The sequence below is a fragment of the Chiloscyllium punctatum genome, chromosome 10 (assembly GCF_047496795.1).
Source record: "Chiloscyllium punctatum isolate Juve2018m chromosome 10, sChiPun1.3, whole genome shotgun sequence".
Taxonomy (NCBI): domain Eukaryota; kingdom Metazoa; phylum Chordata; class Chondrichthyes; order Orectolobiformes; family Hemiscylliidae; genus Chiloscyllium; species Chiloscyllium punctatum.
Genome location: NC_092748.1, coordinates 95,976,675 through 96,120,853, shown reverse-complemented (window position 1 = coordinate 96,120,853; position 144,179 = coordinate 95,976,675). Strand labels below are relative to the sequence as shown.

The following is a 144,179-nucleotide window of genomic DNA, read 5'->3' as shown; positions in this document are numbered from 1 at the left end:
GTGATTCAAGAGCCAGCCTTCCAGATGTCAGATCAGCACAAAAGACAAACAGTCAGCATTTACGTCCCATCCAAGTTAATTTTTTTTTAAATGACAATGCAATTGCCATCTGATATTAATGTTTGTTTTTTTTTAATGCAGTCTTCTTTACAGACAACAGTTACAACATTTCAGAATATCTCTCATGTAAAAGAACTTGGAAGAACATTCCATCAGATGATGGAATAGATGATGAATAGAAAACTGAAAACATTTGGTCATGGGGCAAAAAAAGATGATAACAAAATGGATATCACGGTGCCAAGAAAATACGAATAAAGGTTGTTTCGATATCAGATTACACAGAGTCTTTTGAAGGTAGGAATGTATGTAAAGTTAAATTGTTTCAGGATAGAAGAGATAAAGCAAGGCAATTTATTTCAGGAGGGAATTGAAAAAAGAAATGTACATTATGTTCAAATTGATTATGGAACAAAGGCAATGGGGGAGCAAGCAGAAAAACAAAGGAGCATGGGCAGGGCAGCATTGCTGGAAACAACTAAGGGACAGATGAGATAATGCAGTGGAAGGACATGGACAGTAATCAATTCACTAGGCAGGATTTAACACAGCAAAAATAACAGTCCATGGAGTACTGGATTAGATGAAGTTTGTGGAGGAGGAAGAGGATTGTGTTTATTCGAGGTCAAACTTCCATACCCATACATTAATTATCTATGTCAAGTTTTTTAAGCTGTACTGACAGTCTAAACTGAAATCCATATCCAGTTGCAAGAGACAGGACCGACTCACCCAATTACCTACCTGCCCTTCTGTTATGATACATTTAAAGAGTCACAGAAATGTGCAGCACAGAAACAGACCCTTTGGTCCAACTCTTCCTTGTCAACCAGATATCCTAAATTAATCTTGTCCCATTTGCCAATGTTTGGCCCATATCCCTCTGAACCCTTCCTATTCATATACCCATCCAGATGCCATTTAAAAGTTGTAATTGTCCTAGCCTCCATCACTTCCTCTAGCAGCTCATCCCATACACACACCACTCTCTGCGTGAAAAAGTTGCAGCTTAGGTCCCTTTTATATCTTTCCTGTCTCACCTTAAACCTATGACCTCTAGTTTTGGACTCCCCTACCCTAGGAAAAAGACCTTGGTTATTCACCTTATCCATGCCCCTCAAGACTTTATAAACCTCTACAAGGTCACCCCTTAGCCTCTGATGCTCCAGGAGAAACTAATCAGCCTCTCCCTTAGCTCAAACCCGTCAACCTTGGCAACATTCGTGTAAATCCTTTCTGAACCCTTTCAAGTATCACATTTTTTGAAGCAGCTCCCCCATTGGTCTATCTGTTTCTCTCCACTCTCATTGGCTCTTTTAACCTCACAGTTGCTGTTCCTGGGTCCCAAACAGTCTCCTACCTCTCCACTCTCACTGCTTCTTTTATCCTCACCACTGCCACTCCTGATTCCCACACAGCTCTGCCACCAGTTTGTCTCTTTTTGGGATTCTCCGCCTCCACTGCTCCCTTTAATCTCACTGCCCCCTGTCCAGAGTCCTACTTAGCTCTGTGATTGGTCTGTCTGCTGCTGGCACCTCTCCACTCACACTGCTCCTTTTAACACTACTGCACCATGCCAGACTCCCAAATAGCTCTGTCTTGTATTGCAATAACCGTTACAACATTTACTAGTGAGAAAACAAATCTACATTTTAGATAACAGGGCACATAGATGATTTAAGTGCAGATGAAAAAGTGTTACATTAAAAGGAACGTTTTAACTAACGCTTCAAGTATTTGATTTATTGTCTGTAAACTCCAGATAATTTTGGTCCTTCACTTCAAAGTTGTAATTAGTTATCTGCTAGCCTGCAGCATAGCACCATCTGGAACATATGAAGGAGAGAATTTAAATAAGACAAATATATCTCTGCAATTTTCTCTCTGTATTGATACGTTTGGACTAAGAACATCTAAACAATGCAGAGTGAATTCTCCATGGTTTGTGTAGAGTGAGTATTGAAGTAATGGGATTTCTATTAACTGGAATAATGTACACCCAATCATACTGCTCCTTTTGGGGTCAGGTCTATGCAAATAGCTAGGTCAATTCTAGTGGAGATCCAGTTCTGAGAGTACAAGCACTGAATCCTTACAGTGAAGACAAAACAGATTAATTTTAAGGTCCCCAAACAACAGATTTTAAGCTTTAAAATAAAACAGTAACAATTGAATTATTACTATGCAATCAGTAAGTTTCCGATATTTCCAATTCACAAAAACAATACCTCATTCAACTTCTCATCCTTTCAAAACATTTAGTTTAGGTTTATGGAGTTAGTATTCCAATAATAATTCTTAACACTTAAGCAGCATTATTATTGCAGTACAGGTATTCAGCTTTTTCTAACTGGGACAGGCTGGAATTCCCCATAATTGTCAGTGGGCTCAAAGAATGATATGATTTGAACTTGGGCTGCAAAAGAAACCTTATTGGGACCCATCTTTTCACAAACTATAGAATAATAAAGAAGTAAAACATAGCTGTCAATGTTTTAGACTATGATATACACTCATCTGAGACAAGCTGAGCACTAGTAGAAACATGAATAGCAACACATACCAGCTGAAAGCCTCAATGACATAAGACTCCTAAAATAGTGCAATTGTCAGGCTGGAAGAGATGTAGATTGCTGCTGTTTGAAAGTCACACAAATTTAAAAGGTAACAATTAGCACTTTTTTAAAAAGTGCAGCCACAACAATTTAAGGTATCACTAAAACACATCGAACACAGAAACATAAAAGGTAAGAGAGCAGGAGTAAGCCACTGGACCTCTCAAACCTGCTCCACCATTTAATGTAGCTAGTCCTTCAAGCTCAAGACCCCACTGCTCTGAGTGAAGGAATTTTTCTGCATCTCACTCCACAGATATGCAGGTTAGGTAGACTGACCGTTTTGAATTGCCCCATAATATCCAAGGATGTGCAGGCTAGCTGCATTAGCCATGATAAAGCAGGGTTACAGGTTAGGATGGGGATGGATTCGGGTGGGATGTTTTTTGGAGTATTGATGAAGACTTGATGGGCCAAATGGCCCCTATGAGGTAAAAACAATAACTGCAGATGCTGGAAAGCAAATACTGGATTAGTGGTGCTGGAAGAGCACAGCAGTTCAGGCAACATCCAACGAGCAGCGAAATCGACGTTTCGGGCAAAAGCCCTTCATCAGGAATAAAGGCAGTGAGCCTGAAGCGTGGAGAGATAAGCTAGAGGAGGGTGGGGGTGGGGAGAAAGTAGCATAGAGTACAATGGGTGAGTGGGGGAGGGGATGAAGGTGATAGGTCAAGGAGGAGAGGGTGGAGTGGATCGGTGGAAAAGAAGATAGGCAGGTAGGACAAGTCCGGACAAGTCATGGGCACAGTGCTGAGCTGGAAGTTTAGACACGACATGGTTGAAAAGCTTCAGGGCAGAGGAACTGAGCTGGGAGTTGCAGTGGGAGAGGGACTCCCTGAGATTCTTGTAGAGAGAGGAGGAAAACTTCTTCAAGGCAGGCATCCTTGCAAGAAGATTCGCAGTCGGGTTAAAATCAGTGAGGTAAAAACAATGACTGCAGATGCTGGAAACCAGATTCTGGATTAGTGGTGCTGGAAAAGCACAGCAGTTCAGGCAGCATCCAAGTATCTTCGAAATCGACGTTTCTATGTACTGTGTTCTATGTTCTTCCAGTAAAAGGTTAGGAAAATATGGGCTTACCCAGAGAATTGTAAAATGTGGAACTTGCCACTACATTTAATGGTTCACAAAATTGCAACGTTGTATTTAAGGGGAGGCTGGATAAGTAAACAAGGAAGAAAGGAATAGAATGATAGCTTCATAGGTAGAGATGAGAAGAGGCAGGAGAAGGCTCACACTGAGTGTAAAGATCAACTAATTAGGCCGAATGGCTTATTTCTGTACTGTATGTTCTATGTAGCTTGTATGTTGAGCCAGGTTGAGTCTTAAAGTGGGCCTTGACTGATACCAAGGTTTCTCCAGTTTAATGGCCCCTATCTCCACTATGGGGTTTCTATCATTCTATGATTCTAAAAGCTTTACCCTTTAGTCTTAAATTGTACAATATTCTTAAACACAATAAAACAGGTCTCATTTTAATCCTTGAAATATATAATCCTAATTAAATATAAAATTAGATTCCCTAGTGTGGAAACAGGCCCTTCAGCCCAACAAGTCCACACTGACCCTCCGAAGAGTAACCCACCCCAGACCCATTCCTCTCTGACTAATGCACCTAACACTGTGGACAATTTAGCATGGCCAATTCACCTGCCCTGCACATCTTTGGTCTGTGGGAGGAAACCAGAGCACCCGGAGGAAACCCAGGCAGACATAGGGAGAATGTGCAAACTCCACACCGACAGTCACCCAACGCTAGAATTGAACCTGGGACCCTGGTGCTGTGAGGCAGCAGTGCTAACCACTGAGCCACCATACCACCCCAATTGTCACCAATCTAACTAAATATCACGATTAATTAAAATATTTGTGTCCCTAAGTCAGTACTGCAATGGTTACAAACTATGCAAGAAAGATTCACTTCGTATGCTACCAATTGCAAAATTATATGTGTGTTGTTTTTAGTGAGTTAATGATTTGGTTATACACAAAGCTGCAGGAAAACACTGCATTTTGTTGATGAACAACTTGCACGTAACACTCTGGATGATGCACGTAAGCGTATGCTGTAAATAGAACTGCAGAAACCACAACTGATATCAGGAGAAATTTCTTCACCCAGAGAGTATGGAATTCTCTGTCACAAAAAAAAAGCTATTGAGGCTTCAATGTTCTCAAGAAGGAGTTAGATATCGGTCTTAGGGTGAAAGGAAACAAAGGGTATGGGGCAAAAGCAGGAACAGAGAACCGAGTTGGATGATCAGCCGTGAAAATATTAAATGGTGAAACAGGCCCAAATGGCCTTCTCCTATTGCTGGTTTCTATTCTTCTATGTAACAGAAGCAAAAATAATTCTGGTCAGAATTATTATTATTACTATTTCACAGAGTGGAGGGTGAGGAAGCAAAATCCACAAGTGAAGTAAACATCAGCTAAATCAGGAAAAAATATACAGCATGTGAGTTGTCTACTTCCCTCAAAAACAAATTATTAAGAATGCTGGAGATCAGAACTTAAAATAGAAAATGTTGAAAATACTTAGGAAATCTGTTAAGAAAGCTATAATCTTTTGGGACAATTACCTTTCTCCAGAATTGGAAAAATGCAGCTATGTTTTTAAAGCAACTACACACACACAGTGGAAAAGGATGAGGAAAAGAAGATGGATTAAAGCAGTGAAGGGAAGATCCATGACAGGGGTGAAGGCAAGAGTGATTAAATAGCAATTATGATGGGGTAAGGTAAGAGGGTTGCTGTGGACCAAATACAGAAACAAAGGAGCAATGCTGCAAATAACAACAGCAGAATCAAAAATAGGTGGCTATAAACTGAAATTATTGAATTAATGTTGTAATTAGAACATTGCAAGCTGCCTAATCAAATGATGAGGTGCTAGTCAAACCTCCATTGTAAATAGTATCAGAGACCAAGATCAGATTAGGAATAGGATGGAGGATCAAATGGGAAGTGACTAGAGCGCGGGGTCACGCTTGGAGATGAACAAAAGCACTCAACAAAGCGATCACACAATCCGTGTTTGGTTGGCAACAACGTGAGTAGTGAAAACAGTGCAATAAATTGAAATTTGAACAACCTGTTGACCTGGAAGGAATATTTTAGCCATTAGATGGTGGAAAGGGAGGAGGTGAAAGGGCAAGTCTTTCAATGTCCCTCACACTGCACAGGAGGATGCTATGGAAAGGGCATGAGAGGTGATGAAAGAGTGGATTAGTTTATCATGGAGAAAACAGACCCTTTGGAAGGTCAACCAAAAGGGAAAAGAAGATGTGATCAGTAGTGGCAACACACTGGCAATGGTGTCAATGATAGGGAATGACCAGAGGATGGAAGGTGATTCCATCATGATTCTGGGGTAGAGAGGAACAACACTGAAGGAAGATATATCGGAATCACTGATGTGAAAGTTGGCAACTTCCGAACGGGGAGAAAAAAGTTGAAAGAATGGAAGAGATCACTTACTGGAACTGGGGTGAGAGTCACTGAAATCGAGTTTTGTTCAGAACTGTTGCAGCACTGCCCTCAAAAGGTATCTTTAAAAACTGCAACTGTGCACATTTAACAAATAAGGTATCATCTTTTCTCCAAAACTATTTATAATAATAAATGATTTTCAAGCGCCAAATATATTACCTAATCACTAAAGTGCTTTCTTTCATCATTAATCAAAAGCTGTATATTTTTTAAAGAACAGAAGAGAGTTGAAAGTAATTACTGCCAGACATTCATAAGGCTTTACTGTATCCTGTTTAATGGCTGTTTAAATGTGTAAACAAGCATCTCTGACATAGTTTTTGTTTCAAATAGTTAATTTAAAAGATTGACTGCTTGTGTAATTTTATACCAAATCTGTGGAGTGATCCAGTCTAGTAGGCTACTCCTATGTACATGTGGCTAACCTGTTAATTTAGTGATGTAGCATTGTAAATCATGAAAACCTTAGGTTTGATCCTTAATCTGTGCTAAGTTAACATTTCTCAGTATGAGTTATGATAGTGGTGTTAATTTGGTCTCTCTGCCCAAGGCTAGAGACCATGATAATCAGTCATGATCAGTGTTGAGACTGTTTTTTCTCTATGACCTATATTAATCACATGGGTTGGGGGCAGAGGTCATTGAGTGCAAGTTCATGGATGAATCAGAGATTCTGGCTTGTGTCAGAACCCTTGATGAGGAAGAAAGATTGGAATTGATCTAAAGGCAATGGAGGAATAGGCTGATGTATTACAGTGGATATTTAAGATAGCAACTATATTGTTAAGGAATTAGGTGTGGCTAATGCCAAGCAGATATATTTTGTGCAAGATAATGGTGATGAAAGGTTAATGTTGGAGGCTGCTTCAGAACTACTGAAATCTGATGGGTGGGGAAAAGGCAAAAGAAGTTAGGATCTTTTACAGTGAAGACCCATTGACCAGCTCTGTTCATAGTCGAGAGTGGGGTGCTGGAAAAGCACAACAGGTCAGCATCCAAGGAGCAGGAGAATCAACGTTTTGGGCAAGAGCCCTTCATCAGGAATTCCTTTATGCTCAAAACATCAATTCTACTGCTCCTCAGATGCTGCCTGACCTGCTGTGCTTTTCCAGCACCCCACTCTCGACTCTGATCTCCAACATCTGCAGTCCTCACTTTCTCCTAGCCCTGTTCATAGTTTCAGTAACAATGTCTGTTCCAGAAAGCTATCATGCAATAAACTACATTTTGTGTAAGACAGGAGTTTTCTCATTAAGACTCACTTGGTGGCAGCAAACTACCCTAAGCACATGCTGGTAGCTGTTGGCATCGTTAAACATAATGAGGTGCACATTTTGCTTGGTTCTGAGTTAATAACAGTCAAGTGGAAAAGAGATTGAAGTGTTACAGTTCATGACTCTAAAGGTTTCCTATCTTGCCAAGAGTAAAATCAAATAAAGCATTAGACTCTATGGCTCAGTGGAGCCAGCATAAAATAAACAGCACCACAGTGTACTCATACATGAATTAAAAACAGGTCAGCTATCGTCTGCAGAGAAACCAGTGTTAATCAGATAAGTTTTAACTGAGATAATGAATAGATTTAGGTCAAGTAGTGAGGTAAAGCCTCACGAATATATTTCTTGACCTAACTGCAACTATTTAAGTGAACTGAAAGTTGGGGAGGCAGCCAATTTGACATAAGACAATGGGTGAGATGGCAGCAGGTGGGGAGGAAGGGGTGATTAGGTTCCAGGATACAGAATGTCAGGTCCCGTGGGTGTATCGGCTCAAGATCTGGGGGTATAAGAGGTCTGGGGGTAATGAGTGATATAGTATGGGATCAGTTTAATAGTCCACTATGCATTTGATAATCTAACATGTTGTAAGTTTCTTATTTTAATCAGAACCATTGGAAGTCTCCAGTTTTCATGCGGACTTTGTGGAGTTCCAGATGTAGGGGAATTGCCCAAAGGAAAATTCAATTTCCTGGCCAATTCCTTCAGAGAGCGCTGTGATAGGGATTCCGCGGGGGCTCCATTCACAAACTCCAATCAATGCCCACGTAATGACCAGTGGAAAACCTGTATCATTGTTTTCAGCATTAGCTTAGAGGTGTGGAGAGTGTGGTGCTGGAAAAACACAGCAGGTCAGGCAGCATCCGAGGAGCAGAAGAATCGGCACTTCAGGCAAAAGCCCTTCATCAGGAATGAGGGCACATTTTGATGAAGGGCTTTTGCCCGAAACATCAATTCTCCTGCTCCTCGGATGCTGCCTGAAGTGCTGTGCTTTTCCAGCACCACACTCTCAACACTGATCTCCAGCATTTGCAGTCCTCACTTTCGCCTATTAGCTTAGAAGTGTCAGTTCTACTGCATTTAGTATTTTTGGTAAGGATGTAGTTTGAGAAATTACAGGTTGATAAAGTAAGCTGTACACAAACTAACACCGAATTGCTGGGACTTAGGAAAAAGCAGATCTATAATTGCCTCGATCGGAACTTATTGTGAAGAGACTGCGAAATTTTACTCAATTACCTTAACTTAGATTTGAATGCCCAGACACACTCCTTTCCTTGCATACCTATTCATGGGATGTGGACACCCTTGGCTAGCCCAGCATTTACTCCCTGTAATTGCTCTTGAGAAATTAGTGGTGGTGAGCGGCTTTCTTGAAACACTGCAGTCCTTGGTGTGCAGGAACAGCGACAGTATTCTTAGAAAGTTGCAGAATTCTGACACAGTGATATTGTTCCAGGTCAGAAAGAAGTATGGCGGGGAAGGGAACTCACAGGTGGTAATGTGTCTATACATCTGCTGCCCTTTTCCTTCTCCATGGTGGAAGTCACGGGTTTGGAAGGCGCTGTTGATAGAAAGTTGCTACATACATTGCTTAACAGTGAGGTAGCAACTGAAATTGTATGAAATCATGTCCTATTTTATCTTTTGATCCTACGTTATATATTATGGTAAATTCAGTAACTTCACACTTAACGGGGATTTTCAGTGAGGAGGAAAGCACATCAGATTTACCTTAACAGTAAAACCAGATCGGTAAGAGAAAAGAAGAATTTAAAATTAAGAATTAACTATTAAGAGAGAAAATAGCACAATGATATCACAAAAAATGTGGCAAAGATGAACATTTTCCTGGTCATGATTTATCTGTCTTAAAACATAGGGGTGAGATTACTATATGTAAGTTAGGCACCTGCATTAATAATAATGATTTAGGGTACCTATCCAGTAGAATGAATGGAAGTACAGAATGGAACTGCTATTTAGGGTCACAGGCAATTTAGAATAAGGATTCATGGGCTGAAAAACATGCAAAACAACTGCCTGGAAGTATTTGCCATTTGTTCTTCCACAATCAGTCATTTGCATAAATGATTTGGATGCGAGCATAAGAGGTACAGTTAGTAAGTTTGTAGATGACACCAAAATTGGAGGTGTAGTGGACAGCGAAGAGAGGTACCTCAGATTACATCAGGATCTGGACCAGATAGGCCAATGGGCCGAAAAGTGGCGGATGGAGTTTAATTCAGGTAAATGCGAGGTGCTGCATTTTGGGAAAGCAAATCTTAGCAGGACTTATACACTTAATGGTAAGGTCCTAGGGAGTGTTGCTGAACAAAGAGACCTTGGAGTGCAGGTTCATAGCTCCTTGAAAGTGGAGTCGCAGGTAGATAGGATAGTGAAGCAGACATTTGGTATGCTTTCCTTTATTGGTCAGAGTATTGAGTACAGGAGTAGGGAGGTCATGTTGCGGCTGTACAGGACATTGGTTAGACCACTGTTGGAATATTGCGTGCAATTCTGGTCTCCTTCCTATCGGAAAGATGTTGTGAAACTTGAAAGGGTTCAGAAAAGATTTACAAGGATGTTGCCAAGGTTGGAGGATCTGAGCTACAGGGAGAGGCTGAACAGGCTGGGGCTGTTTTCCCTGGAGGGTTGGAGGCTGAGGGGTTACCTTATAGAGGTTTACAAAATTATGAGGGGCATGGATAGGGTAAATAGACAAAGTCTATTCCCTGGGGTCAGGGAGTCCAGAACTAGAGGCTTAGGGTGAGAGGGGAAAGATATAAAAGAGACCCAAGGGGGAACTTTTTCACGCAGAGGGTGGTGCGTGTATGGAATGAGCTGCCAGAGGAAGTGTTGGAGGCTGGTACAACTGCAACATTTAAGAGGCATTTAGATGGGTATATGAATGGAAGGATTTGGAGGGATATGAGCCAGGTGCTGGCAGGTGGGACTAGATTGGATTAGGATATCTGGTCGGCATGGACAGGTTGGACCAAAGGGTCTGTTTCAATGCTGTACATCTCTATGACTCTATGACTCTAATCTGGAATTCTTTCTGCATGTAACAAGATTGCTGGAAATTGTAACAATATATTTGTCAGAATTTTCAGAGAATGCCAGAAATGCTGTCTGTAGATATGGCCCAAAACTCAAGGTTTGGACTTTGGAGATTAAGAAAATATTGGAATCACAGAGTCACAAGAAAAATAAATGTCCACCAATCCAATAATCAGTCTTTGAATTTACCATCCATCTCCTAAGAGTGGAGAACCAGCAGAGATGGATGTTCCTCAGATTTCACTACCTCATGTCATTTTACTGTTTCTTCAGGTCTCTTATTTCTCTCTCCATCCATTATTTTGCTTCCAGACCATTATGTTTGCATTGTATCAAATATTCTAATTTACACCTTTTGGTTTAGATTGTATGTGCATGTTATATGACCTATTCACATGGCTCCCAGATCCTCTGTACCTATGGCTGTCTAACAATTAACTGCAAATCACATTGCCGAAACAGAAATTCTATTGAAATGTATAAGTGTCACATTGAGTATTATTCATTTCCTATTCACCAAGAATCCAGACCCTTAAATATAATGGATGATTTCTATTTATTTTAGTTACCATTTTAACTTTGTTTATTTTTCTCTTACTCTATTTGTCTGCTTAACTCTAAAAAAACATAAGAAAAAGAAGTTGGAATAGGTCATCTGGCCCTTTGAGCCAGTTTCACCATTCAACAAAACCATGACCAAGTTTTGACCTCAATTTCATTTTTCTGCCCATCACTGTCACCACATTGCTCAAAATCTAAAACATATTTAATCACTATGTATTGAAAATACTGAATGACTGAGTGTCCACTGCTGTGTGGTAGAGAGTTCTAAAGATGCACAATTCTGAATGAAGAAATTTCTTCTCATCCCAGAGCTAAATAGCAAACCATTTATTCTGACCCATTATCACATGTTTCGATTCCCTGGCTTGATTATCTACTCTGTCAAGCCCTTTAAGAATGTTATACTTTTCAATTAGCCCACCTTTATTCTAAATTGCAAGGAATATAAGCCTTGTCTATTCAAACCTTTTTCATAGGTCAATCCTCTCATTGCAGTAACCAGTCTAGTGAACCTTTATTGCAGTTCATCTACAGTAAGTATGTATTTCCTTAGATAAACAAATCAAAACTACACATAGTATTTCAGGGACAGCTGTATTTATGTAGTAACTATGACTAGAATATTAGTACGATAATGCAATCAGAAATATAGCATGTATATTCAATTGAAATGCAGCTATTACTGCATAAAAGCTGGCTTTGATATTCTGATCACAACTGTGTCGTTTGTACAGAAGATAAAGTATTTTATAAGTTCTGATACAAGTCCTAGGGAGTCTGTGCTCACACTTGCTCCTTCATGAGAGCTGGTTATTATAATCAACCCTTGATGTTGCGCCTACAACATCCTTATTCTTCTATTCTTTTAAACATCACAATTGACTGAATTTCAAAGCTCAGTCATAGTGAATTATTCCACAAGTTAATAGCTCTCAGCATGTAAAAAACATCTTTTGGAATAGTTCTCTCTAATGCTTCTTGAAATATTCTGAGTTTACATGCCCATTTCTACTAATTCACCAGGTAGTGCAAATCCTAGCCTGTTCCTTTGTCTCAACCCATTTCAAAATTTAACCTTTCTGCACCGGCAAGCAGTAGCCCTTTTTTGCTCCTTTTAACTTAACAACATCAAAACACTTTCTATAATAGGATCCCCCAAACTTCCAGTTTGTACTTTGATATAAATATACCTATGCATGAAATTTACAACTCTTAAGTATATTTTGACTTTTCTATCAGTAATTCCATTTTTGAATGATCTGTGTATCTGTACTCTTCAATCTTAGTTTCACTGACCACTGACAATGTTACTTGTAGTGTATTCATCTACCCATCCACATCATCCTGTTTTTATCCATATTCTTGGTCACCTTAGATTGCAAGTAACTAATAGTTACTCTGCCTCCTTGTGATTCTAAACACAAGTTCTTTATTGGCAACACAATCCCATATTTCACGTATTGACTTGTGTGCTACAGGAGTCAAATTAGTGCAGATTTATAGAAATTGATAAAGTATGCATAACAGGTGTGAATGCCATTTCTCCTGTGCACTCGGTGAGGTCTTTTATTATTTACATAATGGTTGAAAAGCATCTGAATACAAATTGTTGCTACTTTAAGTCTACATTGCCATCCTACGTACAATTTTATGGGATCATTTTAATAATTGTAAAAATGCATTGTATGTTTCCAAATACTTTTTATTTTAAATTCAGATATCCAGCATACAGTTCTTTCTTTCCCATCAATGAGGTTAAGCTTGTTCGGTTGGCTGCACAGCTGATTTGTGATCCAGAATGATGTTAACAGTACTGGCTCAATTCCTACACCAGCCGAGTTTACCGTGAAGGTCTCTCTTTATCAAACTTGCCCTTTATGTGGGGTGCAGTTACCCTCAGATTACTGTAGACTCCAAGTTATCTCTCTGTCTCTAATGAGACATCAGCATAATGGTCATCTAGGATTATTAAGCCTATATTTACATTGGTTTTATTATAACCTATACTGCCACCTAGTGTTTTTTTCTATAATTTTTCGGGTAAATATGTAAAAAAAACTGTTGCAACCCCAGTTGAATATTAAGCACCCCAACAGCAAATTACTACTAGTACTGGAAATCAAAAACAGACTATTCTGGAGATGCTCAGCAGGTCAAGCACCATTTGTAGAGAAACATAAGTTAGTCAATGATTCAGCCCTATGGATCTTCAGCAATCCTGCTGAGTGCATCTAGCTATTAGTTCTGTTTAAGTCATGCAAAATATTTTATGCACAAAGTAAATGTTCACCCACAATGAGCACAGTATTTGGACGGAGGCAATGCCATGCAATAAGAATGATTATTTGATTAACAACAGGAGAGAAATAGATTTATCATATCATAAAGGAGGAGCTTTAAAGAAATAAGTGGTGAAAATATAGCAAAGTCAAAACAATCTGGTCTAGTTTTAATCTATCAAGGGTTTTGCTTTTAAGTCAGAGCTAACTAAGAGCTGGCATGGGGACAATGGATTTTCTCCGATTAAGGAAAAGAGTCTTTGGTTATTCATATATCCATATTTGTAGGCAAATTTCTTTACCAATGTTATAAACCAGGCCAGACCTGCTCAAAACATTTCAAGATGCCAGCCCAGTTCCTAACTTTTCTAGTTGTGAACAGGTGTAAAGTGGATATTCCAGGAGTGATGCAGCTGGTCAAAACCACTCAGTTTTTAACAAAACAGAATGTTTTTACAGAGTACCGAATGAAACACAAACAAATGAGAACAGAATACAGAATAACCTAACCTATACAAAAACCTAACCTATGATTATCTCAATTTAATGATGCTCTTCCAAATTCCTGCAACAATCCCCATAAACACCCCTGGGCAAACACAGGGTCTTACTGGAGAGAGAGAGAGAGAGAGATGGCAAAGAGAATCAGCATGGAACACCTTCTTTCATGTAGCTGTTTCTTTGATCAGCAGCCTCAAAAAAACCAATTAGCAGCACTGAACAGCCAGACTGCTAAAACCAAAACAAACCAGAGAAGTGCTGAGCTGGGAAAACTGGCCACTCCCCTTTCACTGTACATTTTTTTTTTAAACTTAAAAGCTTCTTCAAGTAGATAAACGCAGATGGAACTTCTGTCTTTACGACTCCTCTGAAAAAAACCCAAGGACAACATAACCTTGTTAAAAGAACAGCATCATCACACCTCCCCATTAACAAAACATGAACCATCAATATTCAAAGATGGCTTAATTTTAAAACCCCTTAAACTTAAATAGTTAGCACACTACAACAACCATATACATTATATTGACAATAAACATGCAAAAATGCACTCTAAAGTCTATTACAGTCTGATTTATTCCCGCCACTGAATGCCTGCGTTTCTCATCCAAGTCTCAACAAAGCGTCAGCAATCATGTTTCCTCATCCTGCCACATGGACAATTTTCAAATTGAATGGCTGTAACCACAAGCTCCATTGAAACTTTTGTCTGGATTTTTTGTCCTTAAATTCCTCCACAAACTTCAATGGGTTATGATCAGTTTATATGATAATCTCAGATACATTACTGGTAACATAAACTTTGAAATGTTGTAATGCCAACAACAAGCTCAAAGTCTCAACTGACAAATATTTCTGCTCATGAATGTTCAATTTCCTGGAGAAAAACCCGATAGGTCATTACATTTTCTCGTAAGAGCACAGCACCGACAATCACATCGATAGCCACCTTGAATGGCTTTGCACAATGAGGTGTGGCTCATCCCAGGGCAGTAATTAACACAGCTTTCAGGCTGGCAAAAAGTGAGGACTGCAGAGGCTGGAGATTAGAGTCGAGACTATGGTGCTGGAAAAGCACAGCAGGGCAGGCAGCATCCGAGGAGCAGGAGGACCGATGTTTCGGGCAATAGCCCTTGATCAAACTTCCAGGCTGTCAAATGCCATCTGATAGTCCACTGTCCACCGAAACTTCTTGCCTTTCTTTAGTAGTTCAATGAGTGGAGCAGCCACACTGCTAAAATTTGGTATGAATTTTCGATAAAGTCTACTCAACCCCAGATATCATAGTGCTGCCCTTTTTGTCAATAATATGGAAAAGTCCCCAATTACCTTTATTTTTGCAATAACATGGGGCTATTTGTCCATGTCCAATAACATGGCCCAGGAAGATGATTTGGGTTTTGGCAAATTCACTTTTCGCTATGTTTACCACCAAGACTGCCTTCCAAGTCAAACAATTCTGATAAATGTTGCAAATGTTCCTTCCAAGTATGACTACAAATCAACAGGTCATCTATATATACAACACAATTGGGAATCCAGAAATGACCCAGTTGGTTGGTCTCTGATATGTGGTTGGCACATTTTTCATACCAAATGGCATAACTTTAAATAGATACATTCAGTGTCATGAAAGCCGAAGTTATCTTCGCTCATTCAGACAAAGGTACCTGTCAATATCCTCTGAGCAAGTCCAACATAGAAATATAAGTTGCTTGTCCCAACTTTCCAACACAGTCTTCCAAACGTGGAAACAGATTTGATCAGTCTTTGTAACTGCATTGACTTTGCAATAGTCTACACATAACCATCTTGGAGCATTCGTTTAATCTCCTTTTGAACCAGTGCCTATTTTAGAGGGTTATGCCTCTAAGGGTATTGCTTAATCGGAACAGTATCTCCTATGTCCGCATGATACATAATTAGTTTAATACCTCCCTGCTTATACGATAGTAATAACTCTTTCAGGTCATTTCGATTTTTGTCTGCAAGGTAACTCAATAATTTATCCCAATGTTTGACATTGTCCAATTTAATTTGAGGAATGTCCAATTCAGAATCCTCTGAACTTGGTTCTTCACTCTGTTTTGTAACCAAAAACACAGTCTCCATTTGATTTCCTTCCCTGTCAAAATACCTTTTGAGCGTATTCACATGATACATTCTGTAAGATTTCTTTCTGTCTGGAGTCCTTATCAAATAGTTACCCTACTCAATCTCCTTTCGAGTTGATTAGGTCCACTAAACCTTGCTTATAAAGGTTCACGTACTACTAGAAGTAACACGAAAACTTTATCTCCGATAGCAAAATTGTGAATTTTTGATTTCTTGTCTGCTTCGTTGTATGTTGTGATACTTTTAAATGTTGTCTAGCCAATTCCCTTGCTCTATTTAATCATTCCCAAAAATTTGACACATCGACTAAATATGTGGTCTCTGAATTCTGACTTAACAATTTCTCCTTAATCAATTTTAGCAGTCCTCTCACTTCATGCCCAAAAACTAATTCAAATGGACTGCATTTGGTCAATTCATTTGGTGCATCTCTGATCACAAAAAGTGCAAACAGAATTCCTTTATCCCAATCATTTCAATAGTCTTTACTATAAGCCCTCACCATGGTCTTTCATGTCTGATGCCACCTTTCTCGTGCTCCCTGTGATTCTGGTGGTATGCAGTAGATTTGAATTGTTTTGTTCCTAATCTGTCCATAACTTCCTTGAATAATTTTGATGTGAAGTTTGGCACTTGATTTGATTGTATCTCTGTTGGTAGTCCATATCTCATGGAAATTTTGAGTAACTCCTCTCTAATCCTTTCAGCTCTGATATTGCATAAATGAGTGCCTCTGGTGGGCACATCCACTATTGTTAACAAATACCGATTTGCACTTTTTGTTTTAGGTAGGGTTCCTATGCAATCAATTAAGACTCTTGCAAAAAGTTTGTCCAATGCAGGAATAGGCATTAAAAGTATGGGTTCTATTACTGCCTTTGGTTTTCCAATTGCCTGACATGTACGACGAAATCAACCACATTCTTGTGCAGTCCAGGCCAGTAAAAATGTTTTTGTATTTTGGCTTGAGTTTTTCTCACTCCGAAATGAGTGGTAAACTGGTCCTAAACTGGTAGTTCATGTGCCACCCCCAATACCTTCCTTCTGTAAGCCACTGGCAATACAACTTCATGAACTTCTGCCCATTTCTCATTTGCCTGAATATGTGATCGTCTTTAAGACATCATTTTAAGATAGCAGCACACTATGATACATCTAGATTCTTCTTCCACGTATGCTTTTTGATAGAATTGGTTGAGTTTCTCTGAACTAAAGATGTCTGCTTTGACATCTATCTGATCCTGTTTTGTCTCAACCATTCAATCAAACAGGGTCTCTGCTAATTCCACTTCAACTTTCTTATCTATATTCTTTGCTCTCTCCTGTTTCATCTAATGACTTTGTTATCTTGTTACCACATAGTCTGGAAAAATCCCAGAATAAGTGTCCTGCGGTAGTTCAGTTGCATGAGTTTCTACTGGCATTTCAACTACAATAGGCAGCACTCCTACCTGTGAACCAGCTATATCATTAACAAAGACAAATTGTATTTCTGGCACTAAGAGTTTGTGCATTACTCCTATCATGATATTTCCACTCTTCACTGGACACCCTACAGAATTGAGCACTTCTTGTTTGACCATGAATTCCCTTTACTAGTACTTGTTCTGGCAATAGTCCTTCACAGGTACATATCTCCTCATCTTTCAGCATCAAAAATTGAGAGGATCCTGCATCTCTTAATATTGTGACCTCTTTACCTGCTGCTCCCAGCCTATGCAAGTAAGCTTTACCTTCACAGATAAAGACAGAGCAGCGAGGAGAGAAGGTGGAGTGAAGCGAGGGCTGCCAGGAAGGTAAGGGCTTAATTTAAACCCAAGATACTACATGTGTAGTATCTCCCTCCCACCCCCCTCCTCTAACCAGAAGAAAAAGACTCTGTAAGGTAAGACTTTTATTTTTTCTTTATCTTTCTTTTTTATATATTTAAGTAAATTGTCTGGATTTAGTTAGTTCATATAAAGCTAAGCTTACAATGGCAGGGGACCTCAGACCCGTGGCATGTGCCTCTTTCTTGATGTGGGAGCTTAGGAACGTGGCTGACATTCCTGACTCTTGCATTTGCAAGAAGTGTGTTCAGCTGCAGCTCTTGTTTGACCACATGAGGGCTCTGGAGCTGTGGATCAGCGGCAGAGCATTCTAAAAGGGGAGGGTGAACAGTCAGTTGTCTTGGTGCATCTAGGCACCAGCGATATATGCAGAAAACAAAATGAGGTCCTGAAAGAAGAATTCAGGGAGCTAGGAGAGAAGTTAAAGAGAAGGACCTCAAAGGTAATGATCTCGGGATTACTACCAGTGCCACGTGCTAGTCAGTAGAAATGAAAAAATAGGCAGGATGAACATGTGGCTGGAGAGATGGTGTAGGAGGGAGGGGTTCAGATTTGTTGGACATTGGGACCGGTTCTGGGAAAGATGGGACTATTACAAAATGGACAGTCTCCATTTGAACCAGACTGGAACCAATGTCCTTGGGGGAGTTTTTGCTACTGCTGTTGGGGAGGTTTTAAACTAATGTGGCAGGGGGCTGGGAACCAGAGAGAAAACAAGTAGGCAGCGAGATGGAGACTGGAGACTGTAAGAATTATGAAGATAGCATTAATAAAGGGAAGAGTAGGCAGAGAGTAGATGAGTGCTAAAAAAACTGGTGGCATGAAATGCATCTACTTTAATGCAAGGAGTATAGTGTGTAAGGCAGATGAACTTAGGGCTTGGATTGGTGCCTGGGAGTGTATGACATTATTACAATCACAGAGACTTGGTTGAAGGAAGGGCATGATAATTGGCAATTAAATGTTCCAGGATAAAGACGCTTCAGACAGGACAGGGAGGGAAGTAAAAGGGGGGTGGAGTTGCATTGCTGGTCAAGAATGATATCACAGCTGTGCTAAAGGAGCACACTATGGAGGTTTTGAGTAGTGAGGCATTATGGGTGGAGCTGAGAAATAAGAAGGGTGCAGTCACATGGTTGGGGCTGTATTACAGGCCTCCCAATAGTGAGCGTGAGGTAGAAGAACAAATAGGTAAACAGATTATGGAAGCATGTAGAGGCAATAGGGTAGTGGTGATGGGAGATTTTAATTTTCTCAACATTGACTGGGATGCACTTAGCGTCAGAGGTCTGGATGAGGTAGAGTTTGTAAGAAACATCCAGGAGAGTTTTCTAGAGCAGTATTTCAATACTCCGATGAGGGAAGGGGCCATATTGGACCTGGTACTGGGGAACGAGCCAGGACAAGTGGTAGAAGTTGCGGTGGGGGATTTATTTGGTAACAGTGACCACAATTCTGTAAGTTTTAGAATACTCATAGATAAAGAAGAGAGTGGTCCTAAGGGAAGAGTACTAAACTGGGCCAAGGCTAATTATTGTCAATGGACCTGCATTCACAGATCTCTCTGCCCATCAACCTTTCCCAAGGCTCTTCCGTTCATTGTATAGTTCGCTCTAGAATTAGTCTTGCCTAAATGCATCACCTCACATTTGTCTGGATTGAAAACCATCTGCCATTTTTCCACCCAACTCTCCAGTCTATCTATATCCTCCTATATTCTCTGACAGTTCCTTATGCTTTCTGCTACTCCACCAATCTTCATATCATCTGCAAACTAGGAGCTCGGAAATGTGGATTGGACACAGCTATTTGAACGGAAGTCTACATTTGAGATGTGGGAGGCTTTTAAAGATAGGTTAAAGATAGTGCAAGATAGGCATGTCCTGTTGAAGACAAAGGACAGGAAGGGCAAGATTCGTGAACCGTGGATGACAGGAGAAATTGTACGACTAGCCAAGAGGAAAAGGGAAGCATACATATGGTCTAGGCAGCTAAGAACAGAACAGGCCCTGGAAGAGTATCAGAAGAGTAGGACAAGTCTTAAACAAGGAATCAAGCGGGCTAAAAGGGGTCATGAAATAGCTTGAGCGAACAGAATTAAGGAGAATCCCAAAGCATTTTATTCTTATTTAAGAAGCAAGCGGGTAATTAGAGAAAGGATTGGTCCACTAAAGGATAACGAAGGAAGGCTGTGTGTCGAAACTGAGAGAATGGGTGAGATTCTAAATGATTACTTTGCATCAGGGTTCACTGAGGAGAGGAACATGATGAATGTTGAGATTAGAGATAGAAGTTTGATTAGTCTGGATCACGTTGGCATAAGTAGGGAAGATGTGTTGGGTAGGCTAGAGGTTATGAAGGTGGACAAATCCCCAGGACTGGATGGGATTTATCCCAGGTTGCTGAGGGAGGCGAGAGAGGAAATAGCTGCGGCCCTGACAGATATCTTTGTGGCATCCTTAAACACAGATGAGGTGCCGGAGGTTGCTCATGTTCTCACCCTGTACAAGAAGAGTAGCAGGGATATTCCGGGTAACTACAGTTCAGTGGGCTTGACGTCAGTGGTGGGAAAGTTGCTGGAAAAGTTACTTAGGGATAGAATCTATCTATATTTAGAAAAGTATGGGCTTATCAGTGATAGGCAACATGGTTTTGTGTGGGGGGAGATCGTGCCTTACCATCTTAATAGAGCTTTTAGAGGAAGTGACCAAGTTGATAGATGAAGGAAGGGCTGTTGATGTTATATACATGGACTTTAGTAAGGCGTTTGATAAGGTTCTCCATGGTAGACTAATGGAGAAAGTGAAGTCACATGGTGTGCAAGGTGTTCTAGCTAGGTGGATAAAGAACTGGTTGAGCAACAAGAAACAGAGAGTAGTAGTTGAAAGGAGTTTCTCAAAATGGAGAAAGGTGACCAGTGGTGTTCCACAGGGGTAAGTGTTGGGGCCACTGCTTTTTGTAATATACATCAATGATCTGAAAGAGGGCACTGTTGGTATGATCAGCAAGTTTGCAGATGACACGAAGATTGGTGGAGTAGCAGAAAGCATAAGGGACTGTCAGAGAATATAGATAGACTGGAGAGTTGGGCGGAAAAGTGGCAGATGGTTTTCAATTCAGACAAATGTGAGGTGATGCATTTAGGCAAGACTAATTCTAGAGCGAACTATACATTGAATGGAAGAGCCTTGGGGAAAGTTGATGGGCAGAGAGATCTGGGAGTGCAGGTCCATTCTACCCTGAAGGTTGCTGCACAGGTGGATAGAGTGGTCAAGAAGGCATACAGTGTGCTTGCCTTCATTGACGGGATATTGAGTATAAGAGCTGGCAAGTCATGTTGACATTGTACAAGACATTGGTTCAGCCACATTTAGAATACTGTGTACAGTTCTGGTCGCCACATTACCAAAAGGATGTGGACGCTTTGGAGAGGATGCAGAGAAGGTTTACGAGGATGTTGCCTGATATGGAAGATTATAGCTATGAAGAAAGGTTGAGTAGGTTAAGTTTATTTTCATTAGAGAAAAGGAGATTGAGGGTGGACCTGATTGAGGTTTATATAATCATGAAGGGTATAGACAGGGTGGATAGAGACAAGCTTTTCCCCAGAGTGAAGGATTCAATAACGAGAGGTCACGCTTGCAAGGTGAGAGGTGGAAAGTTTAAGGGGGATACATGTGGCAAGTACTTCACACAGAGGGTGGTGGGCGTTTGGAATGCGTTGCCAGCAGAGGTGGTAGAGGCAGGCATGGTAGATTCATTTAAGATGCGTCTGGATAAATGCATGAGTAGGTGGGGAGCAGAGGGATACAGATGCTTAGGAATTGACTGACAGGTTTAGACAGTACACTTGGATCGGCTCAGGCTTGGAGGCCCGAAGGGCCTGTTCATGGGCTGTAAATTTTCTTTGTTCTTTATATGGTTTAAGAAGATCTGGCATTTCCTCCTTAGCCAATGTCTGACCAGGTTCTACATTCTGGTGCAGCTGTCTAGCTTCCACTGTGCTTTCCGGTACCACTCCAACAAAATTCACTGGCTTATCCTGTTTCCATCTGGCTTTCCAGTGCTTTTCCTAACCCAGCAACACTGTGATTTCATGTGACCTACTTTATAGCAGTGAAAACACTGGAGCTTTTTAACTTCTTTTTCCCCTTCAAGGCTTTCCTTTTTGGCCTATGGTAAATTATCCTTATGATCTTCATCGAGATCTACCTTTCCCTTTCCAGGCAAAGATTTCTCTTTTCCCCAGTTCCTCTTCCTCACTGATTGAAACTGATGTTGGATGCCAAACTTCGATTTATGGACCAAGTCATAATCATCAGTCATTTCAGTTGCTAATATTGCCATTTTAACTCTCTGCTCTTCCACATGAGTTCTCACTGCCTCAGGAAGTGAATCTTTAAACTCCTCCAAAATAATCACTTCCTTCTGCACCTTTCCAAAATCTGCCTCCCAACCCCCACCACCACTTCTCTTATAATGTCCTCCAAATATTTATTTATACTCTTACTTCTGTTTTGAGTTTGTTGATCTTTTCTTTCACCTTAGCAATTGCTGTGACCAGTTTAATCACATTAACTTTAGAAGTCATCCATTAACTTTATCCAATTTGCATTGATATTCCAATGATTTTAGAATTTTTGCTGATTATTCTTTAGGTTTTTCCAATTCACTCATCAGCTCATCGTTATGTCCTTTAAAGTTTTCCATAGCTGTTCTAAACTCTGGTTCTTTATCCCCTGTAATGTATCTCATCTTTCTTATTCTCCACAACAGATCAGAATTCAAAATTTATTAGTTTCAAAATGAAATTCCAGTAGCTTGTCATTCTGCGTTTTTAATTCTGCATTTAAGCAACTGTTCCTATTCATCAACAATTTCTTCTACCATTCATTTGTCATTGCTGATGGTACTTCATTAAGGTTCTGTTACTTGATTGGAGATCTCACTTGGCTGAACTTATTTCTACAAGTTTATCATTTCGTTGTTTCAGCCCTCATTCAAGTGTTTCATTTCCTGGTACTGATGTCCAAGTACCGTCACCAGTTTATGCTTTTCATTAGAAACTCATCTTCCATGCACATAAGTTGTTTTTCTACACTGATCAATTTTTTTTTTAAGCACAGTCCAGTTTATCAAGCCACATGTGGCATTCTTGCATTTCTGACACTAACTTTTCTGGTCCTGGGCTTGTAGTTTTTTTTTCACTTCATCTTATCCAACCTTACAAGCTTGAACTCTAGATACAGCACAGTCGGGAAACAGTCCAGGATATTATTGCTGCAAAAACTCTCTCAGCTCAACGAACTTGATGTTCTTGGAGATACCAATGAGTTTTGGATCTGTTAAATCATTATATAGCATAAACGTCATGCCCTCAAAAGGTCAACTCTTAGCAATATCTACAAAATCATTTGGTCTAACATGTCATTTCATAAATTAACTTTGTACAAGGGAACAGGTTCATAAATCTCATTAAGACCCCCCTCATTGATAACTTTTATCATACCAATGGGAACATAAAGCACACCATCAGCCACATCAATGACTGCCTTCCTCAGTAAGTCTCAAAATGTCAATTTATTTATGTTACTTAAGGAGTAAGGGAACATTTTACCCTTTGAGACAAAACCTCTATGACCTCCAGCAACCTGACTCATCTTAGCTGTACTCAATGAAGAATTCCCTTTGCTACTTTAACAACATCTCTATCCCAATGGTTCTGAGGGAATAAGTTTCATGTGCACCATTGTCATTGTTTTAATATCTAATTATTTTACTGGTACTGCATTTTTGAAGACCTTTTAAGCATTCCAATTACTCACACTAGTTTACCATTCTGCTCACAGCAATTTGCTTTTACACATTCTGTCTTGCAGCAATGAAAACTGCTGCACGGTGGGCGGCACGGTGGCACAGTGGTTAGCACTGCTGCCTCACAGCGCCAGAGACCCGGGTTCAATTCCCGCCTCAGGCGACTCTCTGTGTGGAGTTTGCACATTCTCCCCGTGTCTGCGTGGGTTTCCTCCGGGTGCTCTGGTTTCCTCCCACACTCCAAAGATGTGCAGGTCAGGTGAATTGGCCATGCTAAATTGCCCATAGTGTTAGGTAAGGGGTAAATGTAGGGGTATGGGTGGGTTGCGCTTCGGCGGGGCGGTGTGGACTTGTTGGGCCGAAGGGCCTGTTTCCACACTGTAAGTAATCTAATCTAATCTTAAAAAAAACACAATGGTTCCATAATATCGCATTCGTTCTCTATAGGATCACATGTAATCTGTTGGTTCTTCCAAAAGATTGCTGGAAATCCTCAAAGATTGCTGGAAATCCTCAATATTGTGCTTCCCAAGCAAGCCACATGTGCTATAACGTCAGAGCAACAGACTTTGAAATATCTTAGACCAATATGTTCAAGAGTAAATTTTTGACCAAAGATTATTTTTTCCCAGAAAGCCATTTACTGCAGAGAAATCTCTTTTCCTTAAAATTAAGTTTGCATGTCTTTTGGCATTATTCAGGGGATAAACACTCTATACTTTTACGTTACTATGTATGGTAACAAATTATTGCGTCTCCATAAAATAAGTTGAAACTTATTCTGTTAATTATTCAGATAATTGTGCTCATTAAGAAACCTGGTTGGTAGATTTTTTTTTTCAAATGTAAAACCAAACATAGATACGGTATTCAATTGATTCCTGAAGAAGGGCTTATGCCCAAAACGTCGATTCTCCTGTTCCTTTGATGCTACCTGACCTAATGCGCTTTTCCAGCAACACATTTTTAAGCACGGTATTCAATTGGCCATTTTGGTAAACGGAAAAGGTGATTTTACTTAATGTTGTGACCCATGGAGTATTGGAACTTGAGCAGCAGGGCACTCTTCCAACCTCGATCACAACTGTGATCCTTGAATTGTTCTTCAGTAATCTTGGAATTGTTTTCATTGGCCGACTGAAAACCTTGAAACAAGACAGTACTTTTCTCAATAGGAAAGCATTTCGGTGACGGTAACCATAACTGCCTCAACTTTACCACAGCCATGGAGAGTGATAGGAGCAGATTGTATGGAAAGGTACTGAATTGAGGGAGAGGAAATTATACTGCTATTAGACAGGACCTGTGGAGTATAAATTGGGAACAATTGTTCTATGGGAAATTCACAACAGAAATGTGGAGGCTTTTTAAGGAGCACTTGTTGCAAGAGTTGAATAACTTTGTCCCAATGAGACAAGCAAGGAAAGGTAAGGTGAAGAAGCCTTGGATGATCAGAGGAGTTTCTCATCAAGAGGAAGAAGGAAGTTTACTTAAGGTCGAGGAAGCAAAGATCTGACACAGCTTTACAGGATTACAGGGTAGCTAGGAAAGAACTCAAAAATGAACTGAGCAGAGCTAGGAGTAGTCATGAAAGACCATTGATGGGAAGGATGAGGGAAAACACAAAGGTGTTCTACATTTACGCGAGAAATAAGAGAATGATCAGAGAGCAGGTAGGGTCGATCAGAGATAGTGGAGGGAACTTGTGCCTGAAGTCTGAAGAGGTATGGGAGGCCCTAAATAAGTTTTTTTTGCTTCAGTATTTACTAGAGAGAGGGAACTTGTTGATAGTGAGAACACCATTGACCAGGTTAATAGGCTTAAACAGATTAATATTAAGAAAGTGGATGTGCTGTAAATTCTGGGCAGCATAAGTCCTCAGGGCTGGACCAGATATATCCAAGGTTATTACGGGATGTGAGGAATGAGATTACTGCGCCTCGGCAATGATCTTTGCATCCTCATTCTCCACAGGAATAGTACCAGATGATTAGAGGGAGGCAAATGGTGTTCCTCTGTTCAAGAAAGGGAATAGGGAAATCCCTGGGAATTACAAACCAGTCAGTCTTATGTCTGTGGTAAGCAAGATACTGGAAAGGATTCCGAGAAATAGGATTTATGACTATTTGGAAAAACAAAGTTTGGTTAAAGATAGTCAGCATGGCTTTGTGAGGGACATGTCATGCTCACAAGCCTTATTGAGCTCTTTGAGAATGTGACAAGTTGACATAGGTCAAGCAGTGGATGTGGTGTATATGGATTTCAGTAATGCATTTAATAAGGTTCCCCATGGTAGGCTCATTCATAAAGTTATGATAAATGGCATACAGGGAAATGTGGCTGTCTGGATACAGAATTGGCTGGTCGAAAGAAAACAGCAAGTGGTAGTGATGGCAAGTATTCTGCCTAGAGGTTGGTGACCCATGGTGTCCTGGGGGGATCTGTTCGTGGGCCTCCACTCTTTGTAGTTTTTAATCAATGACTTGGATGAAGAAGTGGAAGGGTGTGTTAGTAAGTTTGCTGATGACACAAAGATCAGTGGCGTTGTAGGTAGTGTCGAGAGCTGTTACAGGCTACAACAAAACATTGACAGGATGCAGAGCTGGGCTGAGAAGTGGCAGATGGAGTTCAACCTGGATAAATGCGAAGTGATTCATTTTGGAAGGTCGAATTTGAATGCTGAAGACAGGGGTTAAAGACAGGATTCTTGGCAGTGTAGAGGATAAGCGGGATCTTGATGTCCACGTACATAAATCCCTCAAAGTTGCAATCGAAGTTGATCGGATTGTTACGAAGGCATATGGTGTTTTGGCTTTCATTAACAGGGGTATTGAGTTTAAGATACATAAGGTTTTGCTGCAACTCTATAAAACCCTGGTTAGACCACACTTAGAATACTGTATCCAGTACTGGTCACTGCAATATAGTAAAGATGTAGATGTTTTAAAGAGAGCGCAGAGGAAATTTACTAGGATGCTGCCTGGATTGGAAGGCTTATCTTATGAAGAGAGGTTGCATGAGCTATGGCTTTTCACACTGGAGAGACAAAGGAAGAGAGGTGACTTGATAGAGGTGTATAAGGTAACGATAGGAATGGATAGAGTAGATAGCCAGAGACTTTTCCCCAGGGCAGAAATGGCTGTCATGAGGAGTCATTACTTTACAGTGTTTGGAGGAAGGTGTTGGGGAGATGTCAGAGGTAGGTTCTTTACGCAGAGAGTGGTGGGTGTGTAGAATACACTGCCAGCGGTGGTAGTAGAGTCAGAAACATTAGATACATTTTAGCAACTGCTGGACAAGTACATGGACAGCAGTAAATTGAGGGGTGTGTAGGTTAGGTTGATCTTAGATGAAGATTAATGCTCAGCACAACATCGTGGGCCAAAGGGCCTGTGCGGTGCTGTTCTGTTCTATAAGATATGCCCTTGTTCCTCAGCTGTGTTGAATTTAATAGCCAATAAAAGTCAAATGCAGCAAACCCTTGGAAGTGTCTCTTTCCTTAATGTTACAATATACACAAATTGTTGGTTACGTAGTGTGTAATAAAAGAGCATTTAATCACAATGAATACAGTAATACAGTTCCAAAAATATCACTGATACAGACCATGACCAATGATAGTAAGTGCAACAGTATATTGCTAACTAGATTGAATTTCACATAGTTTAAGAGCAGTATTCTTCCAAGATTCTAATAGGCGTTTGACAAACGTAACATCTATTGTAATGCAAGATTGGTAGGTCTGTATTGTTAAATCTGCCAGTTAGATGGGAGGTTAACAATCTTTTACCTAACAGCAAGATAACTGCATTATTGAAACATTTCAATTTTTCCCCCAATTGCACTGATTGCAGCTTCTGAAGGTTCAAATTTCAAAATAACCTTTGTTCATTCATCCAATCTGTTCCAGGTGTTCAGCTTCAGGACATCATTGAAGAAGCTCCTCAGGGTACTAGCCTCTGCCCAACAAGTGAGATGGAAGACTCTTCACTGCCTGAGTGAAAGACCCCTCACTGCCTGAATGTGTACGCTCCAAACATCTCCAAACATTCACTCCTTCCGCAACAAATGCATAGTAGTAGTATGTACCAGTTACGAGATACACTGCAGAAATTCACCAAGACAGCACTCAGACAGCATCTTCCAAACCCACAACCACTACCATCTAGAACCACAAGGGCAGAAGATACCTAGAAACAATAGCACCAGCAATTTCCTCTCAAAATCACTCACCATCCTAACTTGGAAACATATCTCTGTTTCTTCAGTGTCATTGGGACAGAATCCTGCAACTTCCTCACTAACATCCAAATGCAGTGGTTCAAAAAGGCAGCTCACCACATTTTCAAACACAACGAGGGGTAGGCAATAAAAGCTGCTCCAGCCAATTAAGCCCACAGCCTCTGAATGAGTAAAAGCTACAAACTTTCCTTTGACTTCAGTTTCATAGGATTTACAGCATAGTAAAATGTCAAATTTATTCTTCCTGAATTGATAATCAAAAACTGTGCACAATCGATCCACTTAGGTCTATTTCATCACTCTTCCCTATAACCTGTTTACTCTGAGAAACAACTAAACCCTATTCAGAATCATTTTGAAAACTCGTGGACATAACATTCATTGTATTCCAATTATCGTTATACTCAATTTTCTCAAAGAACTTCTTAAATTGAATTGAATTAGCTTTATTGTCACACAGATTCAAAGTCACACAGTATGGAAACAGACCCTTTGGTCCAACTCTCATAACAAACTAGTCCCATTTGCCAGTGTTTGGCCCATATCCCTCTAAACATTTCCTATCCATGCACCTATTCAAATGTCTTATAAATGTTGTAATTGAAGCTGTCTCTACCACTTCCTCTGGGAGTTCATTCCGCCCTTTGTGTGAACAATTTGCCCCTCAGAACCCTTCTAAATCTTTGCTCTCTCACCTTAAAACTATGCCCTCTAGTTTTGGACTCCTCTGCCCTATGGAAAATACCTTTGCTATTCACCTTTTTCTTTTCTCTCATGATTTTATAAACCTCTATAAGGTCATCCCCTCAACCTCTGATACTCCAGGAAAAAATGTCGCAGCCTATCCAACCACTCCATATAACTCAATCCCTCCAATTCCAGTAACATACTTGTTCAATCTTTTCTGCACCCTTTCCAGTTTGATAACATCCTTCCTACAGCAGGGTGACCAGAGCTGTACAGAGTATTTTAAAAGTGCCCCCCCCAACGTCCTGTACAGCTATAACATGACGTCACAACTCCGTGTTGACCAATGAATGCAAGCGTACCAAATGCCTTCTTCACCACCCTGTCTACCTGTGACACCACTTTCAAGAAACTACATAAGAACATAAGGAATAGGAGCAGGAGTAAGCCATCTGGCCCATCAAGCCTGATCAGCCATTCAATAAGATCATGGCTGATCTTTTCATGGACTCAGCTCCACTTACCAACCAGCTCACCATAACCCTTAATTCCTTTAAAGTTCAAAAATCTCCCTTTGCCTGAAAAACATTCAACGTGGTATCCTCAACTGCTTCACCGGGTAGGGAATTCAACAGATTGACAATCCTTTGCTTAAAGAAGTTCCTCCTCAACTCAGTTCTAAATCTTTTCCACCTTATTTTGAGCCTATGACACCCCAGTTCTAATTTTGCCAATCAATAAAACAACCTCCCTACTTCTTTCTTATCTATTCCCATCATAATTTCATACGTTCCAAAAGATACCCCTCTCATTCTTCTAAATTCTAATGGGTACAGTCCCAATCTACTCAATCTCTCCTCATAAGCCAACACGCTCAACTCCAGACTCAACCTATTAAACTTGCTCTGTATGGGGAGGTGATGGCCTAATGGTATCATCATTGGACTTTAATCCGAAAACCCAGATAATGATCGGGGGACCAAAGTTTGAATCCCACCATGGCTGATGACAGTAAATCCATTGTTGGAAGTACGCATCTGTTGACTAATGCTCTTTAAGGAAGGAAACTGCCATCCTTACCTAGTCTGGTCTACATGTGACTCCAGACCCAGAGCAAAGTAGTTGACTCTTAACTGCCTTCTCACCAATTAGAATGGCCAAAGAAATGCTGGTCCAGCCAGTGATGCCCATATTTTTTTGGTGGGATGCAGCCCCACCAGCACCCTTTATAGCTGCATTACAACCTCCCTGTTTTTTAACTCCATCCTCGAACAATGAAAAAACGTTAATGCAGAGAAGATGAGGAATTCCTTCTCCTAGAATCGAAAGCCAGCCTGAGTGAGGTTGAGGGCATGCAGGAAATGGAACTAAACTTAAGAGTGCAAATGTACTCAAATGAGTACAGTGAAAAGTTTATAAGTAGCCACAAATAGCACAATCACAGGTACAAAGGTACCTTGGTACAGATTCTTCAGTTATAATATTAGATACAGTGTAACAATGTCATAACACTCCGTGCCATCTTAGGGACAGAGTACCAAGATACACTCCTTAGTTACAGAAAAGATAAACGAAGAAAAATAAGTTACATTACAGCCATTCAAATATAAACACAGGTCAGAAAAACAAGAAGCAAAGTTAAAAAGACACACATCACAATCTCTCTCCAAGGGCTCTCCACAACAGTCCAGCACAGGGGAGACTCCATGTAGTCAGACCGCAGGCTGCCTTCCCCAGCTCCTGCAAAGGGCTGCTGGTTATTAGTCACCCCCACAATGGGCTGCTGGTGTCCACGCACCGGGTCACAGATTGCTGGTGTCGCCACATTCTGCTGCTGGTCACTAGCTGCCCCACACAATGTCACTGGTGTCCCTGGACTGTGCTGCTGGCCACTAGTCATCCCACTCAGTGTCGCTGGTGTCACCACAGCACGTTGCTGGTCACTAGCCACCCCACACCATGTCACTGGTGTCACCGTACCATGCCGCCAGTCACTAGCTGCCCCACTCCTGGTCATTGGCATCCACACACTGTGCCACTGATCACTAGCTGCCCCACAACGTGTCACTGGTATCCCCAGACCGTGCTGCTGGTCACTAGTTGCCCCATACCGTGTCACTGGTGTCCCCGGACCATGCTGCTGCTTGCTGGTATCCCCACTCCGGAAATACATTGGTTGCTGCTGTTCCCATTTCAGGCACACTGGTCATTGGCATCCCCGCTCCAGACCATCGACCCAGCTTTGATGGCTGGGAGTTGGAGGCTGCGGCTGGGTGGCTGAGTCTGAGACTACAAGAAGACAGAAGAGAAGGAGAAAAACCACAGAAGAGTGGAAAAAGGGAGAGAAAAAAGAACAGGCAGAGCGGTGGAGCTCCAACTGGAGTGTCCTACTGCACCACCACCTTACCAGATTGATAGAAGTTTATCAAACACTTGCCCTTTACAAATCATGCTGGCTGTCTATAAAGTGAATCTTATTTTTTTACTGCTAACTCAGTTCTAGTAACAACTATCATTGAGTTGGCAAGCCTATGATTATACCGATTTTCCCAATCAACCTCTTCAGAGATGTTATCTCAGGTGGGACTTGAATTCATGCCTCCTGATCCATGATTAAGGATTCTACAACTGCACCAGAAGAGAGGGCTTTCAAATGTCACCTTCTGCCATGTGGGATTTGAATGCACATCCCAGGACATTTACCTGGAGTTCTAGATTACTAGTCCAGTCACACTACCATCTCTCTGCACTATTTATGGTGACATCATGAATCCATTTCTCCTTTCTCGTACGGCAATGCTACACTGGAAACAATCTAACCCTCTCGGGAAGATCCTAGATACAGCTTCACAATCTAGGAAACATATCAGTAGGATCAAATCCTTTTCCAATACATGCTCTTCACCAAACCTTTCAATGCTACTTTCAACTCTACAACTTTCTTGTGTTTTTTTCTTTCCATACACTCTCTCATTTCCACCATCATATCTTTTATAGTTAAAGCAAAGTGCTCATTTCACACTCTTGTCATTCATTTATCCTCAAAATACTTTTCCCTCTTTAATCTTTGCCTGATGCAATTTCTTTCACTATAAAATCTTTCATTCTTTATTATTATTTTTCTCTGGTAGCTCTTCTTCATACTAAACAATCACACAATGCCAGGTTATAGTCCAACAGGTTTATATGGAAGCACCAGCTTTTGGAGCACTGCTCATTCTATAGGTGGTTGTGGAAAATAAGATTGTAAGACAGAATTTATAGCAAAAATTTAGAGTGTGATGTAACTGAAATTATATATTGAAAAAGACCTGGATTGTTTGTTACGTCTCTCCTCTTTTAGAATGACAATGTTGGTTTCAGTTTTTTTCAATATGTAAATCCCAGAACTTTTTTTTAAAAGTTACACTGTAATTCTAAAGTTACTTGAGAATGTAACTTACAGAAAGAGTCATAATCTTACAGTAATAGAGATGTACAGCACGGAAACATACATTTCGGTCCAACTTGTCCATGCTGACCAGATATCCCAACCCAAAATAATCCCACCTGCCAGCATCCGGCCCATATCCCTCCAAACCCTTCCTATTCATATATCCGTCTAAATGCCTTTTAAATGTTGCAATTGTACCAGCCTCCACTACATCCTCTGGCACCTTATTCCATACATGTACCACCATCAGCATGAAATAGTTGCCCCTTAAGTTTCATTTATATCTTTCCCCTCTCACCCTAAACCTATGCCCTCTAGTGCTGCACTCCCCACCACAGGGAAAAGACTTTGTCTATTTACCCTATCCATGCCCCTCATGATTTTATAAACCTCTATAAGGTCACCCCTCAGCCTCCGACTCTCCAGGAAAAACAGCCCCAGCCTATTCAACTTCTCCCTAAAGCTCAAATCCTTCAACCCTGGCTACATCCTTGTAAATCTTTTGTGAACCTTCTCAAGTTTCACAACATCTTTCCGATAGAAAGGACACCAGAATTGTGCACAATATACCAAAAGTGGCTTAACCAATGTCCTGTACAGCCGCAACATGACCTCCCAACTCCAGTACTCAATACTCTGACCAATAAAGGAAAGCGTACCAAATGCCTTCTTCACTATCCTATCTACCTGCGATTCCACTTTCAAGGAGCTATGAAACTGGACTCCAAGGTCTCTTTGTTCAGCAACACTCCCGAGGACCTTAACATTAAATGTATAAGTCCTGCTAAGATTTGATTTCCCAAAATGCAGTACCTCGCATTTATCTAAATTAAACTCTGCCTACCACTTCTCAGCCCATTGGCCCATCTGATCAAGATCCCGTTGCAATCTGAGGTAACCTTCTTCGCTGTCCACTACACCTCCAATTTTGGTGTAATCTGCAAAGTTACTATGAAAGAACCGAAACCAACATGGTTATTCTAAAAGATGAAAGACTTAACAAACAATCTTCTTGCTTCAATATATAATTTCAGTTGCATCACACTGTAAACTTTTGCTATAAGTTCTGTGTCTTACGATCTTATACTCTACAGCCATCTGAAGGAGCAGCCCTCCGAAAGCTAGTGCTTCCAAATAAACCTGTTGGATTATAACATAATGATGTGTGATTTTTAACTTTGTACACCCCAGTCCAATGACGGCATCTCCAAATCCCTTCTTCATACTTTGAGCCTTTTTTAAAAATTTTCTTCCAGTTACCATATTAAGCTAAAGTTTGTCTTGTTTCATTAAGAATTTGTAGTTATTTAACACTGCTGCACCCTCAGGCCTTCGAAATTTCTTTTCCGCTATTTAAGAGAGCTTTCAACTGTAGTGCTGTTAAAAGAAAGCAATGAATTTTTATGCAGAAAGTCATACAAATAGCAATGAGATGATCAAGCAGGTAAGCTGTTTTTGGTAATGATGTATGAAGGATAACTTTTAGTCACGAGATCAAGAGAAGTCCCAATTCTTCTTTAAATATTGTCTTGGAATCTTTTACATTACACAGTGACAACATTAAAACATTCTTCACTAGTTGTCAAACAATTTGGGCATTCTACAGTTGTTGAGGGTGCTATGAGAGCTAGGTTATTCTTTTCCAACATTCACCTGATAACAGCAAATGGACACCATCTTCAACTGTACGGCAGTTCCTCAGTAGAGAAGTGAAGTGCTGAGATGAGTAACGTGCTTTTGTTTTGGAATTCGACTTGGACCTATAACTGTACAACTCCAAGCCAAAGCTGAGGTGCACGTGAACGGACATCAGAAATAATTTTGGATTAGCAGAGGTTCACAAAACATTTGCAATCTAGTTAGTATCTTTGTTGCAAATGGTTTTAATTAAATTATTTAATTTCCAGTTATTCTTCCATTAAAGACTTTATCAGAATCAAAACCTTTCCCTCTGTCAAAAAGCTACATTTATTTAACATGCCCAGATGAAAAAACAAGTCCAGACATATCAATAGAAATTTTGTCAAGATCCAGGGTTGTGACTTGTCTGTAGCCATAGGTTACGAAGGTCTAACTGAGAATTATTTTCGCCTGAAGTCAGGTTCCATCTGATGGCTCTTAACATTCAAGGAATACATACTCTATTTTCCTGAAATCTGTCCATTATTATTTCAGCATCTATCATTGAAGAAAGTAGCTTCCTAACTACCAATCTTCTTGCTTGGTGAAGTCCTTGCTTAAGATTCAGGTTTTCAGTAAAATTATACAGATTTTTAAAACAATGTTGTAGCATCTCCACTAGTAGTAGAAACTCTGGAGTATTGACTGCTATCCTCTTCTTCAAATAGACTGATTTTTTAAAAAATTCACCTAAAAGCTTTTCTCGAACCTATTCAAGTACTTCAAATTTACTAAATCTTCATTTTTACTAATTTTGAATAATAATTGTTCTCACCATTCTGTTGCACTTAACCAATTCCACCATCTAATCCTGCCCATGCCATTCTATCCTTCCCAAGTCACCCAAATTCTTTCTATCTTGAAATCAATCTCTCCAGCCAGAGTAATGTTTTCTTTGCGATCTCCATACTTTCCATTCTTTTCTTCTTCAAAACCACAAATTCATTGCCTGCTGTTACCAGCATTTCTTAGAAGTGACACACACATTACAATCCTCCATGCACCTCTTGTGCCTCTGCAAGCTCTAGGCACCGAACAACAAATAAATCCATGAATAATCCCTCTTTTAAAATCACAAATTTACCTGTTCAGGGTGGACAAAAAATGAGTATTAATAACGATGTGTAAGTAGCTCAAGATGTTTCAAAATCTTGGATTTCTTTTCAAATGCTTTTGCCTATATAAACCAAGATTGGTCCTGCATTTCTTAAGGTACTAAAGTTCAATATCTGGAACTAATCTAGACTAATTCATTTGGTATGTCACCATCTACTGGGGTAGTGTGTTGGAAATCAAACATCACTATTCCTGGTGTTGTCACAAAAGTTAAAGATTTTTTTAAAAGTACATAAAATTCTCTAATTTGCCTGATTTCCAGACCAGGTTGATAAAAAGCATGGACCAGGTTTCTATACATAGCAAGAATTCCCAATTATTACAAATAATTACATTCTAGCTACAGTTAAGCAGTTATAAATCATTGGCATGTAACACTACAAATTAATACTCTAATTCCCTTATTAACTCCCCCCTCACACATACAAACACTGACAAGCAAACAGACAGGAAAATAGATTATGGCAGAGGAAAACTGACAGGCAGTTAGTAGTTCCTACTCATAGATCGCTAGAATGATCCTTATGATTCTCATGCTGGTCAGAACATTGCTTTCCAGTCATCGTTCTTTATATGCTTCTACTGCTTTGCAAGAGATATATGAAGTGGATAATTCACTTATAAAAGGTCTCTGAGTTATCAGTTAAAAGTCAACAATAACAACTTTCAACAACTGGCAAAGGAAAAATCAACTGGTTTTCTTTGAATTTAAAATAGGTTTCAACAGCAGAGAACAGACAGCGCTCCTGTGCTGATGAAGATCTTCATCTTATTCCTAGCCCCTAAGTTGTTCACTTACCTGACAACCAATCACAGGGGTGCTGACAGGCAAAAGGCTTTTATCATCAATAACTGAGTATTCAGCAATCAACTTCCTGATGCCACCATTCACATCTGCACACAATCCTTAAGTTTCAATTCATCTGCAGTCACTCCAACTCCAACTTGTTCGAAATGCTGTTTTTATAATGCTTGCTCTAAGTGTCAGGTTTACTTGCTTTTCAATGCAACAATCCTTTAAAACTGACTTGAAACAGTTCTTTCTCATTTAAGTCCACAACTTAAAAATGATGAAAATAAGACAGGGTCTTTACATAATTAAACATGTTTTATGATTATAAATTACATATAATATAATTATTAACAATTATAAACATAATGAAAAGTTACAATGCAGTTTTACAAATATCATATTATGACTGACAATTCAGTTCTAACAATCTAAATACTCACTGAGGCAAGCTAAACAGATTAGCCTGTATTTCGAAGTTTAGCCGAATGAGAGGTGGTCTTATTCAAACATACAGAATTCTCACAGGACAGGTGTTGCCTGAGCTGGTGGGTCAAAACACAGGGTCGCAGTCTCTGAATAAGAGCATCTAGGATTGTGATGAAATGAATTTCATTACTCAGAGGGTGGTGAACGCATAGAATTCTCTCTCCAAAGGCCTTTAGAGAATCAGTCATTGAGAATGGTCCAAGACTGACATTGATAGATTTTTATATATTGTAAATATCAAGGGATATGTTGAGAATGCAGGAAAACAGTGTTAAAATAGACAATCATCCATGATCTGAATGAATGGCAGACTGGACTCAAAGAGCTGAACAGTCCATCCCTGTATTTGTTGCTTATATTCTCACAGCTGTCAACAATATGACAGCTACAAGAGCTACTTTTTCTTTTACAAGCGAATAGGTATCATTTTTAAAAAATTAGCACCATTCAAAATAGTGAATATCACCAAGGCTGCTGCAACCAAATTAACACCCTATGTTTTTTTTTGATGCGTCAAAATACAAATCTGACTGTCAACTTTACCTATTTCAGTATTACATAAATGTTGTTAGTGACAAATGGCACTCTTGGTAAACCTACTTTTAGAACTATAAGCCCAAAGAGTACTGATGAGGCTCTATCATTTCTGATCAAACAGAAAGCAAATACAATTAAAGGCAGAGCATAATAAGTTGTGGCACAGGAATTGAACATAGTTTCCCAATGTGTATTCATTTCACTGTATTTCACTCAATTGTTTGCTAAGAAAAGAATTGTCTTAGGTCAGAAGGAACACAATCAGAAAAACTAGCACCAGAACAGGTTGCATGACAGCCAATTCATTTGATGGTCTTTTGATTGCTGCTGTGCCCAATACACTGCTGATGGCTTGGGAGAGAAACCATGCTAAGTTTCACCACATGTAATCAGCTACCAAACAGGTATGCAATCTCCGAAAAAACATGCATGCTTATTTACAAATCTGTATGCAACTTGCTACTTAGGAGCATGATGAAACTTTCCAAATGTCTTCCTCTTTTTGTCTTTCAGTACTCGTGCTATATAAGCATCTTGCTGCTTCTGTATCTCAAAGTCAGTAACCTTTTGCCTGCATAGAACACAAATTTAGTTTTTTAAAAATATTAGGTATATTTTGATTGCAACACATCAAAGCCCTCCTTGAGGAAAGTTTACATACTTACCTCAAAGTATCTTTCTGCTTTTCAAGAAGCTGGTTAAGATTTTTAATCTGATCCTCTTTGATACTTAAAATGCCATCTTGTTTCTCCATCTGATTCTCAATCTCTGCCAAGAAAACAATTAGTTTTGAGAAATAATTAGTATCTATCTAAATCTATTTTTTGAGATCTGTTGAAGTATTATTTTAGAAAATCGACCAAGCACATTCCAGGAAGTATAAAACCTTTCCTTTCCAGAAACTGTATGTTGTAATCATTAGACAATGTAATTATGTATTTTTGCCTTTGTATCAATTTTGCATTTGTAATTTTTGGCAAATGTTCATTATTGGGTAAGTACCATTCTTTACAATAGATGTCTACACACAGATTGCCTGAAAAGGGACAACAGGTTAAAGAGGGCTGCAAAACACAAGTTTCAGAAATTATATATTACACAAATTAAAATCAGATTTTGGGAACTTCTGAATTAGTGCTGAGGAACAGCAAGACGATCATCCCATGACCAACAGCCAAAGCATCGATGAACGGTTCTCAGAGATGGAATTGCAACATACGTTTCTTATTTTACTTTATATTATAATACCCATGCAATGAGTAGAATTGCAGACCATTGTAATGATTGGGAACAGGAATTTCGGCTACATATGAAGCAGAACAAGGAAAGTGATCTTTTGTTTCACTGCCCCCAAAGCAGATGTACACAGACACACATACATACAGAGGGATAGAGAGTGAGCCCAAGTGTAGGCTGGTGTGGGAAGGGACAGGAAAATTATAATGTTAACAAATTAATTTTGTTTAAAACTTTACGGGTTTTCAGGAATAAATCATATACTCAAAGGTAATCATGGTTGATTCATCTTTAATAAGTCAAAAATTGCATCAGATCAAAGGAGTGCTTACAAAAGCATCAGAAATTGTGGTAAACCTGAGAACTGGAAGTAATTTAGGACTGAACAAAGAACAAACAAGAAACTGAGAAGAAAAGGAAAATACGAATGTAAACTGGCAAGCAACATAAATCCGTACTATAAAAACATCCAGCTATATGAGAAAGAAAATGATTAGCAAGGATAAATATGGGCCCATTTCTGGGGGAGAAAGGAGTATTTATAGTGAAGAAGGAGGAAAAGGTGGTGGAACTAAACTTTTGCTTTGCATTCATCTTCATGGAGGAATGATGTTGAGGTGCCAGTGTTGGACTGGGTTGGACAAGATCAGAAGTTACATGACACCAGGTTATAGGCCAACAGATTTAGGTGGAATCACAACATTTCACAGCATTGCTTTTCATCACTTGAAATCAGGTTCCTGCTGACTGATGGATAGCAAATCTAATCTCATTATGTAAGAAAAGTGAATGTGGATAACTACAAATCTGTTAGTTTAACATCAATGATCAGGAGACTGTTAGAATCTAATATAAAGGATGTAATAAATAAACACTTAGAAAAGAATTACAAAATTGGGCAAAAACAACATGGATTTTGTTATGATCCCAGCTAATAGCATTATTTATCTAATCTCAGAATGGAACTTGGCTTGATTAGTTCGTTAACATGATGGTTAGTAACTGAAACATACACAAGGCTGCACACTAACAACAGAACACAAAAGAAAAAACAAAACAAGCTATCTAATTATATAAGTACAAAATATCTCAAACCATACAGCAAATAAAATTTGAAAGCATCTCCCCACTATCCATTATAAAAGCCCAGTCCAGAGAAATTGCACAATTATTTGAACTCCTTAAGTTTCTTACAGTTTTTATTTTGCCACAAACTATGGGTACAATTTAATGAGTCCTTTCCAAGTTTGCCAACATTAACTTTTCAAAATCTAAAATCCTAAAATTTCTCAGTTCTAATAACTCTCAGTTTTCTAACCAAACTCTCCTGGTTTGGAGTCTTTGGCACTTTGGCAGAGGTGACTGGTTCCCAGAAATTCTAGAATAGAAACTAAACTTGCTTCTAGACTGAATTTTAAAGTAAATTAAAAACTTAATCCCAGATTCTTCTGAACTAAAAATAAAGCTAATGGCCTTAAATATTTAAGGCCATTAAACATGTGGTACTAACATCTTTCCACTAACACTGCAAGCATCTACAGTCAGCTTTTTGATAAATGCTGAATTTAGGCCACTGTTCCTCAGTTTGCTTCTTAAAAAAAATCATTTTACAGAAGTAACCAACACTACTTAGGTAGACAATGGTCTAGTGGTAGTATCGCTGGACCATTAGTCCAGAAACCCAGGTAATGTTCTGGGGACCTGGGTTTTAATCTTGCCATGGTAAAGATGGAATTTGAAGTCAATAATAATCAGGATATAAGAGTTTAACAACAAACATGAAGCCATTGCTAACTGCCAGGAAAATCCTATCTGGTTCACTAATATCCTTTCGGGAAGGAAATCTGCCATCTTTACCTGGACTGGCCTACATGTCCTCCAGACCCACAGCAATGTGGTTGATTCTTAACTGCCCTCTGGACAATTAGGAATGGGCAATAAATGCTGGTCGAGCCAGTGACGCCCCATCCCATGAATTAATTTTTAAAAATTAAATCCTCCTATTTTGAAGTCCAAATTCCAAAAATGTTGATAAATTAGATTAGATTAGATTACCTACAGTGTGGAAACAGGCCCTTCGGCCCAACAAGTCCACACCGCCCCGCCGAAGCGTAACCCACCCATACCCCTACATCTACATCTACATCTACCCCTTACCTAACACTACGGGCAATTCACCTGACCTGCACATCTTTGGACTGTGGGAGGAAACCGGAGCACCCGGAGGAAACCCACGCAGACACGGGGAGAACGTGCAAACTCCACACAGTCAGTCGACTGAGGCGGGAATTGAACCCGGGTCTCTGGCGCTGTGAGGCAGCAGTGCTAACCACTGTTATAACTGTTTTGTCACAACTGATAAAGAAAAATCATGATTGACAAATTTATTGGAATTTTTGAGCATGTCACTTGTAACATAGTCAAAGGATATCCTGTTTATGTGTTGTATTCAAATTTTCAGAAAGATTTTGATCATTTCCATGCAAACATTTAGTAAATAAAATTATAGAGCACATGGGATTGTGGGGAAGATGCTAATGTGGGCTGAGAACTAGTTAATAGACAGAAACCAGAGCAGGAATAAACAGATTAATCTCTGGATGTCAGGCTGTTTATATTAGGGTACTACAGTCAGTGCGAGGTCCATAACTGTTCACAATCTAGATAAAGGATTTGTATCTAGGTACCACCTGTGCAAGTTTCCAAATGGATCAGGATTTTCTCACGTACAAATCATTTAAAAGGTGCAGCAAGAATTTAGAATAGCATAGGATGTTGGCATTCATTTCAAGGGGATTTCAGGACATAAACTATCTTGCCGCAGTTGTACAGAGCCTTGGTGAGACCTCACTTGTACTATTCCCTTATCTAAAATGAGACACACTTGCCATAGAAGAAGTACAGTGGAGATTCAGGAAGTTGATTCCTCAGCTCATAGGATTGTTTATGTAGAGATACTGGGGAAACTGAGTTTACATTCTCTAAAGTTTTGAAGACTGAGGGGGTTAGCACTGAAAACTAGAAGACTCTCAAAGGGCTCTCTGCATCAGATGGGAGGACAGATGAACTAACTACAACATCCTTGATGCAGCCAATAGCATCACCATTGAGGCCATGATCATATAAAACCAACTCTTCTGTGCCTGCCACTTGCTTAAAATGCCTAGTTCTAACTGCCAACATAAATCATTTTGGCCCAGTTCCAGGAAGACACTCAAATGGAGGAGGACAAAGGAAGTGTTTCAAAATTCCCTGAAGACATCCTTCATGAAATACAATATAAATATGAACTCGTGGGAGACCCTCATTCAGAGGAAACAGACATGGAGGAAACTCATGTATGAAGGGACACAGTTCTTTTAGAACTCCCATCGATAGGAGGTGACATGGCAAAGAAAGGAGCCAGAGAAAGGAATGCCAGCAATCTCAAGGCCAAGGACCAATTCTAACTTCCAAAACTACCTGCCAGATGTGCAATCAGAGATGCAGTTCAAGGATTAGGCTCATCAGCAACACAAGGGCCCACACAACCCATGACCAGTGACACAGAATTTTCTAGGTCGACAAACATTCTCAGTAGCGAGTAATGCAATGACAACAGATGGGATGTTCAACCTGGCTGGTGACTCGAAAACCAGGTATCACATCTCAGGATAAGGTTTAGGCCAATTTAAACTGCTGTAAGGAGGAATTTTTCACTCAAAGCATGGTGAAACTTTGGAAGTTTCTATCCTAAAGGCTGTGGAAGTGCGACCATTGAGCAGATTCAAGATGGAAATCAAAAGGTTTCTGGAGGCTAATGACATTAAGGGATATGGAGGTTAACATGGAACGTTGGCATTGATGACACGATCAGCTATGATCTAGAAAGAAAGGGTAGGTTCATTGGGCTAAATGGCCAATTACTATTCCTATGTTCCTTGTTACAAAGTCCACGTAAAATATGCACACATATTTAGAATATTTAGAACAGCACTATCACTTACCATTGCATTTGCTTATTAACTTGTCATTTTTTGTTGACTCTTTCAATGCTTTATTTTTAATGCTTTCCAATCTTTGCAAAGAATAAAAACAGACATTATGTTTAAATAAAAATAATCAATATCACAGTTTAGTTAACTGTAAACAAAGATTTTAACATCACCTAGAACATAGAACATAGAACAATACAGCACAGAACAGGCCCTTCGGCCCACGATGTTGTGCCGAACTTCTATCCTAGATTAAGCACCCATCCATGTACCTATCCAAATGCCGCTTAAAGGTCGCCAATGAATCTGACTCTACCACTCCCTCGGGCAGCGCATTCCATGCCCCCACCACTCTCTGGGTAAAGAACCCACCCCTGACATCTCCCCTATACCTTCCACCCTTCACCTTAAATTTATGTCCCCTTGTAACACTCTGTTGTACCCGGGGAAAAAGTTTCTGACTGTCTACTCTATCTATTCCTCTGATCATCTTATAAACCTCTATCAATTCACCCCTCATCCTTCACCGTTCCAACGAGAAAAGGCCGAGAACTCTCAACCTATCCTCGTACGACCTACTCTCCATTCCAGGCAACATCCTGGTAAATCTTCTCTGCACCCTCTCCAAAGCTTCCACATCTTTCCTAAAGTGAGGCGACCAGAACTGCACACAGTACTCCAAATGTGGCCTAACCAAAGTCCTGTACAGCTGCAACATCACCTCATGACTCTTGAATTCAATCCCTCTGCTAATGAACGATAATACTCCATAGGCCTTCTTACAAACTCTATCCACCTGAGTGGCAACCTTCAAAGATCTATGTACATAGACCCCAAGATCCCTCTGTTCCTCCACCTGACCAAGAACCCTACCATTAACCCTGTATTCCGCATTCTTATTTGTTCTTCCAAAATGGACAACCTCACACTTGGCAGGGTTGAACTCCATCTGCCACTCCTCAGCCCAGCTCTGCATCATATCTAAGTCCCTCTGCAGCCGACAACAGCCCTCCTCACTGTCCACAACTCCACCTATCTTTGTATCATCTGCAAATTTACTGACCCACCCTTCGACTCCCTCTTCCAAGTCATTAATAAAAATTACAAACAGCAGAGGACCCAGAACTGATCCCTGCGGAACTCCACTTGTAACTGGACTCCATGCTGAATATTTACCATCTACCACCACTCTCTGACTTCGACCGGTTAGCCAGTTTTCTATCCAATTGGCCAAATTTCCCTCTATCCCATGCCTCCTGACTTTCCACATAAGCCTACCATGGGGAACCTTATCAAATGCCTTACTAAAATCCATGTACACTACATCCACTGCTCTACCCACATCCACATGCTTGGTCACCTCCTCGAAGAATTCAATAAGACTTGTAAGGCAAGACCTACCCTTCACAAATCCGTGCTGGCTGTCCCTAATCAAGCAGTGTCTTTCCAGATACTCGTAAATCCTATCCCTCAGTACCCTTTCCATTACTTTGCCTACCACAGAAGTAAGACTAACTGGCCTGTAATTCCCGGGGTTATCCCTATTCCCTTTTTTGAACAGGGGCACAACATTCGCTACTCTCCAGTCCCCTGGTACCACCCCAGTTGCCAGTGAAGACGAGAAGATCATTGCCAACGGTACTGCAATTTCCTCTCTTGCTTCCCACATAATCCTAGGATATATCCCGTCAGGCCCGGGGGACTTGTCTATCCTCAAGTTGTTCAATAAATGGCCATAAAAACTAAGGAGAACTCTATGGTCGATTTGGGATGATGTATGTTCCTAAAACCCCTCAAGAATTAGAGACAAACACTCATTTTTAACAAAACTCGCCTTTGTTAACCATGCAATCAGGTCACATAGTGCTTTACATGTATCTATTGTTCCGACAGCACACAGATATCCTACCTGCAAATCCAGCTATCAAACCTTGGTGTGAGGCTTAAAACAGAATGCAAGGATGGTCCTATAGCTAATTGCAGGTCTCCAACAAAATCCAGTTCCAATATCTATTCATATTCTAGATAAAGAGTTTTGGTGATATCGACAGACCAATACAATCATAAAATCATACAGAAGGGATCCTTTAGCCTACCAAGACTGAACGATCAAAATTATACAATTACCCAAACTAGTCTCATTTTCCCACATTAGACTCATTGCTTTCAATGATATTTCAAGCACTCATCCAAGTACTTTTTAAAGGTTGCGAACTGCAACCCCACCTCCACCATCTGGGTGAATAAGGTTTTTCTCCATTCACCTCTAAAGTTCTTGCTTTTTACTTTGACATTATGCCCCTTTGTTGTTGATGCATTCTAACCAAGATGATGGGAAGAACTCCTTCTCTTTTATTCAAATTAACGCCACGTAATTTTTCTCTTTACTCGTGGGATGTACATGCCACTGGCTAGGTCAGCATTTGCTGCTCATCCCTATTTGAACAGCAGAAGGCTGTGATAAGCACCTTTTTGAAACTTTTTCCTGTTGAAGTCTCTAGAATGAGACTTGAACTCACATCCATTGATTCAGAAGTAAATTTTCTCCTGTCTACCTTAGTTTAAGAACTGAATGAAACTCGAACACCTGTTTTGAAGATGTATCAATTGGGAGAAAAGGATGAAAATCAACCAGGAATGAATATGGGAGGTTTGATGCCAACTCTGTCATATTTAGTCGGGTGTGTTCAAATAAAAAAAGGGTGCAGTATCACACTTTGAATCAGTTTGAGTGTCATAATTGTCCAGAGATTTAGTTAATAATAACATTGATGCCTTCTCCAGCAATTAAGCATGTTGCAATTGCTGCAGCAGCGCTTTCCAGCGCTTACGATTTTATTGAAGTAAGGCTCTACCTACAATATGAACATTAAGCCATTTTTATAAGCAGTTTTAAAATTTTCAAAGCAGTAAAATTAGGTTAAAAAATTGTCACAACATATTAAGGTAGCATAAAAGTTTAAAGAACAAACCCACATTTATGTAATTCCTTCCAGTTCCTCAGGATATTCCCAAGCAGTTTAGAGCTAATTAATTACTTCATGAAATATAGTCACTGAGATTATGTAGCTAAATGAAGCAAAACTTACGCATTTTCAAAGGCCTTCTTTTCCCGATCTAGCTGTTTCATTAAAATCTCTATTTCACCAAGAGCAAACTGCAGTTTTTCAGATTCCTTGGAAAGTAATGCTTTAGTTTTAGCATGCTCAAGTTTTTCATCCTATAAAGAAGTATGACAAAGTTAACAGAATTACTCAGTTGCAGCAGTCTCAAATCTGAATAGAACAACTTCAGCACTTTGAAATATGATGCAGATAGTTCAATTGCAGGTGGTCCTCTACCATAGGAGGAAGCATGCAAACTTTCCTCAGGTTGAATGAAGGTGACAGTTAGTTTGTCTGAATAATTACAGCAGGGACACAGCAAGAATATCAATTATACGCAACAGGACACCGTTAAGATAGCAGAATGGGCAGATAACTGGCAGATGGAATTTTATAAAGAGAAGTGTGAGAAGATGTACTTTCGCAAAAAGAATAGGGAGATCTCTTGATAGGAAATAGAGTGGCAAAATTGCAAAGAGTGAGCAAGGGTAGAGGCATCTGGGGTTCATATTCATAGATCAGTACATACTTAAAATAATTAGCAAAGCATATGAGACTTTGGGCCTTACAATGATAGAATGCAAAAGCAGGAAAATAATTTTGTTTTATTTATATTTATGAAGCTCTGATTAGGGTATAACAAAAGTATTTTGTCCATCTGGGTACCACACTTTAAGAAGATATGAAGGACCCACTGAAAGGATGCACTGAATTTACCATAATAGTTCCTTGGTTGAAGGATCTTAGCTACCAGGTTAAATGGGAAGAATTGGTGACGTTCTCAAAAGTCTTACAATTATGAGGTTTATAAGATAGTTTCAGGACTGCCTTTAACTTAGGATAAAATGATGTGAGTCAGATGACCTGTACTGAAGATTACTCGACAGGAAGCCTGAAGCTGTTAAAAGATTAAAGGAAGACCTGATTGTTCTAGGAAGGTAATGAAAGACATTCATACTGTCAAAGGTAGCTGTAATACTGGTGGACAGACTGGCAACCTCCAAGTCTCAAGGAAGTATTAAGAGTATCAGGCTGTAAAAGGGTATCTGTTGAACCATCCCTTTGTTTGCAGGATAGGTTAGAGTTAAAGTTTAAAGAATAGCTAGTCAGCATTTCTACTTGAGTACGATATTCAAGGAATTCACAATACTATAGAGAAAGATGAAGAGGAAATTGGGTTAGGCATTCCTAAAATGTCACGTAGATGAGTCTGCTAGGATCTGGGAATAGATTGGATACTGATTAACCACTGTGGTTTATCTCACAGGAATCTGGGTGGGAGCTTGTACCCAAATTAGAAAGGACAAATTGGTGAAGATTTAAAACAAGCCTGGAAGACTTGCCTAAATATAGTGATTTAAAAGTCATTTTTTTAAAAATCAGAGTCTGATCGATTATATACAAAGGTATTATAAATATACGCAGTATTGTAGAAAATGATTAAATACTGAAAATTGAAAATATACAGATATCTTTTGTTAACAATTACCTCGATAAGCTTCAAAGTTCTCACCTCCAACTCCTTCACCACAGCTTCAAGCTCCTCTCTGTATGCTGTCTTCTCTTCTCGCTGTTTTACCTAAATGTGGAATGCATCATATTGTGTTAAACAGTTTTGTTTCAAATATGTAAAGAATTCTTATCCTATCATTGGGCTGCTAAGTTGATGTCTAGAAATTGAACTACAATACAGAGAATTCATTAACAATAAATATGACTGTACAGTAACAAGAAAAATTTGACATTATACCTTCTCCAAGAGTTTGATGCAGAATATAGAGTAGTTGAATGCTGTTAAAACTGCAACCTAACTAAACAAAACAGTAATAAAGCATCACATTACAGCAGATTATCAACTGTAGTCAAATAAGACAAGCTGGCAAAATATTTAATAATAAGTTGTTAAATATTACAGATCAAAATTAATGCTTTATCCAAGCTTCTGTTATTGCTCTGTCTCTCTGTGACAGAGATATTGTAAGGTACACCAAAGGTGTGGTGGTAACCTTAGAGTTCACTCAAGAGTCCAAATTACTGGAGCAATATCCACTTTTGTATCATGACACAGTCTGGAGCTATGGGTACCAACAATAGATGCACCAATTTTCTTTCCATCGCTTGGCTGACCAGGAATCTCTCTTGATTTTGCCAGCTGTCATTACTGTATGTTGGCAGAATTTGTAGGTTAAAACTGAACCTGTTTGGCTGCATTATTAACACACCTTCCTTAGTCATAGTGTCCTGAAGTAGCACTTGAACTCAAACATTCATAGGATTTATGAGTATCTGGAAAGACACTGCTTGATTAGGGACAGCCAGCACGGATTTGTGAAGGGTAGGTCTTGCCTTACAAGTCTTATTGAATTCTTTGAGGAGGTGACCAAGCATGTGGATGAGGGTAGAGCAGTGGATGTAGTGTACATGGATTTTAGTAAGGCATTTGATAAGGTTCCCCATAATAGGCTTATGCAGAAAGTCAGGAGGCATGGGATAGTGGAAAGTTTGGCCAGTTAGATAGAGAACTGGCTAACCGGTCAAAGTCAGAGAGTGGTGGTAGATGGTAAATATTCAGCCTGGAGCCCAGTTACAAGTGGAGTTCCGCAGGGATCAGTTCTGGGTCCTCTGCTGTTTGTAATTTTTATTAATGACTTGGAAGAGGGAGTCGAAGGGTGGGTCAGTAAATTTGCAGACGATACGAAGATTGGTGGAGTTGTGAATAGTGAGGAGGGCTGTTGTCGACTGCAAAGGGACTTAGATATGATGCAGAACTGGGCTGAGGAGTGGCAAATAGAGTTCAACCCTGTCAAGTGTGAGGTTGTCCATTTTGGAAGGACAAATAAGAATGCGGAATACAGGGTTAACAGTAGGGTTCTTAGTAAGGTGGAGGAGCAGAGGGATCTTGGGATCTATGTTCATAGATCTTTGAAAGTTGCCACTCAGGTGGATAGAGCTTAAAGAAGGCCTATGGTGTATTAGTGTTCATTAGCAGAGGGATTGAATTCAAGAGTTGTGAGGTGATGTTGCAGCTGTATAGGACCTTGGTAAGGCCACATTTGGAGTATTCTGTGGAGTTCTGGTCACCTCATTTTAGGAAAGATGTGGAAGCTTTGCAGAGGGTGCAGAGGAGATTTACTAAGATGTTGCCTGGAATGGAGAATAAGTCGTATGAGGATAGGTTGAGACTGCTAGGCCTTTTCTCATTGGAACGGCGAAGGATGAGGGGTGACTTGATAGAGGTTTATAAGATGATCAGGGAAATAGATAGAGTAGACAGTCAGAGACCTTTCCCCCAGGTACAACAGAGTGTTACAAGGGGACATATTGAAGTTGAAGGGTGGAAGGTATTGGGGGGGATGTCAGGGGTAGGTTTTTTACCCAGAGAGAGTGGTGGGGGCATGGAATGCGCTGCCTGTGGGATTAGCAGAGTCAGAATCATTGTTGACCTTTAAGCGGCAATTGGATAGGTACATGGATAGGTACTTAAGCTAGGACAAATGTTCGGCACAACATCGTGGGCTGAAGGGCCTGTTCTGTGCTGTATTGTTCTATGTTCTATATTCTGGTTCAGAGGCAGGGTTGCAATCCACTGTGCCACAAGATGTTCCATCGAAAAGTACATACAAAAGTATTTACTGTCATAACTATGTTGTTAGAAACACCATACATGAAAAAACCGCATACTTGAGACACAAAGAAAAATATACACACATGGGATTATCAAGTGCAAAGATTGGAAAATATCAGATAATTTCCACAGTCAAAAAAAAAAGCTTTGCACAAACAGAAAGATGCACATGTATAGAGAAAAACATGTCACTAACTTATTTAGTTCCATCTTCATGGCTTAAATTTAGCTGAGCTAGAACTACATTCAGGTCTTAGCCCAGGACTTTGTTTCCTCATATTCTAAATAAACATCTAACAAAGAGCAAAAAAAACCACTACAATGGCACAGGCTCAGAGTGAGGTCAAGATTCAGCAGGTTTATTGCCACTCAAAACACATTCTATTAATCTTCCATGATAAACCTTTAATTTACATATTTCAAATATAAAATGACTTTTGTTTTGCTATTATAATATACTCCCACCAGTGCTGGCAAACAGGACAGTATAATTACAGCATGATAAGTTTAAATAGGAAGATTCCGATTGAGAAAGGAAATTTACAACAGTTTAAAGGTATGGATAGAAAATGTAACCTTAAAATAGTTGCACTGTAGATGTGAATTTGCATACTGTTGGAATACAAACATGGTGCTGAAGCTTTTCATTTTGTGATCATAGGGATAAAATTGTAAAAATACTAAATTTCAAAGGGAAAGATAATGTATATTACATACAAAGACAGTACTAATATGTTGGCAAGTGGATTCTGATTGAACAATGATTTGGAGATGTCGGTGTTGGACTGGGGCGTACAAAGTTAAAAATCACACAACACCAGGTTATAGTCCAACAGGTTTAAGAAGGAGCAGCGCTCAGAAAGCTAGTGCTTCCAATTAAACCTGTTGGACTATAACCTGGTGTTGTGTGATTTTTAACCTGATTAACAATACCTTGTTCATCGGGAAAGCATCAAAGAATAGTTAACAGCAATTTTTGATTTAGTTGAAAAAGACTTGTTTTGGCCAACAGAGCCCTGTATGTGAATACATGTATATATAGAAAGGACCTATGGTGAATTTCTGCAGTGCATCTTGCAGATAGTACACACTGCTGCTACTGAGCATTGGTGGTGAAAGAAATGCCTGCTTGTGGACGTGGTGCCAATCAAGTGGGCTGGTTTATCATGGATTGTGTCAAGTTTCTTGGCTGCTGTTGGAGCTGCACTTATCCAGGCAAGTGGGGTGGATTCTTCTTGACTTCCACCTTGCAGATGATGGACAGGTTTTGGGGAGTGAAGATGTGAGTTACTTGCCGCAGTATTCCTAGCCCCAACCTGATTTTGTAGTCACCGCGTTTACGTGATGAATCAAGTAGAGCTTCTGGTTAATGGTAACCCCAGGTGCTTAGTGGAGGATTCACTGATGGTAACATCATGAATGGAAAGGGGTTATGGTTAGATTGTTTCTTATTGAAAGTTGTCATTGCCTGGCATTTATGTGGCGTGAATGTTACTTGCCACTTCTCAGCCCAAGCCTGGATATTGTCCAGATCTTTCTGCATTCGAACATGGATTGCTGCAGTATGAGGAGCCGTGATTGGTGCCGAACATGGCACAGTCATCAGTGAACATGCCCATTTCTGACCTTATGATGGAGGGAAAGTCATTGATGAAGCAGCAGAAGATGATTGGGCCTAGGACACTGGAATTCCTGCAAGATGTCCTGGAGCTGAGATCACTAAGCTCCAAGAACCACAACCATTTTTCTACGTACCAGATATGACTCCATTATACCCGCTGAATCCAGTTTTGCTCGGGCTCCTAGATGCCACACTCAGTCGAATGTAGGCATGATATCAAGGGCTGTCACTATCATCTCACTTCTGTCCATGTTCAACTAACACTGCAATAAAGGCAGGAGCTGAGTGGTCCTGACAGAACTCAAACTGGGTATCACTGGTTGTTGCTGAGCAGGCGTTGCTTCATAGCATCATTGATGACACTTTCCAGATGATTGAGAGTAGACTGATGAGGCAGCAATTGGCCAAGTTGAATTTGACCTGCCTTTTGTGCATTGGGCAATTTTCCACATTGTCAGATAGATGTCAGTTTTTTAAATTGATTTGAGTTATTATTGTTACATGTACCTAGGTACAATGAGAAGTTTGGTTTTGCGTGCAGTAGAAGCAAATCATAGATTGGCTGAGGGAGTGTCAAGTTCTGGAGTACTTCTTCAGCACCATTGCAGGAATGTTGTCAGGTCACATAGCCTTTGCAGTATCTAGTGCCTCCAACCGTTTTTGATATTATGTGTACTGAATCAAATTGGCTGAAATATGCTATCTGTAATAGTTGGGACCACTGGAGGAGGCTGAGATGGATCATACATTTGGTAATTCTGGCTGAAGATTGCTGCAAATGCTTCAACCTTATGTTTTGCACTGAACTGTTGAGCTTTTTCATTATTGAGGACGGGGATATTTGTGGAGCCTCCTCTTCCATTGAGTTAATTGTTCACCACCATTCACAACTGGATGTGGCAGGACTGCAGAGCTTAGATCTGATTTGTTGATTGTGGGAATCACTCAGCTCTAACGTTTGCTGTTTATGCTGTTTGGCGTGCAGGTAGTCCTGTTTGGTAACATCACCAAGTTGACACCTCATTTTTAGGTATGCTCCATGCTCCTCTTGTCCTAGTCTCTCCTGCCAATGGAACCATCTTCCCAACATCCACTCTGTCAAGGCTGTTCAATATTCTGAAAATTTCAATCAGATCCACCCTCATCCTTCTAAACTCCATTGAGTATAGACCCAGTTACATTCTTCCCGTGTCTGCGTGGGTTTCCTCTGGGTGCTCCGGTTTCCTCCCACAATCCAAAGATGTGCAGGTTAGGTGAACTGACCATGCTAAATTGCCCGTAGTGTTAGGTGTAGGGGAATGGGTCTGGGTGGGTTGGTCTTTGGAGGGTCAGTGTGGACTTGTCGGGCCGAAGGGCCTGTTTCCACACTGTAGGGAATCTAATCTAGAGTTCTCAAACATTCCCCCATATGTTAAGCATTTCATTCGTGGATCATTCTTGTGAACCTTCTCTGGACCTGCTCCAGTACGGATACATCCTTCTTGAGGTATGGGGCCCAAAATTACTCACAATACTCAAAATGTGATCTCACCAGAGCCTTGTAAAGCCTCTCTGCTTTTATATTCCAGTCCTCCCGAGATGAATGATAACATTATATTTGTCTTCCTAACTACCGACTCAACCTCCAAGTTTCTCTTAAGAAAAACCTGGACTAGGCCTCCCAAGTCTCTTTGCACTTCAGATTTCTGAATTTTCTCTCCACTGCTAAAATAGTCCATGCCTCTATTCTTCCAACCAAAGTGCATGACCTCACACTTCCCACATTGTATTTCATCTACCACTACTTTGCCCATTTCCCTAACCAGTCTAAATCTTTTTGCAGCCTCCTTGCTTCTTCAATAGTACATGCCCCTAGTATTATCTGCAAACTTAGCCAAAACGCCCTCAGTTCCTTCATTCAGACCATTAATGTATAAAGTGAAAAGTTGTGGGTCTAACACATACCCTTGTGTAACACCAGTAGTCAAAGCCTTCCATCCTGAGAAGGGCCCTTTTATCCCCACTTTCTGCCAAACAGCTAGGCTTGTATCCATGCTAGAATATGGCTATAACACGATGGACTCTTATCCTATTCAGCAGCCTCCTGTATGGCACCTCATCAAAGATCTTCCAGAAGTCCAGGTAGATAGCATCCATTGGCTCTCCTTGGTCTAACCTGCTCTTTACCTTCTCAAAGAATTCTAACAGATTTGTCAGGCATGAGCTCCCCTCGATGAAATCATGTTGACTTTGCCTTATTTTACCATGCACTTCCAAGCATTCAGAAATCTCATCCTTCACAATGGACTCCAAAACCTAACCATCAACTGGGAGAAAGTGAGGACTGCAGATGCTGGAGGTCAGATCTTAAAAATGTGTTGCTGGAAAAGCGCAGCAGGTCAGGCAGCATCAAAGGAACAGGAAAATCGACGTTTCGGGCATAATCCCTTCTTCAGGATTTATCAACTGGGGTCAGGCTAATCGACCTGTAATAATCTCTCTTTTTTTATGTGGAGGAGGCGAGGGGAAGTTACATTAGTCATGGACAATAAATGCTGTCCTAGCTAGAGAGGCCTACGTCCAACCAGCGAGCTAAAAAAGGAAATCAAGGTTTATACAGGAAAGCGAAGTTGATGATGATCAAATCAACCACGATTTAATTAAACGATGGAGCAGACTGGATGGGCTGAATAGCCTATGTCTGCTCCTAGGTTTTATAGTTCGCCTGGCACCAGCTCTTGGGAATCACAAAGGTTTCAAGTCGCCTGTGACTTCCACAAACCAAACAGATGGCCACCGCTCACCAGCTCCTCGAAGGCACATATCTTGCGTTGCTGCTCGATGATAACATCCCGCAGCTGCTGATAAACAACACAGTGCGTCTCCCCCTCCGCCATGTCTTCCGTGTGGGGGGCGGGGGGGAGATCGACCAATCACGAAGCTGCTTCAACCGCGGTGTCCGCAGAAATAGCCAATTGCCGCGAAGCTCAGGACGAGCAAGTCCGATGACGAGTTTCAACAGTTTGGCGGGGACGGAGTGAGAAGTTCATGTTCGCTTTGTACCAAGGTCCTTTTTACGGACCTTGGATGCGGAGGGAGGGAGTGAATAGAGTTTGTCATATTTTGTTCAAGAAATGGAAATGCGTGAGAGAACCGTCGTGATATCAGGATGAGCTGTGGGGGTAAGGTCCGGGAGGCTCAGGTAGGCCCCGTTGCTATGGAGTGCCATGGTTACAGGTGACGAGTGGTGACGTAACGCGCACGCGTACGTGCGTTTTAGCCCTTTGGCCAGAGACGGAAGGAGACTATCCGAGGAGGAGGTGATACCATCTTCCTGTGAGTTTGAGCTAGAGGAGGCAGCATTGTCTCCCGACCCAGCCCCGCATCGTGAGGTTCACCGTCAGACAATAAAGCTGTAAATGTGAGTGGACCCCGGCAGCTGCTGAGTAGATAGGCCTGAGCCAGTTTGGATCTGTAGGGGTCTCTCACTGTGACCTCTCATATTGATCTGGTGGTGGAGCATGGTTTAGCTCAGTTGGCTGGATCTCTGGTTTACAGAGTGGTGTGATGTCAACAGTGTGGGCTCAATTCCCATCACTGGTTTGAGGTTACCGTGAAGGACTCTCCTTCTCAATCCCTTCCCTCACCAGGTAGGTCTGGTGGCCCTCAGGTTAAATCACCACCAGTCATAGAGATGTACAGCATGGGAACAGACCCTTCGGTCCAACCTGTCCACGCCGACCAGATATCCCAACCCAATCTAGTCCCACCTGCCAGCGCCCGGCCCATATCCCTCCAAACCCTTCCTATTCAAATACCCATTCAAATGCCTCTTAAATGTTGCAATTGTACCAGCCTCCACCACATCCTCTGGCAGCTCATTCCATACACATACCACCCTCTGCATGGAAAAAGTTGCCCCTTCGGTCTCTTTTATATCTTTCCCCTCGCACCCTACACCTATGCCCTCTAGTTCTGGAATCCCTGACCCCAGGGAAAAGACTTTGACTATTTATCCTATCTATGCCCCTCATAATTTTGTAAGCCTCTATAAGGTCACCCCTCAGCCTCCAAGGCTCCAGGGAAAACAGCCTTAGCCTGTTCAGCTTCTCCCTGTAGCTCCGATCCTCCAACCCTGGCAACATCCTTGTAAATCTTTCCAGTCGTTTCTTTCTCTCTCTCACACACATGAGAGAGCAGCCCTTATGGTCTGGTAAGAGTATGGTGACACAACAACTGCAGTTTGAACATTAAATGGTCAGTGCTAGAACCAGCTTCTTTCTTGAAGAGTAGTATACCAGACTATAATTCTCAAAAAGTTGATTAAATTGCCTGGTTTCAGTTTGACAATGGCAATCATGGTCCAAATATTTTTTAAGATGCATCCAGATTCCATGGTACTGATGTACTAGTTTTGCCAGCTGAGGAGATGCACTTTCTTCATTGAGACTAATCTCTATTTTTTAATTAAATGTAATTGTAGTGGCTTCTTTGTAGAGGGATTGTTCATTGCAAACAATAGATCTTTCACTTGGTGTTATTGTTGATTGATCATAGCTGTCTTACTGTTCTGCTGGAGCAGAATCTGTGTGACTTCTTTGTCCATTCTTCCTACCAACTTTGGAGATGCTTCTTGGGCAACCAAGTTAAAGAAGCCAACAGACCAATGACCACACTTGATTATATAACTCTGGTTGCATTCTACTATGGGATTTATTTCAGTAGAATCATTAGGATGTTAAAGCCATTTTTTTTTGTTTTGGGTGATGTTGGCTGTTGGAAAAGATTGAAAGTATTTTCTAGTCTGTTTGAAACAGGTTAATATGAACTATGGAAGTGATAGTAAATTTTGCATTAAAATCACTTTATCAATGAACTGATTGGAATATTGTTTCTTATGTGGGTTGAAGAATAGCTTTCTGCTGTCATGCAGTTTGTGAGATTAGCCTCGTTGGCTTCAGCTGGTCTGTTCATCATTAGACATATTTCTTTGAGTATGACAATATCAGTATTATGTTGTGTGAATATCTTTGAGATATTTGCAATCATGTTGGATGATTCTTGTTCCAGACCTGTTGGACATGTTGCTGAGCCGGAAATATGAGGTAATGGAAGTTTTGAGTTGTTGTTCGGAAGACCAGGATCATTGTTCGATCACCAGTTTGATGGCAATTGTTATTTCTAATTTAATAGTGGATGACGTGAAGGCTACCATTTTCCAATTGTCAGTAGAATGTAGAATTTAGGGAGGGATACCCACTAAAGCTGGACATATAGTTTCACTTTTTCGAATTCCAGTCCAAGGTGATTGCTCCCTCTCACCATCTCCACATTCCTGTGGAACACTCACCCTGAATATTTGATTAAATTAGCCATGCCCTGAATTATTGATCAGCTAGCTATGTTTTTAGCAGCTGCTTTGGCAGCTAGGGGGTGAAGCCAGATCTTTTTTTTTAAAAAGTGAAAAATGTAGTGCGTTTAGGATCAAATCTACAACTGAAGAGTATTATCATGTTAGTGTTGCACTGAACCTAAAATAATGAGAAACTGAGGCAAAGTACTGCCCTCTTCTGTAAACAGCACTGATACATACTTGGAATGGTGGCTTCAAAATCTCCAAGTTTTAGTTGAAAAATGACTTGTGATTTTGTGAAGTGACTTTCGAAAACAAAATTGGTATAAAAACACTTTTTTTATTTTTTCGTATTTGAAATGCTGAGCAGGTTTGCTAACTTGAGCCACTCAATCAAGGCATTTGCTGTCCAAATGTCATCTCTGATATTATTTTAAAGCTATATTGTTTCTGGTCGTCAAAGGGGTGATGTGACAGTACTTTTGTGTCCTTCAGAAGGTGGAAGGGGCTGGTATCTTTTCAACAGTTGAGGAAATAGATAAATTCTAAATCTGATAATCCATCAGAAATAAGAGTTATCATTCTTTTCCTTCCCTTCTCTCCCAAGATATTTTTGTTTTGTAATTATTTAACTTCTAGCATAAGATATTGATGGAATGGGTAAAAACCAAACTTGAATTGTTTGGGAGATTCCAACAAACTTGACTAATAGAAGTTTCTGCAATTCTTTTACACTTCAATATATATCACTATATTTTGTCAAACTGAATTAGTTTTTTTTTCAAACTGGTATTCTTCTCTTAAAAAATGTTGCTGAACTTCATGGGGATCAATTAGCTCAGCTGGCTTGATTGTTGGCTTACAATAGAGTGCCACCAACAGAAGAAGTTCAATTTCTGCACAGGCTAAGGTCACTATCAAGGTCCCTCCTTTTCAACCTTGCCTGTCGTTTGAGGTGTGATAACTTTCAGGTTAAACTTCCCACCAGTTGTCTCTCTAATGGGCAAGCGACCCTGTCGTCGTTTGTCTGTATAATGTGAAAGGGTATGCTTTGCCTGAGCCGAATGTTTGAATACTCCCTGCTCTCTTTCATATAAATACTGTCTTGTGGAAGTATTTCTCTTACAAATGACAGTTTTCCTCATTAGACTAGAGAGAATCTTCCCCAGAAGGTAAAGGTAGATTGTCTTCTCAGATATTCATTGTGAGTTGTTTTTCAATTGATCCTTGCTTTCTACAGTGCAAATGGAGCTGTTGTCACTAATCTCTACACTGTTTACATAGCGCTGAAAGTAAAAAGGCACTTCAGTTAATATTTAACTCTTCAGCTGAAGAAGTAGCAGTAAATCTTTGTTTTTGTATTTTCAGAAAGTTACTGCTACTTCTCTCCATTAGGTCAATTTATTCCAGTTTTTCCATGGAACTAGTTTTGTCAGATTATGTTAGAACAGATTGTGTTTATCCAGATTTAACCTCTTAATGCATAAGTTTCATAAAGCTACTACGTTACTTAGCTTGCCTTTATGGCAGCACACATCATAGTTTTAGCGAGTAAGTCTAGTTACAGCATCTTAAAAATTATCCCATACTATATCTTGGATACGACTTGATACAGTTTGATGTATCAAAATAAGTGGGTGGCACGGTGGCTCAGTGGTTAGCACTGCACCCTCACAGCGCCAGGATCCCAGATTTGATTCCAGCCTCAGGTGACTGTGCAAACCCCACATAGACAGACATTCTCCCCGTGTCTGTGTGGGTTTCCTCCGGGTGTTCTGGTTTCCTCCCACAGTCCAAAGAATGTGCAGGTCAGGTGAATTGGTCATGCTAAATTGCTCATAGTGTTAGGTGCACTAGTCAGAGGGAAATGGGTCTGGGTGGGTTACTCTTCGGAGGGTCAGTGTGGACTTGTTGGGCAGAAGGGCCTGTTTCCACATTGTAGAGAATCTAATCTAATATGGTGACATATATACTGAAAGCTTTTAGGTTTGTAGGTGATCGTTTTTTAGGGATGAGGTTAAAGGTGAAACAGAAAATTTGAATGGCTGAATTAAAGTAATGGTGCTTTTAGCTGCTTTGATCCATATTGTCAAAGCTAATTGTGGAATATTTTAATATAATTGAATTCCTGGTAATCATTTTGTTTTCTGTTCTGCAGGACAGGTGCTGGGTGCAGAAGCCAAGCAAAATGGCTAAGGTACAGTTTGGATTATTTTTATCTTAGTTTTGCTGTTCATGAAAGAAGAATATGTGAATAGATATTAAAATTAATCTGCTAGAGGAGGGGAACTTTTCATTGGAGGCAAATGTATATCTATATTAATCTTGTGTGCATTTCTTCAGTGGGTGTTAGAGCTGGAGAATGGCATCCGAGAATGCTCATTACGTCAATAAAGCATTAACCGCATCCATGCTATCACGGGGCTTCTCCAAAATTGTTCATAAATGCTGAACTGGAAGAAGTTTGTGTTGTAGATCCTTGCCTACTAGGCACTTAAGATTGACTGAATGTTATGTGTTGGATTTTTAAAGTCCTCAGACTGGAGACCACATCCCAGTGATTGAAGACAGTGTGCAATTTACTTAGTCACTTATTTCACCATTTGTAAGCATTTCTTAAAGACTTTTTAAGCTTTGTTTCTTATCTTTTATCTCCCTTTCCTTGGTCCCTAATTTTGTTTTCCTGTTGTATGTTTTCTTTCTTCTTTAGCTTATTGACTCTTTTTTTTTATTTGGCACTGCATGACATTTTTCTCCCATGCTTGGTCCCTATTTAATAAACTTGGTGACTGTGTTAGTGCCTTTTTTTGTCTTTTATTTTTCCTTCCTTTTCTTATTTCCCTCTTTTACATGAAAGAGCAGTCTGAAACACACTGCACTGGAAGCACATCATTGACTTGCCAGACGGTCCAGACCTGGATCAAAGAGGGCCTGAAGGTCAAAATTGTCTCTCTTGCCTTCAAATGTAGTACATTTGTTTCTCAAACTGAAGCATTTACCTCTAAGTTAGTTCTAAGGCATTTGTCAGTGCTGTAATAATTGGCTGGTGCAGCATGTACTAATATTTTGAAAATTGATGTTCTATTTTACTTTTTTTTTCCCTTTTGTGACCCACTCAAACAGGCACTCTGCACCAAGGCCAGGCTCGTGACTTACTTGCCAGGTGTTCATGCATTGGTTAGAAGGATTGCAACCTTTAGAACATATTCCACAGGGTCTGATGAGCCTTATATTGCAGTTATACCACCTGATCAAGGTAGGAGCCGTTTTCCTCACTTGTCACTTGGTAACGTAGAACTTTGAATGTTGCTGAAAGAAAGACATTCTGTTGAAGCTTTTTGTCTTCCACCATCGGGATAGATGTAAGAATACTTTTTTTTTCCCCCAAGAGAACAAAAGTTTACCTTGTTTTATCTCATTGTAATTGTGAAAAGCTGCCCAAAATGGATTGTTTTATTGTAGCAACTCATTTAATCATTTGGCCAATTCATTTGGCAGAAACAATCACAAATAAGGTAGGGCATAGAGTGACATCAACTCTGTCTGTCAGCACAGTAAACCATGAGGACTGATCCTATCAAGTACACCAATAGGCAGTTCATTATTCTTTTAAGCAAGTCGAACTTAGCTACTTTTGTAATTTGCTTTCGAGTAGGGCTGTATAGTTGTGGATTGGGCCTATCAATCTCTCATCCAATTTCCATATGCAGTGGTGGTGGTGGTAATGACTGCACAGACTTCTTTTAAAGCAAGTTTTTTTTTAATTGTTAGACCTGTATAACAGTTTCAAAATTAGAATTTGCTGGAAAAACACAAGGTCACGCAGCATCTGTGGAGAGAAAGCAGAGTTAACTTTTGTGGCCCATGACCCCCGTCTTCATTCTGAAGAAGTCATGAAACTCAAAACATTAACTCTGCACTCACTCCATGAATGCTGCCTGATCGCTTAAGTTTTTCCAGCAATTCCTGATTTCAGGTAAATATTCCCTATTGCAACACCTCAGCCAAGGAGATTCAATTTGGTGCTTTTGGAATTTACCAAAAGATTTGGCATTACTTGCCATGACTTAAATTTTCCATGGCATTGCCTTACTTGAAAAACAAATCTGCATCTTTTTTCACTCTTGCATTATAAACTGTGGTCAAAAAGTTTAGCATGGAAAAACAAGCCAGGCAGCATCTGAGAAGCAAGAGAGTCGACATTTCAGGCGTAAACCTCTCTTGAAATTTTAGTATTCTTGCATTTGTCCTGATGCTTTCAAGACAAAGCTTTGACAGCATGTCTCTTTTTTTCAGCACATCCCTCACTCAAACTCTTCTCCCTCCTACCATTTGGCAGATGATATCGGAGCATTTGGTCTCTCAGAGCCAGACTGTGCAACAGCTTTTTCTCCTAGGCCATCAGGTTCCTTAACACTGTATGTTCAGACTCTATTCCATCTGAAACTCTTTGCTGCTATAAGAATGTTTTATTAATTATCATTCTTTTACTCCACTAATTTGAACACCACTGCCTGTTGTCTTGACATCAGGAATTACTGTGCTGTCTTCCGTGTTTTGCACTTCTTATGCACTTTGTCACCCTACATATGATTGTGTAGTTTGTGCTGTGGCACCTTGGTCATGGAGTCATAGAGGAACACTGTTTCGTTTTTACTGTATCAGTGATATGTGGTAGAAATGACAAATAAAGCTACTCTTGACGTGACTCTTGAACAATGTTAATTTTCCTCATTGTTAACATTTGTTACTACTTTTAGGATAGATGAAACTCATTTGGAAGATTATTTCAAAGATATTTGTTTATTCTTTTTAAGTACAAACACTCATTGCAAAGCAAACTGTGCTTGCACATTATGATTTTGGGTCTTTCTATTCTAAATTATAAGGAGACACAGGAAGAACTGAACTTACTAAAGATAAGGTGGTTGTGGCAGGTGAGAACCAGATTTTTGAAATAGTTAGACAAATTAATAATCCATGTAACATTGGTAAAGTTCATTAATTTTGTTTTGGAAATTAGTAGCTGTTATCCACTTTACCATAAATCCTTCCCTCTTTAAATATACATCTGGCTATTTGCTGATTTAATTTAAATTTTTCAGTGTTTCCCACCCTTTGCATGAGGAAGTGTACTTGGTAGACTTCACTGGCAATTGCTGCACGTCTCTATTACCCTTCAAGTGCTAGTGCTCTCCCTGCTCACTGTAATTTGTTTCCGTTTGTTTGAACACTTCATCATAGTGAATAATTTCTCAACTTAATTCTTGTGAATTCCCATTATAGCCTTAAACATCAATTATGTAACTTTGCTGTGTCCTTTTTAATAAACAAAATAGTTCTTTTTTTTTTGTTACTTTTCTTCACAAAACATGAATTCTTGAGCCCTAGAGTCACATTATGTGGTTTCAAAGCCAGTTAATAGTCTTCCAGCAGTCATCGAATCAAAATAAAATGTAGCAATCCAGATGGACTTCGGCCATTGCTTTATATTTGAATTAATTGACAGTTAATCCAGGTCTAACGGAAATTGCTAATTTGCAACATGTGCAATGATAACACCATTTGAGGCACATACGTTCATTTAATTGAAACTGTCTTTCACATGTAACTGCATAATACAGGTTACTGAGTATCAGTTGCTTACTTAACAAACATTAATTTTATTCAGCAACTGAGGAAACACCACAATCAACAATCCTTCACAATCTGCTTCTTAATTTGCTTAATCTATATTTAAATACTATTTATGAATAAATATAAATAAGTAACCAGTTCCAACAAAAATAAGTCTGTAAATAAATATTAATGACATTTAAAGCCTCTGATTTGAACCTTCTTCTTAAATTGGAATGTTTTTGTTTCTTTTCTACTTACCCCATTTTGTGTTAAAAGTTAAAGTTCTGAGTTTAAATAAATATCTTTCATTTATGCATTTATTTCAAGGTTTACGAACTATATGGCCTGATGAAAAGATGGGACCATTTGGACCTCAGGATCAGCGGTTTCAGCTGCCGGGTAACATAGGGTTTGATTCCCATATTAATGGCATTGCTGACCAGAAGAAAATCTCAACAAACAGAATACTTCCAGATCTGCTAACTGAGCAGTTAACGACTGAGAAGCACGAATTCATTCTTGCACAGTTTGTCAATGAATTTCAGGCAAGACGATACAACATTTTATTAAATTATTAGCTGTAAATGATAGCAAATTGTCAACTTCCTGTGACTAATAATTTTAAATTTTTTGCTATTTGTTTTCTGTTCATACTAACTTGTGATGAAATGTGTGATCAAAGCTCAAGGTATATCAAGCAATTAACATGAGATTTAGTTCCTTTTCTGAAACTGGTGACCAATTTTTTTTTTACCACTCGTGGTATGTGGGCATCACTGAGTGAGTGGCCAGTATTTATTGCCCGTCCCTGGTTGCCCTTGAGAAGGTGGTGGTGAGCTGTCTTCCGGAACCTCTGCAGACCACCTGCTGTGGGTTGACTCATAATGCTGTTAGGGAGGGAATTCCAAAATTTTGAACATGGGACACTGAAAGAATGGTGATCTTCAGAGTGTTCCATCGTTACTTAATCGCCTTATCCTCCAAAGAGTCCAGGAATTGAATTGTTAAACTTTTATTATTATGTATGACCTCTGTCATTGATGTAGGTGCTGTTGTGTGGTGACTCAAAAACTTTCACTGTATTTTTCATGTAAAAGTAAATGTGATAAATTTCTATTCTGTTCTTTACTTCCAAGTCAGGATGATTGACTTGGAGGGAAGCTTGAAGATGGTGTTCCCATGTATCTGCTGCCTTATCCATCTAGATGGCAATGCTCATAGGTTTGGAAGGTGCTGTCTGAAGATCTTTGGTGAATTTCTACAGTGCGTATTATAGATAGTATGCACTGCTACTACTGAATGTTGATGATGCAAAGAGTAGATGTGCCAGTCAAGTGGGTGGCTTTATCCTCACTGGCATCAAGTTTTTGTTTTGTTGTTGAAGCTCCACCCATCTAGGCAAGTGGAGAGTATTCCAAAGCACTCCTGACTTGACCCTTGTAGATGATGGATAGGCTTTGGGAGTCAGGAGGTGAATTACTTGCCACAGTATTCCTTGCATCTGACCTGTTCTTGCAACCACTGTTTATGTAGCGAGTCGAGTTGAGTTTATGGTCAATGAATGTTGATAGTTGGGGATTCAGTGACGATAACACCATTTAAATGTCAACAGACTCTGGTTAAATGATCACTTAAGTGGTGGGCATAGCCTGGCATTTGTGTGACGTTAATGTTATTAGCCACTTGTCAGCCAAAGCCTGGATATTGTCCAAATCTTATTACATTTGAACATAGCTTCAGTACCTGTAGATTAGATTCCCTACAGTGTGGAAACAGACCCTTCGGCCCAACAAGTCCATACTGACCCTCGGAAGAGCAACCCACCCAGACCCATCCTCTTACTGATTAATGCACCTAACACGACGTGCAATTTAGCATGGCCAATTCATCTAACTTGCACATCTTTGGACTGTGGGAGGAAACCAGAGCACCCAGAGGAAACCCACGCAGACATGGGGAGAATGTGCAAACTCAACACACAGTTGCCCGAGAAGGATATTGAACCTGTGAGGCAGCAGTGCTAACCATTGAGCCACCATGCCACCCTGACAGATGTGATCTATTTTACTGATCCTGGATTTCAACTTCCCAAAAGACAAAATGCTGGAAAATCTCAGCAGGTCTGGCAGCATCTGTAAGGAGAGAAAAGAGCTGACGTTTTGAGTCTAACTGACCCTTTGTCAAAGCATGGGGTATGTGGAACATTTCTTCTTGTTCCAGGCCTACCCGGGTCCCCTCCCACAACTGCTTTATCGGTACAAAAAAAACATTGCCCACCCTCCACCTTCCAACTGTCCCAATCCCTCGAACCCCATCTCTTCCAATCCCAGCCCTTGCCATGTGTTCACCATACCCCCCCCTGACCTTCCCCTCTCTGAGGCTAAGTGTGCTGTTCTCAGCAAAGGACTCCGCTTTGTATCCTTACGTCCCCACCTCTATGAATTCCGGGCTCGACATGATGCTGAGCTCTTTCTTCATTCGCCTTCATGCTCACTTTAGGCAAGAGTCCTCCCCCCGCTCCACAGATCCTTTCACATCCCTCCAACATTCCACCTCTAATTGGACACCCCCACCAGGACAATTTCCTGCCCTCGGTCTTTTCTTTGACAATTGTTGACGGGACATTGGCCACCTTAATTTCTCTGCCCCTCTTACCCATTCCAACCTTTCTCCATCCAAACTTTCTGCCCTTTGCTCCCTTAGGTCCAACCCCAACCTTGTCATCAAACCTGCTGACAAAGGGGGTGCTGTTGTCATCTGGTGTACTGACCTCTACCTTGCAGAGGCTGAGCGCCAACTCTCAGATTCCTCCTCCTCCTACCCCCCCACCCCGGAGCATGACCACACCACTGAGCATCAAGCCATTGTCTCCAACACCCATGTCTAACCTCATTTCCTCTGGATGCCCCCCCCCCCCAGCTTCCAACCTCATAGTCTCCCAACCCCGGACAGCCCTCTTTTACCTACTCCCCAAAATCCACAAGAAGGACTGTCCCGGCAGGCCCATTGTGTCAGCATGCCCCTCCCCCACTGAACTTATTTCCTCCTACCTTGACTCCATCCTTACTCCTCTAGTTCAGTTCCCTCCCCACCTACATCTGGGATTCCTCTGATGCCCTGCAACACGTTGACAGCTTTCAGATCACAGGCCCTAACTACCTTCTATTCACCATGGATGTGCCATCTCTTAACACCTCCATCCCACACCAAGACTGCTTGAAAGCTCTTCGCTTCTTTCTCAAAAAGAGGCCCGAACAATCTCCATCCACCACCACTCTCCTCCGCCTGGCTGAACTTGTTCTCCCTCTCGGCAACTTCTCCTTCAACTCATCCCATTTTCTCCAAATCAAAGATGTAGCAATGAGTACCCGCATGGGGCCTAGCTATGCCCGTCTTTTCATGGGGTATGTGGAACATTTCTTGTTCCAGGCCTACCCATGTCCCCTCCCATAACTGCTTTATCAGTACAAAAAAAAACTTTGACAAAGAGTCAGTTAGACTCAATGTCAGTTCTTTTCTCTCCTTTACAGATGCTGCCAGACCTGCTGAGATTTTCCAGCATTTTTCTCTTTTTTGGTTTCAGATACCAGAATCAGCAGTAATTTGCTTTTATCCTGGATTTCAACTTACTTGTTTTGTTTCCTGCTAATGTTTTGCTGGCATCTGCGAAATATTGCTGGTCATTTGGAGACCTTCTCCATTGGTCATGTTGTTGTACCTGATCACATGAGACCACAATGGCCAATCGCAGCAGAACCCAAATGACATAGTAATGTAAAAGAATAAGATTATATTTTGTTTGATTATGGATTTATTACTACTTGCTGCTCCTCTTCTTCAGTCTCTCACCCTTTCCTTTTCTGTTTGAGAGATGTATTCCGCTACCAGCCAAATAATTCCCCTGGGTAATACTGATTTTTTTTTTCTCTCTCTCTGCCTGTTTAAAGCTCCTAACAGCTATCCTGGTCCAGAGTGATGCCTGAGCAGTCACCGACCACCCTTTGTTTTATGTATACTGATCTTGCAGCTGGAGTTTCTGGGCAGGAGACCCCTACCCTACCACCTTCATTCCTGAAGAAGGGTTGTAGCCGAAACGTCGGACATCTCCAACTGCTGATGCTGCCTCCTGCTTGTCTATAATAGAAGCACTTAAGGCAGCTAGCACTTGTCTCCTGTCCAATTCCTACCTTTAAATGTCAGTCGCAATTCTATTTTCTCTCTAGTCTCATTTTCCTTTCCATCTTATCCAAGGGGTGTTTATCACTTTCACACTCTGATCTGTAACAGGTTCCACCTTTTATGGGCCTCTGTGTTATCTCATGGCTGTGAGTTGGAATTGCTACCTGTATGAGCCCTGCTGCCCTTTGTTCCTTGACATGAGTCTGAATAACAAAGGAAGTGAGGTTTTTGAATTCCTCAAGAAATACCTCCTAGCTCTTTCATGGATAGCTTCTGTGTCCATATCCACTGGTCAAAGGAGAAAGTGAGGACTGCAGATGCTGGAGATCAGAGCTGAAAATGTGTTGCTGGAAAAGCGCAGCAGCTCAGGCAGCATCCAAGGAGCAGGAGAATCGAAGTTTCGGGCATAAGCCCTTTTTCAGGAATGAGGAGAGTGTGCCAAGCAGGCTAATATAAAAGGTAGGTGGGGAGGAGCGTTGGAAATGCGATAGGTGGAAGGAGGTTAAGGTGAGGGTGATAGGGTGGGGTGGAGAGGTCAGGAAGAAGATTGCAGGTTAGGAAGGTGGTGCTGAGTTCAAGGGTTGGGACTGAGATAAGGTGGGGAGAGGGGAAATGAGGAAACTGGAGAAATGAGTTCATCCCTTGTGGTTTAAGGGTTCCTAGGCGGAAGATGAGGCGCTCTTCCTCCAGCCGTCATGTTGCCATGGTCTGGCGATGGAGGAGGCCAAGAACCTGCATGTCCTTGGAGTGGGAGGGGGAGTTGAAGTGTTGAGCCACGGGGTGGTGGGCCGGTTGATCCGGATGTCCTAGAGGTGTTCTCTGAAACATTCCACAAGTAGGTGGCCTGTCTCCCCAATATAGACGAGGCCACATCGGGTGCAGCGGATGCAGTAAATGATGTGTGTGGAGGTGCAAGTGAATTTGTGGTGGATATGGAAGGATCCCTTGGGGCCTTGGAGGGAAGTAAGGAGGGAGGTGTGGGCACAAGTTTTGCATTTCTTGCGGTTGCAGGGGAAGGTGCTGGGAGTGGAGGTTGGTTTGATGGGGGGTGTGGACCTGAAAGGGAGTCACAGAGGGAGTGATCTTTTCGGAGCGCTGATAGGGGAGGGGAGGGAAATATATCCCTGGTAGTGGGGTCCGTTTGGAGGTGGCGGAAATGACGACGGATGATATGTATATGGAGGTTAGTGGGATGGTGGGTGAGGACCAGTGGGGTTCTATCCTGGTGGTGATTGGAGGGGCGGGGCTCAAGGGCGGAGGAGCGGGAATTGGAGGAGATGCGGTGGAGAGCATCACGTTTGGGGGGAAATTGTGGTCTTTGAAGGAGGCCATCTGGGTTGTTTGGTGTTGGAGCTGGTCTTCCTGGGAGCAGATGCAGCAGAGACAAAGGAATTGGGAATATGGGATGGCCTTTTTACAAGGAGGAGGTGGAGTCTAGGTAGCTGTGGGAGTCGGTCGGTTTATAGTAAATGTCCGTGTTGATTCGGTCGCCCGAGATAGAAATGGAGAGGTCTAGGAAGGGGAGGGAGGAGTCTGAGACGGTCCAGGTAAATTTGAGGTTGGGGTGGAAGGTGTTAGTAAAGTGAATGAACTGTTCAACCTCCTCGTGGGAGCACGAGGTCACGCCAATACAGTCATCGATGTAGCGGAGGAAAAGTGGAGAAAAAGTGCCAGTGTAGCTGTGGAAGATGGACTGTTCCACATATCCTGCAAAGAGGCAGGCATAGCTGGGGCCCATGCGGGTGCCCATGGCTACTCCTTTGGTTTGAAGGAAGTGGGAGGATTGGAAAGAGAAGTTGTTCAGAGTGAGGACCAGTTCAGTCAGTTGGAGGGTGTCAGTGGAAGAGTACTGGTTGGTACGGCAGGAAAAGAAGAAGCAGAGGACTTTGAGTCATTCGTGATGGGGGGTGGAGATGTACAGGGACTGGATGTCCATGGTGAAGATGGGGACCGGGGAAGCGAAAATTGTGGATGGCGTGGGTGGTGTCCTGAACGTAGGTGGGGAGTTCTTGGACTAAGGCCAACAGGACTGTCGAGGTATGCAGAAATGAGTTCGGTGGGGCAGGAGCAGGCTGAGACAATGGGTCGGCCGGGGCAGGAGGTAGCAACGGGCGGTGTGAGGTTGTAGGTCTCCATCCGCACGCCTAACCCCGCCCCCACGCCGATCTCCGTTCCTGCCTCCACTCCCAGCTCTCAGCCCCACACCAGGTCCTAGCTCTCAGCCCTGCCGTGTTTTCACCATCCCTCCAGAACTCCCCCTCTCTGAGGATGAAAGATCAGTCCTCGGCAGAGGCCTCCCTTTCATTCCCCTACGCTCTCGGATTAACGAGTTCAACACGTGACGAGACATCCAACAATTCTTCCGCCGCCTTCGCCTCAGCACCTACTTCTTCAACCAGGATTCTTGCCCACCCTCTGACTACCCCTTCTCCCGCCTCCAACACACCCCATCCACCTGGACACCCCGTGCTGGCCTCTTACCTGCCCTCAATCTCTTCATAGCCAACTGCCGCCACGACATTAACCACCTCAACCTCTCCACCCTCTCGCCCTCAGAACATGCACCCCTCCACTCCCTCTGTTCCAACCCCAACCTCACTATCAAACCGGCAGACAAGGGAGGTGCGGTGGTAGTTTGGTGCACCGATCTTTACACCGCTGAGGCTAAACGCCAGCTTGCAGACACCCTCTCCTACTGCCCCCTTGACCATGACCCCACCTCCCACCACCAAACCATAATATGCTTCAGTATTCACTACTGAGAGGGACCTTGTCATTTATAAGGATAGTGTTAAACAGGCTGATCTACTAGAACAGGTTGATGTTAAGAAGAAAGATGTGCTGAAATTTTTGAAAAACATAAGGATAGATAAGGTGGGATTTACTCTAGACTCTTACAGGAAGCGAAGAAAGAGATTGCTGCACCTTTGGCAACAATCTTTGTGTCCTCCCTGTCTATTGGAGTAGTATCTGATTGGTGAGTCACAAATGTTGTTCCCTTGTTCAAGAAAGGGACTAGAGATGATCCCGGGAATTATAGACAAGTCAGTCTTACATCTTTGGGCAAACTATTGGAGAGGATTGAGACAGGATTTATGATTACTTGGAAAACTCTAGTTTGACTAGAGATAGTCAGCACGGCTTTGTGACGGGCAGGTCATCCCTTGCAAGCCTTATTGAATTCTTTGACGATTTGACAAAAATCGTTGAAAGAGCAGTAGATATGGTGTATATGTATTTTAACAAGGTGTTTGATAAGGTTCCCCATGGTAGGCTCATTCAGAAAGTAAGGAGGCATGAGGGAAATTTGGCTCTCTGGATACAGAATTGGCTGGCCCATAGAAGACCGAGGGTGGAAGGTGATGGAAAGTATTCAGCCTGACCAGTGGTGTTCCATAGTGATCTGTTCTGGGACCTCTGCTCTTCGTGATTTTTGTAAATGACTTGGATGAGCAAGTGGAAAGGTGGGTTACTAAGTCTGGCCGATGACACAGGTTGGTGGAGTGGTAGATTGTGTGGAGGGCTGTTCTAGGTTGCAATGAGACATTGACAGGAGGCAGAACTGGACTGATAAGTGGTAAATGGGGTTCAACCTGGAAAAGTATGAAGTGATTCATTTTGGAAGGTAAAATTTGAATGCAGAATACAGGGTTAAAGGGAGGATTCTTGACAGTGTGGTGGAGATTAACCAGGATACTGCCTGGACTAGATGACATCTTGTTAAAAAAGGTTGAGGAAGCTGAGGCTTTTCTCTTTGGAGTGAAGAAGAGTGAAAGGTGACCTGATAGAGGTGTACAAGATAAGATGCATAGATAGAATGAATAGTCAAGAGACTTATTCCTAGGACAGAAATGTCTGTTGCAAAGAAGCATAATTTTAAGGTGAATGGGAGAAGGTTTAGGGGACATGTCAGAGGTCAGTTCTTTACACAGTTGTGGGTGCCTGGAATGCACTGCCAGTGGTGGTGATACATTAACGACATTTAAGCGACTCTTGGATAGGCACATTGATAGTAAAATGAAGGGTATGTATTGAGTTGATCTTCAAGTAGGATAAAAGGTCAGCCAACATTTGAGGGCTGAAGGGCCTGTACTGTGCTGTATTATTCTATGTCTACATAGCCAAGAATGTGCATGCAGTTGCATCTTCTAGAAACATTGAGATGCAAGAGTGAGACCTAAGCCTCAATAGTTTAGCTGTTGTCTCGTCACTTTGAGAGTGGCAAAGCTTGCGGATAAACATGATTTCTCAGTGAAAAGTGGTTTTCTATGTTGCTTTTCTACCCGTGTTGCTTTTTGAAATCGAGAGCGAGAAGCACTTTCAATATCTCTGCCATTATATGTTCTTGTTGCTTTCTCACTTCCTTGTTGCACGTACAAGCAGGTAAAATATGATTTGTTTGTATATTCCAAGTCCAGTTCCATTGTCTTTTTCAAACTGAACACTTCTTTCACCTTGAATAAATGAAATAATAATTCAAGTGTGCTCAGAACAAGAGCTGCAAATTTCTTGACATCCCACTTTTTCAGTTTTTATTGATTAAAGTGATAAGGGTGATGCAGCCAGTTTCCTGTTTTCCGTGTTCGTTTCCTGGGTTTGTCAGGTGGTCACAAAAGCCATTTTAGATCAGTGGTATTCTTTCTAGTGCTATTTTTAGTCCATGAAAAACTCTGGCATTAAAGTCAAATGTTAAATGTTGAACATTGATTGTTCATTTTCAATATAATCATAAAAACTTTTTTTTTTAAAAATTGAGGTCCCAGCACTGAACCATGTGGTGCATCACTCATTATAACTTACCAATCAGAAAATTACCATGCCTAATCACTCTGTTTCCTGTTAACCAGTCAATATATTGCTATTCCTATTACCACTAATCCATGAGCTTTTATTTTGTGATAACCTATACTTTTATATTGTCACAAAGCTAGTTCCTTTTTTCCTCAAATCTGTACCTTGGCTGAAGGAGACTCTGTCCTTGAATTTTTTTCAGAGGGGCAATAAACCAGGCTGTGCTCCTATCAGTCTGGTTTGGTACAGAGATTAAAGGGTATTGAGAGGCCTTTTGGTTTTATGTAAACAGATGAGACTTCGTGCCGAAGTGATCTATATAAAGAAAGAGGAATGGTCAGCGCTCTGAGCTGAGCAGTTTTAGTTCCGTCTTGGACTGGTTGGGAAGTTCAACAGGGAGCTGTGTGGAAACTCTCTCTTCTGCCCTTCAACTTCAACCTGTAAACAGCTGTTCCATTTATACTGGGTTTTAAAGGGAGCTTGCTTATTTGGACTGTTGTGTATATTCGGAACAGCATAACTAAAATCTAGTTGGATAGGTTGAGTTCTGTAGGGGTTCTTTATTCTGTTCTTTGTGTTTCATTGTGTAAGGTCGTGAATAAACTTTTGTCCGTTTTTTAAAATCTAGTAGTCAACCTACCTAACTTAATCTGGGCTAATTTTTACTGTGCCCTTACTGAAACAAATTGCAAACTTATGGTCTGGGGCTGCCTGCTTAATGTTTTGAGTGGTCTGGCATGGTCCATAACAATATATCTCATCACATTTCTTTCAGGGAAATGAAGCTGAGCCTCAACCACAGGAATTCACAGCTGCAGAAAATTATTTTGAGAATGCAAAGGTGGAATGTGCAATACAAACCTGCCCAGAACTTCTTCGCAAAGGTTTGTTTAAGTGTCTTTATGTAGAATTTAAGCTTTTAGACTTAAAGTAAATGCAGCTTGGGACCCAGATTGGTTTGGGATATCTAGTCGGTATGAACGGGTTGGACCATGTTTCTATGCTGTACATCTCAATGACTGCGTGTGTGTGTGTGTGTGTGTGTATCCCCAGACAAGCATATGTTCTTGATGGTCTAACTGCATCGTGTCCCTTTCACTGTCTTGTGGTTTTCACTTTGTTTTGATGGAGAATTAAGTGAAGACTATATTCAGTCTATGCCATTGATGCTTTCCGAATTATATAACTGCTAAACACTTCTAATCATACAAGATAACAAAGTGTATGCAATACCTTTTTTAAAGCTTGTTGCATGAAGCAGAAATGCAGCAGTTGAGCTGTTGGATCAGGAAGGAGAAAATTATTGTTACTTTTCACCTAGTAGTCCATGTAACAGCTTTACTCACTCGAAGCCATCCGTCAACTAATGTAGTGCCAGTTTAGGATCCGTAAAAGCTGAATGCCAGATGGGCATACAACAAAATCTTTGTATGTTTTGAGCCATAGATTTGATTTGGTGGTCTTGTTGTTTTTCAAGATTTTCAATCTATGTTTCCTGAGGCTCCAGTTGTGGGATTCACTGTACTTACTGTAACGCAAAGGAGTGTAAATGATATGACTATATGGAATGAAGCAGTAGAAGAGGAACGTGAGCAGCTACTGGAGAAAGTAAGTAACGTATTAAAATGTGTATAGGGAAATGTGAAATGCACCTGAAGGGAGAAAGTGGATTTAAAAACTTGATCAAAAATTCTTTCAGCCATCTTACAAACTAATTCTAGAACTTAAAGCATTACCTTCTCAGTGCTGATTTGATTTACTTGACTTTTCCTTTGCTAGTAAACTTCACTTAATATACTCAGTCGTAATTAGCAAAACTGATGAGACGCGTGGAGTTACTGGATGTAGTTAGCCAAATAAATACTTGTAAAGTGGCAGGCAGTCACTCTGGGCCCATAAAGTTTAGACTGACTTTTCCCAAGATTAGAAACTCCATTTTGATAAGGGATCTTGTGGCATTGTGTTAGTGTCCTTCCTCTCAGCCAAAGGGTCTGGGTTCAAGAAATACATGCACAAAACATCTGAACAGGTTGATCCAAAGGAAAGCTTAAGTTGAGGGAGTGTGTCTTGTGACATTCTGGTGTCCCTACTCTTGGCCAAATTGTGCAGGTTTAATCTTCACCTTTTTCCAGGGGTGTACCCAAACATGCCTGAACCAATTGAATAAAATAATTGTTGACCTATTGGAAGTATGGAATGAAAGTAAGCCTCTTGAGCATGTAATACAATGAAATTAGAAAATTTCCATTTAGCGGTGCCCAAGGTAAACTGTATTCCACCATTACACCATGCAATACAGGAGCATTATTAGGCCATTTAGCTCATCGGGTCTGCTCTGCCATTCAATCATGGTTGATATTTTTCCTAAACCCATTCTCCTGCCTTCTCCCTTGATCTCCTTACCAATCAAGAATCTATCTAACTCTGCTTTTACTTGTCAATGTCAGGATATGGCCAGAACTCAGCATCTTGCAGCTTGGTATGTTTTATCCCTTGATTTCATTCACTTTTTTTTTCCATCTGCTTTCTTGCTGTATCAAAACCTTTTGTCTTGGGCTTTCGTGATCCATTGGTGAACTTGACTAATTTATTGATGTGTTTTACTTCTGACTCATTATTTTTAAATGAAATTTAATTTTGAGATAAGCCGTATTTCAGCCATTTTGTAATCTTAAATATTTTGATTATTGCTTTGAAATAAATCCTAACAGCGTAATGACAATGTCAGCGGTTGCATTATTAATATTGGTTTCTCTGGTCTCCAACATTTCTCAAAGTGATTCAAGTTAGAGATAGTGGCTTTAAGACAAATTGATTGGTAAGGTCGAGCTGGGTTAGTGCAGTAGTTGTTAGCTTTAGTTTGTACAGACAATCGTAAACAACCAAGATTTTGTTTTAAATCACTGCCGTCAGTCTTTGGTCAGATTCTCATGCAAATGGGCATGTATTCATAGCAATGGTGCTGTTTGCATTAGGTAAAAATAATAGAAAACTACCTATTAATGGTTGGGTTAGCATTCTGTTGCTTTTACAGCAAACAGTGTGCTGTGTGTGTGCTCAAATGCTGAGTGCATGTGTTTTGGTGAATTTGAAGTAAGTAAGCAGTGCCAAGCAGATCTGGCAGCATTTGTGAAGAGAAACACGTATAATATTTTGAATCCAATATGACTCTTCTTCAGAAGTCCCGAAGAAGAGTGATATTGGATTTAAACTGTAAACTCTGTTTCTGTCTCCATAGATGCCATCAGATCTATTGAGTTTCACTAATACGTTGTTTTTATTTCAGAGCTCCAGCAGTTACAGCATGTTGCTTTTATCGAGTGAGTTAATATTGCTGTGAATTTTATGATCCTGTGAGAATACTGACCATAGGAGATGTTTTAAAATTACAAGTGAACGTGCACAGTTACAGGCAGGAAAAGACCAGCTGGTCTGCCCTGCATCATGATAGCCCAGCCATGCTGGCTAAAAGTTCCTCATATCATCCACAAATGTCAACTCATGTCCAGCCCCACAGCTTTGCGATCACCTGAGATAGTGAGGGGAAAAAAATGAAGAAAACAATTCAGGGCTAATAGCAGAAAAGTACTCCAACCTGTTCTGATGGAAAGCAGTCCAGAAGGTCACACTGTCATCTTTCAATGTAATAAGGTTTTGGATACCTATAAAATGACAAAAGCTTTTACCAATATTCTCCAACTGATTAGAGGATTTCAATTTAGAGCCTTGTTTAAAGATTGCTGAGAGCCAAACATGTAGTTGACTGATACAGTAATGAGCTGGAAACCTCTGTTCTCTCAGGCAGACAGAAAAAGACAAAATGCTGGCACTTAAATTAAAGTGATGCCTTATTAAGAGGGAGGAGTGAGTCTGGTTAGAGGAGTTTTCCCTTCAATAGTTCTGATGAAAGGTATCAGGCATAAGTGCTAACTGTTGTACAGAGCACACATGACCTGAATATTTCCAGCATTTTCTGTTTTTATCTGATTTCCATCAACTAATTTTGTATTTCAAATATTGAAATAACCTGCTGGCAGTGTTTGCTTGCTGCTATCAGTAGATGGCACTCCTTTTTCAGCAATAAACTCCTGACTTCTTTAATTTCACTCTCAAAACAAGACTGTTATTCTCCATCATAAAAAAAATTCCTTAGGTTTTAAATAATCTTCAGCTGCTGTTTGTATCCAATAAATGGAACAAAACACGCAACATCATATACTTCATATTTGGAGAAAATGGAAAAGGAATTGTAAATAATTTTATTACTTAAACTTGATTCAGTTCAATTAATAGGCAATAACCATCTAACATTATTATTCCCCAAACAAGTCCAAAGGCTCATTTCTATCTTGTGGTGAGTATCTATATACGAGATGTCCTCCTGTTACATTCATAATTGATTTTAAAAAGCAGCATCTCCAAATAGATAAATGTTTATTTATGTAAAATAGTTCATCAAATTTGACATTGCCGTGTGAATTAAACAATGTTTTTCTTATTGTCTGGATCAAATTAGGGTTTTAACTAGTAAATGTTCATCCCAACCATTAATACAATGTACCCTTGAACTGTGCACTTACATTAACCTAGTAATCAGCAAAAACAAAATTGTGTATTAACAATGATGTTTTAACTTCTATTTCTATATTAGTTTATTTCAAGTTTGGGTTAGGGCAAGTATGCGAAGTTTCCAGAATATTTGTCCAAATATTTTCTCCACTGCTGTCCCGTCATTATTAATTGAAGTTGTTGCTAAATAACAGTAGCCAAGAATCTTGTCAAGAGCATATTTATTTGTCATTATTATGGTTTCTCTGAATAAACTATATTAATTTATTTCATCATAGTGAAAAAATATGTGCAGAAGCTAATGAATCTGGAACTATCTCAAACAACAGCTGTTTTCTCAATTGACCATCTCAATTGTCGGAAACCATAACTTGGACATATTGGAAAGAACTAACGTGACTTATGTTCAAAAACTCACATCTATTGCATTGAAACAATGCAATAACTTTATTTTTGTTACGGTTGAAATAATAAATGCTTAGTTGAAGAATAATAAACATGGTGATGTATTTTTGCTACAGCTCAATGAGAGTGCAGATTTCCCTGTGAAATTCCCGAAGCAACAAGTTGCTAGTCTTGTGTTTTTGGTCCAAGCATTTGATGGTCATTGAAATTCTGCCCTTTTCTCCAGTGGGATAGAACATAGAACATCGAACAATACAACACAGAACAGGCCCTTCGGCCCACAATATTGTGCTGAACATTTTGTCCTAGTTAAGCTCCTATCCATATACCTATCCAATTGCCATTTAAAGATCACCAATGATTCTGACTCTGCTACTCCCACAGGCAGTGCATTCCATGCCCCCACCACACTCTCTGGGTAAAAAACCTACCCCTGACATCCCCACCTCCTCCCCTCCCCCTCCTCCTCTTCTCTTCTCTTCTCTTCCTCCCTCTTTTTTTTCTCCTCCTTCCTTCCCCCCCCCCCATACCTTCCTTCCACCCTTCACCTTAAATTTATGTCCCCTTGTAACACTCTGTTGTACCCGGGGGAAAAGTCTCTGACTGTCTACTCTATCTATTCCCCTGATCATCTTATAAACCTCTATCAAGTCACCCCTCATCCTTCGCCGTTCCAATCAGAAAAGGCCTAGCACACTCAACCTATCCTCGTACGATCTATTCTCCATTCCAGGCAACATCCTGGTAAATCTCCTCTGCACCCTCTCCAAAGCTTCCACATCTTTCCTAAAATGAGGTGACCAGAACTGCACAGAGTACTCCAAATGTGGCCTTACCAAGGTCCTGTACAGCTGCAACATCACTTCACGACTCTTGAATTCAATCCCTCTGCTAATGAATGCTAATACACCATAGGCCTTCTTACAAGCTCTATGAACATAGACCCCAAGATCCCTCTGCTCCTCCACCTTACTAAGAACCCTATTGTTAACCCTGTATTCTGCATTCTTTATTTGTCCTTCCAAAATGGACAACCTCACACTTGACAGGGTTGACCTCCATCTGCCACTCCTCAGCCCAGTTCTGCATCATATCTAAGTCCCTTTACAGCTGACAACAGCCCTCCTCACTATCCACAACTCCATTGATCATCTGCAAATTTACTGACCCACCCTTCGACTCCCTCATCTAAGTCATTAATAAAAATTACAAACAGCAGAGGACCCAGAACTGATCCCTGCAGAACTCCACTTGTAACTGGGCTCCAGGCTGAATATTTACTATCTACCACCACTCTCTGACTTCGACCAGTTAGCCAGTTCTCTACCCAACAGGCCAAACGTCCATATCCCATGCCTCCTGACTTTCCGCATAAGCCTATCATGGGGAACCTTATCAAATGCCTTACTGGAATCCATGTACACTACATCCACTGCTCTACCCTCATCCACATGCTTGGTCACCTCCTCAAAGAATTCAATAAGACTTGTAAGGCAAGATCTACTCCTCTCAAATCCGTGCTGGCTGTCCCTAATCAAGCAGTGTCTTTCCAGATACTCATAAATCCTATCCCTCAGTACCCTTTCCGTTACTTTGCCTACCACTGAAGTAGGACTAACTGGCCTGTAATTCCCAGGGTTATCCCTATTCCCTCTTTTTTTTGTTCAGGGGCACAACATTCGCCACTCTCCAGTCCCCTGGCACCACCCCCATTGACAGTGAAGACGAAAAGATCATTGCCAACGGTTCTGCAATTTCCTCTCTTGCTTCCCACATAATCCTAGGATATATCCCGTCAGGCCCAGGTGTCTTGTCCATCAAGTTTTTTCAAAATGTCCAACACCTCTTCCTTCCTAACAAGTATCTCCTCTAGCTTACTAGTCCGTTTCATACACTCCTCTTCAACAATACGTCCCTCTCATTTGTAAATACTGAAGAAAAGTACTCATTCAAGACCTCGCCTATCTCTTCCGACTCAATACACAGGCATGGCATTAAAATGGAGGGCACCTTTTCTGAAAAAATTCCTTTGTGCTTGCATTTTAGACTACTGTAACAGGTTTTTAATACAGAGTTAAGGAGAAACTTTTTTGCTCAAAACATTGATAATATTTGGAATTTTTGCTCCAGAGTGTTTATAGGATGCTCAGTTATTAAAGGTTTTTGAGGGAGGAAAGACTGGGCATCAAGGGATATGGGACTAGATGGAAAGTTTGAGATCAGTCATGATCTTGATGAATGGTGGAGGAGGCTTAAAGGCATCTATTACCAATATCTACTACTGAAGTAGTCTATGCCCAAATAAAAGAGGATTTGAATTTAAAAACAGTGATATGCTTCTGAGACTTCATAAAGCTCTAGTTAGGCCCCATTGAGAATACTGTGCCCAAGTTTGGGCCCCACTCCTCAAGAAGGACATCCAGGCACTGGAACATCTCCAACGGAGATTCACACAGATGATCCCTGGAATGGCAGGCCTAATATTTTCTAAGGATCCTAAGATTGTATTCATTAGCGTTTAGAAGGTTGAGGAGAGATCTTCTAGAAACTTACAAGATAATGCATGTTTTAGAAAGGGTGGATGCTGGGAAGTTGTTTCCATTAGACGGGAGACTTGGACTTGTGGGCAGAGCCTTAAAATTAGAGGGAGTCAATTTAGAACGGAAATGAGGAGACATTTCTTCAGCCAGAGAGTGGTGGGCCTGTGGAATTCATTGCCATGGAGCGTAGTGGAGGCTAGGACGTTGGGTGTCTTCAAGGCCGAGATTGATAAATTCTTGACCTAGCAAGGAATTAAGGGCTATGGAGAGAGTGCGGGTAAGTGGAATTGAAACACCATCAGCCATGATTAAATGGAGGAGTGGACTCGGTGCTGAATGGCCTTGCTTCCACTTTTGTCGTATGGTCTTAGGATCTGGACAATATGCAGGCTTAGGCTGACAAGTGACAAGTAGCAGTCTCACCACAGAAGTGCCAGGCAATGAGAGAATCTAACCACATCACTGCTTGACATTAAATGATATTACCAATGCTGAAAACCCCACTATCTGAGGACTACAATTGACCAGAAACTGAACTGGATTGGTTATAATACTCCTCACTGGCCTGAATGAGTGCAGCTCCAGCAATGCTCAAGAGGTTTGACAATTCCCAACTCAATGTAGCTCATTTGATTGGCACTATATCTACAAACATTCAGTCCCTCCACCACTGATGCTCAGTAGCAGTGGCATAAACCATCTGCAGGATGAAGTGCAGAAATTTTCCAAGCCTCCTTAGCATGTAGGAGGACAAAGGCAGCAGATACATTAGAACGCCATCACCTGCTGTTTCATTTCCAAGCCATTCATCGTCCAGACTTGGAACAACAATATATTTTTCTTCAGTATTGCTGGGTCAAAATCCTGGAATACCCTCCTAACGGTGTGGATGTACCGATATCTAATGGACTGCCATAGTTCAAGTAGGCAGCTCACCACTATCCTTTCAAGGGCAATTTCTTGAGGGAAATTAATGCTGGCCTAACCAGTAATGTTGACATCCTGAGACTAAATTAAAAAAAACTTGTGTCCTTGTGACAGTAGGCTTAGAAACTAGCTACTTCTTAGGCTATCCGAACCAAATAATATGATCATGACCTGAATATGCTGCCAATGAAATGGCATTATCCAGGTATCATGTTGCATAATAGAGGCGCTCCAACAATGAAGAAGTCATGCAGTTATATCCGCAATCATCAAGAAATTTAAATGCAAATCTTTGTTACAAATTCACTTTTTTGGTTGCACTGTAGAAATCTAAAGTTCAATTGGTATTCTGGGGTGAAGACAAAATTGTTTTTTGCTTTCCTTGGTTCTTGGAAAAAGCCTTCCATTCATATCTGTTGAATGACTGGAAGCATTTCATGCCCAATTATATTTTATTTGTTGTGTATGGAGAAACTATGCATGTTGTGCATGCATAGTGACCATGAAGAAACCCATGACTTAGACTGCTTGTTACATTATGAAATGCATGATGATCTATAGGCCATTAAATTGGAATCACTAATAGAACCTGATGGGATAGGGTCCACCTAAATCATGCTGGAATCATAATCCTGCCAAATCAACAACTTTGCTATGGATAGGGCTTAAAATTAAAGTGTGGGAGAGTGGGTTCGCCTGCATTCAAAATTAACTGCAAGGTTAAAGCTGGGGGGTGGGGTGGGTGGTGGCGACGGCGGCTCAGGAGAGGTTATTAAAGTTTCCATAGGTAAGGCGACGACCTCAAGGTCTATAGCTAGACTAGTCCATTTGTCGGTATTTGGCCATTAACACGAAAGCCTTCCTACTTGAAAGTGTATGGAAAAATAGGGTTGAGTCATTCAGGCGAGGTCATGCCTGACAAATTTGTGAGAATTCTTTGACGTGGTTCCAAGCAAGTTAGACAAAGAAGATCCCGTAGATTTGATCTATTTCGAAATCCAGATAGGCCTTTGTCAAGGTACTGCACAGTAGGCTGCTAAATAAGAACCCATGAGGTTAGAGGCAAGGTCCTGGTATGGATAGAGCTGTGGCTGACTGACAGAAGGCGGAATAAAGGGGTCTTTTTTTTTTGGGATGGCAGCCAATGACTGGAGTTCCATAGAGGTCAGTGTTGGGACCGCAAGTATTCATGTTACCCGTTAATGATCTGGACGAAAGAACTGAGGGTATTGTTGCTAAGTTTATAGATTACCTGTCGCTCCATCTTTCTTCTTGTTATGTTGAAGAGGCGGGGAAGCTGTAGAAGCATAGAATCCAGTGATAGCACAGAATCCCTCCAGTGTGGAAACAGGCCATTCATTCCAACAAGTCCACACCGACTCTCTGAAGAGCATCCTACCCAGACTCTTCCCTCCCATCCCTCCCCCCGCCCCGACCTGTCCCTGTAACCCTGCATTCCCTATGCTAACCCATCTAGCCTGCACGTCCTGGGCACAGTGGGCAATTTAGCATTGCCAGTCCATCCAATCTGCACATCTTTGGACTGTGGAAGGAAATCCATACAGACAAGGGGAGAATGTGCAAACTCCACACAGACACTTGCCCGAGGCTGCAATCAAGCCCAGGTCCCTGGTGCTGTGAATGCTAACCACTGAGCCACCATGTTGTGATGGATTTGGGCAGGTTAGGAGAGTGGACAAAGTAGCTGATGAAATACGATGTGGGAAAGTTTGAGGTTATGCAGTTTGTTACGAAAAATAGCGGCATAGGCTAATGGAAAGGCTTTGGAAATCTGAAGTGCAAAGGGATTTGGAAGTCCTAAATCAGGATTCTCTTAAGGTTAACATGCAGGTTCGGTTGGCAGGGTTAAGAAGGCGTATGCAATGTTAGCATTCATTTTGAGACAACTAGAATACGAGAGCAGGGATCTATTGCTCCGGTCAGACAGTATTTCCAATATTACGAGCAATGGATCTAAGAAAGGATGTGTTGGCATTGGAAAGGGTCCAGAGGTGTTTTACAAGAATGGTCCTGGGGATTGATGGCTTGCCCTATAAGGGGCAGTTGAGGACTTTTGGTTTGTACTCGATGGAGTTTAGAAGGATTGGGGGGAGTCTCATTGAAACCTGCAGAATACTGAGAGGCCTTGATAGAGTGGATGAGGAAAAGATGTTTCCATTAGAAGAAACTAGTACCTGAGGGCACAGCCTCGGTGAAGGCACGACCCTTTAGACCTGAGACAAGATGAATCTGTGGAACTCATAGCGTCCACAACCCTCTGTGGCAGAGATAGATATAGATAGATGGGGAGAAGGCAGGGCAATGAGGTTGAGAAACTTGTTAGTCATGATTAAATGGTGGAGCAGATTTGATGCCTAATTCTGCTCCCATATCTTATGGTCTTATTAAAAAGACTTGCTGTGGGTCATAATAAAAGGCTATCAGTTTAGACAACATTTAAATTTGCATTTGAATGGATTCTTGTAAGGTTTTTATATATATTCAATATGGTAAGAATTCCAGGAGCCTTGGACTCTTTTATGTTGATGTTTGTTTGGAATGTCAACTGTCAATACATAGTAAATGGTATTCCATTATATAAGATTAATTCCACACGCTTCGTAGCACCTAACTTGATGAATATACTGAGGACAGAGATTGGCTATGGAAAAAGACACAAAATTTCTTCTATGGGCCCACCAAAAGGGGCTAGAAGTACTGACACAAACTGAAAATGGGGCAGTGGGAGTCAAGAGATTTACTTGTGTGCCACTCTCAAAGTCCAAGTGCTGGTGTACAAATCCTCCTCCTTTTATATTCTCAACTGGAACACTCCAATGAGAGTATGTGTGTCTTTTTAACAAATGTTGGTTAACACTTACCACATGTATATACTTAACAGTTCTAAGAAGTTGTTATGACACTAGAAAGTACTCCAGGATGTTATCTCTGTTGGTTATGTCATGTTTGAGAGCTTGTGAAACTGGGAACAGATCTACTGTTGCAGGTAAAGGATGCATGTCATGTATTTACTAATTCCTTTCTCTTTTTATGTTTTAAATGTGACCGGTTAGAATTCATCTTCATTGAAAGTACTTGTAAATTTATTACAAAAATTAACAGAAACTAACTGATAGAAATTGTTAATCACCAAGAGATTTGGTATTAAAAATGCCTGATTAAACAAAATGCCCTGATTTTCTTCAGAACTTCTCTAAACAATGGTAGTGATTCCTGTGTATCTTGCCTTAATCTTTCTGTGCTTTATGCCTTGGCCTTTACAGTGGCTGCTATGAGCAAGAAATCTGAGCCAATGTAAGTGAAATACTTATTCAGCAGAATATGTCCAAAATAAATGTTGTTTCTCTCCAGTATATTTCAGTACAGTGATTTAAATCTGGGGCACATTATTTTGTTGATTTCAAACTGCCTTAAATGCAGCAAGTATGGTGATGTTTTGCCATAGTGATTCTTTGGCGACTGTTAATAGTGTCAATGTTGGCAGGGAGGCTATGTGAGGACATTATGTTTCTTAATGCGATTGACAAGACTCCACTCTTTTGCATCATTTGTATCTCAATTCACTGGGATAATGCACTGGAAATGAAGCCCCACTATTCCTGAGTTGTTGCAAATGAAACTTTGATGAAATCACTGAATTGCCTCATTTTACTTAGGTTAAAAGAATATGAGCCTCAAAGTTTCAAATAACGAGAAAATAACTATTACAATCAAACCATTTTTAACCAATGGCATGAAAGAAACAGAATTGCTAACATAACTTTAACTTATCTTTTTCCTTTTTGAAATATCTGCTGTAAAATACACACACAAACAGACACACAAAGAGACAAGGCAAGGATATTCATAGTGAGAAAAGAAAATAGAGAAACAGCTTTATAGCACCAATCAGACTATGTGAGTTGATGAGTTTTCTTTCTTTTTCCTTTTGTTTCCTATTAGTACTTAGCTAGTAAGACATGGTTGTTTGTGCACCACTGCTATCCTTCATTTACTGGTTGAGAATTTTGCCTCCTTCCATGTCTCCCTTCATTTCAATTTGAAGACAGAGCTGTTTGGTGAAATGGTGGGAACAGTTACCAGGAGATTTTCTGTTACTTCTCCACACAGGAGACAGAGAAGGGTGCTTTTTCTTTGCAGGCTAGAAATTTTTCCTATTTTCCACAAGATTGTAGCCACTTATCCAGGAACCAATCCTATCGTTTTTACAATGCTGAGCCTGCATCAACTGGTAAATTGAAAAATCAATCAAAGGCCTGTCTCTGAGCAAAACTATTCCGAAAACATGCAGAGAGTCAGACTACATTCCCTGTAACGTGCAGGTCTGTGGCCATGTTGCAGGCAAATAAGGCATGTTCCATGATCATCTGAGGACCCTACTGCTACCAAGAGCAGACCTTCCAAAGCTTCAATCGGTATTTGGTACTCACGCAGCCAATTCTGTGAAATGGTCTCATTGAGTAACAGAGTAGACTTGAAGGATTGAATGGCCTACTTCTGTGATGTCTTGTGCTTTTAAAGCAGCATATTGTGTTTTAGAGTTTCCTTATGATGAATAAGGATGTAATTTGCTATGGGTTGATTCTGCTTTGGGAAGGAGCTTTTTGTCTTGATGCAAATATGGAGAAAGGCTGTTTGCATCTGTAATAAAAAGAACATATGAAAGGTACATTGTAATATACAAGTTAACCTAGCTGCCTATCAAGATACAGTTCACTCTGTTTTGAATTTTTTTAAAAGTATTGTTACTTTTCCTGGTGAGTCTCTTACCTGATATTGATAACCTTCACTACTATATTCTGATACTTATTAATGTTGTTCTGCACTTTTTCCTCAAAATACATCATTGCCTTTATGTATATAAAATATTTTGTGGTTTTTACAAAGACTTGCTAAGATTATCTATGTCAGCTGTAGAGTAAAGCTGTCTAGTCTGTCTGAGAACTTGTTTCCCACTAGTTCGGAGGCTCAAAATTCATCAATTTAGTGACCGTGTTGAATTGTTGTTAGTTTTATGATGATGGATGTCCTGTACAGTAAACTGCCTTTGCAAGAAAGTGAAACTTGTGTTTTAAATTTTCAGCTGTATTTAACACAACCTACTGTGTCAACCTAATGTGAAATAGGTTGTCAAAAGCAGTTTCTCAATTCTCCATCCTTTATTTGTTTCTGTATTCCTTTTGGTTCAGATTAATTAGTTAACCATTATTATAGGAAATACATCCTATCCATAGTGGAAATAGTAAAAGCCAAAATTAGCCAAGATTGAGTTGCATGGATTTAAATGCAGTCTCAGACTTGCACTGGAATTTGACTTTGACCTGTTTTCTTTTGTTCCTCATCCTCATCCTAGTTTCCTTGGGTAGAAGGATATCCATACGATGAGGCTGTGCAACTATATAATGCATACCACCAAAAGTAAATACTGAACACCGTAGTCTCACTTTAAATAGTAACAGTTGGCATTCTAAGTAGAAGTTTTGTCAGATTTAAATCTGACTAAAAACATTTTTAACAATTTGAAGATCTTTGAATAATTGTTCACAATTTGTTAGTGCTGATAATCACTTAGACAATTTTTGGTTCTAGTCTTCATTCCATAATTTTCTTTTTCATAATTTTTAAACTAGACTTTTTTTTAAGAAGTGTTTTATTGTTCAGATCTTTGCTCGTGTACTGTGACAAATCTCATTGATTTCAACAAATCTGTGTTTACAGTGTCAATACTATATAATGTGTGGAAGGTGAATCATGACAATTTATTTTTCGACAGTGAATGCAGACACCATGTAATGAACTTCTCTACCATTAATCCCCATGTTCTTATTTTAAGCTGAGAGACCGTAGGAGTTTAGGAGAAAGTGAGGACTGCAGATGCTGGAGATCAGAGCTGAAAATGTGTTGCTGGAAAAGCGCAGCAGGTCAGGCAGCATCCAAGGAGCAGGTGAATCGATGTTTCGGGCATGAGCCGTTCTCCCAAAGAAGGGCTCATGCCCGAAACGTCGATTCTCCTGCTCCTTGGATGCTGCCTGACCTGCTGCGCTTTTCCAGCATCACATTTTCAGCAGCGTTGGAGTTTAGTTGACCTGATTTTGAATTTATTCAATCTCCACTTACCTATGAAAAGCTATCAATAACAAAGTGAAAACTATTTGTACTTGTACCTGCTGTTTTAAGGAGACTTAATTTTAAACTAAATAATGATTACTGATTTTGCAGTTCATTAATGGTGCCAAGGAAATCTGCTATGCACTCCGCTCAGAGGGTTACTGGGCAGACTTCATTGACCCATCTTCAGGCCTTGCAGTAGGTATCCTTCAACTACTGTTTAACTGCTTCCTTTATTGGGCTGCTTGGTGATGAAAGTTTTAATTTTAATAATTTTCTTTTTTAAACTAGACTTTTTTTTAAGAAGTGTTTTATTGTTGTGGTTCATTTGGATGAGTTTCTAGTTTTCTGATGAGAGTTTGTTCTTGTAACAAAGATTTAAATTTTACTGCTTTTTTCACCTAAGCATTTTAACCTGAGGTTTGAAAGGGCTGAGCAATTTTTTTTTGTTGAAAGGCAAAATGCTACCTGCTGTAATGGCTTGCAAGTATGATAAGAGTTTGTGCAATCAGAGGTTTTTAAATAGTAAGAAATTACCAGAATGGAAGAGCAGTATGCAACACATGATGAATAAATTATACAGAGATGTTGCTAAAATGATAAGAAGAACAGCCGTGATGCCATTATTCTTTGTATAGAAATGAATCAATTTTGCATGATAATAGAATTAGCTGCGCCATAGTAAGAAATGGGCTGGATTTTAATTCTGCAAGGGAAACAGTTTCAGAGGTTGGTGTGCTGACAATGTGAATATCACCTAGCCTGCCTACATGTTAGCATGTTTCTGCCCGTGATGCAGTTCTTGCAGTTGGGTGGAGATGACAGCTATTCATCTGCCCATGGTGCAGAACTAATCAGACTAATAAAAATGCCAGTTCTGTGCATTCTACTTACAAAATGGAGTGAAGCCTGTATATGATATGTTGCAAGTCAAAGGCAAATCCAGCAAAGCAGCCCAGCATAGATTGCAGATCATTCTGTGAAGCTGGTTGGCCACTGCCAATTGATGGCTTGGCACTCATGGGTACCTTTTATATTTTGAAATATTTTAGTCTTCAGGGGCACCTACACCCTAAGGAATCCTCACACCTCGGATTTGGAGCACCAACGTTTTCCAGTTGGGTTGCTGGCTGTCCAGAGTCTGCAATTCTCCAGCTCCAGAGCTGTCATACCTCAAGTGAACTGGGCTTCCAGATGCAGCCTGTCCATTGCTTTCAGGATCCTGTCACAGTCACTTCCAAGTAGCCAATGTTGCAGCAAGATTGTAATAATATAAATAAAATTCTCACTGACGTTATTTCTAAAACTAACATGACAGTCACTCTCATGTACTGTCACTTTGAAAGCTCTATTTATCCAAGAGTAAATGTATAAGTTAGACATTGATTCATGATTTCAGGAAATAAAAATGAGCCTCTGCTCATTTCTCCTTGCTTTAGAATCTTGCTCTTAAGTTGCTGGACAGGCCCTCCAATTTCCATGACCAGTATAACATTATTGTCTCTGTGTTCTTAAAGGAAACACAAATCTTCCTTCTCAAGCATCTTTTACCAGAAAAAAATTGCCATTTGCCATGATTCATAACCCTGGGTCTGGGATGGCTCATGAAGGGTAGGTGTGATGACTCCCTGAAGTCTGAAAATATCTTGCTACCTCCAAATCATGTTAGTATCTGACTTTGTGAATAAAAGATGAATTACCACATCAAATAGGATGCTTGCATGATTTTAGGTAACCAATTTGGTGCAGTCTCTTATGTTAAATATTGCAGAGTTTTGTGATTGAATCAAGATTGACGTTGCCCTGTTGGAAGTTTATATATACCAATCGTGGATCGATAATTTGAAAATCTTTAAGAAATCAACTATATTGGCATTTTGAGCAACAGCAGTTTTGCTTATTAAATATTATCTTGCTTAAATCCGGTATCTTTTTTGAATAATTGCAGTTATAACTTACTTAATTTCTTGCAGTACTTTGGACCATACACAAACAGCACTCTGTTTGAAACAGATGAGCGCTATCGACATCTCGGTTTCCGGATTGAAGATCTTGGTTGTTGTAAAGTTATTCAGCACAAGATTTGGGGAACACATGTATTTGTTGGCAGTCTTTTCACAAATGCACCTACAGATTGCTTAGTAATGAAGAAACTACAAGGGAGCACCCCACTTTGATTGCTGTCACCATTTTATTATTAAAAGGAAGCCAAAAGACTGGTGAGGAAGCTCCATTTTATAGATGTATTCTGGTGGCTTATGTAAATGTAGTTTAAGAAGAAGGCTGTAAGATGCTGAATATATCAGTGATATTTATTTTAGTTCACTTCAAATGATATTGTAAAAGACTGATCATGAAAAATGATACTGGAATTTGTGCATGTGTTTTCTATGTAATGGAACTGTTACTTAAGAAATCTACATCAGTGATGCTTCTAAGAATATTTCAGAACCGTTTACTGATGACACTTGGCTCATGTAGCATGGTTTGTTCCAATTCCAGTGAGACAGTCTATCTCAACTTAGCAAGTAATAAATTAAATTTCCTAAAACTCAGGAGTGTGGGTATGATTAATTCTTTCAAATTTTACTCAAGTATCACTTTCAAAGGAAAGGAATGCCAGCATTTGTATCATGCCTTTGAAGACATCAGGATGTCGTAAAGCACTTTACAGCCAATTGAGTGTGATGGGAATATAGCCACCAGTAATAATGTAAGAACGCGGCCGAAAAGTTGTACCACACACAGCAATGTGATGATAACCAGTTGAATGATTTTGGTGATGCTGGTTGAGTGTTAAGTATTAGCCAGGGAGACCTACCAAGCTCATCTTCAGAATATCGATTAGCATTGCTGCCTCACAGTGCCAGGGACCCACATTCTATTCCAAACTTGGAAAACTGCTTGTGTGGAGTCTGCACATTCTCCCAGTGTCTGCGTGAGTTTCTGCCAGGTGATCCGGTTTCCTCCCACAGATCAAAGATGTGCAAAGTAGTTGGACTGGCCTTGCTAAATTGCCAGTGGTGTTCAAGGATGTGCAGCTAGGTGGGTTAGCCAAGGGAATTGTAGGATTATAGGGATTGACTGGGGGGGATGGGTCTGGGTGAGATGCTCTTCAGAGGGTTGGTGTGGACCTGTTGGTCCAAATGGTCTATTTCCACACTGGGGATTCTAAAAATTTATATAAATGACTCAGATCCTTTTACTTCCACCTAATGGCAGAGGGGACCTCAATTTAACATCTTCAGCAGGTAGCTCCTCCAACAGTGTAGCATGCTCTCAGCGTCGCAATGGAGTGAAGGTATTGACTTCTTCACAGCTGCACAAATGAAATAATTACTGTAGAAAGGTGCGAAATACTGAAAATACGCCAATTTATTGAGTTAAAAATCACACAACACCAGGTTATAGTCCAACAGGTTTAATTGGAAGCACACTAGCTTGCTGAGCGATGCTTCCAATTAAACCTGTTGGACTATAACCTGGTGTTGTGTGATTTTTTTTTTAACTTTGTACACCCCAGTCCAACACCGGCATCTCCAAACCAATTTATTGCGGCAGTCATTCTTGTAGATTGAGGTCAAGACAAGGTGGTGAGTGGACATTAGTACAAAGACAGCAGCAGTGCAAGAGCAGAATGCAAAACAATAAGTGAAGCCCAGTACATCTACCATACTCCGAGCAATTTGAGTTTCAAAACATATAATTTGTTAATGATAATGGATTATAGATTTTCAAACGTTATTGCCTTGAACTTGTTTTGGCTCATAAGTGAATTTCTGTTTTAAAAATCTTTCCCTATCCATTTAAAATGAAACTTCCCTTTTTTCTTTGAAATTACATAGAACATAGAAAATACAGCGCAGTACAGGCCCTTCGGCCCTCGATGTTGCGCCGACCGAAGCCTACCTAACCTACACTAGCCCAATAACCTCCATATGCTTGTCCAATGCCCGCTTAAATGACAATAAAGAGGGAGAGTCCACCACTGCTACTGGCAGGGCATTCCATGAACTGTCAACCCGCTGAGTAAAAAATCTACCCCTAACATCTGTCCTATACCTACCACCCCTTAATTTAAAGCTGTGTCCCCTAGTAACAGCTGACTTCATTAGCGGAAAAAGGTTCTCACTGTCAACCCTATCTAAACCCCTAATCATCTTGTACACCTCTATCAAATCTCCCCTAAACCTTCTTTTCTCCAATGAGAACAGCCCCAAGTGCCTCAGCCTTTCCTCTTACGATCTTCCTACCATGCCAGGCAACATCCTGGTAAACCTCCTCTGCACTCGTTCCAATGCCTCCACATCCTTCCTATAATATGGCGACCAAACTGCACACAATGCTCCAGATGAGGCCGCACCAGAGTCTTATACAACTGCAACATGACCTCAGGACTCCGGAACTCAATTCCTCTACCAATAAAGCCCAGTACACCATATGACTTCTTCACAGCACTATTTACCTGGGTGGCAACTTTCAAAGATCTGTGTACATGGACACCAAGATCCCTCTGCTCATCCACACTACCAAGTAGTCTACCATTAGCCCAGTAATCTATCTTCTTGTTACTCCTACCAAAGTGAATGACTTCACACTTAGCTACATTGAATTCCATTTGCCACCTTACCGCCCAGCTCTGCAACTTATCTATATCCCGCTGTAACCTGCCACATCCTTCTTCGCTGTCCACAACTCCACCGACTTTCATGTCATCCGCAAACTTGCTCACCCAGCCTTCAAGCCCCTCCTCCAGGTTATTTATAAAAATGACAAACCGCAGTGGTCCCAAAACAGATCCTTGTGGAACACCGCTAGTAACTGCGCTCCAAGATGAACCTATACCATCAGCTACTACCCTCTGTCTCCTTCCAGCCAGCCAATTCCTAATCCAAACCTCTAATGCACCCTCAATGCCATACCTCTGTAATTTTTGCACTAGCCTGCCATGGGGTACCTTATCGAACGCCTTGCTAAAATCCATATACACCACATCTACTGCTTTACCCTCGTCCACTTCCTTGGTCACCTTCTCAAAGAATTCAATAAGGTTTGTGAGGCACGACCTGCCCTTCACAAAACCATGCTGACTATCCTTGATCATATTATTCCTATCCAGAAGTTCATAAATCCTATCCCTTACAATTCTCTCTAAGACTTTGCCCACAACAGAAGTGAGACTCACTGGCCTATAGTTACTCGGGCTATCCCTGCTCCCCTTCTTGAACAAGGGGACCACATTCGCTATCCTCCAGTCTTCTGGCACTATTCCCGTAGACAACGACGACATAAAAATCAAGGCCAATGGCTCCGCTATCTCCTCCCGAGCTTCCCAGAGGATCCTAGGATAAATGCCATCAGACCCAGGGGACTTATCTGTTTTCATCCTTTCCAGAATTTACAACACCTCTTCCCAACATAACTCAAAGCCGTCCATTCTAATTAATTGTGACTCAGTATTCACATCGGCAACAATGTCCTGTTCCTGAGTGAATACTGACGAAAAGTATTGATTTAGTGTCTCACCGATCTCCTCCGCTTCCACACACAACTTCCCACGACTATCCTTGACTGGACCGATACCTACCCTAGTCATCCTTTTCTTCCTAACATACCTATAGAAAGCCTTTGGGTTTTCCCTAATCCTACCAACTAAGGACTCTTCATGTCCCCTTCTCGCTGCTCTTAGCTCTCTCTTTAGATCCTTCCTGGCTACCTTATAACTCTCAATCGCCCCAACTGAACCTTCACGCCTCATCTTTATATAGGCCGCCCTCTTCCCTTTCACAAGGGATTCTAATTCCTTGTTAAACCACGGCTCCCTCACAAGACCCTTTACTCCCTGCCTGACTGGTACATACTTATCAAGGACACCCATTAGCTGTTCCTTGAACAATCTCCACATATCATTTGTGTTCTTCCCTTGAGGCCTATTTTTCTAATCCACGCATCCTAAGTCATGCCTCACTGCATCATAATTTCCCTGCCCCCAGCTATAACTGTTGCCCTGCAGTGCACACTTATCCCTCTCCATCACTAGAGTAAAAGTCACCAAGTTGTGGTCACTGCCCCCGAAGTGCTCACCTACCTCCAAGTCTAACACCTGGCCTGGTTCATTACCGAGAACCAAATCCAGTATAGCCTCACCTCTTGTTGGCCTGTCTACATATTGTGTCAGGAAACCCTTCTGCACACATTGGACAAACACCGACCCATCTAATGAACTCGAGCTATAGCTTTCCCAGTCAATATCTGGGAAGTTAAAGTCCCCCATAACAACCACCCTGCTACTTTCACTCTTCTCCTGAATCATCCTCGCAATACTTTCCTCTACTTCTCTCGGACTATTAGGAGGCCTGTAGAAAACTCCTAACAGGGTGACCTCACCTTTCCTATTTCTAACCTCCGCCCAAACTACCTCAGATGGCAAGTCTTCCTCCATCACTCTTTATACTGCTGTAATACTATCCTTGACAAGCAATGCCACACCTCCCCCTCTTTTACCCCCATCTCTGACCCTACTAAAACCTTTAAACCCTGGAACCTGCAACAGCCATTCCTGTCCCTGTTCTACCCACGTCTCTGTAATGGCCACAACATCGAAGTCCCAGGTACCAACCCATGCTGCAAGCTCACCTACCTTATTTCTTATACTTCTGGCATTGAAGTATACACACTTCAGGCCACCTTCCTGTTTACAGGCACCCTCCTTCGAGATCGATGCCATGTTCCTAACCTCCCTACACTCAAGGTCCTGTACCCTAAAGCTACACTCCAGGTTCCCATGCCCCTGCAGAGTTAGTTTAAACCCTCCCAAAGAGTACTAGCAAACCTCCCCCCCCCCCCCCCCCCCCCCCGCCCCCCCAAGGATACTGGTGCCCCTCAGGTTCAGGTGTAGATCATCCTGTTTATAGAGGTCCCACCTTCCCCAGAAAGAACCCCAGTTATCCAAATACTGGAATCCCTCCCTCCTGCACCACCCCTGTAGCCACGCATTTAACTCCTCTCTCTCCCTATTCCTCGACTCTCTATCACGTGGCACGGGTAACAAACCAGAGACAACAACTCTGTTCGTTCTAGCTCTGAGCTTCCAACCTAGCTCCCTGAAAGCCTGTCTAACATCCTCACACCTCTTCCTACCTATGTCGTTGGTGCCACCGTGGACCACGATCTAGAGCTGCTCCCCCTCCCCCTTAAGGACCCGGAAAACGCGATCAGAGACATCACGTACCCTTGCACCTGGGAGGCAACATACCAATCGTGAGTCTCTGTTGCCCCCGCAAAACCGCCTATCTGTGCCCCTCACTATTGAGTCCCCAATAACTATCTCTCTACCTTTCACCACCCTTCCCTTCTGAGCAACGGGGACAGGCTCTGTGCCAGAGGCCTGAACCTCATTGCTTACCCCTGGTAAGTCATCCCCCCCACAAGTATCGAGAACGGTATACTTGTTCTTGAGGGGAATGACCGCAGGGGGTCCCTGCACTGGCTGCTTCCTCCCACTCCCCCTCACTGTCATCCATCTCTGTATAACTTTCAGAGTAACTACTTCCCTAAAGCTCTGATCTATGACCACCTCTGCCTCCCAAATGATCCGCAGTTCATCCAACTCCAGCTCCAGTTCCCTAACACAGTCTTGGAGGAGCTGGAGATGGGTGCACTTCTTGCAAGTGTAATCAGGAGGGACGCTAATGGCTTCTCTCACCTCATTCATGTTGCAAGAGGAACATTGCACTGCCTTCGCTGCCATCCTTCTAAAAGGTAAACTTTAAAAACTAGATCTAAAGAAACCAACAAGCAAAATGCAGCACTTACCTGCTTATCACAACGGGTCGTATTATTAGGTTAGAGGAGGAGGGTGGGTGGGAGGCTCTACCCCTGTAGTGCCTCGGGTTCCTCGCCTGCACGCTTTTATAAGAAAAAAAACCTTCCCAGGTAAGCTAGCACGACGCCAGCTTCCAGGTCCGCTAGGCGCTTAAAAAAAAACTTTAAATTTTAGTCGTTAAAAAAACAATAACTGGACTATACCGCGACTTTAAAAAAACACCATCAGACAGCCGTTACCTGCTCCGCCCAGAGAGTGAGGCCGAAGGCTTGGAGCTGCGCGCTTTTATAAGAAAAAAAAACCTTCCCAGGTAAGCTAGCGCGACACCAGCTTCCAGGTCCGCTAGGCGCTTAAAAAAAACTTTAAATTTTAGCCGTTAAAAAAACAATAACTGGACTATACCGCGACTTAAAAAAAAACCATCACACAGCCGTTACCTGCTCCGCCCAGAGAGTGAGCTCTGAAATTGAAACCGGATAAAGAATATATGGGCTGAAATTGCGTCACAGGCACTATTTTCTTTTTTGAAAGTAAGGTACTGAGCTGAATTTTTCAGGGTTCTGCTCTGTGCAGAAATATCTGAGACATAAAGATGTTGTCCTTCATAGGCTACATTTCACCTGAACAACTCTGTTTTTCTTACCTTGGTTTTACTTGCTGACAGGGAACAATCTATTCGACCATTTGTTACCTTCATCTATAGAATGGAGGGTGCATTCCAAACAAGTAGAATGAAGCACTGATTTGAATTTTTGATTACATCTAGTGAAATTGAAGAGTATTTGTGATATACCTACAGTGAGTAAATTATTACTGATACTGGCTTTTATAAAACAATTCAGTTTTAGAAGTCAAACTTGCATCAAATACACTCAATGTTGTAGGTGGCTTTTCAAACATACCAATGAGTATAATTTTAATTAGGCATCTTTGTTGTAGTCTACAATTTTTGTGCCCTGAAATGGACCTTTGAACCCAAAACCTTGTGAAGTTTAGCAGGTTATCTGCTGAGCCATGGCTGACATTCCAGAGCTAAAGTGTACAATTGCAGTTATATGAAAATTAAACCATAAGAAATAGGAGCAGAAGTAAGGCCATTCAGTCCATCGAGTCCACTCCACCATTCAATCATGGTTGGGCATTTCAACGCCAGTTACCCGCACTCTCCTCTTATCCCTTAATTCCTTGCGAGATGAAGAATTTATCAGTCTTTGCCTTGAAGACATTTAACATCCCAGCCTCCACTGTGCTCCTTGGCAATGAATTCCAGAGGCCCACCACTCTCTGGCTCAATAAATGTCTCCTCATTTCCATTCTAAATTGACCCCATCTAATTCTAAGGCTGTGCCCACGGATCCTAGTATCCACGCCTTTTGGAAACAATTTCCTAGCATCCACTCTTTCTAAGCCATGCATTAACTTCTAAGTTTCTATTAGATCTCCCCTCAATCTTCTAAATTCTAATGATTACAATCCCAGGATCCTCAGTTGTTCATTGTATATTAGGTCTACTGTTCCAGGGATCATCCGTGTGAATCTCTGCTGGACACGCTCCAGTGCCAGTATGTCCTTCCAGAGGTGTGGGGTCCAAAACTGGACACAGTATTCCAAATGGAGCTTAACCAGAGCTTTATAAAATCTCAGTAGCACAACACTGCTTTTAAATTCCAACTTTCTTGCAAAAATATGTCAAGACCAGAAAAATACTGAAAATTATACAGCATCTCAACAACTGATAAAGGAAAATGCAATCTTTTTGTTTTCAAATTCCCAGGATTCAATTTGTTTTTGGTACTTTCAACAAACATTAAACCTGATTAATATCCACTGGTGCAATCATAAAATTCAAATGCTAGCACATTCTTTCATTTTTATTATGCATTATAGACACTTTGGCTGAAAACCTAAACATTGGGAGAAAGTTTGTACTTTGATCAGTAATGCTTTCCCACTCCAATTATATTATAATGAATGATTGCCGGACTAAGAAACAAACCTGACAGATGACTATCATATATCCTGAACAACTGCCAGAGTTGTTCATTCTAAAGTAGTATTTCTAAGTACTTGGAAAAATTACTAGCCAAAATAAATCTTTTGTGCTCCTTGTCAATGTTTTTAATTAACTAAATGTTTTTAATTGTGCATTGTTTTTGGACATTTCTCTCATATGTAGTTGTGATAAATGAATGGTGCTTAGTAAATAATTAATGAATCTGCATTCTCTTGTGACTTACCTACTAGCAAACCTAAGATGATATTACCGGTAAATAAGTTTTTTTTTGTACAACATACTAATGGATTTGCAAAGGAGAGTTCAGAAACTTATTTCAAAACTGCAGCTAGTGTAGAGCACCTACAACCAGATTGTGGCAGTAGGAATAAAGCATGAAATTTAATTTATTGTGTGGTAGAATATAACAGATTTACATTGTAATTTTGCAGTTAATTCATCCTGTGAGTTATACTGACTTATATTTGCCGAACCTACATGTCAACATAACAGCATGGGTTCAGGACAACTGTGTTACACCAACTTAAGAATTGGAACCCAGATGAGAAAATGATATGTATTAGTGTTTTTTTCTGTTCCTTCTGGGACCTCAATGTTGTTTTAATCAAATAAAGTAAAGTATTTTGTGTGGAAGAGTGGAAAAAAAAGACCTTGCTAAATCCATAGCTAAGATACTGAGTTTAGTCTTATAGAATGTAGAACATTCCAGTGCAGTACAGGCCCTTTGACCCTTGATGTTGCGCCAACCTGTGGAACCAATCTGAAGGTCATCTAACCTACACTATTCCATTTTTGTCCATATGCCTATCCAATTATCATTTAAATGCCCTTAAAATTGGCGAGTCTACTACTGTTGTAGGCAGGGCATTCCAAGCCCCTACTACTCTGAGTAAATAAACAACCTCTGACATATGTCCAGATCTAAAACCCCTCAATTTAAAGCTGTGTCTCTTCGTGCTAGCCATAGCCATCTGAGAAAAAAGGCTCTGACTGTCCAACCTATCTAACCCTCTGATTATCTTCTATGTCTCAATTAAGTCACCTCTTAACCTTCTTCTCTCTAACAAAAACAGCCTCAAGTCCCTCAGCCTCTCCTCGTTAGACCTTCCCTCCATACCTGGCAGCATCCTAGTAAATCTCCTCTGAATCCTTTTCAAAGCTTCCACATCCTTCCTATAATGCAGTGACCAGAACTGTACGCAATACTCTAAGTGCGGTCGCACCAGAGTTTTGTACAGCTGCAGCATGATTTCATGTTTCTGAAACTCAGTCCCTCTACCAATAAAAGCTAACACTCTGTATGCCTTCTTAACAACACTACCAACCTGGGAGGCAACTTTCAAGGATCAATGTACCTGGACACAGAGATCTCTCTGCTCATCTTCACTATCAAGAATTTTACCATTAGCCCAGTACTCTGTATTCCTGTTACTCTTTCTGAAGTGAATCACCTCACACTTTTCCGCATTAAACTCCATTTGCCACCTCTCAGCCCAGCTCCATGGTTTATCTATGTCTCTCTGTAACCTACAATATCATTCGACACTATCCACAACTCTATCAACCTTTGTGTCATCTGCAAATTTACCAACCCATCCTTCTATGCCGTCATCCAGATCATTTATAAAAATGACAAATAACAGTGGACCCAAAACAGATCCTTGCAGTATCCCCATTAGTGACTGAACTCCAGGATGAATATTTATCAAAACCCTATCTGAAATTCATATATGCCACATCAACCACTTTACCCTCATCCACCTGTTTGATCACCTTCTCAAAGAACTCACAAACATTTGTGAGGCACGACCTACCCTTCACAGAACCATGTTGACTATCCCTAATCAACTTATTCCTTTCTAGATGATTATAAATCCTATTTCTTATAAGCTTTTCCAACACTTTAACCACAACTGAAGTATGGTTCACACGTCTATAATTTCCAGGGTTGTCTCTACTCCCCTTCTTGAACAAGGGAACCACATTTGCTATCCTCCAGTCTTCTGACACTATTCATGTAGACAATAACAACATAAAAATCAAAGCCAAAGACTCGGCAATCTCCTCCCTGGCTTCCCAGATAAACCTACAATAAATTCCATCTGTCCCAGTGGACATATCTATTTTAAAACTTCCAAAATTGCTAACACCTCCTCCTCAAGTACATCAATCTCATCTAGTCTGGTAACCTGTATCTCAGTATTCTCCTTGACTACATTGTCTTTTTCTAGTGTGAATACTGACAAAAAGTATTCATTTAGCACTTCCCCTATCTCCTCTGACTCCACACACGACTTCCCGCTACTATGCTTGATTGGACTTATCATACTGCCGATTGTTTCAGAGAACAACTCTGGGACACCCGCACCTACCAACCGCATCGCCCCGTGGCTGAACACTTCAACTCTCCCTCCCACTCTGTCAAGGACATGCAGGTCCTGGGCCGCCTCCACCACCAAACCGTTACCACGCGACACTTGGAGGAAGACCACTTCATATTTTGCTTTGAGACCCTGCAATCAAGTGGGATAAATATGGATTTCAACAGTTTCCTCATTTCCACCACTCCCCCCCCCTCAAATGTTATCCCAGTCCCAAGCCTCCAACTTGGTACCGCCCTCCTGACCTGTGGGCGGCACGGTGGCACAGTGGTTAGCACTGTTGCCTCACAGCGCCAGAGATCCGGGTTCAATTCCCGCCTCAGGCGACTAACTGTGTGGAGTTTGCACATTCTCCCTGTGTCTGCGTGGGTTTCCTCCGGGTGCTCCGGTTTCCTCCCACAGTCCAAAGATGTGCAGGTCAGGTGAATTGGCCATGCTAAATTGCCCATAGTGTTAGGTAAGGGGTAAGTGTAGGGGTATGGGTGGGTTGCGCTTCAGCGGGGCGGTGTGGACTTGTTGGGTCGAAGGGCCTGTTTCCACACTGTAAGTAATCTAATCTAATGTCCATTACCTTTCCCATCCATCTGCTCCAACCTATCACCTTCTCCCTCACCTCTATCTCCTTATCACATTCTCAGCTACCTTCCTCTCCCCACCCCCCTCCCACTTATCTTTCGACCCACAAACCTCATTCCTCAAGCAGGGCTTATGCCCGAAACATCAATTCTCCTGCTCCTCGGGTGCTGCCTGACCTGCTGTGCTTTTCCAGCACCACACTCTTGACCCTGATCTCCAGCATCTGCAGTCCTCATTTTCTCCTAATCTTACTCTCGTCATTTTTTTATTCATGAAATATAAAACCTTAGGGTTTTCCTTGATCCCAACCGCCAATGTCTTCTCATGTCCCCTCCTGGCTCTTCTTAGCTGTTGTTTTTTGGTCTTTGCTGGCTATCGTTTAACTCTGAAGCACCCTAACTGAGCCATCACATCTCATCTTTACATAAGCCACCTTCTTCCTCTTGACAAGGTTAGGCCATTGTTGGAATATTGCATGCAATTCTGGTCTCCTACCTATCGGAAAGATGTTGTGAAACTTGAAAGGATTCAGAAAAGATTTACAAGGGTGTTGCCAGGGTTGGAGGATTTGAGCTATAGGGAGAGGCTGAACAGGCTGGGGCTGTTTTCCCTGGAGCGTCAGAGGCTGAGGGGTGACCTTATAGAGGTTTACAAAATTATTAGGGGCATAGATAGGATAAATAGACAAAGTCTTTTCCCTGTGGTCGGGGAGTCCATAACTAGAGGGCATAGGTTTAGGGTGAGAGGGGAAAGATATAAAAGAGACCTAAGGGGCAACTTTTTCACGCAGAGGGTGGTACGTGTATGTAATGAGCTGCCAGTGGATGTGGTGGAGGCTGGTACAATTGCAACATTTAAAGTGGTATTTGGTTGGGTATATGAATAGGAAGGGTTTGGAGGGAGATGGGCCGGGAGTTGGCAGGTGGGACTAGATTGGGTTGGGATATCTGGTCAGCGTGGACAGGTTGGACCGAAGGGTCTGTTTCCATGCTGTACATCTCTATGACTCTATGACAAGAGATTCAGCATCCTTAGTAAACCATGTGTCCTGCACTTGACAACTTCCTCCCTACCTGACAGGTACATACTTATCAAGGACCCGCAGTACCAATACACATTTCAATTGTGCCCATCCCTGCAGTTTCCTTCCTTATCCTGTGTATCCCAAATCTTGCCTAATTGCATCATAATTGCCTTTGCCAGCTATAACTCATGCCCTGTGGTATATCCCTATCCTTTTCCATCACTACCGTAAGTATAACCGAATTGTGGTCGCTATCACCAAAGTGCTCATTTACCTTCAATCTAACACTTGGCTGGGTCATGACCCAGCACCAGATCTGATGCGGCCTTGCTCCTTGTTGGCTTGTCTACATTCTGTGTCAGGAAACCATCCTGCACACATTGGACAAAAACCGACCCATTTAAAGTACTTAAACTATAGTATTCCCAGTCAATATTTGGAAAGTTAAAGTCTCCCATAACAACTGCTCTGTTACCCTCGCTCCTATTGAGGATCATCTATGCTATCCTATTCTCTACATCTTTGCAACTTTTTGGAGGCCTATAGAAAACTCTCAACAGGTAACCTCTCCTTTCCTATTTGTAATCTCAGCCCATACTACCTCAGTAGACGAGTGCTTAAACATCCTTTCTGCAACTGTAATACTGTCCTTGACTAACAGTGGCATCTTTTATCATTTTCTCTGTTCTTACTGAAACATCTAAATCCTAGAACCTGCAGTAACCATTCCTGTCCCTGCTCTACCTATATCTCTGAAATGGCCACAACATCGAAATCCCAGGTACCAACCTACGCTGCAAATTCACCTACCTTATTCTGGATGCTCCAGGCATTGAAATAGACACACTTTGGCTCCATGCTATAGGGTGTGCTGTGGCGCTAGTGACAAAATTGTCAGATTCACTGCAATATACTTGGTATTAAAAGCTTCAATCTGCAATTTGAGAGGGAGTGGGTACAATCTGAAGTGACAATATTTCAGTTGAATAAAGGGAAATATGGAGCTATGAGGGAGCAACTGGCCAAAGTTCAATGGTTTAATACCTTAACAGGGAAGACCGTGGAGGAACAATGGCGGATATTTCTGTGTATAATGCAGAAGATGCAGGATCAGTTCATTCCGAAAAGGAAGAAAGATCCCAGGAGGAGACATGGGCGGCCGTGGCTGACAAGGGAAGTAAAGAAACATATAAGGTTAAAAGAGAAAAAGTATAACTTAGCGAAGATAAGCGGGAAAACTGAGGACTGGGAAGCTTTTAAAGAACAACAGAGGATTAGTAAGAAGGAAATACGCAGAGAAAAAATGAGGTACGAAGGTAAACTGGCCAAGAATATAAAGGAGGATAGTAAAAGCTATTTTAGGTATGTCCAAGGCAAAAAAATGGTTAGGACAAAAATTGGGCCCTTGAAGACAGAAGCAGGGGAATATATTACTGGGAACGAAGAAATGGCAGAGGAATTAAATGGGTACTTCAGATCTGTGTTCACTGGGGAAGACACAAGCAATCTCCCTGAGGTAACAGTGGCTGAAGGACCTGAACTTAAGGGAATTTCTATTTGCCAGGATTTGGTGTTGGAGAGACTGTTAGGTCTGAAGGTTGATAAGTCTCCGGGACCTGATGGCCTGCATCCCAGGGTACTGAAAGAGGTGGCTCGGGAAATCGTGGATGCTCTGGTGATTATTTTCCAGAGTTCAATAGAATCGGGGTTGGTTCCTGAGGATTGGAGGGCGGCTAATGTTGTGCCACTTTTTAAGAAGGGTGGGCGGGAGAAAGCAGGAAATTATAGACCAGTTAGTCTGACCTCAGTGGTGGGAAAGATGCTGGAGTCTATTATAAAGGATGAAATTACGGCACATCTGGATAATAGTAACAGGATAGGACAGAGTCAGCATGGATTTATGAAGGGGAAATCATGCTTGACTAATCTTCTTGAATTTTTTGAGGATGTAACTCGGAAGATGGACGAGGGAGATCCAGTGGATGTAGTGTACCTGGACTTTCAGAAAGCTTTTGATAAAGTCCCACACAAGAGGTTAGTGAGTAAAATTAGGGCGCACGGGATTGGGGGCAAAGTACTAGATTGGATAGAGAATTGGTTGGCTAATAGGAAACAAAGGGTAGTGATTAACGGCTCCATTTCGAAATGGCAGGCAGTGACCAGTGGGGTACCGCAGGGATCCGTGCTGGGACCGCAGCTTTTTACAATATATGTAAATGATATAGAAGATGGTATCAGCAATAACATTAGCAAATTTGCTGATGACACAAAGCTAGGTGGTAGGGTGAAATGTGATGAGGATGTTAGGGGATTACAGGGTGACCTGGACAAGTTAGGTGAGTGGGCAGATGCATGGCAGATGCAGTTTAATGTGGATAAATGTCTGGTTATCCACTTTGGTGGCAAGAACAGGAAGGCAGATTACTACCTCAATGGTATCAAATTAGGTAAAGGGGCTGTTCAGAGAGATCTGGGTGTTCTTGTCCACCAGTCAATGAAGGCAAGCATGCAGGTACAGCAGGTCGTGAAGAAGGCTAATAGCATGCTGGCCTTCATAACAAGAGGGATTGAGTATAGAAGCAAAGAGGTGCTTCTGCAGCTGTACAGGGCCCTGGTGAGACCACACCTGGAGTACTGTGTACAGTTCTGGTCTCCAAATTTGAGGAAAGACATTCTGGCTATTGAGGGAGTGCAGCGTAGGTTCACGAGGTCAATTCCTGGAATGGCAGGATTGCCTTACACGGAAAGACTGAAGCGACTGGGCTTGTATACCCTTGAGTTTAGAAGACTGAGAGGGGATCTGATTGAAACATATAGGCTTATGAAAGGACTGGACACTCTGGCAGGAGGGAACATATTTCCGTTGATGGGGGAGTGCCGAACCAGAGGACACAACTTAAAAATACGGGGTAGACCATTTAGGACAGAGATGAGGAGAAACTACTTCACCCAGAGAGTGGTGGCTGTGTGGAATGCTCTGCCCCAGAGGGCAGTGGAGGCCCAGTCTCTGGATTCTTTTAAGAAAGAATTGGATAGAGCTCTTAAAGATAGTGGAGTCAAGGGGTATGGAGATAAGGCTGGAACAGGATACTGATTAGGAATGATCAGCCATGATCATATTGAATGGCGGTGCAGGCTCGAAGGGCAGAATGGCCTACTCCTGCATCTATTGTCTATTGTCTATTGTCTATTGTCTATTGTCTATTGTCTAAATTTGCAAAAAAAGTCTTGCAGAGAAAGTTATGGAGTTGATAACATTTATGAATAAAATGGGACAAGCTAGAGAATGGCTGAGGGTTCTTGAATGAGGGCATAATGACAATATTAAACATTAGAGATTGAGGAGGACGGAGCAGAGGAACCAAACACTCTTGCGTTGTTGAAGCTGCAGTTATTCCAGACCTGCATTCCATTACTTAAAAACTGAAAGAATTGCAAATGCTGGAAATCAGAAGCAAAACGAAAAATTTCTGGAAAATCTCAGCTCATCTGGTAACAACTGTGGAGAGAAAGCAAAGTTAACCTTTCCGGTCCAGTGACCCTTTGGAATTGTTGGTAGCGAGGAAAAAGTATTTTATGCAGAAAATGGAGAGGAGGGTAAGCAGTAAATGATAGTTGGAGATCAAACCTAAAGAGAGAGAAGAACAGTTGGACAGACAAAGGAATGGATAACGGTCAGCCTAGGAGAATGAATGGCTGCTGATGGAGACCATTAGTGGCTATCAATGGGTAGTGTTTAATAACAGACCATGTTATAACAAGGATCATATTATTTATCCTCAGGCACGGACGGGGTTCGAACCCGCGATCTTCGGTTTACGAGACCGACGCCTTACCACTTGGCCACCGTGCCTGCGCTACTTAAAGGATCATATTATTTATCCTCAGGCACCATGTTGTGAAATACACTCGGTACCACAGCCACATTTGCTTCCTCAGTGCATGCCTCCGTAACCAGCTCATCCCACACGGACTCCGGACCACCTTTAAACCAGCAGAGTTCGGACCCGAACAGGACAAACAGTACAGACTACAGATTCAAAAACACCAGCAATTGTTCTCCTTCAAGATCCTCCGCTCCACGCTTGCAGCAATGCACCGGCACCTAACCTCTCTACAGTCAGCCCTGCCTCAGCTGAGGGCCACACTCTCTCAGAATTGCAAAGGACCCACTCTGTACTACATCCTCAGGAGAATTCATTCTCTCAACAAACAGTATTTCAATTCCATCTCAAACATCAAAAACTGTAAGTACAACAAACTTTTATCACCCACCTCCATAACCAGCGCTCCTCAAACAATCCAGAAGATTCCCCTGGCCTCGGAAATGCCATTAGCCATGCGGCTGACGCAGCTACCACCCCCACGCTGAGTGATGATGTCACTTCCGCCCCCATCATGGCCACACCCACAGCCACTTCCAGCCCTCACATCATCGCTGATGCCACACGCTCAGTGACTTCCGCCACCCGTACTGCCATGATCAGCATCACTTCCGCCCCCACCAGCGCCACTCATCTGCATTCTGCTGACACGCCCCCCACAGACCCCACTATCACTATCCCCACACCCCAGAACCCCGGGGGCAACATTACCCCAGCTCATGCCTCCACCCCCATTCCCCCCACCATCACACCCACTCCAGGTACTGGCTCCGACCCCACTCCCAGCTCCACACCCACACCAGATCCCAGCTCCTGGCCCTGCTGAGTTTTCACCATCCCTCCAGACCTCCCACTCACTGAGGACGAACGATCAGTCCTCAGCAAAGGACTCACCTTCATCCCCCTCCGTCCACGCATCAATGAATTTAATACACGACGTGACATCGAACAATTCTTCCGTCGCCTCCACCTCCGAGCTTACTTTCACAATCAGGACTCCTGCCCACCTTCCGAGGACCCCTTCGCCCACCTCCAACACACTGCATCCACCTGGACACCCCGCGCTGGCCTATTACCTGCCCTCGACTTCTTCATTTCCAACTGCCGCCGGGACATTAACCGCCTCAACCTGTCGTCCCCCCTCCCCCACTCCAACCTCTCACCCTCACAACGTGCAGCCCTCCAATCCCTCTGCTCCAATCCCAACCTCACCATCTAGCCAGAGGATAAAGGGGGCGCAGTGGTAGTCTGACGCACTGACCTCTACACCGCTGAAGCCAAACGCCAACTCGAGGACACCTCTTCCTACTGCTCCCTCGACCATGACCCCACCCCCCATCACCAAACCATCATCTCCCAGACCATACAGAACCTCATCACCTCAGGAGATCTCCCACCCACAGCTTCCAACCTCATAGTCCGGGAACCCCGCACTGCCCGGTTCTACCTCCTTCCCAAGATCCACAAGCCTGACCACCCTGGCCGACCCATTGTCTCAGCATGCTCCTGCCCCACTGAACTCATCTCTACCTACCTTGACACTGTCCTATCCCCCCTAGTCCAGGAACTCCCCAAATACGTTCGAGACACCACCCACGCCCTCCACCTCCTCCAAGACTTCTGTTTCCATGGCCCCCAACGCCTTATCTTCACCATGGATATCCAATCCCTCTACACCTCCATTCGCCATGACCAGGGCCTCCAACCCCTCCATTTTTTCCTCTCCAGACGTCCCCAACAGTACCCTTCCACTGACACTCTCATTCGTTAGGCCAAACTGGTCCTCACCCTTAACAATTTCTCCTTTGAATCCTCCCACTTCCTCCAGACCAAAGGCGTAGCCATGGGCACATGTATTGGCCCCAGCTATGCCTGTCTCTTTGTTGGCTATGTAGAACAGTTGATCTTCCGTAATTACACCGGCACCACTCCCCACCTCTTCCTCCGCTACATTGATGACTGCATTGGCGCCACCTCGTGCTCCCGCGAGGAGGTTGAGCAATTCATCAACTTTACCAACACATTTCACCCTGACCTTAAATTTACCTGGACCATCTCTGACACCTCGCTCCCCTTCCTGGACCTCTCCATCTCCATTAGTGACGACCGACTTGACACTGACATTTTTTACAAACCCACCGACACCCATAGCTACCTGGATTACACCTCTTCCCACCCTATCTCTTGCAAAAATGCCATCCCGTATTCCCAATTTCTCCGCCTCCGCCGTATCTGCTCCCAGGAGGACCAGTTCCACCATAGAACACACCAGATAGCCTCCTTCTTTAGAGACCACAATTTCCCTTCCCACGTGGTTAAAGATGCCCTCCAACGCATCTCATCCACATCCCGCACCTCCGCCCTCAGACCCCACCCCTCCAACCATAACATGGACAGAACGCCCCTGGTGCTCACCTTCCACCCTACAAACCTTCGCATAAACCAAATCATCCGCCGACATTTCCGCCACCTCCAAAACGACCCCACCACCAGGGATATATTTCCCTCCCCACCCCTTTCCGCCTTCCGCAAAGACTGTTCCCTCCGTGACTACCTGGTCAGGTCCACACCTCCCTACGACCCACCCTCCCATTCTGGCACTTTCCCCTGCCACCGCAGGAACTGTAAAACCTGTGCGCACACCTCCTCCCTCACCTCTATCCAAGGCCCTAAAGGAGCCTTCCACATCCATCAAAGTTTTACCTGCACATCCACGAATATCATTTATTTTATCCGTTGCTCCCGTTGTGGTCTCCTCTACATTGGGGAGACTGGGCGCCTCCTAGCAGAGCACTTTCGCGAACATCTCCGAGACACCCGCACCAATCAACCAAACCGCCCCGTGGCCCAACATTTCAACTCCCCCTCCCACTCTGCCGAGGACATGGAGGTCCTGGGCCTCCTTCACCACTGCTCCTCACCACCAGACGCCTGGAGGAAGAACGCCTCATCTTCCGCCTCGGAACACTTCAACCCCAGGGCATCAATGTGGACTTCAACAGCTTCCTCATTTCCCCTTCCCCCACCTCATCCTAGTTTCAAACTTCCAGCTCAGCACTGTCTCCTTGACTTGTCCGGACTTGTCCGACCTGCCTATCTTCTTTTCCACCTATCCACTCCACCCTCTCCTCCTTGACCTATCACCTTCATCTCCTCCCCCACTCACCCATTGTACTCTATGCTACTCTCTCCCCACCCCCACCCTCCTCTAGCTTATCTCTCCACGCTTCAGGCCTTTGTTCCTGATGAAGGGCTTTTGCCCGAAACGTCGATTTCGCTGCTCGTTGGATGCTGCCTGAACTGCTGTGCTCTTCCAGCACCACTAATCCAGTATTTGGTTTTCAGCATCTGCAGTCATTGTTTTTACCATGTTATAACAAGGCCTGGTCTGTTAGGGCTTGGGTAAGGATATGGCAAAAGGTGCCTTAAGCCTGAAATCGTTGAACTCAATATTGAGTCCAGAAGGCTGTGGAGTACTCAAGTGGAAAATGACGTGCTGTACTTCTAACTTGCACTGAGCTTCACTGGAGCATTGCAGCAAACCTGAGATAGAGATGGTGGCAGGGAACATAGTGGTGAATTGATGTGGCAGACAACTGAAAGGTCAAGGTCTTTTTTTCTATATGGACAGAAAGGAGGTATTCTATGAAGTGGTCACCTGGTTTACGCTTTGTTTCCCCAATGTGGAGGAGTCCACATTGTGAGCAGTGAATGCAGTAGACTAGATCGAGTGAAGTGCAGATAAAATTCTGCTTCACCTGGAAGGTATGTTTGGGTCCTTGGATACTGAGAAGGGAGCAAGTAAATGGGAAGTTTTTGCACCTTCTGATATTCCAAGGGACGAGGCTGTGGGGTGGGTGGAGGGGGTGGGGGGGGGGGGGGTAGTGTTAGGAGTGAAGGAAGGGTGGACTAAGGTGGCCTGGAGGGAACGATCCTTGCAGAAGGCTAGGAGGGAAGGGGAATATGTGGCTGGAGGTGGCAGAAGTGGTGGCTAATGATCCTCTGGATGTGGATGCGATGCAATGCTAGGTTAAAACAAGAGGCATTCTGGATTAGTGGTGCTGGAAGAGCACAGCAGTTCAGGCAGCATCCAAGTAGCTTCAAAATCGACGTTTCGGGCAAAAGCCCTTCATCTTATTCCTGATGAAGGGCTTTTGCCCGAAACGTCGATTTCGCTGCTCCTTGGATGCTGCCTGAACTGCTGTGCTCTTCCAGCACCACTAATCCAGAATCTGGATTCCAGCATCTGCAGTCATTGTTTTTACCTCTAAAACAAGAGGCACCCTATTGCTGTTGTATCCATTTTTCCAGTTCCTCCATCTCTGTCGCATCTGTTCTGATGATACCAACTTCGATGTTTTCTGAGAGATGATTCTGGAAGGTTGCTGAGGCAGTATTAAGATTTGAAAGCTCCCTACCTAATCTAATGCACCAACTCCCAGAAGACCAAGGGTAGAAAGCTGCCTTCATCTGGGTGTCACTGATCAATGGTTCATGAATAACAGCCAAGGAAGCCATCCACATCTATGCCTATGAACAATGCATTGTGAAGGACATTTAAATAATCTGGCCAATTTTGCTATTGTCCTTTATTCATTCCTTAACTGTTTATTTGTTTGTCTGACTTTTTTGTGGATGGGGCTGAAAACAATGCTTCAGGTTTAAAGCACAGACATTAATTGGCTTAATTTGTTGTTTAACATTCTCTCTGCTAATGTCCGTTTGTATTTAATAAATTGCTAAGTCTTTTGTTTAAGGTACAAAACTGGCTTTTGGAAATTAATTATTGAAACAGTCTGGAACTGGTAATTTAAAAAGTTTGGTTAGGAATCATTGGAGTGATTCTTTGGGGGTCTTCACTTTAGTTTTACTGTGTGGTGAGTACAGAGGTAGGGTGCAATTGTTTGGATGTCTATCTGTATTGGAACAAAAGAAACTGGGACAATAGCTTGGGCTCCATCCTCGTGTGTAGATTCCCTACATTGCAGAAACAGGCCCTTCAGCCCAACAAGTCCACACTGGCCTTTCAATGAGTAACCCATCCCCCTATCACTATGGGCAATTTAGCATGACCAAATCACCTGAATTGCACATCGTTGAACTGTGGGAGAAAACCCATACAGCCACAGGGAGAATGTGCAAACTATACACAGACAGTCACCTGAGGCTGGAATTGAACCTGGGTCCCTGGCACTACGAGACTGCAGTGCTAACCACTTAGCCACTGTGCCACCATGCCACCAAGTTAGTAGGTAGTAACCTAGGAAGTGTCCTCCAAAGATGTTCACGAATTTTATCATGAGCCAAGAAGCTGACAATTGTGCTTGTTAAAAAAAAAACCGTGAGATGAAAGGAGATAAAAAGTTTTTTTTAGTGAATCAGATACTCTCCTAAATTTAGATGTCTGTCTGTTGTGGGCTGTGAGTCATCAGTTCAGGTTGTAATCCCTTTCTCTATCTGAAGGCGTCAATGATTTATCAGGTGAAGTGCCATTTCATTGTTTTTTGTTCTCATTTTGTGCTGCCATATCCCACTTTAGGGACTTTGTTGAGTGTCATAAAAAGAACATCTAAATACAAGTACATTCATCAAGAAACTACATCCTGCATGCAGTAGGCTGTGATAGCATGTGTAAGATTCCTCAGTTCTGTCTCAAAATATGGTGTCCCTACTGGAAGTGGAAGATTATAGTTCCATAATTATAGGTGTAAGCCTTTTCCTTTACTGATTTTGTGACTTAATTTAAGCTAAAGTTCATCCTTTTGCAATCACCACTCTGTTGGAAAGTAATGAATGCTCAATTCAAAGCAGTTGGACTGGAGTTGTTAGCATCATCAGTTTTCTGTTTTGGGTGCCTGCTTAAGACCAGGAGAATTCTGCTACCCTTGTCCAGGGTCCCAGGTTCGATTCTGGCTTCGGGCGACTGTCTGTGTGGAGTTTGCACATTCTCCCCGTGGATTTCCTCCGGGTGCTCCAGTTTCCTCCCACAGTCCAAAAAAGTGCAGGTTAGGTGAATTGGCCATGCTAAATTGCCCATAATATTAGGTGCTTTAGTCAGAGGGAAATAGGTCTGGGTGGGTTACTCTTCAGAGGGTTGGTGTGGACTGGTTGGGGCTGAAGGGCCTGTTTTCACACTGTAGGGAACCTAATCTTCAGCTGAAAAGTTAAACAAAAGTAACTTGTTAAGTGCTTTCAGAAAAACAAACTGAACAAGCTGTGGTTGTTTCTGCAAGAGTTCAGATGAGCAAGATGCGATTGGAGTGCAAGCATTCCTGAATGATCTTGGCAAAATGGACGTGGAAAGTATGTATTCAAGGTTAAGAGATAGGTCACTATTTCAGAATAAGGGAAACACATTTGAGACTGAGGTGAGGAGGGATTTCTTTATTCCATGTACGATGATTCTTTGAAATTCTGTACTCTAAATTCTGTAGAAGTTCAGTAATTAAGCATGTTTAAGACAGTAATTATTACATTTCTGGAAATTGATAACTTTAAGAAATAGTATGGGAAAGAAAGATCAGCCCTGGTCTACTTAAATGGTGACTGGTCTACTCCTGTTCCTACATTCCTGGATAAGCTTTATAAAAAATTAGACTATTTTTATTGACGCAAATAAGATTTAGAAGATGATCTACATAGAGTCATAGAGATGTACAGCATGGAAACAGACCCTTCAATCCAACCCATCCATGCCGACCAGATATCTCAACCCAATATAGTCCCACCTGCCAGCACCCGGCCCATATCCCTCCAAACCCTTCCTATTCATATACCCATCCAAATGCCGCTTAAATGTTGCAATTGTACCAGCCTCCACCACATCCACTGGCAGCTCATTCCATACACATACCACCCTCTGCGTGAAAAAGTTGCCCCTTAGTTCTCTTTTATATCTTTCCCCTCTCACCCTAAACCTATGCCCTCTGGTTCTGGACTCCCCGACCACAGGGAAAAGACTTTGTCTATTTATCCTATCCATGCCCCTCATAATTTTGTAAACCTCTATAAGGTCACCCTTCAGCCTCCAACTCTCCAAGGAAAACAGCCCCAGCATTTTCAGCCTCTCCCTGTAGCTCAAATCCTCCAAACCTGGCAACATCCTTGTAAATCTTTTCTAAACCTTTTCAAGTTTCACAACATCCTTCCAATAGGAAGGAGACCAGAATTGCACGCAATATTCCAACAGCGAACTAACCAATATCCTGTACAGCCGCAACATGACCTCCCAACTCCTGTACTCAATACTCTGACCAATAAAGGAAGGCATACCAAACGCCTTCTTCACTGTAAGCATTCATCATTATAGAGGAAGGGAATATTACTTCATGTTTACTTTTGTTGAATATATATGAGAATTCTGGGCCATAATATTTCTCCCAGGCTTTGTGGCACTTTTTCTATATCCCCTGCATAAGCCCGCCCAGGAAGCCAAGAAGGGTGACAAATATACAATGTTCAAAGGGTTTTGTCTTATGATCTTATGGTTCCACTGCAACTGGAAACCAACTTTCTGAGACTAGACTTAAGGAGGAGTTTACTCAGTTTCAGTTTTCCTGTTTGTGATATGAGAGTACTGGATGGTCCTAGTGGATAATTAAGGTTGGAAACAGAAAATTATCCTGAAGAGTGAAAATATTCAATGCAAATATTTCATATTGTGTCGAAAGGTTTTTGACAAATGTTCCTGTTTTGCTCCTGTAACAGATTGTGCCAAATAAAATACTTTCCTGTTTAGTAAGTAAAAAGAAAGGCTACCATCTAAAATGCAGGGTTTTTTTTGAAGTTCATGATTAATGTAGTGATATCTTGCCTTAACCAGCAATATTTAGTGTTGGACAGTTGTTAAAACCACAATAGAAGTGAAGTATAATGAAATATGCAGTGCTTGATGGTACCCCACTTTTCCTGTAATGCATGTTAGCAAAGACAACTGTGACACTCCCCAACTTGAGCTGTTTTAATGTATTCTGTCCTTCTCCACATTACACGAGTTGGATTTGCAGAGTTTGTGGCTTCACATTTGCCTGGAGTCTGTGTATTTTAAAAATTTTCTCCCTGAAGTTTGCACTTGGATTTAAAGAAGCAAAGAACCACAGGAGGCATTGTTACCCAGTTACCTTTATTTGCCTACCCCTAATGGGTGATGCCTTCATTTCTCATCTGGACAGATTCTCATTTGTACAAGGTTTGCCAATTCTCTCTCAATCTAGTTTTGGACAAAAACAGAAATTGCTGGAAACTAATAGATCTGTCAGATCAGCAGAGAGAAAGCAGAGTTAATAATTTCGATCCAGTGACTCTTCTTCAGAACAACCTCAGTTTTGGGGGAGAAATCAGTTTTATGACAGTATCTATTTGTGATTATCTGAAATAAAAAATGAAAATCCATACAAATGGCTATGGATTTGTGTCAAACCTAGATTTAGAGAATGAATACCTTTTCTATTTGATTGTTCGCTTTATGCATTTGGGTTGAACAGTCACAGGCTAGACCCTATTGGAATGCAAGCATAGCTCTCAAACTGTCCGATGCTTTCATACAGATATATCTCAATTCTTGCACCCAGACAGCAACATACCATATAGAATTTTGCAATAATTCGAAAGAAATAAACATATACTCTTTGCCTGTACAATCCACCAAAATTACTAATCTTTTCTCATTGTCTCAAGAATTGGCAAACAAGAATTGCAACAGTGGAACGGTGCCTGGTGCATCTGTGGGATAACCAGTTGCTCCTTCATGCTTTTTTAAGTCATGAGTGTCCTTACTGTGTCACCCTTTTTTCATGTAACAGGAACTCAAACATAGATGTGTAATAAAATGCATTGCTACATAGATGATTCCCTTGCTTCCCCTCCCCCTGCCATTTGTGGTTTAATTCCCTGTCTGCCAGCAATTTCTCTTATCAGCTTCTGCTTATCTCTTACAAGCAGTAAAGTGATCACCCTTTTAGATTTGTTTCAAGAGGCTTTCTCCTTCCCGAATGTTGCACAGAATCTGGTAAGTTCTTAAGTTATACAAGTTTGTGCTGAAGGACTGAAAGCCCTGTTCTCAGACAGGCAATTTATATATTCACACTGTGTGCTATGTGAATGCTGACAGGATCATAACAGGTGTGCCAGACTCTGATATTGCCTTAACAAATTGTATTCAACTCAGCAGATATTTAACTCACATCTTTTAATTCTTTATAATCACTTCATCTGTTCTATTATAGTTGCTTGATGACACTGATATAAGGCATCAGCATTGAAGGAACAGCACATGCTGTTTACCTCACTGACAGCAAAGTTTTAACCAGTTTTAGAGGGAAAACTTCCTCTCATTTGGTCCCTTTTCCAATGCAATGCCTTTAGTAGGGAATCTCCTTGAAAAATCCTTACATTGCCAAATAGGTCACTTTTGAAATGCTATGTACAATTCTGGTCCCCTCTTATCAGAAGGCTGTTGTGAAACTTGAAAGGTTTCAGGAAAGATTTACAAGGATGTTGCCAGGGTTGGAGGATTTGAGCTACAGAAAGAGGCTGAATAGGCTTGGAACATTGGAGGCTGAGGGGTGACCTTATAGAGGTTCATAAAATCATGAGGAGCATGAATAGAGTAAATAGACAAGGTCCTTTCCCCAGGGTGGGGAGTCTAGAAGTGGAGGGCATAGGTTTAGGGTGAGAGGGGAAAGATTTAAAAGGAACTTAAGGGGCATCTTTTTAGATTAGATTAGATTAGATTCACTACAATATGGAAACAGGCCCTTCGACCCAACAAGTCCACACCAACCCTCCAAAGAGTAACCCACCCAGACCCATTCCCCTACCCTTTATTTATCCCTAACCAATGCACCTAACACTATGGGCAATTTAGCATGCAGAGGTGGTGTGTGTCTGGAATGAGCTGTCTGAAGAAGTGGTGGACTCTGTTACAGTTACAACATTTAAAAGGCATCTGAATGGGTATATGAATAGGAAGGATTTAGAGGGATATAGGCCAAGTGCTGGCAAATGGGACTAGATTAAGTTAGGATATCTGGTCATAGATGAGTTGGACCAAAGGGTCTTCTTCCGTGCAGTACGTCTCTATGACTCTAAGTGAAGAAGAAAATGTAAATTCAGTTTAAATGGTGTAAAAAAAAGTTCCCGCAGTCCTACTGGACCAAGGAACTATTCCCTAATTGGAGAGAGACAACTGATGATGGTTTAACCTGAGGATTACTATGACTCAGGTAAAGGGAACGGTTGAGAAGGAGACCATCATAGTAACCTTAGCCTGTGCAGTAATTCACCCCGTGCATTTGGTGTTACTTTAGATGCAAGACAGCCAACAGAGCTAATTGGACACCTTAAATGATGTGCAGAAAAATGAAATAAAAATTGGGAAATTAGATGTTTTGAATCTAAATAAAAATCTGATTTTTGTTGGAGGAAATGCTGTACAAGGCAGTGGTTAGGCCATATCTGGAGTACTGCGTACAATTCTGGTTACCCTGCTCAGGAAGGATGGTTTGAAATTGGAAAGAGTGCAAAGAAATTTGCAAAAAGAAATTAAAAAGTCTGGAAAGTTTTGATTATAAGGAGAGGCTGGATAGATGCTAAACTGGAGAGGGTTCAGAAAAGATTTACAAGGATGTTGCTAATTTTGGAAGGTTTCAGCTATCGGGAGAAACTGAATTGGCTGGGGCTTTTTTTCCCTGGAGCATCAGGGGCTGAGGGGCAACTTTATAGAAGTTTATAAAATCATGAGGCGTATGAAGTGGGTGAGTAGCCAAGGTCATTTTCCCAGGACTGGGGTGTCTAAAACTAGAGGGAATAGGCTTAAAATGAAAATGGAAAGATTTAAAAGGGATCTGAGGGGCAACCTTTTTCCACATAAACTGGTGCGTATGGAGTGAGCTGTGAGGAAGTGGGGGAGGCTGGTACAGTTATAATATTTAAAAAGCATCTGAATAGGAAGGGTTGAAAGGGACATAGGCTAAATGCTGGCAAATGGGACTAAATCAGTTTAGGATATCTGGTCGGCATGGATGAGTTGGACCGAAGGGTCTGTTTCCATACTGTATAACTCTACCCTTTCACCACACATACACACTTCCTACACAAACCTCTTACAAGAGTCAGTTGGCAATAGACTGATGTATAAAAGTGAAGCCCACCTCAGGAGAAACTCCCACTCTGTGACTAACAGACAGCTCTCCCAGTGCCAGAGCTCAGCACTGAGCACTGCTGGCTCTAAAACCTATGCAAAACTCTGCTGGACCCTGGAAATTGTTTTGAGAGTGGCAAAAATTGTGCAGCTTAAGTAGTGCAATTGAGGGACATTGGAGGTTGGGGAGGGGTGATCTTGAGACTGGACAGGTAGGAGTGAAGAAGAGGTTCTGCATGGAGTTTCATAGGGGGTCAGGAATTAATGCATAAAGCCCCCATCCTCTGTTTCCTTACCAACATACATTACAAAACCTGGCTCCTCATTGCCACCTTCCACCTCGTGCCAAATGGTTTCCCATGTGGGCAACATGAAATACTGATGTCAGTACCTGCCCCAACACAACCAATCTGATGGGGAGCCATAAACCCTAGCCCCAGAGTTGGGAATCTTGATAAATGTTGAAATGGAAAATGGCTCAGTGGTTAGCACTGCTGCCTCACTGCACCAGGAACCCAATTACAATTCCAGCATTGGGTGACTGTGTAGAGGTTTCACGTTCTGCCTGGGTCTGCGTGAGCTTCCTCCCACAGTCCAAAGATGTGCAGGTTAGTTGGATTAGCCTTGGTAAATGCAGTGATATAGGGTAGGACTCAATGGGCTGAATGGCCTACTTCCATGCTGGCCCATTATAAAATCAGTCAGGCTCAACTGGCCCATTGTAAAACCACTACTTGCCCATTATAACATCACTACTTGTCCATTATAAAATCACTAGATCATCACTTCCTGAGAGATCCAGATCAGCACACCTTTGCTGCCACCCAATAAGATGGTCTATTTTCTCAAGAATTTAAAGGTTAAGGGGTGATCTGATTGAAGTCATCAGGATATTAACAGGAAAGGATAGAGTAGATAAAGATAAACTATTTCCACTAGATCTGGGGAGCAGAGTCTAAATACTAGGGCCAAACCATTCATATTAGGAGATATTAGGAAACACTTCTACACAGAAAGGATGTGGATGTTTGGAACTCTTCCACAAATGGTAGTCATGCTAGATTAGTTGTTAATTTTAAATCTTGGATAGATAAATGTTTATTAAGGGATATGGGCCAAGGCCCTTTTGTAGAATTAGGGCACAGCTATAAAATCTCATTGAATGGTGGAACAAACTCAAGGGGCTGAATGGCAACTCTTATTCCTATGTCCTTATATTTCAAGCATCCAATGTCAGAAGAAGAAAGATGCTGGCCATGTACACCAGCCCCAAATAAAACCCCACAATATATTGAAAACGAATGAACAGAAATGAGGCCAGAATTATCAGCAAAAGGATGCTGTCATTATAGTTTAATATTTCATTGCAGTCATATTTCCTGCAGTTGAGGGAGTTAATCACCTGGTGAAAGATTTAATGCAAATGAGACCTGGAAGAGTCATGAGGGAGTACTCCAATTTCCTGACTCTACTGGCAGCACAATAATGAGCTGCTGCTTTGGAACCCATCGTCATGTATGAGAAATTAATCTTCATTTTTGTTGACATTGAACAACCTGAGCTTGAAACAGAGTCATATGGAATTCTTCAGTTATTTGAACGTAGGAATGAAAGGTTAATGTATCTGTTAAAATAGTGAGGAAAGGACTTTCAGATAGTATATTAAGAGTTTGAATACTAATATCCAAGGAAGTAATATCCTGAGATATGAATTTTGGTATGAAGGTTGGTAATAAAAGACTTTGTTGAAAACTGTATAAATGCAACATCAGTCATGCCATTTGGCATAGTATTTATGAACAAAGACTTGACAGATTGTGAGAGTGCTAGCTGTTCCTCTTTAGGTATATGCTGTCTGGGTCTGTGAGTGAGGAACCTGAGATCTTCCTTATCTTTGTCAGGTGTGCAATTGTGATCTTGAGATGAAGGGAAAAACACAAAGATGTGTTAGTGTCATGAGGGACTACCCTCGCCAAAGTCTACATTAACACTGAAGTGTTTAATTTGGAGTTTGGAGCCTTTCTTGCTGGACAGCTAAACACATCTGATCTCACCTTCTGCACAGGCCCTGACCCCATGTTCTCCTGTCAGCTTAGCAATCTTACTCCTTGAACATGCTGAGGACCCAGAGTTTGAGCATTTTGTCCCTGGTCTTGGCACGCACTCTCAATTGTGTGAGTACTTTACCTGAAAAAATGCATCAAGAGACATTGGCGTGAATGTATAAACAGTCCACCTCCTTTGGTAGATACAGAATGGAACCTGCACACCTGTGATGGTCCAATTGTGCTCCAAGTAATAAGAACGCTGTTTGGAGGATGTTGTGATTGCGAGGGACATGAAAGTGGCTGCATTTGGTGAAAGAGTTGGAATTTCTGGATTTCAATGCAGCTTCGTATGATTTTTGTCTGAGATTTTGATGCTTGTGTGACCTTTTGTGGTAGTGTCCTCATCCCACACAAGATTTTGGTGAGAAGGTATGTATTGTGTGAGCCGTTGAATACTGAGAGTCCCTTTCTGTTTAACATGTCAACTGTGGCAAATGTGAGGTGTAGTATCTCTATCCAGCACTAAGTAAGCACAAAGAACTGAGAGCTATCTATTACACATCATTCATGTGATGGAGATGTCTGTCATCCAAAGGTGTGTGCTACTGTCCTGGGTAGTAGCAAGCTTACTATTTGTAGGATATAACCATAGAGCTGTGAAAGATTTAATAGATAGTGGCACCTTCATACTCTTGTGTGCATCCAGGATGCAGACCAACTCAGTCACCTTCATCCAACTCACCTTTGTCAGGCGGGCTGCCTTCTTGTTGTCATTCCTGGGGAATAGATGTTCCCTCCACTCATGAACAATTTACAGGATCAAATCTACAGACCAATGACTAAATCTCAGGGCTGCTTTCGACATTTTCTCTGCCATCTCCATGGTTGTGTGGGGACCAGTTGCAAGATCCACTTGGTCATAGAGAGTGAAGGTGCCTTTTGAATATGGTGCCTGAAAGTTGGAACTCAGAAGGTCCCTGAGAGATGATGGTTAGAGGGATGTCAGAACGTTCTACCTGCCCACCTGCGTGTCAACGAGCACAAATAGAAGATGCTGGAAAAGCTCAGCAGATCTAGCAGCATCTGTGGAGAGAAATCAGCATTAACATTTCAGGGCGAATGACCCTCGTCAACTCTGATTTCTCTCCTCAGATGCTGCCAGATCTGCTGAGCTTTTCCAGCACCTTCTATTTTTGTCTCTGATTTACTGCATCCGTAGTTCTTTCGGTTTTTATTTGCGTGTCCATAAAAAATGGTGTCTTACCTTTGCATGCATATTTTATTAGTTTTAAAAGCTTTAATTGTGTAATAATAATATCACCCGGCCACTTCTGCTTTTTGAGTTGGCCACGGTACTTATCGTCAGAAGAGAAAATGCCACCCCTCAAGTATTTTTCAGAATTCTTTTACACTTCAGTACACGGCTATTTGTGGTGCATTCGCTTTCCCTTACATTTTAAGCTGAGCTCCGTCAAAGTTAATTCCAAGATTTTCTGACAAATCAATTAATGGTGGAGCAAACAGTTCATCCCTTGAGCCTGAAGATATCTCAGCGTTCGTTCAGACTTGCAGGCGATCTGTGAACTGGCTGACATTGTGAGTCAGCTTTAAAGGATTTCAATATTTGATTCAAGGTTTCCTGAGGCTTTTCTTTCTCAGAATTTACTTCAGAATTTCGAAAAAGAAAAGGAATGGGAATTGCAATACTTAGTGCTGATATCACCTTTTCCATGTGTTTGCATGAGTGCAATTGGAATTTATGTTTAAGTTAATAAATTACTGTTGGACCACCAGGTGTCAGTAGAGTAGATGGCATGATTGGTACATGCAGCCAATCAGTTCCCAATCACTCTCACATTCCGATCACTTAAGTTGAACTATCAACATCTTTTCTTTAGTGGCACCCTACACCCACTACCCCCAGCACCTGCCACCCCCCCTCGCCAAACCAGAGCATAAATGCTGTCTCCTCCACACTTTCCAGACTCAAAATGTTAGCTTGCTATCTCCCCATGGATGCTGTCTGACCCATTCTCTAGCATTTGATGTCTTCAGTACAGATTCCAACATCTGCAGTAATTTGTTCCCGTTCCTAATCATCGCTGACCACCTTACATTTTTAGGAAAACAGGCCTGAGCCTTATTGCAAATAGACTGTAAGTGTACACAGTACTATTAGCAGTTATTGAATAGAGTGTTACTGATAGTAGAAACTGGGGAAATCTCACCAGGATTTTAATCTCACATCAGCAGTATTTATTGTTAAAATTATTCTGAGTAGTTGTCTTACTTTCTTTGTTTGCAAAAAAAAACTTTGAGTTTTATCTTTAGCTTTACAATCTGACTTTTACTGTGAGGCACTATTGTGGATGTTATTAAACTTATGAAAGGATTCGATGGAGTGGTGATGTAGAGAAAACACCCTTTATTTACACATGGAGAGTTCTTGACACTGATCCAGCTCCCACAGAGGCAGCTCTCAGAGTGAACAGAACCTCTGACACGCCTGATTATTTCTGTCAGCCAGGGCTCCCAAATTGGGCCAACCTAACAGCCCCAATCAGGCAACTCATATTCTATGAGTTCCACACAGCTGACCTCATTAGAATCACTACAGGATTGTCCAAACTTGGATGCCATAAATGTACAGCAGCCATTAATAAACAAAAACAAATTCACAACAAATTTCTTTACAAACATGCAAACTAGGAGCAGAAGTAGAGCATTCAGGACCTTAAGCTGCTCTACCATTTCAAAAGTTCCATATTTCCATCTACCTCCAACAACCCTTGATTCAGTCGCCTAAACAAAACTGTCCACTACCATCTCATAACTTAAATAACATTCGAGGAGTGGTTTGAATGTGGAACACTGTACTCTCGGACTAATGAGCTGCTAACCATTTGAATGCTGGCAGGTCTCAGAGGCGGGAGTTCCTCCACATTGGGACAGAAGGCCTGCCTCAAGTCAATTAAAGTCTGAAGGCCATTAAATGGCTCTGGGTTGAGCCAGCAAAAAGGGGTATGGGTACCCGCCCCTGAGGTTAATGTCTGGGAGTGGTGACCCCCATCCTCACCTTATCAAGTACAGTCCTGTGTCTTACAAGAAATTGGCAACAAGAACTGATTATTTGAATCTAGAATTGGGAAATGTTACCTTGCAAGTTGCTTTTCCAACAGGAAACCTTGCACATCGTAGTCAAGTGACCTTATGTTGGCGCGAATTGGCAAAGTCTTTTAATAAATTAGTATTACATTACTTACATTCTACCTGGTATTAAGATAGTTCTGAACCTCAGAGTGATGCTGAAGATACAATTTGAGGGATTTCATCTCCTTAGCCAAACACTTTTTGAATTCTGTGGTGAATTCTATTGCCGGGGCATTTTAATAAACATCAAATTCTTTTTGTTTGAGTGCCGAATCTTCACTACTTTTTAAGTATCACTTCCAAGGACCATGGAACATAGAACATCACAGCGTAGTACAGGGCCCATCTGCCCACGATGTTGCACCGACCTGTGAAACCAATCTGAAACCCATCTAACCTACACTGTTCCATTTTCATCCATATGCCTATCCAGTGACTATTTAAATGCCCGTAAAATTGGCAAGTCTAGAACTGTTGCAGGCAGTGCATTCCATGCCCCCACTACTTTCTGAGTAAAGAAATACCTCTGACATCTGTCCTATATTTATCAACCCTCAATTTGAAGCTATGCCCCCTCATGCTATCCATCACCATCCTCGGAAAAAGGCTCTCACTGTCCAACCTATCTAACCCTGTAATAAACTTATATGTCTCAATTAATAAACTTATATGTCTCAATTAAGTCACCTTTCAACCTTCTTCTCTCTAATGAAAACACCCTCAAGTCCCTCAACCTTTCCTTGTAAGACCTTCCCTCCATACCAGGCAACAGTAAAGGAGGAGAAAGTGAGGACTGCAGATGCTGGAGATCAGAACTGAAAAATGTGTTGCTAGAAAAGCGCAGCAGGTCAGGCAGCATCCAAGGAGCAGGAGAATCGATGTTTCAGGCATAAGCCCTTCTTCAGGAATTCCTGAAGAAGGGCTTATGCCCGAAACGTCGATTCTCCTGCTCCTTGGATGCTGCCTGACCTGCTGCGCTTTTCCAGCAACACACTTTTCAGCAACATCCCAGTAAATCTCCTCTGAACCCTTTCCAAAGTTTCTGAATCTTTCCTATAATGTGGTGACCTGAACTGCATGCAATTCTCCAAGTGCGGCCACACCAGAGTTTTGTTTAGCTGCAGCAAGACTTCATTGTTCCAAAACTCAATCCCTTTACTAATAAAAGCTAACACACCGTATGCCTTTTTAACAACCCTAACAACCTGGGTGGCAACTTTCAGGGATCTATGTACCTGGACACCGACATCTCTCTGCTCATCTACACTACCAAGAATCTTACCATTCATCCAGTATTCTGTTACTCTTGTTACTCCTTCCAAAGTGAATCAGTTCACAATTTTCTGCATTAAACTCCATTTGCCACCTCTCAGCCCAGCTCTGCAGCTTATTTATGTCCCTCTGTATCCTACAACATCCTTTGGCTTTATCCATAACAGTACTGACCTCAGTGTTGTCTGCAAATTTACTAACCCATCCTCTATGCCCTCATCCAGGTTGTTTATAAAAATGACAAACAGCAGTGGACCCAAAACAGATCCTTGTGGTACACCACTAGTAACTGAACTCCAGGATGAACATTTCCCATCAACCACCACCCTCCTTCTTTCAGCTAGCCAATTTCTGATTCAAACCGCTAAACCGCTCTCAATCCCATGCCTCAGTATTTTGTGCAGTAGCCTACCATGAGGAACCTTATCAAACGCCTTACTGAAATCTATATATGTCACATCAATGGCTTTACCTGTTTGGTCACTTTCTCAAAGAACTCAATAAGGTTTGTGAGGCACGACTTACCCTTCACAAAACCATGTTGACTATCCCTAATCAACTTATTCCTATCAAGATGATTATACATCCTAGCTCTTACAACCTTTTCCAACACTTTACCCATATCCGAAGTAAGGCTCACTGGTCTAAGGTTACCAGGGTTGTCTCTGCTCCCCTTCTTGAACAAGGGACCAACATTTGCTATCCTCCAGTCTTCTGGTACTATTCCTGTAGACGATGACAACATAAAGATCAAAACCAAAGGCTCAGCAATCTCCTCCCTGGCTTCCCAGAGAATAATACTCCAGCCCAGGGGATTTATCTATTTTCACACTTGGCCAGAATTTCTGACACCTCCTCCTTGTGAATCTCGAATCCCATCCGGTCTAGTAGTCTGTTTCTCAGTATTCTTGAGAATGTTGTCTTTTTCCAGTGTGAATACTGATGAAAAATATTCCTTTAGTGCTTCTCCTATCTCTTCGGACTCTATGCTCAACTTTCCACTACTGTCCTAATCTTTCTTTAGTCATTCTTTTATCCCTTATAACCCTATAGAAAGCTTTAGGTTTTTCCAGATCCTGTCTGCCAACAACTTCTCATGTCCCCTCCTTGCTCGTCTTGACTTTCTCTTTAGATCTTTCCTGGATACCTTGTAACTCTCAATCGCCCTAATCAGCTTTCACATCTCATCCTCACATAAGCCTTCTTCTTCCTCTTGACAAAAGATTCAACTTCCTTAGTAAACCACAGCTCCTGTGCTCAACAACTTCCTCCAGTCCGACAGGTACATATTTATCAAGGACACATAGTAGATGTACCTTGAATAAACTCCACATTTCTATTGTGTCCATTCTCTGCAGTTTCCTTCCCCATCATATGCTTCCTAAATCTCGCCTAATCACATTATAATTGCCTTTCTCCCAGCAATAATTCTTGATCTCTGTTATGTACCTAACCCTTTCCATCATTAAAATGGAAAGGGTTAGGTACATAACCAAACATAACCAAAACGTGGTCACTATCACCAAAGTGCTCACCTACCTCCAAATCTAACACCTGGCTAGGTTCATTAGCCGGTACCAAATCTAATGTGGGCTTGCCTCTTGTTGGCCTGATTACATACTATGTCAGAAAACCCTGCTGCACGCAATGGACAAAAACTGACCCATCTAAAGTCCTTGAACTATAGTATTCCCAGTCAATATTTGGGAAGTTGAAGTCCTCTATAACAACTACCCTGTCACTCTCGCTCCTATCAAGGATCATCTTTGCTATCCTTTCCTCTACAGCTCTGGAATTATTCGGAGGCCTATAGAAAACTCCCAACAGGGTGACCTGTCCTTTCCTTCTTCTAATCTCAGTCCAAACTACCTCAGTTGACGAGTCCTCAAACATCCTTTCTGCAGCATGTGTGTTATATCATTTTATGTTGTATAATTTATGGAATACTTAAAGGAAACTCTCTTTTATTTGGTCTAACTGCACCTCCATTCTTGCCACCAAGATATCATCAGAATACACTTTGGCTTTGGAGAAAACCATATTGTTTAGGCACATATCAATATGTGGCACACCTTTATTGATGACCAGCTGAATGTTCGGAATACTGTGATGTTGAAATGAGTTTGACCACAGATCAACTATAATCTCATTGAATAGTGGAACAAGCTTGAGGGAACTGAATGGCCTACTCCTGTTTCTATGAGGAAAGCTTGTTCTAGATTTTATAAAATCATGAGGGGCGTGGATAGGTTAAATAGTCAAAGTCTTCTCCCTGGGGTGGTGGAGTCCAGAACTAGAGGGCATCGGTTTAGGGTGAGAGGGGAAAGATTTAAAAGGAACCTAAGGGGCAACGTTTTCATGCAGAGGATGGTGCGTGTATGGAATGAACTGCCAGAGGAAGTGATGGAGGCTGGTACAATTACAATTATAGAGTCATAGAGTCATAGAGATATACAGATTGGAAACAGACCCTTTGGTCCAACCCGTTCATGCTGACCAGATATCCCAACCCAATCTAGTCCCACCTGCCAGCACCTGGCTCATATCCCTCCAAACCCTTCCTATTCATATACCCATCCAAATGCCTCTTAAATGTTGCAATTGTACCAGCCTCCACTACATCCTCTGGCAGCTCATTCCATACACGTACCACCCTCTGCATGGAAAAGTTGCCCCTCAGGTCTCTTTTATACCTTTCCCCTCTCACTCTAAACCTATGCCCTCTAGTTCTGGATTCCCCGACCCCAGGGAAAAGACTTTGTCTATTTACCCTATCCATGCCCCTCTTAATTTTGTAAACCTTTATAAGGTCACCCCTCAGCCTCCAACGCTCCAGGGAAAACAGCCCCAGCCTGTTCAGCTTCTCCCTGTAGCTCAGATCCTCCAAACCTGGCAACATCCTTGTAAACCTTTTCTGAACCCTTTCAAGTTTCACAACATCTTTCCGATAGGAAGGAGACCAGAATTGCACGCAGTATTCCAACAGTGGCCTAACCAATGTCCTGTACAGCCGCAACATGACCTCCCAACTCCTGTACTCAATACTCTGACCAATAAAGCAAAGCATACCAAACGCCTTCTTCACTATCCTATCTACCTACGACTCCACTTTCAAGGAGCTATGAACCTGCACTCCAAGGTCTCTTTGTTCAGCAACACTCCCTAGGACCTTACCATTAAGTGTATAAGTCCTGCTAAGATTTGCTTTCCCAAAATGGAGCACCTCGCATTTACCTGAATTAAACTCCATCTGCCACTTCTCAGCCCATTGGCCCATCTGGTCCAGAACCTGTTGCAATCTGAGGTAACCCTCTTCGCTGTCTACTACACCTCCAATTTTGGTGTCATCTGCAAATTTATTAACTGTACCTCTGATGCTCACATCCAAATCATTTATGTAAATGACAAAAAGTACAGGGCCCAGCACGGATCTTTGTGGCACTCCACTGGTCACAGGCCTCCAGTCTGAAAAATAACCCTCCACCACCACCCTCTGTCTTCTACCTTTGAGTCAGTTCTGTATCCAAATGGCTAGTTCTCCTTGTATTCCATGAGATCTAACCTTGCTAATCAGTCTCCCATGGGGAACCTTGTCGAGCACCTTACTGAAGTCCATATCGATCACATCTACTGCTCTGCCCTCATCAATCTTCTTTGTTACTTCTTCAAAAAACTCAATCAATTTTGTGAGACATGATTTCCCATGCACAAAGCCATGTTGACTATCCCGAATCAGTCCTTGTCTTTCTAAATACATGTACATCCTGTCCCTCAGGATTCCCTCCAACAACTTGCCCAATTAAAAGGCATCTGGATGGGTGTATGAATAGGAAGGGTTTAAAGGGATATGGGCCAAGTGCTAGCAAATGGGACTAGATTAATTTAGGATATCCTATCGGAGTGGATGAGTTGGACCAAAGGAACTGTTTCCATGCTGTACATCTCTATGATTCTATGACTCTAATTGGAAATTGACTGGAACTTTTCTGAGACAGCTTATGAGCATTCCGTAGGGAAATTGTGAGCAAACGATTTTGACTTGATTTGATTTATTATTGTCACATGTACCGAGCTACAGTGAAAGATTTTGTTTTGTGTGCAGTACATGTAGATTATAACATATGAAGATCATAGGGTGATTGAACAGAGCAAGAAATACAAAGTTACAGCTGCAAAGAAGGTGCTCAAAAAGTAAGGTCAACATTAGATTTGAAATTTGAGAGGTCCATTCAGAAATTTAATAACAGCGGCGAAGAAGCTGTTCTTGAGCCAGTTGGTGTGTGTGTTTATGCTTTTGTATCTTCTGCCTGATGGAAGAAATTGGAAGAGATTATAACCAAGATGGGAGGGGTCTTTGATAATGTTGGCTGCCTTCCCGTAGATATTATCCCCTGAGCACATTCAGTACATGGCGACCAAAATGACATCCTTTCCTCATGTCAATCTGGAAAGTGTTTGTCAAAGTAATAAAAAGTATGAGGTTTGGCAATGATAACTAGATAGAAGGCAATCGGGCAGGTGTGAAATGAAGAATGATAGTTTGCCAAAAATAACATATCATTGAGCAAGTAGTACAGCGTTTTCCAGCAATTTGAAAGATTGGGCTCTCTGAGCTGAGGCAAGCACAGAATGTATTTGAATGAAGTTACAAAGCAGTTCTCGCAATCGATTTTAGGTGAGATGGAACTGATTTTCAAAACTCTGTTGCTTTAACTATTATTTGGAGATCCCAACTGACATGTTCAGGTGTACAGATATTTGCAGGGTAAAATCGCTCTCCATCATTCATGCTGAATAGGACAGAGTGTACTAGTAATCCGTTTTACACCAGCTCGGTGCAATATCCCATTGCCTTCATGGTATAAATGGAACAAATGGGCTTTATCATAACCCTTTTACACCAGTGGGTCTTCTAGTGACCACTTGAGAATCCCTGGCCTTCCTTCATTTACCTAATATGTAATGACTCTATTACTCCTTATCGAACTTCAGGAAAACACAACATGTACAAGTCAACTGTTCAGTCCATTGAGTGTGCTCCACCATTCAGTGAGGTCATGGCCTGATCTCAATTCCAAACTCACCTTTCCTGCTTATTCCCCATAATCCTTGACTCCCTTGCTGATTAAAAATACATCTATTTCAGCCCTGAATATACTTAACCTCTACAATCACCTGCCACAATGAATTTCACAGATTCATTTTCCTCTGTCCTAACTGGATTACCCCTGAGATTATCCTCTGAGATTATGCCTTCTTGTCCTCGACTCTCCCACAAGGGAAAACAAGCTCTCCATATCTAACTTGTCAAGAACCATAGAAATCTTAGGTGTTTCAACAAGATTACTTCTCATTCTTTTAAATTCCAATGCCTCCAGGCCTACCCTACTTAACCTCTCATCATAAGACAAATGTTCCAAATCCAGAGTTAACTGAGTGAATTGTCTTTGGATTGCCTGAAGTGACAGTATATCTTTCCTATGATAAGGATATCAAAACTGTTCACAGTATTCAAGCAGTACATTGACCGAAGCAGTACATTGTGTAAGTTTAGCAAAACCTCCCTATTATTGTGTTACATTTCCTTTGAAATAATTGGCAACATTCCAATAGCCTTCTCTATTACCTGCTGAACTTAGATACTAGCTTGTTGTAGTTCATGGTCAAGAACCTGCAAGAGGAAACATTCTTTCTATGTCTATCTTGTCAAGACGATTCAGTCTTACACAATTGAATTGAATCACCCTCTCTCTTCTAAATTCTACTGAAAACAAATTCAGTTGTGCATTTTCTCCTCTCCCAATAACCTCTCCCCATTCTCGGTATCAATCCAGGTGTCAATTGAACTGCCTCCAACATGTTTACATCCTTCCTTAAATAAGGAGACCAAAACTGCATGCAGTATTCAAGATGTGGTCTCATTAATGCCCTGTAGAGTGGCAGATGGGGTTTAGTTTGGATAAATGCAAAGTATTGCATTTTGGTAAAAGACACAAGGGCAAAACTTAAAGAGTTAATGGTAGAACCATAGGTAGTGTTGTCAAACAGAGAGAAGGTTGTATCACAGGTACACGGGGTGGTTAAGAAGGTGTTCAGCATGCTTGCTTTCATTGCTCAGACCACTGAGTTAAGGAGTTGGGATGTCATGTTGATGTTGCACAAGAATTAGATGAGGTCACTTTTGGAAATCTGTATAGTTCTGGTCGTCCTACCATAGGAATGATACTACTAAAGTGGTAGATGCAGGTATAGTTACAGCATTTAAAAGTCATTTGGATAGCTACACAAGTAAGCAAGGTTTAGAGGGAGGTGGGTCAAATGCAGGTTAGTTTTTAGTTTGAGAAATTTGGTCAACATAAATGAGTTGGACCAAAGAATCTGTTCTCGTGCTGTATGATTCAATGACTCTGTGACTATTATTCTCAAGTCCCTCTGTGCTGCAGATTTCTGCAGCCCTTCTCTATTTAAATAATATTCAGCTCCTTTATTCTTTCTGTCAAAGTGCACAAACTTTCATTCTCCCAAATTATATTCCATCTGCCAAGCTTTTGCACACTCACTTAACATGTCTACATCAGTCTTCAAAGTCTATGTGTTATCCACCACTTGCTTTCCCATCTGCATTTGTGTCATCCAAAAACTTAGTTAGAGACAAGAAAACTGCAGATGCTGAAATCCAAGGTAGACAAGCAGGAGGCTGGAAGAACACAGCAAGCCAGGCAGCATCAGGAGGTGGAGAAGTCGATGTTTTGAGTGTAACCCTTCTTCAGGAAGAGGCATTGCACCCAAAACATTGACTTCTTCACCTCCTGATGCTGCCTGGCTTGCTGTGTTCTTCCAGCGTCCTGCTTGTCATCCACTAACTTGGCTATATTACATTAACTTTTCTCATCCAATTCACTCATATATATATAGTAATTGTAGTTCCAGCGCTGATCCATGTGACACTCCACCAGCTACAGATTGCCACTCTTAAAATGCCCACCTTATCCCAACTCTCTGTCTTCCATTAGTTGGCTATTTGCTATCATACTAAAAAAAACCTCCAACACCATAGAATCTTATTTAATTCAATGGTCTAGCATGTGGTACTTTGACAAATATCTTCTGGGAATCCAAATATATGACATCCACTGTTTCCCCTTTATCTTGCCTATTTGTTGCCTCCTCATAAAACTCCAAATAAATTTCTCGGGCATGATTTCTCCTTCATGAAGCCATGCCAACTTGGTTTGATTATGTTAAGTATTTTTAAATGGCTACAGTCTACCAGTAGACTGTAACTTCTTCCCAATAACAAATGTTAAGCTAACTGGCCTATAGTTATTGTTTTTCATTCTCTCTCTTTTTGCATAAAGGAATCATATTGGCAGTTTTACAAACCTTGGGGCTTTTCCAGAATCTAAGGATCCTTGAAAGATTGCTACAATATATCCATTATCTCTTTAACTAATTTCTTTAATATCCAAGGAAGTATCCTATCTGGTCCTGGATACTTTTCAGTTTTAAGTCCCATGAGTTTCCTCCTACTCTAGTTTCTCTAGTGATAGTTATTGTGTTTATTTCATCTTCTCCTTTTGATTATTTAGTAATTTTGGGATGCGATTAGTGGCATCTACAATAAAGATTGATGCATTCTACTTATTCAACTGCTCTGCCATTCAATGTTCCCAATTATTATTTTCCTAGCCTCATTATCTACATTCACTTTGCCCTCTCTCCTCTTTATATATTTAAAGAAGCACTTACTATCTGTCTTGCTATTACTTGTAAGTTTACCATTAAAGTTTAAATTCTCCCTCTTTATTATTTTATGATCATCTTTTGACTTTTTTTCAACCTTTACCTCCTTGGTTATCCATGGTTGGCTTATCCCCTTCTTAGAATCTTTTTTGTCTCTGGAATGTATCTTTGTTGTGATTCATATCCTAATTTATTAAACATCTGCCATTGTTCACCAACTGTATTTGTTGCTTAACACTTTTCCCAATCTGCTCCAGTTAGTTCCCCTCTCGTTCCTTTGTAATTATTTTTATTTAAGTTTAGCACAGTTGTTTGTGACTGAAATTTCTCCCTCTCAAACTGAAAGTTAAATTTTACCATTTTGCAGTTATTGTTTTCTCAGGGTCTATTACTTTGTTATTAAAGCTGTGTCAAGGGCAACTAGGGACTGGCAATAAATACTGGCCAGCCACCCAAGTCTCATGGCTGAATAAAATAAATTTCACATCACCAGATCCATACTTGTCTGATCTCTGATTGGATCCACCACATCTTGTTCTAGGAAACCATCCCAAGGACATTTTATGAATTCTTCCTTGTGGCTACCTCTGCCAATCTGCCTTTCCCAATTTATATGAAAATTAAGGTCAACTATGAATAATATAGTACCTTTTTGCATGCCTTCATTATCTCATGCTTTATTCTCTGTCCAACTATATAGCTACAGTTGGGGGGCCTATCAACCCCTCTACCAGTGTCCTCTGCCCCTTAGTATTGCTTATCTTCACACACAGAGATTCTACATCTTCCTATCTAAGATCATTTCTTGCTTTCATATTCGTTCCAATTTGTAATAACAAAGTTACCTCACACCATTTCTGTCTGTACTTGCAAAAATATAGATGTATTCCAAATACACATCCCTGAATATTTAGTTCCCAGCTTCAATCTTCTTATAAACAGAATTGCTAATATTAGCCGCAGACTAATCTATGTCTTGTTAAGTCCTATGTATTCAAAGTGATAAAGTCACTTGAGGAATGGATTCTCTCCACTTTTGTTGCCTTGAGGAATTTGAGCAATACTGATCACCATGTTTAATTAGCTTAAAGATTACCAACCAATTGTAGATTGCCATTGAGGTGCGGGAGCCTATTTCGAGAAGCCTGGCAAGATAGTAAAAGACAATGTGTCATTTTTATGGGCTGCTTCGGATGAACGCAGGGACAAAAATGTCCCTTGCCCCTTTCTCTAACACCGGCCCAGCTACACCTACCAGGCTTGGCAGGAGCCTCTGCCTTCCAGTGGTAAAATAGTGGTAGGGGGAGGTTGAGCACCCACCATTTAATAGTTTCACTCGACCCAAGGATGTCAAATGCTGCACCACCCCATATAATATTTCATACAACTCAGTGTCAGCTGTGAAGACTGCAGGATAGGCTAACTGAAGACAAAATAAATGGACTGAAAGAGATTCTGAACACTGGCAGGAAACTGCTCTCCCTCATGTCTGCTGTTCTGTTGATTGCACAATAAACTGGAACAAATGTAGGATGAACTTTCTGAATCGCCTTCCACTTTCCAATCAACCAAGAGGGAAGTATAAAATCAAATCCCTGGTCTAGTTTGGGACGTTTTATATGGGATTGAGTAGAAAGGGATGCCCAAGCCAGTGCTTGTTTTGAAAAACAATGACCTTTAATGTCATTGATAGAATACAGTTATATCTTGGCTGCTGTATGTGCCATTTACAAGATGCATTGTCACAAAGCATCAAGATTTCTTGCTCAGCTCCATTCTAACCTTCAACCTTACCCACCTGAGAGAAGGACAGTAGACGCATGGGAACAGCACCGACTGCAAGATACTCTTCAAGTCACATCATTCCTACTTGTAACAATATTGTAATTCTTTCATTGCCGCTATGCCAAATTTCTAGATTCCAAATGCAGTTGGGAGCACATTTTTCCGTTGGTCTATAGTAAGGGAAAGAACAAGAGGGAAAAAGCTACTTAACCTCATCCTCACCAGTCAAGCTATCACAAACCATCTGCCCATCACAGTACAAGAAGGAGTGACCATAACACAGTTCTTATATTGACAAAGTCCCATCTTCTTTTTGAGGATACTGTCAACAGTGTTGTTTGGCATTACCACTGAGCTAAATGGGATGGATTTTGAGTAGATCTGGGATACATGAGACATTTGTGCCATTGGCAGCAACAAAATTGTGTTCAACCACAACCTGTAACCCCACAATACCATTACCATGGTAGAGCCAGGAGACTGACTGTGGATCAATGAGGAGTGCCAAATGACTTTCAGGAACAGTACCATGCGTAACTAAAAATAAGGTATCAATCTAGTAAAGCTATAATGCAGAGTACATGCCAAACAGCAAGAGCAGTGCTCAATAGACGAAAAAAGGGATCCTACAAATAATGAATCAGGCTAAATCCAGTCATGCATGGTAGTAGACAATTGAATTAGAAACAAGAGATGAAAGCTCTACAAATATTCCCATCCTCAACAATGGGAGAATCCAGCACATCAGTGAAGAATTTGACTGGTTGATCTATCTCGATCTCATCCCAAGATTACCAACATCATAGATGCAACTCCTCAAACAATTCGATTCACTCCAGGTGATTGCTAGAAACAGATGAAAACAGTGGATACTGCAAAGACTATGGGCCCTGACAATATTTCAGAAGTAGTACTGAAGATGTGTGATCTAGAAGTTGCCATGGCCACAGCTTATCTAGTCCAACTGAAACATTGGCATCTACCCAGTAATGTGGTCAGTTACCTATGTATCCCCTGTACACAAGAAGTTAGGCCACTGTTGGAATATTGCATGCAATTCTGGTCTCCTTCCTATCGGAAAGCTATTGTGAAACTTGAAAGGGTTCACAAGGACATTGCCAGGGTTGGAGGATTTGAGCTATAGGGAGAGGCTGAAAAGGCTGGGGCTGTTTTCCCTGGAGCAACAGAGGTTGAGGGGTGACCTTATAGAGGCTTACAAAATTATTAGGGCATGGATAGGATAAATAGACAAAGTCTTTTCCCTGGGGTGGGGGAGTCCAGAACTAGAGGGCGTAGGTTTAGGGTGAGAGGGGAAATATATAAAACAGATCTAAGGGGCAACCTTTTCATGCAGTGGGTGTTACGTGTATGGTATGAGCTGCCAGAGGCAGTGGTGAAGGCTGTACAACTGTAACATTTAAAAGGCATTTGGATGAGTATATGAATAGGAAGGGTTTGGAGGGATATGGGCCGGGTACTGGCAGGTGGGATTAGATTGGGTTGGGATATCTGGTCAGCATGGACCGGTTAGACTGAAGGGTCTGTTTCCATTCTGTACATCTCTATGACTCTATGACTCTACTCTCAATCATCAGTAAAGTGATAAACGTTACCATCAACAATATTATCAATGTTATCAAACAGCACTTGTTGACCAATAATTTGCCAAATGATGCAGTTTGGGTTCTGCCAGGGCCACTCAGCTCCTGCATTCACTACAACCTTAGTACAAATGTGAACAAAAGAGGTGAACTCCGGAGGTGAGGTGAGAGTGACTTGATATCAAGGCTACATTTGACTGCGCATTGCATCAAGGAGCACTTGAAAAATTTGAATCATTGGATTCAGAGGAAAAACTCTTCACTTGTCAAAGTCATAGCTAACACAAAAGGAATATGGTTGCTGCTGATGGAAGTCAATCATCTGAGCTCCAGAATTTCTTCTTAGAGTAGAATCCTACACGTTCAGTACCTTCATCAATGACCTTACCTCCATGATAAAATCAGAAGTGGAACATTCACTCGTGATTACACAATATTCAACACCATTTGCAACTCCACAGGCACTGAAGCTACTGGTGTCCATGCAGCAAAACTCTGACAATATCCAGGTTTGAGCTGGTAACGTTCATGCCCTTTCAAAGCAAGACAAGATTAGGCAGAGATGATTTTGAAGGGCTGTGGGGATGCATAGAAATTATCCCACAGATGTTCAAACTTCCCAGGCAATTCATTTCCAACAATCCAGAGGCTGAAAGATCTGGGCTATACGATAGAGTAATCTAAGATTGTTTACTGTATCACATCTCTTTGGCACTGGACTCCTTTGGCTATAAATTCTGTGAGCATGATCTTAACCTCCACAACCATCTGATGAAGGACCAGCGGTCTGAAAGCTAGTGCTTCCAAATAAACCTGTTGGACTATAACCTAGTGTGTGATTTTTAACAATAAGGAATGATTTAAAGTGGCGTTTTGTAATCTATCATGTTGACATTGTTGATAGATGTCTGATATATTGCTGATGTTAAATCATATGTTTATTTTCATGCACTCAATTTATACAAATTAAATCACATCAGAACTGTCACAGGAGGAAGAGAATTGGTTACTTAAAGATAATTCAGCATGGTGTATCTTTCAATAGTATTTAATATGAAAAAAATTCAGTATTAAGTTTCGCTTAACCAATCACTTAACACTTTGTTTTCAGTTGCAAAAAGTGAATTATTTCCTGAAGTCAATGCATATTTTGCTCCCACTCCACCAACCTACCTGACAAACAGCCAAGGCTTATTAATGTTCCCCTATGCCCAGATTGTGCATCAATAAAGTTTGAAAACATTAGGTCACATATAACTTCTTATCCACAAGCAGGATGAGGTTTAAACAAAAAATGAAATTGGCATCTCATAAATGGGTGTGAATGTGAGCTAAAATTGTTGGGAGTATACATCAGCTCTGTCAGCATCTTTAAAGTGAAATGACAAGTGAACATTTCAGATAGAGTTCATAAGCAGGAATGTTAACTTGTACATTCTCTTTATATTTTCTCATGGACCTGCTATGGATTTCCAGACTGAAATCTGATTCTCTCTGGTTTTTTTGAAGTCTCTCTTCCATATAAGCAGTGTGCTTTTATTGCTTTAATTGTAACCCATTTTACATTCCTCTCACCTCACTAACTAAAAAAAGTGTGTCAGTCAAAGTAAACCAGCCGAGAATACTTTACCTGCACAGAAACAAAAAAGTAAGAAATCCTGACTGCCCTCATTTAGTTGACCCTGTCATGTGTTTTCTGACCAGGGACTTTTATGCTTCATCCACTTTTATACACCTGAATGGAGGTGAATAGCCCTTTAAAGAGCATAGGAGTTAAAGCAGTTCCCAGGAGAGACAGGCCCATTCATAGCTGCCATCTTGATTTCAAATCTATCAGCTTCCATTAGTAATTGAGGTGTCATTCAGCAGAGATGATAATCACAGACCAATAAGGTTTCACAAAGAAACAATATGTAATATTACACAGGATGAAGTTGCTAACGTCAAATTGGCCTTAGGGAAGGCAAACATTCCTTTATAAAATCTTCTAAATAAAGCATGCACCAAAATCTCCAATCATCTGCCTCGTTATAATCTATTTACTAAGTAAATCAGAAAAAAATGATGTAGCTAGCAATTATATTCACTTGCTACTTGTCTAATTCGGTAATTCCTTTCACCTTCAAATTCTTACTGCTGCGTATCTCCAAGCTAACATGCCCCTTTAACCTGGTGAAACAATTCTACCAGGATCAGGGCATTTCCAGTCATCTTTATTGCAGTTCAGTAGTTTGTCGACTGATTAGTTTTACCTTTCAATAGGTGAGTGAGTGATCCTGTTAACTTTAGTCACTTTTTGATCATTAGTAAATGCAAGAAGAATTGGTCACACAGAACTCGTAAACACCGGTTAGAAATAATAGAGTCATAGAACATGAGAACACACACTTTGGTCCAACTTGTCCATGCCAACCAGATATCTTAACCTAATCTAGTCCCATTTGCCCGCACATGGCCCATATCGCTCTAAACCCTTCCTATTCATGTACATATCCAAATGCTTTTTAAATGTTGCAATTGTACGAGCTTCCACCACTTCCTCTGGCAGCTCATTCCATTCATGCACCACCCCATGTGTGAAAAAAACTGCCCCTTAAATCCCTTTCATATCTTTCCCCTCTCACCCTAAACCTATGCCATCTAGTTCTGGATTCCCCTATCCCAGGAAAAAGACTTTGTAAATTTCTCTTATCCATGCCCCTCATGATTTTATGAACCTCTATAAGGTCACCCCTCAGCCTCCAACACTTCAGGGAAAACAGACCCAGCCTGTTCAGCCTCTCCTTATAGCTCAAATTCTCCAACCCTGGCAACATCCTCATGAATCTTTTCTGAATCCTTTCAAGTTTCACAACATCCTTACGACAGGAAGGAGACCAGAACTGTATGCTTTTTCTTGCCATGTTACTTAAACAGTGGCACCACATTAACCAACCTCCAGTCTTCCGGCACCTCACCTGGGACTATTCATGTACAATTATCTCAGCAAGGGGTCCAGCAATCACTTGCCTAGCTTCCCATAGAGTTCTAGGGTATACCTGATCAGTTCCAATAAGAGTTGAGTTCAAAAAGATAAAACTGAATAAATATTTAAAAATGTGAATCAATCACTGAATTATTTGCAAAGAGTGGATTGTTGAATGTCATGGCCATTTCATTGGAGGTTCACAGTAGGTCAATTGACTTAGAGTTGGCAGTTGAGCAAATTATTTTCAAGATTCTTGATTTTGTTGGCTAATGGAAGATAATTTGCCTTGATTCCTTTTTTTAACAGATTTGCAGCTCTCAAAGTGAGAGATAATCTTTTTCCTGCAACACCGGTATTACTACAGGGTAGTCATTCAACTGTGACCTTCACTGCACAGTAATGCTCATACTCAGGATGGTACACATGAGAACATTCAGTCCTCTAATCCACTTCAATAGAAATGAAGCTGACTTCTTAACGCTTTCAAACAGAAAAAAAAAACACAAAATGAATCCGTAGTTTGGGACATAATCTTCAGAGCATAACTTGCTATTGAGTAGTAGATCATCAAGCCCGGTGTTATCTTTTCAGTGACAAGACAATACAGTCCAGTCTGTTTAAAGATTCCATTACCATTTACTGTGTGACATTCCATCGACTTCATGAAAGACTTTACCTGAAAGCCACTAGATTTTGAGTTTTGCTGCCATCTTTGTAAAAACAATATATTTTGTAATTGAAAGTAAAGATTAAAAAAAATTTGAGGTTCCGGTTTATCATCGTTATATTAAGAACAAAATATTCATCCCCAATATTCCCATAGATACATACATTTTGTTGCCAATTACAAAGACTTCTCGCACCCAGGATTTTGACAGCCAGTTGTGATTTTTATTCAGCAGATTTATTTTTTGTCTATATTGTTTTATGAAATAAAAGAACTTCAAGTTCTAATGTTTTAAAAATTTAAAGGTTTCCTGCAGTGAATATTTATAAGGTCTTGCATCTGCTTTTTAAAACCCGTGGTTAATTAAGTATTTATGAATTTCATTAATAATTTTCCCAAATGAGAGTTCTTTCAAAGTGTCAAATAGACACCAATTTACAACCAACACACCACATCTTGAGAGTCATATTGCAATTTCTACAGCTATTAGTCATTGCAACTGACCTGACGTATATAAATTAAAGGTGGGAGCAGCGCTGCAGATGCTACTGTTGTATACTAACACTCATTAACGCCTTTGGTGGAATTGGGGACAAATTTGAGAGAGGAGCAAACATTTAAAGAAAGGATGCTGTAGACCTGTTCTGAATTAGTATGTCTGGAATGAGCAATTCAGCTCTTTAATTGGTGTTTTATGTTGTTATTCTCTGACTGTAGACTGATAATTTCAGCTGCTTTCTTTATTTTACATCCTGTACGAAACCCTTAGTGTCAAATTCGAAGATCGGTACCTTAAGCCCAATACACTTACTCGATTTTTAATAAGCTCTTCCCCCCCTTGAGAAAACACTTCAAAAGCATTGGTAACTAAGTAGATTTCAGTCTTTGTCTAATGTGGATTACTTAGATAATGAGACCATCAGATGCAGACCACAACACATGAGTCACATATTAGAAGTGGATGGTTTATAATGATGCCATATCTTTTTAATATCAATGTACATTATGAGAAAATGGAATTGGATTTTCCAATGACCAGACAATCATTATTCTAGCATAGACAGAGGTATACAAGGCGCCCTGGAGAATCCCCATCAGAACACACTCCAAAGGAATTGCCTAGTAAATTGAAGATTCTGGTGGGCCATTCCTCTACACCAGGAACCCTCTGAAAGTATCCTTTTAAATCAGAGACTTTGGAGAGTTCCACAAAACTAATTTAAATAGCTACTTTAGGAAGGTTAGACCATGAAATAAATAGTTGAACTCCTGAGTAGCTATTCAACAGATGCGTACTTACCTCATACATCCCCAACTATAACTTACCCAGATCAACGACATCACCTAGATCCTGATCCAACACCCCCCAGGGATCACCAACCCCACCTCTCACCCAGCGCAGCACCACTGGACCCAACACAAACACTGGGCCTGACACTCACCCTCGATGTCCCTGCTGGACCCAATTTCTTCCACTCCCTCCAAGCTTGAAAGGGTTCAGAAAAAGTACACAAGGATGTTGCCAGGGTAGGAGGGTTTCAGCTATAGGGACAGGCTAAGCAGTCTGGGGCTGTTTTCCCTGTAGCATCGGAATTTGAAGGCTGACCTTACAGAGGTTTATAAAATCATGAGGGGCATCAATAGAGCAAATAGACAAGGTCTTTTCCTGTGGTGGGGGAGTCCAGAACTGGAAGGCACAAGTTTAAGGTGACAGGAGAAGATTTAAAAGGGATCTAAGGGACAACCTCTTCACGCAGAGGGTGGTATGTGTATGAAATGAGCTGCCAGAGGAAGTGGTGAAGGCTGGTATAATTACAACATTTAAAAGGTATCTGGATATGAATAGGAAGCATTTAGAGGCATGCAGGCCATGCGCTGGCAAATGGGACGAGATTATTTTAGGATATCTGGTCTGCATGGGCGAGTTGGACCGAAGGGTGTGTTTCTGTGCTGTACATCACTATGACTGGCTCTCTTGCTTTCTTGTGCCCTGGCACCTACATCCTTTCCACTTTGAATCCTTTGCACACAGCATTCTAACCCCCATCTATCTGGCATTTTACCCCCAGGGAAACTAACCCTTACCCAGCTGATATTCTAATTATCTGGCACCCTATGGACCTGGTATCCTACCCAGCTGGCTAGCCTAACTCAGCATCCTAACCATCTGGAACTCTGCGTCTTTCATAGTTTACTTGCTTGGCCCCATGCACCTTGCCCACCGTGCACCTTAAAGACCTAGCACCTAACCCTTATCCATCTGAGTGTTAGGTTCCTGACATCCCATTTACCTAATGTACATATATAGTGGATCTCTTAAAAATGCGGAACTCCTTTCTTTTATAAAAAAAGAGAGAAGAAATCAGGTTAATCATTTCTGAAATCTAGGTGTTGCTCCCTGCAGTATACTGTGAGAAGCATTTTAATAAGAATATCCCGATGAAACTTTTCACATTAGTCCATTGCTCACACTTAGCAGTGTAGAATACATTGACACCCAATACCAAGGAGAAGCTCCAAGGCGTAAAGTAATGAATATTCCCCTCTTAGCCTCAAAAGCCTTGGAATCATCTTATGGTTTAGATAATGGTGAAATGTGTTTGTGTTTCCTCTTCCAGGAGGTAAGCATACTGGACTCCGAGATCAGCAGCCTGAAAGAAGATGATGGCTCAATAACACTATTGCAGGCTGACGCTTTGATGATCAGCAAATCCCTTTTTGCTGGACTATACAATGTGAATTCCACAGACAGCACAGTATCTGAGTGGTTCCTTCCTCTACCATACAACTGATGAGGGAGCAAAGCTCCAAAAGCTAGTGTTTTCACAATTCAGTCCAACTGCTGTACACAAATACATTTGTGTGATTTAAAACAATGGGTAAGAAACAGTGAGCTTTCCAATCGAAACTGGAATAAGGCCATGCTACTTTCTCTCACCTGAAGCAGGTAGCCCAGACCATAACTTTGCAATTTGTTTCAATAAGTGTACAGTGAAAATTACCCAGAGTAAGGTAGCTAGGTTGACTACTAGATTTTAAAACAGACAAAAATTTATTCACAAATTACACAATGAAACACAAAGAACAGAATAAAGAACCGCTGCAGAACTCAGTCTATCCAAGCTAGACTTAATTATGCTGTTCCGAATATACACAACAGTCCCAATAAGCAAACTCCACTTAAAAACCAGTACAAATGGAACACATGCTTATGGATTGAAGTTGAAGGGCAGTAAGAGAGAGAGAGTTTCCACACAGCTCCCTGTTGAGCTCCTCACCAGTTCAAGACTGAATTAAATTGCTCAGCTTGAGAGCTGACCACTCCCCTTTCATTATACAGGTCACTTCTAAAACATGACCATTTTGGCCTGAAGTCTCATCTGTTTAAATATAACCAAAAGGCCGCTCAAAATCCTTTTCATCTCTGTACCAAACCAGACTTATTGGAGCCCAGCCTGGTTTATTACCCCTCTAAAAAAGTCAAGGACAGAGTATCCTTGAGCCATGGAACAGATTTTAGAAAAAATAGGGACTAGATTTGTGGCAATGTGCTCTGTAAAGCAGTTTTCCATGTTCCTTGGAACTGGGCTGATGAATCCTTAGCAGGCAGGAGATTGACATAAAATTAAAATGCTCAGCGAGCCATTGCAAACACAATGGGCCAAATGGCCTCCTTCTGTGTCTCTTCTATGATCTACTTAAATAAGGAGGTATTTTTATTTCTTCATCTAACTCTAAAAACGTTGCAGTTAATTCAATTTTGCTCACAGTAAAAATCGTCAACTACATTTTAGTTGAAGAAGAGAATAGCTTTGTGCTCAATCATACATTTGAGATGCCTAAACATCATATAGGATTCTTTTCAACTGAAATTTTTCACTTTCTCCTCCTCAGTATCTTTGAAAAGAAACTCTGTTTCCTTGAATTTAATTTAAGGATTCAATAAATTAATGGGAAGGGATAAAAGGGATGAAAGCTTTCTAGGGATCCAAGCACCAATTAAAAGTCAGAATCTCCCAGACTCGAATGTAATGATACAAGACAGGCTTAAGTTGTTTTGTGCGTCTCTTCACAATTAGTTGTCTGGCTTTTTGTTGCTTGCAATATTCCTCCACTTTACAGTTTCTCCATGGACATTGATACAGTATCAACTTAAATATAATTTACATTACAATAACAAGTGCATAATCTAAAACATGCCACACTGGAATTTGTTCTGGTTAAAAAAAAAGGGGATGAAAGGACAGGTCAGCTTTATTCTGCCAAGTATTGCTTTTATTATTGAATCTATTGTCAATTGAAATTTATAGAAGAACTTAGTTAATCCTCAAGCACTGCAAATGACAGGAGTGAGTAATCTGAGAACAGCACAAAGAAACAGAAAATTTAACCCACATTATTTCTGACAACATTGATTGATGATTAAGCTTGTACTGGTGTAACACTTGAGCTCTTATTACGAAAGGTGCAGAACATTTTAAAGGTGTTAATTAAAGCTCAGTTGTTTTGTGGCTTGATACATCACTGATGCATGAGATCACCAAGGACCTATAAAACACTTCAGCATTTAATGTACATTCTTACAGATTATCACAGGAAAAATTTATAATGACATCTGCTTATTAATCGAGTTTTTTTTATTCTCACTGCCAGATTTATCAGTAATATATCCCCATTTAGAATATGACTGGAGATGCATAACAAGGCTTTGTTGAATATAGTGATTAAATAATAGCCCAACTAACTAATGCATCTGACCATGTCCAGAGGTTTAGACTGATGTGGACAAGCAGAGTGCCTTATTCCTCAAGGTTATCGCAACTTCCTAACATTCACTTTCAAAACTCACACATGAAGAATGGAGATGCACTAGAACTGAAATTGTTCCTCAGCATGAGTCGGTGTATTCAATAAAAAGTGCAAAAATGTGACAGGAAGACAGCTCCTATCAGTGGACATGCTTACCTTTTTCTGACAGTGAAAGGTATGTTGCAGGATCTTATCTCAGATTCCCTTTAAAAAGCAAAATTTTACAGTTGATTTAAGATGATCATACAAAACCATATATATGCATCTACAATATATAAAATTATATTTAATTCTCTTAACACTTCCTTTCTATGCTTCTTTTCCATTGTACTCCTTCCCTATCACAACAGACTGACAGGTCTGACCAGCAGGCTTGCAATGATAAAACCTTGCTCCTTGTTAAAAGTGTTAAATTTAGACACCATAATTTCCTTGGTTTCTATCTTTCATACATTCATTAACTAACTGAAGTTTAAACTGCCCAAATCTTTAAATTCCAGAAAATATTTTCAGCTCTTTGACTGAGGTCAAAATCAAATCCTATATCTTGATGGGCTGAGTGGTGAGGGTAGGGTTACTTAGGTGGAATGTTTGTGTGCACTTCTGAAGCTAAATAGCTTATTTCTGGGAAAGATTAGTTTATTGTTAATGCGCTGTTGTATCAATATTTTAGTGTGATGAAATACAAAAACTGTTTGCAGATATTTTTTGAGCGATTTAGTTGGTTTGTTGCTGGTTCCAATTCGCTGGATCTGTGAAAAGAAAATTAATCATGGAGTTTTGTTGTATCACTTTGTTGTTGATGTGTGGCATTTTATTTTGTGTGGAATCCAGAGAAAACATGGCCTGCCAAGATAACATTATGTTTGGTTGGCATTCCAGCCAATCTTGCTTTTTATAGCTTGTGCCAATAGATTTAATAGTGCCAGAAATACAGATAGAACCTTAACCTTGAGTTAGCCAGACATTTGAATAAATATAAAGTTATTGGCATGTGTACATTTACATGAAAAATACACTGAAAAGTTTTATAAATTGCCCTATTGTAGTGCCTATATTTAGAGCACAGAAGGAGGCCATTTGGCCTATTAAATCTATGCTGGTTCTTCATCAAAGTATCCAGTCAGTCTCAGTGAATCACTTGATCGTCATAGCTCAGCAAGTTAATTCTCTTCAGTTCTCATTTAACTTCGTTTTGGAATCATTGATCCTCTCTGCCTCTGACTTTCTTGTGGGCAGCATATTCCAGATGATGAACCAGAAGTGAAGTCTTTAACCAGTGTGAGGGCCTAACTCTTCAGACTCCATCAAATCAGGGTGACAGTGGCAAAGAGCGAGGGTGGGAGAGGAATAGCAAAACAGAAAGGAAATTTGACCAATGAATCAAAAGTCCACATGAAAAAGCTGTAAAGCAGCTGGTACTGTGGAAAATGCTACCACAGAGCTGGCGACAATTTGATGAATGTAGAGGTGAGAATGCGCCACTTCCTGTGAAAATTCAGTTTGCAAGATTCCAAACCAAGGGAAATAAAATAAGCAGAAAAGTTTCATCATTGCAAGCCCACTGGTCAGACCTGTCAGTCTGGTGTGATGGGAAAGGAGTACAGTGGAAAAAAAGTACGAAAAGAAAGTGTCAAGAGAATTAAATATAGAAATTAAATACGGTTTCATATTTGTAGATAAACATTATATATATGTATAGTTCACTGCGATTATCCGATGCCAATTGTAAAGTCGTGTTTTTAAGGGAATCTAAGATACTGCAACAGTCTTAACTTTCACTGTCAGAGAAAACTTTATGGTGTGGAGAAAAATATAAGCATGATCATTGAAAGGAAATGCTTTCCCCTCATATTTTGGCATTTTTTTGCTGAATACACTGATTCATGCTGAGAAACAATCTCACCTCTAGTGTATCTCCATTCTTCATTTGTGAGTTCTGAAAATGAGTATTGGGAAGTTATGATAATTTTGTTGAATGAGGCATTCTGCTTGTTCACATCATTCTAAACTGCAGGACAAATCACAACCGTAAATTTATTTGATCAGTCTCATCGTTTCACGTGCCCAGCAGCCATGATTGAATGGCGGAGTGGACTCGATGGGCCGAATGGCCTTACTTCCACTCCTATGTCTTATGGTGTTATTATTGTATGCATATGATTGCAATGCACCCATCTTACTTTATTGAAACTACAGAGGAACCTCAATTATCTGAACATCAATTATCCAAAAATTGGATTATTGAACAGGATCTGAAGGTCCCATGAAACTGTTACAACAAAGAGGTGTTACCGACAATGGTGCGATGATCGCATCTTTTGTTTACAGTACAGAGTAAATGAGGATTACCTGCACGTTGCAGCAAAGTGGTGTTAATGATACTGGTGCAAAAATTTCAACAATTTCAATCTCATTCAACAATTTGAAGGTGAGTGTTTTATTTTTGTTTCACATGGTCTGGGCCCTTGGGGTAAGGTGTTAGAGATTAGGGCAGGAGGATGGCTTTCAGAAGCCACCCCCTTGGCCCTGCCATGCCATCCTTGCCTCCAAATGTCTCTAGATTGGAGTAAATGGAAGTCTGTCTCCACCCAGTCTGGAGAGGAGGTCACCCTGGTTTTCCAGTCCAGTTACATTTCTGGCTTGTTGAAAAAGCAGGTAATTGGGGCAATTCAGAACTGAAGCCCTTAAGTGATTGTTTTTTGACCACTTTAAGGCCCTAATTGTTGTTGAGTCTAAACCTCCAGGTGGGCCTTCTTACCCCATAAATGCTGTTGGATGCGAATCTTATCAGATCGAGTGGATTGGTTGGAGAGACAGATAGAAGCGATGAGGTATTCGCAACAGCAATAGCAATAGTATGTTCAACCCTAGGGCATCAATGTGGACTTCAACAGTTTCCTCATTTCCCCTTCCCCCACCTCACCCTAGTTCCAAACTTCCAGCTCAGCACTATCCCCATGACTTGTCCTACCTAGCTTCTTTTCCACCTATCCACTCCACCCTCTCCTCCCTGACCTATCACCTTCATCTCCTCCCCCACTCACCTATTGTACTCTATGCTACTTTCTCCCCACCCCCACCCTCCTCTAGCTTATCTCTCCACCCTTCAGGCTCTCTGCCTTTAATCCTGATGAAGGGCTTTTGCCCGAAACATTGATTTTACTGCTCCTCGGATGCTGAATAAACTGCTGTGCTCTTCCAGCACCACTAATCCAGAATCTGGTTTCCAGCATCTGCAGTCATTGTTTTTACCTAGTACGTGATGGATGGCAGTTATAGGAAGGGGGGAAAGTCTCAGATACAGTCACATAGATGGGTTAACTCCAGGAAGGGTAAGAGAGGTAGGCAGCTAGTGCAGGAGTCTTTTGTGGATATACCCATTTCAAACAGTATGCTGTTTTGGAAAATGTAGGGGGTGATGGATTCTCAGGGGAATGTAGCACAAACAGCCAAGTTTCTGGTATTGAGACTGGCTCTAATGCAACGAGGGATACGTTGGCTTCCCAGAGATCAATTATGTTAGGGGATTCTGTAGTCAGAAGTACAGACAGACATTTCTGTGACCAGCAGAGAAAAAGCAAAATGGTGTGTTGTTTCCCTGGTGTCAGGATCAAGGATGTCTCAGAGAGGGTGCAGTATGTTCTCATGGGGGAGAGGGGCCAGCAGGTGGTCATTGTCCACATTCGAACCAACGACATTGGAAGGGAAAAGGTTGAGACTCTGAAGGTAGATTACAGAGAGTTAGGCAGAAATTTAAAAAGGAGGTCCTCAAGGGTAATAATATCTGGATTACTCCCAGTGCTACGAGCTAGTGAGGGCAGGAATAAGAGGATAGAGCAGATGAATGCATGGCTGAGGAGCTGGTGTATGGGAGAAGGATTCACATTTTTGGATCATTGGAATCTCTTTTGGAGTAGAAGTGACCTGTACAAGAAGGACGGATTGTACCTAAATTGGAATGGGACTAATATGCTGGTAGGGAAATTTGCTAGAACTGCTTGGGAGGATTTAAACTAGTAAGGTGGGGGTGTGGGACCTAGGGAGATAGTGAGGATCTGAGACGGGTACAGCTGAGAACAGAAGTGAGTCAAACAGTCAGGGCAGGCAGGGACAAGGTAGGACTAATAAATTAAACTGCATTTATTTCAATGCAAGGGGCCTAACAGAGAAGGCAGATGAACTCAGGGCTGGTTAGGAACATGGCACTGGGATATCATAGCAATTACGGAAACATGGCTCAGGGATGGGCAGGACTGGCAGCTTAATGTTCCAGGATACAAATGCTACAGGAAGGATAGAAAGGGAGGCAAGAGAGGAGGGGGAGTGGCATTTTTGATAAGGGATAGTATTGTAGCTGTGCTGAGGGAGGATATTTCTGGAAATACATCCAAAGAAGTTATTTGGGTGGAACTGAGAAATAAGAAAGGGATGATCACTTTATTGGGATTGTATTATAGACCCCCCAATAGTCAGAGGGAAATTGAGAAACAAACTTGCAAGGAGATCTTAGCTATCTGTAAGAATAATAGGATAGTTATGGTAGGGGATTTTAATGTTCCAAACATCGACTGGGACTGCCATAGTGTTAAAGGTTAAATGGAGAGGAATTTCTTAAGTGTGTACGAGACAATTTTCTGATTCAGTATGTGGATGTA

The 144,179-nt window shown here is 41.3% G+C and overlaps 2 protein-coding genes and 1 non-coding gene across 9 annotated transcripts; 1 reads left to right on the top strand and 2 right to left on the bottom strand.

The window, feature by feature from the left end:
- Window positions 1-35,916: 35,916 nt before the first annotated feature.
- LOC140482381 (spermatogenesis-associated protein 24-like) lies at window positions 35,917-53,065 on the bottom strand. Of its 3 annotated transcripts, none has more exons than XM_072579784.1 (6): window positions 50,278-53,049; window positions 46,411-46,476; window positions 44,883-45,013; window positions 41,806-41,876; window positions 37,249-37,351; window positions 35,917-37,154 (listed from the first exon to the last, which is right to left on the bottom strand). In XM_072579784.1, the coding sequence occupies exons 1-6, from the start codon at window positions 50,290-50,292 to the stop codon at window positions 37,043-37,045; spliced, it is 498 nt and encodes a 165-aa protein (XP_072435885.1). In that variant the 5' UTR covers window positions 50,293-53,049; the 3' UTR covers window positions 35,917-37,042. The 3 variants fall into 3 exon arrangements, with proteins under 3 accessions (XP_072435885.1, XP_072435884.1, XP_072435883.1); XM_072579783.1 differs by having other exon boundaries at window positions 52,088-53,049; XM_072579782.1 differs by having other exon boundaries at window positions 35,918-37,154; window positions 52,927-53,065.
- Window positions 53,066-53,116: 51 nt separating this feature from the next.
- Window positions 53,117-87,185, top strand: mmadhcb (metabolism of cobalamin associated Db). 5 transcript variants are annotated; one of them, XR_011961716.1, is made up of 10 exons: window positions 53,117-53,324; window positions 57,634-57,672; window positions 58,599-58,731; window positions 60,365-60,412; window positions 61,422-61,639; window positions 70,840-70,948; window positions 71,542-71,672; window positions 81,790-81,820; window positions 84,746-84,832; window positions 86,608-86,623. XR_011961716.1 is itself a non-coding variant. In XM_072579778.1 (9 exons), exons 1-9 carry the CDS (start codon window positions 53,292-53,294, stop codon window positions 86,809-86,811), a joined length of 1,002 nt encoding a protein of 333 aa, XP_072435879.1. In that variant the 5' UTR covers window positions 53,123-53,291; the 3' UTR covers window positions 86,812-87,185. The 5 variants fall into 5 exon arrangements, 4 of the variants coding, with proteins under 4 accessions (XP_072435879.1, XP_072435880.1, XP_072435882.1 ...); XM_072579778.1 differs by lacking the exon at window positions 81,790-81,820 and having other exon boundaries at window positions 53,123-53,324; window positions 86,608-87,185; XM_072579781.1 differs by lacking the exons at window positions 53,117-53,324; window positions 81,790-81,820 and adding an exon at window positions 53,333-53,458 and having other exon boundaries at window positions 86,608-87,185.
- Window positions 87,186-102,235: 15,050 nt separating this feature from the next.
- On the bottom strand, window positions 102,236-102,307 carry trnat-cgu (transfer RNA threonine (anticodon CGU)). The gene has a single exon. It is a non-coding gene; the product is annotated as a tRNA-Thr (tRNA).
- Window positions 102,308-144,179: the final 41,872 nt, after the last annotated feature.

Bases quoted from the DNA above. Each gene is read 5' to 3' on its own strand.
- mmadhcb (XM_072579778.1), top strand. From the start codon at position 53,292: ATGAGCTGTGGGGGTAAGGTCCGGGAGGCTCAG. The intron at 57,673-58,598 runs GTACAGTTTGGA...CCACTCAAACAG, and splicing joins AGCCAAGCAAAATGGCTAAG to GCACTCTGCACCAAGGCCAG. The intron at 60,413-61,421 runs GTGAGAACCAGA...ATTTATTTCAAG, and splicing joins AGATAAGGTGGTTGTGGCAG to GTTTACGAACTATATGGCCT.
- LOC140482381 (XM_072579782.1), bottom strand. From the start codon at position 53,019: ATGGCGGAGGGGGAGACGCACTGTGTTGTTTATCAGCAGCTGCGGGAT. The intron at 41,877-44,882 runs GTAAGTTTTGCT...TTCTTTGCAAAG, and splicing joins AAGAAGGCCTTTGAAAATGC to ATTGGAAAGCATTAAAAATA. The intron at 37,155-37,248 runs GTAAGTATGTAA...TGTTCTATGCAG, and splicing joins AAGCAGAAAGATACTTTGAG to GCAAAAGGTTACTGACTTTG.